The 142,034-nt window shown below is 44.2% G+C and overlaps 2 protein-coding genes and 1 long non-coding RNA gene across 3 annotated transcripts in view; all 3 read right to left on the bottom strand.

Moving 5' to 3' along the window:
* Positions 1-22,664: 22,664 nt before the first annotated feature.
* On the bottom strand, positions 22,665-100,473 carry SCN10A (sodium voltage-gated channel alpha subunit 10). The gene is given in 27 exon segments (XM_027097140.1): positions 22,665-24,367; positions 27,103-27,373; positions 31,937-32,029; positions 32,282-32,434; positions 33,244-33,297; positions 34,022-34,306; positions 35,573-35,695; positions 39,677-39,850; positions 42,894-43,048; positions 44,056-44,179; positions 45,799-45,939; positions 47,265-47,711; positions 49,714-50,073; positions 57,473-57,646; positions 60,268-60,506; positions 62,611-62,719; positions 65,420-65,713; positions 69,307-69,477; positions 70,166-70,363; positions 70,508-70,649; positions 77,072-77,135; positions 77,538-77,759; positions 79,931-80,022; positions 80,613-80,741; positions 94,441-94,521; positions 98,482-98,609; positions 100,204-100,473. Coding segments are annotated over 27 exon segments (5,901 nt in total). The 3' UTR covers positions 22,665-23,159.
* Positions 100,474-126,029: 25,556 nt separating this feature from the next.
* Positions 126,030-134,769, bottom strand: LOC113615090 (uncharacterized). Its single transcript, XR_003430906.1, has 4 exons — positions 134,256-134,769; positions 129,513-129,847; positions 128,187-128,333; positions 126,030-126,325 (listed from the first exon to the last, which is right to left on the bottom strand). It is a non-coding gene; the product is annotated as an uncharacterized LOC113615090 (long non-coding RNA).
* Positions 134,770-137,298: 2,529 nt separating this feature from the next.
* SCN11A (sodium voltage-gated channel alpha subunit 11) overlaps positions 137,299-142,034 on the bottom strand; it is a 131,988-nt gene continuing 127,252 nt past the window's right edge. The window contains exons 30-31 of the mRNA XM_027097108.1: positions 141,980-142,034; positions 137,299-139,049 (exon numbers count right to left, since the gene is read on the bottom strand). The exon at positions 141,980-142,034 is cut by the window's right edge and continues 216 nt beyond it. Of these exons, the coding sequence (XP_026952909.1) occupies positions 138,022-139,049; positions 141,980-142,034 (1,083 nt within the window). The 3' untranslated portion in view covers positions 137,299-138,021. The remainder of the gene's footprint in view (positions 139,050-141,979) is intronic.

The following is a 142,034-nucleotide window of genomic DNA, read 5'->3' as shown; positions in this document are numbered from 1 at the left end:
TATAAAAATTCCCTACGGGGCCTGTCTTTCTCCAGATATTGAGTTAGTTGTTTGCCCTATAACCTCAGTTCTCTCAGGGATTTAACAAAAGTGATTAATTTCCAACTTTTCTCTTGTAAGGAGGAAAGCAGTGCTTTCTTTAGTTTTCTGCATCTCCAAGCTGAAGTTAGAAGTCCCCATCACTTATTTAGATAGAGGGAATTTAATATAAAGAATTGTTAATGAGGTAGTAAGCTGTTAACTAGGTAACGGAAAAGGTAGAAAGAGAACCCTTTCCATTGTGGATGGTGTGCCATTTCCTGAGGGTGCAACCAAAGCTGGTCTCCTGTGCTGAATTGTTACAATGGAGGACCAGAACTAGAAGGGATTGTGTTCTTGTTAGAACTTAGTTATGTGGCAACACCTAGCCATGAGGAGGGCTATGAGAAAAGAAATGTGGGCAACTTCCAATCATGCCTTTAGAAAGAGAGAAAGTGCCCTCCCCTTTCCCACTTCCCATTGGCTGGAATGTGGGTATAACTGTAGGAGCCAGGGCAGCCCTCTTGGACCAGGAGACAAAAGCTTCATGATGAAGATGTCAGAGCAGCATGATAGAAGGCTGGTTCTGGAGCTGCTTTTCAGTCCTAGACTTCTCATCTGGACTTTTATGTGACAGAGCAATGAACCTCTCACTGTTCATTCATTAAGCCTCTGTTATTTTGGGTCTCTCTGTTATAGCAGCCAAGGCTATATTCTGACTAACACAGACCTATACCTCATATACCAAAGAATAAAATTCCAGGTGAACTAAAGACTGAAACAGAGAAACACAGTAAACACAGAGAATTTTAAATCTTTAGAAGAATTATGGAATAATATCTTTATATTCTCTAATACATAAGGAATGATTTCTTAGATAAATTAAAAAAGAGAAAAGATTGAAAATATGACTATATTTGTATTAAAATCCTCTTTTTATAAAAATCATCAAAAGTAAAGAAATAGTAACTAACATATATGGTGAGGGCTTACTCTTTGCAAGTGATGGCTCTAAATTTCTTTTCAGTAGTTATATATTTATAGTAAAAAAAAATGCTCTGAGGTCTGTGCTCTTACTATCTCCATGTTGCCAACAATTAAATGAAAGGCACAGAGAAGTTATATCATTTACGCAAGGTCCCAGGCTTAGTAAGTATCAAAAGTGGGGCTTAAACCTTGGCAGTCATGTGCCAGAGGCCACACACATGCCCACCACATTTTACTGCCATCAACTGATTTCTAAATGGACCAGAAAGAGAGGGGATAGGCTGGAAGAAGACATATTTAATCCATGTAGCAGATAAAGAATTTATATCTGAAATATGTAAAGAACTCTTAGAACTTATAAGAAAAAGACAAACAATGCAATAGACAAGTGGACAAAAAATACAGGCAGACCATAGAAGAGGTAATCCAAATGGGCAAAAAAAATTTCTAAATGAACCGTATTTACACACTCTTCCAGAAAGTAGAAAAAGGGAGAATGCTTCCCGACTCAATTTATGAATCTAGCATTACCTCAATACCAAAATCAGACAAAGACAGCACAAAAAAAGGCTAATATCACTCATGATCTTAGACACAAAAATCCTCAACAAAATATGAATAAATTTAATTCAACAATGTATAAAAATCATTATTCACCACAACCAAGTGGGATTTACTCCAGATATTCAAGGATGGTTTGAAAATAATTTGAGTCTTTGAAAATCAATTAATGTAATCACCCTATTAACAGACTAAAAAAGAAAAATGATATGACCATATTTTCTGAAACCAAAAAAAGCATTTGACAAAACCCAACACCTGTTCATGATAAAAACTCTCACTCAGTTAGGAATAAAAGGAAACTTCCTCAACTTGATAAAGAGCATCTCCAAAAAACCTACAGCTAACATCATATTTAATGGTGAAAAACTGAATGCTTTTCCTCTAAGAGTGGGAAACAAGGCAAGGATGGCCATTTTCATCAGTCTTATTCACCATAGTACTGGAAGTTCTGGCCAGCGCAATAAGGCAAGAAAAAGAAGTAAAAGCATACATATTAGAAAGAAAGAAAACCCCCTATTTGCAGGTAACATTATTACTAATTAGAAAATCCCAAGGAATCTACAAAAACAAACTCCTATAACTAACCAATGAGTTAAGCAAGATCACAGGATACAAGATCAACACACAAAATACAATCACATTTCTATATATTAACAATGAGCACATGGAAATCAAAATTAAAACAAAATTATCATTATAATTACTCCAAAGGAAATGAAATACTTATATGTAAATCTAGTAAAACATGTATAGGATCTATATGCTGAAAAATTACAAAATGTGAATTTAAAAATATTCAAGAAGACCTAAATAAATGGAGATACATACCATATTAATGAACTGTAAGACTCAATATAGTAAAGATGTCAATTCCCCCCAAATTAACCTATAGATTCACTGCAATTCCTCAAAATCTCAGCAATAGTTTTTGTAGACATTGACAAGTTTATTCTAAATTCTACATGGAAAGACCCAGGACTTACAATAGCTAAAATAATTTTGAAAAATAAATGGGAGGAACCACTCTCCTCAATGTTCAGGCTTACTACATAGCCATATTAATCAAGACAGTGTAGCATTGGTGAAGGAGTAAGCAAAAAAAATCCCTGGAATGGAATACAGAACTGTCCAACTGATTTTTGACAAAGGTGCCAAAGCAATTCAATGGCCTTTTGAATAAATGGTGTTGGAGCAATTGGACATCTGCAGGCAAAAATATGAACCTAAGCCGAATCTTCAAAATTAACTCAAAATAGATCACACACTTAAATGTAAATGTAAGACTAAAAAACTTTTAGAAAAATATGTAAGTGAAAAATTTCAGGACTTAGACTTGGCATCAAAAATATGATCCATAAAAGGAAAACTTGGTAAATTGCATCTCATCAAAATTAAAAACTTGTGCTCTGCAAAAGACACTGTTAAGAGGATGAAAAGACAAGCTACAGTCAAGGACAAAATACTTGCAGCCCACATACCTGACAAAGGACTCCTATCTAGAATATATACAAAATTCTCTAATCTCAACAGTAACACTAACACAGACAATCAAATTGAAAAATGGACAAAAGACATGAACAGATGTTTCACTGCAGAGGATTTACACATGGCAAATAAGGACATGAAAAGATGTTCAATACCATCAACCATTAGATAATGGGTAAATGAGAAGTGTTTGTGGAATTAGCATTTGTACTTTTCTCTATATATATTTTTTTACTTTTATTTCATTTATTTTTTATACAGCAGGTTCGTATTAGTTATCTATTTTATATATATTAGTGTATATATGTCAATACTAATTTCCCAATTATTACCACCACCACCACCACCCCCGCCACTTTCCCCCATTGGTGTTCATACATTTGTTCTCTACATCTGTGTCTCTATTTCTGCCCTGCAAACCGGTTCATCTGTACCATTTTTCTAGGTTCCACATACATGCGTTAATATACGATATTTGTTTTTCTCTTTCTTACTTCACTCTGTATGACAGTCTCTAGATCCAACCACGTCTCTACAAATGACCCAGTTTCGTTCCTTTTAATGGCTGAATGATATTCCATTGTATATATGTACCACACTTTCTTTAACCATTCGTCTGTTGATGGGCATTTAGGTGCTTCCATGACCTGGCTCTTATAAATAGTGCTGGAATGAACATTGGAGCGCATGTGTCTTTTTGAATTACAGTTTTCTCTGGGATTGCTTGGTCATATGGTAATTCTATTTTTAGTTTTTTAAGGAACCTCTATACTGTTCTCCATAGTGGCTGTAACAATTTACATTCCCACCAACAGTGCAAGAGTGTTCCCTTTTCTCCACATCCTCTCCAGCATTTGTTGTTTGTAGATTTTCTGATGATGCCCATTCTGGTGTGAGGTGATACCTCACTGTAGTTTTGATTTGCACTTCTCTAATAATTAGTGATGTTGAGCAGCTTTTCATGTGCTTCTTGGCCATCTGTATGTCTTCTTTGGAGAAATGTCTATTTACGTCTTCTGCCCATTTTGGGATTGGGTTGTTTGTTTTTTTAATATTGAGCTGCTTGGGCTGTTTATATATTTTGGAGATTAATCCTTTGTCTGTTGATTCATTTGCAAATATTTTCTCCCATTCTGAGGGTTGTCTTTTGGTCTTGTTTGTAGTTACCTTTGCTTTGCAAACACTTTTAGATTTCATTAGGTCCCATTTGTTTATTTTTGTTTTTATTTCCATTACTCTAGGAGGTGGATCAAAAAAGATCTTTCTGTGATTTATGTCAAAGAGTGTTCTTCCTATGCTTTCCTCTAAGAGTTTTATAGTGTCCGGTCTTACATTTCAGTCCCTAATCCATTTTGAGTTTATTTTTGTGTATGGCATTAGGGAGTGTTCTAATTTCATTCTTTCACATGTAGCTGTCCAGTTTTCCCAGCACCACTTACTGAAGAGACTGTCTTTTCTCCATCATATATCCTTCCTTCCTTTGTCATAGATTAGCTGACAATTGGTGCATGGGTTTATCTCTGGGCTTTCTATCCTGTTCCATTGATCTATATTTCTGTTTTTGTGCCAGTACCATATTGTCTTTTTTACTGTAGCTTTGTAGTATAGTCTGAAGTCAGGGAGTCTGATTCCTCCAGCTCCGTTTTTTTTCCCTCAAGACCGCCTTGGTTATTCAGGGTCTTTGGGTCTCCATACAAATTTTAAGATTTTTTCTTCTAGTTCTGTAAAAAATGCCACTGGTAATTTGATAGTGATTGCATTGAATCTATAGATTGCTTTGGGTAGTATAGTCATTTTCACAATATTGATTCTTCCAATCCAAGAACATGGTATATCTCTCCATCGGTTTGTGTCATCTTTGATTTCTTTCATCAGTGTCTTATAGTTTTCTGAGTACAGGTCTTTTATCTCCTTAGGTAGGTTTATTCCTAGGTATTTTATTCTTTTTGTTGCAATGGTGAATGGGACTGTTTCCTTAATTTCTCTTTCTGATCTTTGGTTGTTAGTGTATACAAATGCAAGAGATTTCTGTGCATTAATTTTGTAACCTGCAACTTTACCAAATTCATTGGTTAGCTCTAGTAGTTTTCTGGTGGCATTTTTAGGATTCTATATGTATAATATCATGTCATCTGCAAACAGTGACAGTTTTACTTCTTTTTCCAATTTGTATACCTTTTATTTCTTTTTCTTCTCTGACTTCCAAAACTCTGTTGAATAACAGTGGTGAGAGTGGACATCCTTGTCTTGTTCCTGATCTTAGATGAACTGCTTTCAGTTTTTCACCATTGAGAATGATGTTGGCTGTGGGTTTGTCATATATGGCCTTTATTATGTTGAGGTAGTTTCCCTCTATGCCCACTTTCTGGAGAGTTTTTATCATAAATGGGTGTTGAATTTTGTCTAAAGCTTCTTCTGCATCTATTGAGATGATCATATGGTTTTTCTACTTCAATTTGTTAATATGGTGTATCACATTGATTGATTTGCGTATATTGAAGAATCCTTGCATCCTTGGGATAAATCCCACTTGATCATGGTGTATGATCCTTTTTATGTGTTGTTGGTTTCTGTTTGCTAGTATTTTGTTGAGGATTCTTGCATCATATTCATCAGCGATATTGGTCTGTAATTTTCTTTTTTTGTAGTATCTTTGTCTGGTTTTGGTATCAGGGTGATGGTGGCCTCATAGAATGAGTTTGGGAGTGTTCCTCTGCAATTTTTTGGAAGAGTTTGAGAAGGATGGGTGTTAGCACTTCTCGAAATGTCTGATAGAATTCACCTGTGAAGCCATCTGGTCCTGGACTTTTGTTTGTTGGAAGCTTTTTAATCACAGTTTCAATGTCATTACCTGTGATTGGTCTGTTCATATTTTCTGTTTCTTCCTGGTTCAGTCTTGGAAGGTTATACCTTTCTAAGAATTTGTCCATTTCTTCCAGGTTGTCCATTTTATTGGCATAAGTTGCTTGTAGTAGTCTCTTAGGATGCTTTGTATTTCTGCAGTGTCCATTGTAACTTCTCCTTTTTCATTTCTAACTTTATTGATTGGAGTCCTCTCCCTGTTTTTCTTGATGAGTCTGGCTAAAGGCTTATCAATTTTGTTTATCTTCTCAAAGAACCAGCTTTTTTTCTTATTGACCTTTGCTATTGTTTTCTATGTTTCTATTTCATCTATTTCTGCTCTGACCTTTATGATTTCTTTCGTTCTACTAACTTTGGGTTTTGTTTGTTCTTCTTTCTCTAGTTCATTTAGGTGTAAGGTTAGATTGTGTATTTGAGATTTTTCTTGTTTCTTGGGGTAGGCTGTATTGCTATAAACTTCCCTCTTACAACTTTTTTGCTGCATCCCTTAGGTTTTGGATCATCATGTTTTCATTGTAATTTGTCTCTAGGTATTTTTTGATTTCCTCTTTGATTTCTTCAGTGATCTATTGGTTATTTAGTAACGTACTGTTTAGCCTCCATGTGTTTGTGTTTTTTACATTTTTTTCCCTGTAATTGATTTCTAACCTCATAGACTTGTGGTCGGAAAAGTTGCTTGATATGATTTCAATTTTCTTAAATTTACTGAGGCTTGACTTGTGACCCAAGATGTGATCTATCCTGGAGAATGTTCTGTGTACACTTGAAAAGAAAGTGTAATTTGCTGTTCTTGGATGGCATGTCCTATAAATATCAATTAAATCTATATGGTCTATTGTGTCATTTAAAGCTTGTGTTTCCTTATTAATTTTCAGTCTGGATGATCTGTCCATTGGTGTAAGTGAGGTGTTAAATTCCCCACTATTATTGTGTCACTGTCAATTTCCTCTTTTATAGCTGTTAGCAGTTTCCTTATGTATTGAGGTGCTCCTATGTTGGGTGCATATATATTTATAATTGTTATATCTTCTTCTTGGATTGATCCCTTGATCATTATGTGGTGTCCTTCCTTGTCTCTTGTAACATTCTTTATTTTAAAGTCTATTTTATCTGATATGAGTATTGCTACTCCAGCTTTCTTTTGATTGCCATTTTCATGGAATATCTTTTTCCATCCCCTCACTTTCAGTCTGTATATGTTGCTAGGTCTGAAGTGGGTCTCTTGTAGACAGCATATATATGGGTCTTGTTTTTGTATCCATTCAGCAAGCCTGTGCCTTTTGGTTGGAGCATTTAATCCATTCACATTTAAGGCAATTATCAATATGTATGTTCCTATTACCATTTTCTTAATTGTTATGGGTTTGTTTTTTTGTTTTTTTTAACATCTTTATTGGAGTATAATTGCTTTACAATGGTGTGTTAGTTTCTGCTTTATAACAAAGTGAATCAGTTATACATATACATATTTTCCCATATCTCTTCCCTCAGCCATAAAAAGAAATGAAATTGAGTTATTTGTAGTGAGGTGGATGAACCTAGAGTCTGTCACACAGAGTGAAGTAAGTCAGAAAGAGAAAAACAAATACCGTATGCTAACACATATATATGGAATCTAAGAAAAAAAAAAAGGTCATGAAGAACCTAGGGGTAAGGCGGGAATAAAGACACAGACCTACTAGAGCATGGACTTGAGGATATGGGGAGGGGGAAGGGTAAGCTATGGGTTTGTTTTTGTAGGTCCTTTTCTTCTCTTGTGTTTCCCACTTAGAGAAGTTCCTTTAGCATTTGTTGTAGAGCTGGTTTGGCAGTGCTGAATTCTCTTAGCTTTTGCTTGTCTGTAAAGCTTTTGATTGCTCCGTCAAATCTGAATGAGATCCTCGCCGGGTAGAGTAATCTTAGATGTAGGTACTTCCCTTTCATCACTTTAAATATATCGTGCCACTCCCTTCTGGCATGTAGAGTTTCTTCTGAGAAATCAGCTGTTAACCTTATGGGAGTTCCCTTGTATGTTATTTGTCATTTTTCCCTTGCTGCTTTCAATAATTTCTGTCTTTAATTTTGGTCAGTTTGATTACTATTTGTCTTGGCATTTTTCTCTTTGGGTTTATCCTGCCTGGGACTCTCTGTGCTTCCTGTACTTGGGTAGCTATTGCCTTTCCCATGTTAGGGAAGTTTTCAACTATAATCTCTGCAAATATTTTCTTGGGTCTTTTCTCTCCCTCTTCTCCTTCTGCGACCCCTATAATGTGAAGGTTGTTGCATTTAATGTTGTCCCAGAGGTCTCTTAGGCTGTCTTCATTTCTTTCCATTCTTTTTTCTTTGTTCTGTTCCACAGCAGCGAATTCCACCATTGTGTCTTCCAGGTCACTTATCCGTTCTTCTGCCTCAGTTATTCTGCTATTGATTCCTTGTAGTGTAGTTTTCATTTCAGTTATTGTATCGTTCATCTCTGTTTGTTTGTTCTTTAATTCTTCCAGGTGTCTGTTCTTTAATTCTTCTAGGTCTTTGTTAAACATTTCTTGCATCTTCTCGATCTTTGCCTCCATTGTTTTTCTAAGGTCCTGGATCATCCTCACTATCATTATTCTGGATTATTTTTCTTGAAGTTTGCCTATCTCCACTTCATATAGTTGTTTTTCTGGGGTTTTATCTTGTTCCTTCATCTGTACAAAGTCCTCTGCCTTTTCATTTTGTCTATCTTTCTGTGAGTGTGGTTTTCCTTCCACAGGCTGCAGAATTGTAGTTCTTCTTGCTTCTGCTGTCTGCCCTCTGGTGGTTGAGGCTATCTACTTTTCTCTATATTTTAAAGTTAGAATAAGAATCAGAAAGAAAGAAATTCTACCCCAACCAAACAAACCAACAAATAAGAGTTAAGTGAGTGGAGAGAGTGAATCTAAATCACTGTTCAGTCAAGTTTTGCTGTGAAGGAGAGCAGTGAGATGGGACGGGAGTGAGATGTGGGGAGAAGGGGGAAGGGAGTATGTGTGTTTTAAGATGAGGGACACAGAACCTATTTGAAGGATGGTGGGAATGATGACATTGATGATGAAGGAAGAGGGATAACTATAGGGTGGATGAGGATGTTATGTGATCCAGGGCACAGACTGACTTTCGATTTGAGCAGAAACTCTTTTTCCATTTTAGGAGGAGGAACACAGAGAAAATGCTTATAGAGGCAGGTGGATTCATCTATTTCCTTGTGGGAAGATGTCTGATCATTTTATTCCTTCAATGAAGTGTAACAGGATGTTAAATTGTAAGTGTTGATTGAGACACCAAAATATAATAAATCTGACATGCTAAAGTGAGGTGCTAGACCAAGATACAAATTTTTGAAGAAGTAGTTATATGACTCTTAAACTCCACCTGCATTGAGGGATAAATGAGTCAGGCTGTCTGGAGGAAGGTGGAAGAATTTTTCGAGGTCCAGGTGAGGAAGGGCCACCTGAGTCCTGCCTGAGAATATTCTGTGGTTCTTTGGAACTAGAGGAATCCTAAAACCATGGATCACCTATATACACTGTGAGACGTGCTTTAGATGTTATATTTTTTTTTCTGGAAGTCCTGCAACTACCCTAAAAATTGAATGTATCGTTGAACAGACCTATGCCAACACTTCAGAGATGGCAGAAGACAAGATGGCAGAGTAGAAGGATTTGAGCTTACCTTCTCTCACGAAAATACCAAAATCACAACTAACTGCTGAACAACCATCGACAAAAAAGACTCAAACCTACCAAAAAAGATATTCTACACCGAAAGACAAAGCAGAAGCCATAATGAGATGATAGGAGAGGTGCTTTCGATATATAATCAAATCCCATACCCACCATTTCCCACACACTGGTAAATAATTCTGTCGCAGAGGTTCTCCCACAGGAGTGAGAGTTCTGAGCCCCACTTCAGGCTCCCCAGCTTGGGGGTCTGGCCTCGGGAGGAGGAGCCCCTGGGGCATTTGGCTTTGAAGGCCAGCGGGGCTTGAGTGGAGCTGCACATGACTGGGGGAAAAAGAGTCTCCACTCTTGGAAGGTGCACATGAGGTATCATGTGCACTGGGACCCAGGGCAAAGCAGTGACTCCATAGGAGCCTAGGCCAGACCTACCTGTGGGTCTTGGAGGATCTCTTGGGGAGGTGGGGGGTGGCTGTGGCTCTCTGTGGGGGCAAGAACACGTGGTGGAAGCCAGTGAATATTCTTCGCTGTGGGCTGTCCCAGAGGCTGCCATTTTGGAGGCAAGACTTGGTCCCACCCAACAGCCTGCAGGATCCAGTGCTGGGACCCCTCAGGCCAAACAACCAACAAGGCGGGAACACAGGCCCACCCATCAGCAAACAGGCTGCCAAAAGTCATCCTGACCCCACAGCTGCCTCTAAACAAACACACACCTTGACACAGCCCTGCCCAGTAGAGGGACAAGACCCAGCTCCACCCTCCAGTGGACAGGCACCCACCGCTCCCACCAGGAAGGCTGCACCAGCCTCTGGACCAACCCCACCTACCAGGATGCAGACACCAGAAGCAAGAGGAGCTACAATCCTGCAGCTTGTAGAACAGAGACCACAAATATAGAAAGTTAGACAACATGAGATGGCAGAGAAATACATTCCAGATGAAGGAACAAGAGAAAACCCCAGAAGAACAACTAAATGAAATGGAGATAGGCAATCTGCCTGAAGGTGGAAGGATTTTTGAGGATTGTTCTTTGATGGGAGGGGTTAGAGTGGGCTGAGACAGTGTACAGAGACCCATCCCCACCTCCACTGGAGATGTATTGTGGGTCGAGTGCCTGCCTTTTATCTGAACCCTGTGAGGAGGATTTCAAGAGGCCAAATCTGGAACCCCTGCAACTGGGAGATGCACTGGCTGGTATTTGACTCCTGCCTGGGACATTAAACAGCTAAAAATGGGCTGCTCTAGCTGTTGGTAAGGATGCTGAAGGAGAGGTGACTCTATTGTGACAGAGAGGCCCTCCCAGAATTTGTCAGAGTATTTGTCAGACCCGCAACTGTTTGCATACATCAGATGTGGGTTATGAGAGAGAGAGAAAGAGAGCGAGTTTATGAATCTATCAGGACCTCTCAGCAGACAGAACCTGGAGGTGGACCACCTCAGGGTTTCTCAGGGCTGTGGAAGGAAGTGAGTAGGCAGATGAGCTGGAGGAGAGCATATTATTCCAGACAAAGGAACTGCAGGTGAGAGATCTCCAGGAACCAGAGCTTTTAGCTGAATTCATAAAAGCTCCCAGGGAGTCATAGTTAAATGTTGGCCAGGCTCAGAAAGCAGGAGAATTTTCCAGTTCCCTTCTCTCTCCAGCCCCCAAACCCTGTTGGAGTCAGAGACAGCATCCAGGAAGCAGGAGCAGGCAAGTGAGTGAGAAAGCAATCAACTCCCCTTCCTGGCAGCTGGCAGCCTGCTGCAGCCTGCCTCAGCTGAGGGAGGGAGAGGAGCAAAAATCTGAATGAAGTTGTAAACTGTGGCTATTACACAGGACTGACATGCTAAATATCACATCAACTGTGTTTTGGAACTTAAAGTGACCAACGGATTTCTTATTACACGAGTAGTCAGAAAAGTTCTGGGACAATCCAAGATTTCATTCAGAAGTGTTACAACTTCTGTCCCAAGGAGGAAATGCAGATGGCTAACAGGCACATGAAAAGATGTTCAACATTGCTAATCATCAAGGAACAGCTGTCATCAAAAAGAACACAAATAAAAAACATTGGAGAGGATGTGGAGAAAAGGGTACCCTCGTCCGTTGTTGGTGGGAATGTAAACTGGTGCAGCCACTGTGGAAAACAATATGGAGGTTTCTCAGAAAACTAAAAACAGAACTACCATATGACCCAGCAATTCTACTCCTAGGTATATATCTGAAATAAACAAAAACACAAGTTCAAAAACATACATGTACTCAATGTTCATAGCAACATTATTTACAAACGGAAGATATGGAAGCAACCTAAGTGTCCATCAACAGATGAATGGATAAAGAAGCTGTGGTATATACATATATGCATATGGTTGGCCAAAAAGTTTGTTCAGGTTTTTCTGTAAGATCTTACACAATGGAATACTACTCAGCCATAAAAAAGGAATGAAATTTTGTCATTTGCAAAAACATGGATGGTCTTGGAGGATATTATGCTATGTGAAATAAGTAAGACAGAGAAAGACAAATACTGTATAATATCACTTATATGTTGAGTCTAAGAATTACAACAAACTAGTGAATATAACAAAAAGGAAGCAGACTCACAGATATAGAGAACAAACTAGTGGTTACCAGTGGGGAGAGGGAAGGGGGGAGGGGCAATATGAGGGTGGGGGATTAAGAGGTACAAACTACTATATATAAAATAAACTATAAGGATATATTATACAACACAGGGGATATAGCCAAAATTTTATAATAACTATAAATGGAGTATAACCTTTAAATTTTTTGAATCACTATAGTGTACACCTGTTATATATAATTAACATATAATTATATATTATATGTTATATATAATATTGTGCATCAACTATACTTCAATAAAAAAATAAAATAATTTAAGGAATGGTGAATGACAAAAATGAAGTTGCATCATTGAATAGAGAAGTAAGAATTGGGAGCATAGACTGAGAATGAAGGAGGGGGAGAAGTCAGGGGTTAGGAGGGTTGGAGGTTTGAGAAGAGAGAAGGAGGCACAAAATATCATTTTGGTGGGTAGGAAAATGAACTTTCTAGGGAAATACAATAGGATCATTGGACAGTATTTAGAGTCCATCTAAGGTTTGTGGTTATGAAACTGAAGTGAGACTAGCAACTCTCTGGAGCAGGATCAGAGAGGGTAGAAATTTGGGTTTAACTGGAGTAGTTAAGGTTTCACTGGACAAGTAGGATGCAGGAGAAAGTGACAAAAGATTTGAAAGTGTTCGGAAGCATGTGATTATCAAGGTAGACCATGACATCAGAGTGGATAAGGAGAGAATGGGAGTGATGGAAAGGCAAAGGATGGAAGACCTACAGCATTTGAAGAATTATTTTGGTGGAGCTAATAAGGTAAGCGTACTGGAAAGGGGATAGTTGGCAAAATTATATGACTGGTGTTGCTGATAGTGATGACAAGGTTCGGGATATGACCACCGAGTAGGTAGCGAATGTAGGGTGGAGGATATGATCATTGGATCTGAGAAACCTGTGTATTGGACAAACCATTCTGGAACTGAGGACAGGAATAGGGTTGGGGACAGTGAGCCAGTAGCCGTCACATTGATGAATGGTGGAGAATATCCTCAGGCTGTTACTGCTGATGAGACTTCAGAGATCAGTAGGTAGGTTAGAAGCAGCAGTCATGGGGTGAACCAGGATGAGGCAAAAAGGTGTCAACGTGCAAAATTTAATTCTCAGGTTTATGCAAGTGCAAGATCAGCACTTGAGAATGAGCACTTTCCCTAAATTTTGTGCACAGGGCACCTTGCTTGCCTCACTCGAGTCCCCACCCTGGTGAACAGTACTAGAAGAGAAGGCACCGTCCCTGCAAGAGGGGAGGAGGTAAGCCTACTTCTCTGTACTGATCTGGAAAAATATCAGAATTATTGTGTGGGGGCTTCTTGAATGGCGCCTCTGCTTCAGGGCAATCCATGATGACTGTGGGCACTCAGGGAGGAGGTGTTGCTAGATCTAAACAGAAAACATCTTTTCTGGTCCAAGAGGCCTCAGGATTCTCAGACAATATATTTTGAGTATCTGCTCTGGTGACCTCCAACTGTGGCACCTTCAGGATCTACTGTAACATTTATGCAGAAGCTATGTTCTCCCTGTGCTGCTCCCATCCATGACTAAAGATGGTGGGAGAACAAGAGCTGGGCCATTCTTGCCTAACAAAGAATACTTCACTGGGCAGTCTTTTTTCTGGGACTGCCCACCAACTTGGCTGCGACTTTCTCAGAGGTGCACTGTAGTCTGAGGTTCTTCCTCTCATCTTCCTTCCTTCCCTCTCTCCTTTCACAGTGGCAGATCTGCATCGCAGTCTGAGGCTCTCTCTGCCGACTCTTGCTCCTTTCCTTTTATTCTTTATAAATGTTTCTCCCGGTAAATCTCTTGCACATCTAGTTCTGACCTGACATCAGCTCTTGGAGGACCAGGATGGACACAGCAGTCCTCTCCACACCATGGCAGGGTGTTGTGGGAGAAGTTTGTCTTAGTCTATAGATTCTCTTTGGGAGAGATCCAAGGAGGGATTTTGAGAACTGGTTGCTGCAGGAAATGTTTCAACTGGCAGGATAAGGACATCTAGAAGTGCTCGGTATTGTCCTCGAAGAGAGAGATTTAGAACAATGTAAAACATGGTGCAGGCTCTGTCCAAAGAAGGGACAGTGGGTGACTTAGGTGGCATCACAGTCCACACATAATGATGCCACTGGAATGAAGCCACCAGTTTGACCCCTTATTTTTCAGTGGTCAGGAGAGAGCTTTGGCTGCTCATTGATTTCTTTTATGGGGTGGACACCAAGGAGGGAGCCGGGGAGTTTCTCCCATAGTCCTCTGCTGCTCTGAGTGGCACAAGCCAAGCTCCTTGTTAACCAACAGTCACGTAGTATTGGGTTGGCCAAAAAGTTCGTTCGGTTTTAAGTAAAACTAAAAGACACATTTTGCATTTTCACCAAGAATTTGATTGAATTAATGTATTCACTAAACGAACAAACTTTTTGGCCAACCCAATATAATGCTGTGTGCCAGAAAAAGGCACCATGACAACTTCTGGGTAAAGGCCCAGTTTGGAGAGTCTTGTTGCAAGTTGTAGAACATCAAAGTAGCCCAATACAATAAACTGATGGAAAAGGGGGCCATAAGAGGTTGTGGACTTGTCAAGAATCTTGTCAGTTTACAAGACGTGGTGACAAACTGAAACTCAAGCTTGTAATTAAACTTTTATTCATCGTAGAACAGTTTTGACGGGGAGGCAAGGATCTACTTGCTCCCAAGGCAGTTATCACCAAAATCAAATCTTCAGTAGTGCTTGAGAAGGTGGGGAGAGGAGCCTTAACTGTCTCATCAGTCAGAAGCAGGTGGGTGATGGGTAGGGAGCTAGGAGGAGAGATGACAGTATCACTTCTGGGTGGGACCCTTTGCACACCCCGTGTAACCTAGGGGAAGTGATTCCTTTCCTGCAGACCTTTGTCCAGGAGCCATATACAGCAAGCCTGCAGATGGGATGATGGATGTGTGGATGGCATGAGAAAACAGTTTCCTAATACTGAGCAGGGGACTATCTTGGAGTTTGTCTTAATTTGTCTTCCCTCAAATCAGGAGCTGAGACAAGGATTTGGGGGCAGGTTTATTTCAGAGGTGATTCCAGGAGGCAAAAGTGAAGAAGCAGAGAGAGAATTAGCTAAGGAAGGGAGAAACTTCCCCCCAAAATGGTTAGTGCTGTGAGCAACTGGGCAGGGCAGGGGTAGGGTGAGCCTAGAGAGTTAAAAGTTAAGGGGGCACTTACTCTAAAGGATTGTGAAAGACTGGCCCTACAACGAGGGCTCAGACTTTGTATGGATTCTCTGAGAAACTTGACTCAGAATTGTTCCTCCCTGGTGTGGGAGGCTAGGATATTAATTTATCTTCCAACTCTTGTCTTGCATTGGTTAAGGACTGTCCTCAAGGTTGTCAACATCTCCCCTTCACCCTGCACTTCTGGGCTGCGATGCCTGTGTGGGGAAAAGCCCAGTGGCTTTGGAGAAAGCCCTGAGACAAAAAGTTGCATAGTTCTATTCAAAATCAGACGAGGCAAGGAATGTGGTGTGGGGCACCAATAGTACCTGCTACAGAGTCAAAACAGTAGGATCCAAACATGGCTTCCCATAGTGGATTTTGGAGGAGCTACTTTCTATCCTGACCACCAACATGCTGGTTTTGTCCAGGGAGGACCCTGCGTATGGTTAGATGTTCCTTTGCATGTGAAGCACAGTGTTTCCCACCCAACACCCCTATACATACTCAGTGGGGGAGGGGTGCAGCATTGCCCTATGTGAGGAGCACCCTGGGACACAATGTGGCAGGATGGGCTCTCTTATTTCTCCCCCTTTATCTTTCTACTTCTTTCAGTGGGCAGAGAAGGCATTTTTTATCTCCATTAAACCTCCTTGGTGAGTTCAGCGTGGCAGGAATCTTTATTCCCATTGTATAGATAAAGAAGGTTTTCAGAGAAGTTGTGACATGTGAGCAAGAGAAGGTCTGGAATCAAAGTGGGACTTTCTGCCCTCATCCAGAGCTTGGTCCAGAGCACCAAATTGCTTAGCCGATGAGTTGAGTATTTCTGTATGGGTCATTTGCAGACATCTTCAGCTTCCAAGTGGTTCTGGGCTCGCTGTTCTAACTACAAGAAGCATCAATATTCGACAGGCACACACACACACACATATCTTTATATTACTTTGTAATATGATTAAATCTGTAAGCAAGAGCAGCCACATTTCTAATAATCAATTAACTCAGTTCTGCTCAGGAAAAAAAAAAATGAGTCCTCTTCACGCATACCCCTTTAGAATTTGTTATCTTTGTACAATGAACCATGTTGACCAAGTTTTGTTGTGGTTGTTGGTTCTACGGTCAGAACTGGTGTTTTAAAGGGTCAACAGTAGACACAAACTTTCTTGCTATAGATTTGATGCCCACAGGCAAATCTGGGCTTTCTCTGCCTGAACTCACTTGGATGATGATTCATCTGGGGCTTCTCAGGAGAACACACCTCAAACATATTTCCACTTCAGGCAGTATATGAGTGATTTTCCAGAGCCAGAGTACATGACTGATATTTGGGTCCTAGGGAGCATTTATTTGGAGGAAAAGGGCTTGGACCTGTCACCAGAGGTGAAGATGGAAGCTGGGACCCCTGTCCATGCTGTGGGGCTTCTATCTGAGCAGACTTGGTGACTTTTAGTCAATGTGCATGAGAAAATCAAAAATCCATTTGGCATACCCCCTCCTTAATCTCTCTGCTTCCAACTTCAACTTCTCTGTAATTTGTCACTGTTGCCAGAGTGATCTTTACAAAACATGAATTTAACTCGAAGTTTGTAACACTCATCAGGCATTTTTGTCTGCCTAGCCTCCTTCTTCCATTTGGTAACAGTGCCTTAACGTTTTTGGGGGGAAGGTGGGCATAAGGGGTGGGAAGAGATAATTGACTGCAGTCTTGCTGGAGCTGTCAATCAAAATGCCCCTCCCTTTTCTTGCTGGAGCTGGGCCAATCAGATGTTCTCTCCTTGGAATCTGAATCCTATCTGGACACTGGCGGCAGGGGTGTGGGGTGGGGGGTGGGGAGTAGGAACTGATTGGTCCTGGCTCCATGAAGAGATTGTCTATTGTTGCCTAATACCCAGAATCCTGACCAGCCTTTGCTGCTGTACTTGCTGAGTGTTCAGTATTTAGTTTCTTTCTGAACTTCCCCATAGCCTTCCAGTACATTTCTTTTTTTTTTTTTAATAAATTTATTTATTTATTATTCATTTTTGGCTGTGTTGGGTCTTTGTTGCTGCACGAGGGCTTTCTCTAGTTGCAGCGAGAGGGGGCTTCTCTTGCTGTGGAGCACGGGCTCTAGGCGTGCAGGCTTCAGTAGTTGTGGCATGCAGGCTCAGTATTTGTGCCTCACGGGCTCTAGAGCGCAGGCTCAGTAGTTGTGGCACACAGGCTTAGTTGCTCCGCGGCATGTGGGATCTTCCCGGACCAGGGCTCAAACCCACGTCCCTGCACTGGCAGGCAGATTCTTAACCACTTTGCCACCAGGGAAGTCCCAGTACATTTCTTTTATGCTAGAATGGGTTGTTGCTTGTAACCAAATAACTCTTACCAACACAGAAATTGATACATGGAAACTGGTTAATTAATATTAATAGACCTTAAAGTGCGACATTGGCCAAGATGAAATGGGGTAGGACACTGGAAATTTCTATTATGCTTTTTAGCTGTAGCTTGTTATATCTGGAGATTCAGACCACCTACCTCTCACAGGAGGAGTTGAAGGACATTGATAGAAAAATCTACAGAATTTGGAAAGGTGTGGGCTACTTCTTGCAGGCTTAGTAAAGGCACACAAAAAAAGAGTTGTCAAAACTGGCTCATATGAAAGCGGAAAGAGAGGCCTTTTCTAACTATGGCCAGCAACCCAAGATCTTATAATCATGCCTTGGACAGTAGAAGAAACAGGTTTCTGTCCCAAGCTAATAATGGTGGAGGAAAAGCAGGGAGGTTGGAAACTGGTGTGCTGGAGCCAGCTTATACTGACCCAGGTCGACATCTCTTCCCAAATCTGCCTTCAGGGATGTCACATCGGTAGCTTGACATGGGCCATGGTGGGAGTATTTACATCAGATAAATCAGAATATGCTACAAATAAGGGATTTCTTTTTTCTTGTGAAGAGCTAAATGTTAAACAATTTACCAGCATACTGATGGTTGGAAATACAGCGATAGAGGTAAGCATGGGAGCTGGGAGAAGCCTGACACTCTCCCCTCCTCCCACACTCCCTCAAGGGATCCTGTCCCTGTACTCTTACAGGGCAAACGAGATATTACTCCAATTTAAAGAGCTGTCCAGTGGAATACAGACTGGGGTAGGGGCGGGTAAGCTGTGCCTCTACACCCAAGCCAATTCTTTTTTTTTTTTTAAACAATATTTCTGCATGGTGGCTGCCTGTGGCCAGGATGCAGGCAATTCAGCTGAGGGGTGAAGGAGGGCAAATCATCTATTGCTAAAAGGCAGTAATATCCAGTCCCGATTCTAGATTGAAGGACCATAACCTGACAAGCTCTAATGAGTTGGTAAAATGCAAGAGATAGAAATCATACTAGTGTTTCAAGGGAGTTGTATTGCCACAGAAACTTCAGTCCAGGGAAATAACAGCCCAAGATTGCTCAAACCTGAAAACAGTTTCCAGGGCTCACTGGTAACCAACAGAAAGTATAATAAGCTGTTGTAAGAAGAAATAAGAAGAAATTGCTTCCCAGTGCTCCTGTCTCGTGAGGGAGTCAGACAGTGGATGAGGAATGCTCCCAGAAGCAGGACCAAGAAATCCTTCCACTGTCAAGGCCAGCAGTACATACTCCCAGGTATACTGTGGACTGGCACTTCTGGATGTGGTTTCTCTTTTTCTAAATGTTTTTGTTGTTTTGGCTGTGCCACGCAGCTTGCGGGATTTTAATTCCCTGACCAGGGATTGAAGCCAGGCCCTTGGTAGTGAGAGCTCAGAGTCCTAACCACTAGACTGCCAGGAATTCCTCTTTTTCTAAATAGAGATTTTTATTGAAGTTAACATGTTTATCCTATGCTATTGTCTATGGTATGGCTGGCCTTTGGGTACTGGGCCATGAGGAGCTAACTTTGGACAGATTAAGAAGAAAAAATTAGCCAAATATCGTGAATTTACTTTGACATTGTTTTTGGTGCTGGGGGTACATCCGTGAGCAAGTAGAGTCCATGCTCTCGCAGGGCTTACATTCTAGTGGGAAAGACAGGCAATGAGAAAGTACATATATAACATATCAGAGCGCGGTAAGCGCTGGATGGGGCTGGTAATTAGATAGGTTGGTAAGGGAAGAACTGAAGAAAATGTGGGAGTGACCTATGTGGATATAATGGCTGAAGGAAAAGCAAGTTCCAAGGGCCTTTGCCCTGAGGCAAGAGCATGCCTGGTGTGTGTAAGGAACAGCAAGGAAGGCAGTGTGGCTGAAGCACAGAGAGTTGGGGTGAAGATGAGGTCAGAGAGGAGTAAGGGCTAAATTATGTAAAACCATGGTAATAACGTCTACTTGGAGTACATAGAAGCCACGGGTGGATTTTGAGCTCTGGCTGCTGTTTGAGAATAGACTGCTGGGGACAAGAGTAGAAATAGGGGCAAGCTGTAAGGCTACTGAAATAATACTTGTGAGAGATGATGGTCATTGAATAAGGTTGATAGTCGAAAGTTCCCTTTCTCTAGAATTTCCTTTTCTGTTATCTACGATAGAGCTCCTAATCCTTTTACAACTCAGCTCAGAAAATCCAAGTCCAAGACAGAAACACCACAATTCAAAGCAGCAGATAGTGACTACTTCTGTGAAGAGGGAGGAGAATCTAACCTAACCTATTCAAAAAATTTAACTTGTGAGCTATAACACACACACAGAAAACTGCAATTAGATATATATGCTTAGTTTAACACATGATTATAAAGACAGCACTTATAAAGAGAACCACCTAGGGGGGAAATTAGAACATTGCCAGAGACCTAGTCACAATGCCTCCTTCCACCTATTACTAACCTCTGCACTGCCTTTAATGGACAAATCCCTGCTTTTCTTTATGCATCCCTAAACAGTATATTTAATTTTGCCTGATTTTGAACCTCATAAAATCATATAGTATATACAGTTTGGTGACTGGCTTCTTTCACTCAATATTATGTTTTTAAGATTCATCCATAAACTTGTACAAGGCTATATCTCATTCTCATTACCACATAAAATTACATTTTAAAAATGTACCACAATTTATTAATTTATTCTACTGCTGATGGACATTAGGTTGTTTCTAATTTGGGTCTATTATGAACAATGATAATAAGAAATCTTGTTCATGTCTCCTAGAGCATGTGTGCATGGATTTCTCTAGGTTTCATACCTACCAGTGGAAAACCCAAGTCACGAGTATATGTAAAAAGTTTAAGTTAAACTGTTTTGCAAAATGGTTGTACCAATTTACATGCTCCAGCAGTGCATTAAACTTCCTGTTGCTCTACATCTTTGCCAGCACTTGATATTTGTTAGATTCTAAAACTTTTATAAATCTGATAAGTGTGTAGTGATATTTCACTATGGTTTTAATTTGAATTTCCCTGATTACTAATTAGGTTGTGTGCTCTTTCATATGCTTATTGATTATTCAGGTTTCCTCCTTTGTGATGTGCCTTTTCGAATCTCTTGCCATTTTTCCTACTGTGTTGTCTATTTTGTATTGATTTATAGATGTTAATAAAAATCTCTGAATATTAGACTTTTGTTGGATGTGTTTTATTTATTTTATCTACTTGACAGCTTGCCTTTTCATTCTTTTTAATGATCTATTTTCATGAATTTATGTTCTAAATTTTAATGTAGTCAAGTTTATCAGCCTTTTTAAAATTTTATGGTCACATAGATAGTTTCCTATATTATCTTCTAAAACGTTTATAGATTTGCCTTTCAAATATAGATACACCTGGAACTGATTTTAAGTACAAATAAGGTCAGATTCCTAGGTACCATACAGTTTTAGGTAGGGGTCCTTATCTTTTGCGGGGGACACAATTCAACTCACAACCTGGGACAAAATATGTAACAAGAATATATTTGAGAATAATATCATCTACTTAATAAAACTAGTCTGATGGTTGGGTACATTTAAGTCTTCCACAAAACATTGTAAAAGTAAGCCACTCCCTAAGCTCTCTGTCCACCCAGCTGTCTTATAAACACTTGGGCAAGCATCTTCTCCGAGGGCATTTTCATCGGCTGCATGAGATTTAGCCGTTGAAGTAGCTGCACAGTGAATATGTGTGCTCTCTGGTCCAGTGCCATTTGGTTGAACTCATCTTTTAGATACAAACCAAGCATCCAGAGAACAGCTGATCTGTACTGGGTCAGTCTATGCCCTCAGCTATTCCATCATCATCTTATTAACCTGCTTCTGTGGGTGCTTGCAAACCCCAATAAGCATTTCGAAAGCCTCTTTGGCCTCTGCTGGGCCAACTGTGATAGAGAAAGGATAGATTTTTCTGTGCGGCCCCAGAAAAATCTGTGTCCATGAAGCCTGTCAGGCGGACCAGTCTTCAGTCTTTGTAATTGAATAAACGGGAAATCTTATGAAGCGATAAAATACTTATCAATGAATTGACCTGAGCCTGTCATCATGGCAAGGAATGTCCCAAGAGTTAATAGACGATCATGGCTCTCATTAAGACCCTTTATGTCTTATGCTATCACACGAACTTCTTAATCTCTTTCATCTCAAGACCTGCCATGTGACTTTGGCCTGAATATCATCCCTTGGCAACCCTTCCACCATTCAATGCATAAATCCAGTGAATCTTTTGGGGCTTAACTCTCATTATGTCTTGTGCTTAGAGCAGTGCCTGTCATATAATAGGTACTTAAAAACATTTGTAGGATGAGTTAAAGAAAGTATTGGCCTTACCTTTTGTCTCCCAGATCATCTTTCTCAAAATGTTCCTTTATTTTTGATTATACTAATTATGGAGTCCTGGTCCGAGGGGAATGTGAAAACCTCCATCCTTAAGTCTATGAGATGTGAAACAGCCTCTAGAATATATTCAAAAGCTGTCTTTTGGCCATACAGCAGAAAGGTCTGGCCATTGCCGCTTCAGGGGAGAGTATTTTCGTCGTCTGAATTGGGACAGGGCATCATTGAGTTCTACAACATGAAATGCAAAGGCTGCAAAGACTGTCCATTCTGCCCCCCGCCACCATGGGGAAGTGGTTCAGAGGGTAATGAGTTTGGCCCAGGTCAGCCAGGCAAGCAGTGGGAGAGTTAGTTAGGATGAGAACAGGCTCCCAGGACAATGCTCCTTCCTGCCTACCCAGCCTGAACCCAAACTGCAAAATATCAGGAACCTGAAAGTGAAGGAGATGTGATTTATGACATGTCAGTGTCACATAATTTTTTAAAATGATGCTTTAGGATATAACATTGGTTTTGACATACCTTTAAAAATATTAATTTTAATGGGTATCTCAGAGGCCTTTCATGACATAGACCACAGGTATTACCCTGGGCTGGAGCAGCTGTCCGGCAGCTCTCAGCATGCAGTCATGCAAAATCCTAAATAACACTGCCAGTCTCTATGTGGTGTTTCACAGAGGATGACCTTGGACCTTTAGCAACATCCTTGCCATGTATCTTTGGAAATTCTGGTCCTGAGGTGTTTGTCTTGGTAAATATAAGCTCTGGTCACCATCAAAATAAAATGTTCCAGGGACATTTTCTGGAAAGTAAGGGAACCCATCATCTGATATTGAAAATTAAAAGGGAAGTCACAGCGGAAATGCCCTTGGCTTCTGACTCTTGTTAGTGTGTGAGGGTTTCTCCAAAGGTGGGTACCAACTGTATTCCCTGCCCCATTCTGACATTGTGACCAGTGGCATGCGTTGGTGAGGCGGTGGTGGTAAGTTGTCACAGAGCAGAAGGATACATCAGAGCTGGACATGCCCATGCTGGAGGGTCCTCACTAGGGCCCAGTGGCTTCCTTAGTGGCAGCCTCCCCTTCGTTTTGTATCGAGCTAGATGTGCTTAAGTTGACTTGATCACTAAGGCCTCTAGTGACACTGTCGTAGGATGGTGGGAAAGATGTGGCCGAGGCAGTTTCAGATTTGTCTGGGAGCACACAGTTTTCATTTGCCACGAATGCAACAAAGCCTTCATCTGGAAGTGGCACAGCCTCCTCCTCAGCCCTGGGCACAGGCGGGGGATTGGCGATCGTCATGGAGCGGTGCAGCACGTAGCTGCGATAGGCCTTTTGGATGACAGTGGCTGAAATGTCTTCTTGCTTCCACCGGAGGGTGGTTGCTATTGGTTCATAGGATGCTTTTGAAAGATTAGTTGCCATAAATTTCTCCTCCATATTTGCCTTCAGAGAATCCAACTCCCCAGATTCTCCCAGAACATTCTTGGTGAAGGTAAACAGGATGTCCAAACAGTGGATCTTATCTCCAGGGACCAAGGGCAAGTCCATCTGGATTAATATATTCCCATTGGGTTTTGGGATCCGCAGGGGGCCAGAGAGCGTGTCTGCAAAGTCTGAGAGGGCAGAGAAGGTAATGAACTGGGTGGCCTCCGGGTCGAACTTTTCCCAAGTCTCGTAGAACATGTCAAAGTCATCCTCGCTCAGGGGCTCCGTACTCTCCTTCGTGGCCACATTGAAGTTTTCCAGAATCACCGCAATGTACATGTTGACCACGATAAGGAAGGAGATGATGATGTAGGTGGTGAAGAAGAGGATGCCCACGATGGGGTTCCCACAGTCCCCTCTAGTGCCGTTGCTGTTGGGCAGGTTGGGGTCGCAGTAGGGAGGCCCCGTGTTGAGGATGGGGCTGAGGAGTCCGTCCCAGCCTGCTGACGTGGTGATCTGGAAGAGGCAGAGCATGCTGTTGGCGAAGGTCTGGAAGTTGAACATGTCATCAATGCCAGCCTCCCACTTGACGTAGGCGAAGTTGGCCATGCCGAAGATGGAGTAGATGAACATGACCAGGAAGAGCAGCAGCCCAATATTGAAGAGGGCGGGCAGGGACATCATGAGCGCGAAGAGCAGCGTGCGGATGCCCTTGGCCCCGCGGATCAGCCTGAGGATGCGGCCGATCCGGGCCAGGCGGATGACTCGGAAGAGCGTTGGGGAGAATAAATTTCCAAGTGATGTAAGAATTGCAGAAAACACCAGGCCTTTAAAAGTGAGGGGAAATGATCTAATTAGTACTTCCAACCACGAGCCCTGACAAAGTTGACTGGATCACACCCCCTCTTCTCTGCCTGGTATGGACCTCCAAGTGAGCACCCATATTCAGGGACTCTGGACCCTCTGAGCCTGGCACAGTGGATGGCATAAAGTAGGGGCTCAGTAAGTGTCCATTGCATAAATCCTGTCTCCCTCGAGTAAGTCTCACCTTTCCCACCATGTTCTTATCTTTCCCTCCATCCAGATACATTCTTAGTCAACCTACATGGTCAAAACCCAATTTCTGCAGCCTAGTTCAGCTGAAAGTGATTGCACCCTGTTCCACATGCTCACAGTCCTTTGTCTGTTTCCGTCTGTAACATAGACCCGGCTCTTTCCTGAGAATTCAGCCTTTGGGTCATGCCTTTACTTCCACCCTGGTCCTGTGCTCTGTGAAAGCTGGGACCCACTGTGATTCATCTCCCTATCTCCTACTGCGAAGATTGACTCAGTTCCTGGCACATGGTCCTGTGGATAATTGTACAGAGCCTAGTATTAATTATAAGGGGCCTGAGGACTTGGGCAACTTGCTGACAGCTAAAACAGAATGGTTTTGAATGGCCAGCTGTCTGCATAATAGATTTTATTTGTTTCTTTCATTTCCAGCTGTGTTTGAACTCTGTGTTAGGGCCTAGAGATGGGCTAGTTTAAGGTCATTTATAGCCCCCTAACCCGAACTATGAACAAGAGTGTGTATATCTCCCTATGTGATATCTAACTTGAAGCTTTGTGAAACTTGGTCTTGGGGACTGTGGAGGCCTGTTAAGACCACCAAAGATTAGGCAAGGCCTTTAGGTCAAACAGGATTCAAAACCTCTCAGGAGAAATGGTGAGGGGTATGATAGAAGCTCTCTCTCCTTGCCAGGGTGCCCTTGATCCCATTCTCCTACTCACCTTTTGTCCTATGAATATGGGTGGTCACAGTATTGTGTTGGAAGGAGGAAGGAAATGGAGGAGAATTGGGATAATTATAATTTTGTATTATGAAATCTTTATGAAAGCCCCTCTCTTAAAGTCCAGTTTAACTGGGGCATTTTCCCATAGTGTGAGATACATATGTGTTTTTATAATCTACTAAGATTCTGCCAGCCAACTAGCCTACCTTTACAAGGGAGAATGAGTCTTCATACTTGTAACAATTAGACAATCAATACATGTCTTACAGGTGGAAAGGAAGAAGGGGAGAGGGAGGGAGAGTGGAAGAATGGCTAGTGGGTTCTTGCACTTGTTTTCGAGCTGTCGTTATGAGTGATTTCTGTCCAGTGACGGGTGTTGCTGTGTAGGTCATAGGAACTGGTAGTTAAGGTGTCCCCATAATAGAATGGAGTACTCTGAGTATATTTTATTTCTATAGTACTGATATGGGAAGTCACATAAGCAAGCTCCCTTCTCTAATATAAAATAAAAAATGGCCTTTAGAGTCTCTCACTTTGGAAGGCAAACAAAACAAACCTCCCCCCCCCAGCCCCTGGAAAACCCAGCAGCAATAGGAAAATAAAACAAAACAAAAAACAAAAATAAATTTAAACTCCCCAAACAAACACAACCCAAGGCTGTGTTTCAGCACCAGGATAGAGAGATTAAGTGCCGCCTTTGTTGTATTCAGATGCTATTAGCTCTTGATAGTAAATCAATGGAAAATAAAATCTACAGCTATGCCCTGACATGAAAAGTAAGGAGGTCATGATATAATAGGTCAGGATATATTTACAAAGCAAAGTAAACCTGGTGTGCTGGGATTTGGCCTTTATAGGATCCAACTTTGGCTAAACCACACGAAGGCCAGGGACCGTATCTTGGTCTTTGGTAGGAGGCTGTTAGTTTATTAAAAAGAATATTAGCATGGTCTAAATTCAGCTCCACCCTTTACAAACTATATGACCTTGCATAACTTTCTTAATCTCTGAGGCTCCACATTAAATGTATAAAATGGGTATAGTAACACTCCTTCCCAGGGCTGCTGTGGAGATCCGTGGATCCCAGCCCAGTGCTCAGAACTCAGCAAGCACTCAATTATGGTGGCTCCAATCCCCATTTTAACCTCTGACTCCATTCATTTTCTCTGAACACCGTTGGCCCCCAAATACTGAGCCTGTCATTCAACAACACCCAGACTAGGTCATAATAGCATTGATCTCTTGGCATTGGTCCCTTGACTTTACTGTCACTCATATTCCCTAAGTGGACAGTTATACAGAGATTTAATTCCAGACCCTTGACTTAAGAATCTCCTTTGAACAATCTCCTCCTGGTCTTTCCTCACTCTTCTGGCAACCACCTCCTTTTCCAGAAAGTATTTTATGACTCACCTCACACCACAGCACCCACTCTCTGCTTTGAAGGCCATAAAGATAAGACCCATTGGAAACTCCATCATCTTAGGTTTTCTTGTGCGTGATTGTCCCCTATCGGCTCCCAAATTTCTGGCGATGGCTGCACACACAGTAGGTGCCTGAATACCCTTCACGGCAGCATGGAGAAGGCTAGTGGAACCTCTGCATTTCACTGAGAGGCCCGGGGCATTTTAAATCTGCTGCTCTTGCAAAGCAGCAAATACTGGGCTCCTCTAACATACAACGTAGGTTTTTAAAAGTTTGTTAGCTGTCCCCTTGGTTTTGAAAGAGCAGCCAAAACAAGACCAAGTAGAGGCTGGGTGTCCCCACCACATGCGATGCCCACTTACTTCCAATGGAGAGGACCACGACAATTAAGTCAAATACATTCCAGCCATTGGTGAAGTAGTAATGCCTCAAGGCGAACATCTTCATGACACACTCGCCCATGAAGACGGCCACAAAGAACTGGTTGATTTTGTTTAGGACTTTTGTCTTTTCTTCACTCTGCTCATCAGTCTCCACCATCATGGTGATCATGTTGAGGCAGATGAGGACCATGATGATGATGTCGAAACTCTGCCTGGTCACGATGTCAAAGACAAAGCCCTGGTACTTGTTCTGAGAAAACAAGAGATGGTGCATCAGGCCTTTTAGCAACATAAACCAGGCATCTGGAGAGGCTGTGTTCTTCACAGATGGGTTTTTAAAGTCTGTCTCTTTTGTCTCCCTCACACTCCACATCCCAACAGAAGCAGAATCCTAACCCTCCAAAATCTCACTCTTAGTTGTTTCTACCTCATTGCCTCTCCTGGCCCCACGAAGTCACTAGGCACTTTGTCCTTGTCCATGCTCTTCCCTCCACTTGCAGTGCCCCTCCAGTCCTTTCTCTGGGCCACCTAAATCCCCATAGCCTTGAAGCTGCTGCATATCACAGGAAGATAAGCTCAGTGCTTTGTGATGACCTAGAGGGGTGGTATAGGGAGGATGGGAGCGAGGCTCAAGATGGAGGGGATATGGGGATATATGCATACATATAGCTGATTCATTTTGTGCAGATGTCTAAGCAGGTCTTGGTTGTTTGCATTCTTGGAGAGAGGCAGAGTGGTCTGGACAACCAAGAGATCATTTTTAGGGGGCTATTTTTATGGTGTTTAAAAAATTTTTCCTGGTGTGGCCCTCTAGAATTTCCTGTGCTGTTAACATCTTACTGGTCTGTGAGCTCTTGATTCCAACCTCATCCTCCACCCTCACCTTCTCAGACACTTCTGAGCTCTGTGGAACTCACCTGCCTTGATCTGCAAACTTCTCCTCCTACTCAGTGGCTGCTCACTCTCCTCATGCCATGGACCCTAGGGCTGGGGGCAGAGCTGAGGTCCCTCTTGCTTCCCATTGTCACTCCCAGACCTTTGCTCCTCCTGTGTCTTGTAAAACCCTTCCTCCTCTGATGCCTGTGTCTTCAAGTTAGCCTTCCTTTGCCCCCTCTTCATCGCTACCACTTACTGACCTCCTGGTCCCTCTGCTTCATTACTGATGAGTGAGACTCTTGGCCACACTTGGCCACTCTTGGCTATTAGCTCTCGGTTCCTTACCTAAATCTCTAATGACCTAGTTTTTCCTAACTTAGAGAAAAATCTTCCTGAATCTCACATCTCTCTCCAGCTACCAGCCTACTTCTCTCTTCACTTCACAGTTAAATTTCTTGAAGGAGTTGTGTGCAATCACTGTTTCCCATTCACGCCTCAGCCTACTCCAACATAGCTTTTGTTCCCATCCTGCCATTGAAATGGTGCTTGTTAAGATCACTCGTAACGTCCAACATACTGGTTTGGCATCGCTTACCGCCCCCTCTGCCTTGAAACTCTCTTTTCTTGGTTCCCAGAGGGCTTACTTCCCTGGTTCTCTTCTTGCCTTTCTGTCTGCTCTTTTTAGAGTCTTCTTTACTCAACCTTTAGATATTAGAGTTCCTCAAGGCTTAGTCCTATGTACCCTTTGCTCTTCACGCCATTCTTTCTCCCTTGGCAATTTCTCCAGCCTGTGAATTAATATGTGTGTGATTTTTACTAATTGTTTTCCTGTGTCACTGGACTGTCATCTCTGTGAGGGCAGGAACATCTCTCACTGCCCTATCCCCAGGGTCTGCATAGTATCTGGAATGCAACAGATGATCAATAGGCAGATGAATGAATGGATGACAGAACGGACAGCTCTGAATTACACACACTTCAAACAGAATTATAAAGCCACTCCACTAGGTTGATTACATTTAATTCTGTACAAAAGGCACTTCCTGAATGTGTACTGTGTACAGGGCTCTGCGTGAGCGGCTGTGAGGGAGAAAGGAACCTGTCATGAGTCTCACCAGGGAGCTCCCAGGAGCCACAAAGGGGAGAAGGGCTGTGACAGGGCTGGTTCCTGCTTTCTGCTTCATGGTGGGGATGGGTTGCTACCCTGCAGGGTTTGAGCAAAGAATCAGAGTGGGTCTGGCTCCAGGTATAGCTGCTGGCTTATGTCTTTTCTGGGATGCTGAGCCACTAATAGCTTTCATTTCATCACTGAAAATGGCAAAAAAAAAAAAAAAAAGAGGCCCATTCATGACTTCTAACTAAACAGAGCAGGCCACATTGCTAAGTTCTGGGCATCAAGTTTGCCCTGGATATTCAGCTGCTGGGGAGTGGAGCGGCTCTCTAGCTGCTCTTGGCTTAGCTTGTGGGCAGGGATCACTTCTTTGCAACCCTCGGGGCTCTCAGAGGTGATGAAGTGGGTGACTGATGATGTGATATTCTGGAGCCTATTATTTTCCTATAAAGTGGAGTATGTGAAACCTGATTTTAGTGATTTCTATAGTAGGGAACGTTATAGAATAAAATTTCCCAGTCTTGTGGAAGCCTTAGGCTCTGCTATGGATGAAGCATAAGATTTAGAACTTGGGATTCACGTGTGGCAAGGAGTAGTATGTACATGCCTGTGTTGGAGGTCCCTATGTCATCCGAGGCTGGCCCTGCCATGAACTGGCACCCATGCACCTGTGGAGCAGAGTCCTGTGCCAATGCTCAGCTTACCTGACCAGCTCAACCTGTTGGGACCCCTCAGGGAAGAAGATGGCCTTTCCAGTGCCAATAATCTAGTGAGGAGGAAACTGGAGCTGGGAAGGTGAGTCTTAGGTGGGAGTGGGCATTTCTCTTATTGCTTGGGCTTCTTTCTTGGCTCTGGACTTTGTGGAGGGCAGATGATCAGGCTGGTCCCACTGTGGGGTGGGGGCCAAGACGTTGCCTGCCATATGGATGCTGGCCAAGAGCTAGGATGGGCCAAGGCTCGTGGGCCCTGGAGAGCAGCCAGATGCAATTGCCGCCTGGGCCCTGATCTGCTAGTTTCCCTTTTGGTATCCCTAAACCTCAAAGTCTTGTTTAAATGTTCCAGCCTTGCCTCAGCTATGCTAAAGGGAACAAAGGAAATAATGTTTGCCGTGCCTGGACCAGAATATTAAGGAGAGAGCCATGTTCCTCCACTAAAGCTATTATAGTGTGGATAGTTAGTTAGTTAGTAATATACACCCCCTCCCATTCAAAGGGATGGCTAATGTCAGGAACACAGCCGGGCTATGAGGTCTCACTTTGCTTATCCGCATGGAAGACCTCCTCCCGTGCCAACCTTGGAGGACCTTGGGGATGGCTTGATTAGGAGACATGATGATTTTGTTGTAGGTCTTCCTGCCCAACCACTGACTTCCACTCCTACTGCAGTGCCTGGAATTTCAGCATTAGGTTCCTACCTTTATATTAAGATAGTGTCCTTTCCAGGGTCCCTTTTGGAAATGCAGCTCACCCTGTCCCAAGGAAATTGTCTTCCTTGAGAGGAGGAAGCTATGGTGGCCTGTGGGATTGGCTGATGAGAGGGGAGAAGCTGAGATGTTATAGAGAGATGGAGCAAGTATGTAGGGAAGGGTACCCAAAACTGTCATGATTTTGCCAAGGGTTGACCCCAGCACAGAACACCTTGGTGTCTGTTCAAATGTGGATTCAACATCAGTCCAGCCACCAGAAAAGGTCAGCAGGGACCTAACTGCTTGCTTCTCATTAGGTCTTAGGATCCTTCTCCCGTAACCCCTGCTTGACTCTGATTGGCAGGGCTCAGCCTTTCACCTACATCTTCTAATTTTGAGCCTGTTCCTGCCCACTGGACATTGGAGGGATACTCCCTGAGCCTTAGGGACTCTCCCTCAGGCTAACTCAACCCCAGTTATCTTGATATTATGAGGTATTTGGAAGGACACCTCTGCCCCTACAGAGGTCTGAACATCTTATCACTCCCCATTGTAACACTTCTTATCAGAATGGAGAATAGTAATACATTTGTGACCACTGTTTCCAAGTAAAGCATGTGACAGGTCATAGCATTTTCTTTTCCTCCTGTAAATGTTTTTAAGACTTTGTGCTCATGAAGTTTTTAGTATCTTATGCAAACCCCATGCCTTGATTTAGAAATTATAATGTCTTGGCCAACAGAATGTATGTCTCCCTGATTCATTTAGGGAAAGGCCTGTACCTTTGCTTAAGGTCCTTATGTTTTGCCCTTGTGTGGGGAAGGGCTAATGGGACTGTGCCATGGATCTTTTTGAATAAAGGAATCACAGGGGAGTATGCCTCTAAGTTTTGGTCAGTCTTTAAACACTAGAGTAGGATAATTTTTGGTTCCTATTGTGTCACCTGACCATGACCATGACTGGGCCCAGGATCCCAGGGTGGTTGGGTTTGGCTATTTCCTCTCTGTCTTCCTGTAGGCATGGGGTAGAATGTGGGGTGAGGCTGGCAATCTGTTGCAACCTACATCAAAATGCATAACCACAAATGTTTCATCTCAGGGCTCTAACCACCCTTACTATCATTTAGCCTAATCTGTTCCTGATCTGGTGCTGGAAACTTAAGCCTGTTGGGCAACTCAAGTACTTCCCTAAACAGGCCTATCTGGAACACCTGCAGGAGTATGTTCACTCCAGAAGATCAGAGTTGCTTCTTGCAGACTTTTCTTCCTTGGGCCTGGGAAGTCTCATTACCTCATCCTCAAAATCAACCCAGATCTCCTCCTCCACAGAGAGCATTGGCCAGACGCCTACCAGCACAGGCATGGGCTGTCAGGTTGGATTTCCAGACACTTTCTGCTAGAGAGGCGAGCTCTGGGGCTCACCAGGGGCCGTGGGATGGGCTTCTGGGGCTTCTTGGAGCCCAATTTCTTCATGGCATTGTAGTACTTCTTCTGCTCCTCTGTCATAAAGATGTCCTGGCCCCCTAAGTGCAGAGAGATAGGATAACACACACCACTGTTATTGCCCCCAGATGGCAGCCTTCAGTCCTTTCTGGGCCCAGACCCCAGACAGGGGTGAAGCCTGCAATCAGGGGGCAAAGGTCGGTGTTGGTGCTAAAAGCCAAGTTGGGCTCCTGGTCAGGCATGGGGGCTGTGACTAGTGTTGCTTCAGTCACGAGGCCCGGGGATCGAAGGTAAGTCTAAGACTCATCACTACCACAGAAACACCTAAGCCCCACTTATCTTTTTTTTCTGTTGGTTGAAGTTGTCAATGATGACCCCAACGAAGAGATTGAGTGTGAAGAAGCTGCCAAAAATGATGAAGATGATGAAGTACAAGTACATGTACACGTTGTCCTCCCACTTGGGCTGCATGTTCACCTGTGAGCAGACAAGTGGGGGCATGGGGACGAGGGGGCATCTTAGCTTGTGTTTACCCCAAAGAACCCTGAGACAAGGACCTGGCTGCAGGTGGCTTATTTGCGAGGTGATCACAGGAAGCAGAAGTGAGAGAGGGGGAGGCAGGAACAGGATAAAGGCAGCACCACTACCATGGGCAACAGGCACTCCATGCTCTAAGGACTGTAGAACACACTTCAGAATTGTACCTCCAAGGGACAGGGAAGTGAGAGCTTTTATCTACAGACTCCCAGAGCTTATTTGTGAGGGTTGCCCCTGTAGACTCGAAGTCCTCTGCCCTTGGGGGAAGAGCTGCTGAGCCAGCTCTGAGGCACTGAAGAAAATCAAATCTCAGACAGAATAAGAAACAAAGGATGGGTTGAGGGGATATGGGGCAGGGCATCAGCGGTGTCTTGTGCCCCAGCAGGAAAGGGTTCTCCTTCCCCAACAGCACCCATCTCCTCCACCTGGCTGCCGTGACACTGTTCTAGCTAGCCACTGCCCTTGCCCCTGCCTCTGCCCAGGGAGCGCCCTCATGCACAGTCCTTTAGAGGTTATCTGATAATTTCCTCAATGGTGAACGGAGGAAGAACTTGAGAAGCTTAGGAGACTAGGTCAGCTTAAATATCCAACAGAAGGCCAGCTGGACACTGCTCCAGGGGGGGATAGTGCCAGACTGCTGGGTGATCGCCTTTTCCAGTACCAAGGCCACCTTCACCCCATTTCAAATGGACTAATGTGGGCGGGAGGCACAGAGCGGGAGGCGGTAGTCACCACGGGCTGAGACTCACTTCCCGGGAATCGACAGCTGCGTACATGATGTCCATCCAGCCTTTAAAGGTTGCCTGGAAACAAGGAACAGAGGCCACTCAGTGTCTGCCCATCCATCTACATCGGCCTCTGTTTTGATTCACTTATTTGTCTGTTTTTCTCATAGAGCATTGGCCCCCCTGGAGCCAGTTCTGACATGACTCTGATTTTAGTGCCTAGCACACCATAGCTACTCAGGGACTTGTTGTTGAACGAATGCATGAACAAAGGGTGGAGTGCAGGAAGCTGTGGGTAACTGCATGACAAATGTATAAGCAATTGCATTAACACTGAATGAACAAGTGGATGAAGGCAAAGGATGAATGAATGAATGGAAGCATGAATGTTATTGACTGTCATCATCACAAGCATTATCTATCATTACAATAGACTGGAACATAATTTATTACCCTCTAGGAGACGATCTGCAATAGAAGACTGTTCAGTCTGTGTGGCTATACCAGGTCTATTTTGTACAAGTAGTGAATTCTAAGTCATCACCTGATATAGCCCCATGGCAGGCCTATCCCTTTATTCTATTCTATTAGCCCAAATTGGTCTAATTGCACTACTGGGAGATCACACTCATTGGTAGGGCCCTCTAGCCTCATGGTGCAGTCTGTAGGAACAGGGAATAATCTCACTTCACACTGAGTGCTACCCCTTGCAAAGTCTCCACATAGCATCTTCTGGGAGACCCCAGGCCCTCCACTTTATCGAGCAGCCAAAGGAAGAGACACGGTTGATCTCAGGACTCACCACCTGCAGAAGTGCGAGGTAGCCCATTGCAACATTATCAAAGTTGACCTTCACATTGACCCAAAAGAAGCTTCCAGTGTGGTTTTGACGTTCACAGTCAGACATGTTATTCACAGTAGTCCAAGGCACAAGAAGAAAGCCTTCACTGGTCTTGTTGATGCATTTCTGAAACTTCCCTGCGAAGAGGTTCACACCCATGATGCTGAAGATGAGCCAGAAGATGAGGCAGACGAGGAGGACGTTCATGATGGAGGGGATGGCGCCCACCAGGGCATCTACCACCACCTGGGGGGAAAGGCAGAAAGATCTGGAACCCCACCGATGCCACACCCTTCTTGCCCGATCCCAGTTCTTTCTACCCTCACTCGGGCTGCTTCATGAGCCAGTGGAAGCAAGAGAAGTGGGTTAATTAGAGCCATAATTCAGACTCAGAAGACAGAGACACTGGGCAGTGAGGATGGGTTTATACATTCTCTCTAAAGTTCATTCAGGGCAGGTTTCAGTGTCTCTCCTTAGGATTGAGGAGATGGACACACTTACAAGCACATACATACTCATTTAGGGGTGCCAGTGTGTGTTTTGTACTTGCACATACAGACTTCTAGAACTTTGCTTTATTTTATAAACTATATGTTTATAAAATACAGTTTATAGTGTGCTTTGGTCAAGAATCAGTGAAAACTCAAATCCATATTCACAAACTTGTTTATTTGTAAATTAGCAACCTGGAGATAAAATAAAATAAACATCAAGGTACTTCAATCATAAGCTTCTAGCGTTTGTAAAGATACAAGTTAATTTTAAAAGTCCACTTTTGTTTTGAAGGTACGATGTCTTCTTTGAGGCAGTGGTGGAGGAAGAAAGCAAACCTTGCTTTCTGTACCAGAAGACTTTCATAATTATGTGGAAGGGGAGGGGAGAAAATGAGCAGTCCCTCATCCTCCATAAGACAAGGGCCAGACTTGTGAGCATTCCATCCTGAGGAAGACAGTGAGGGCGAGGTGGCGGCTGAAAGCCTTGGATGAGGAGAGGGATGGATGAAAGGAGAGAATCCATAGGACCCAATGACTGTGCTGGGTTGGAGAGAAGATGCATTCCAGTGGGTGGTGACTGAGCTGCTGAGCCGCTGATGTCACTGCATTTAAATGGAGTGTCAGAGGCAAGGCTCATTTGTCATGGAAAGATGAAGAGCTTGGGGTGTTCTGGAGATTTTGGCAATAAGGACAAAAGGCAGGGTGGGGAGATTGAGGTAAGAGATGCTTGTGACGCTGTGAAGCAGGATTGCCTCACTAAGAGCAGGAGAGAGTGAGGTCTGAGTCCCGGTAGATGTGATGTTTGAGGTGAGAAGGGAAGCGGGCTTACAGAGGGACTTGAAGGAGAACTAGGAGAGTTAGGATACTGCAGCACCACCAACGTAACAGCAGAAAGTGGGGACCCCTGAGCTGACCTGTGGGGGTAGGGCCTGGAGCTCAGGGTCAGCAGTATGGAGGGTGTAAAGGGGGAATGGGTACCAAGTGCTGCAGACCAGAGTAGTTAGGAGATAGGTCTTACCCGCATGCCTTCAAATCGAGACAGGGCCCGCAGTGGCCGCAGGGCACGGAGGGTCCGAAGGGCTTTGATGGATGCCATATCAGAATACTGCAGCACCTTCGCTATAAGGCTTGTCAGTGAGACCTGAGTGCAGGCAGAGAGCAAAAGCATCACCCTAGGGTTCCAGAAAGTTGACCCTGGTGGATGGAGACAGGAAATCCCTCCCACTCCCTACTCTGTCAGATCCATCATCCTGGCTCCCACCTTATTCTGAACTCCAACGAGAGGTATAGTGAGAGTCCAATCTCTTCTCTTTCATTAAAAATTTCATTCATCATTTATCTGAACTTTTGGCCAAGAAAATCTCAGTCTCCCACATCGCCACCTCCTTGTATGTAGGTGATCAAGCTCCCAGTGTAGTAAATCAGCCTTCCCTTTCCTCTCTAGAGGCACCAGCCAGTTCCCAACAGCCTTTAAAATTTGATTGACTTTCAGAGACTTGGAGAGATGCTGGCCCTTCATGGGGGTTATGCAGAAAGTCTATCTTGAGGAATATAAAGTGAGGCTCGATTGTACGTGCTGAGAAAAGTGGGGAAGAAAGAGTCCTGGGCTGGGTGGGGTCTAGTTCCCTCTCAACCCTGATATTTTTGTGACCTTGGGTCAGTGCCTTGTTAGTGCAGGTTGTACTTTCAACCTTTGTAAAATGAGGAATCAGACTAAGAGAACTCCGAGGCCCTCACAGCTCTGCAGTTTTCCAGGAAGAGTGACTGGCATGGGGCCAGGAGATTCAGCTTTGACAGATAGCTGAGATATAATGACTGAGTTGTGAGTCCCTGTTGGCTGGTCAGTTTTGCATTTTTTAAAGTGTTGGACCAAGGACTGCAAAGGCACAAACTTACATGGAAAAATGGTCACACCTTCCAGGAACTTTGAAGGTGCCAGGGAGATACCCTATGCATTGGCTTGAGCTTGCCAGAGACTGTGACCCAATCCTGGGAGACCCCCAACTGCACCACGACTGGTGGGCTGAATTCAGGCTCAGCTTATCTTGACAGCTAAGAAGGGATGTCAGAAAGGGAAGGGTTTACACTTGGGTGCTAGAGCCCCAAACGATGCCTGTTCTCTGAATGGTGGCTTATTCCACCAGGACAGAAAACTGGAATGGAAACAACCCCCTTTCTCCAACCAGGCAAGGCTCCAGACACCAGCAGGTGGCACCCAGCTGCCTGGCTAAGTGAGAGCAGGAGGTTTGGGGCCAGTTCCATGCTGGACCCTGTTCAGTCTTTTGCTCAGCCCCTGGGAAGGCTGCCTCATGTGCAAAATCTGCAGTTGGGGCAATTAGGAGCTGGGGCCTCTCCAGCAAAGCCCTCCCATCCAAGCCCAGCTCCATTCCCACTGCTCAAGCCACAAGCCTCCCAACTGGTCTCTAGGCTCCCGTATTGCATCCATCCCATCCATTCTCCTCTGCAAATTTGATTATGATCATGTTTCTCTCTTACTCCCAACCTTCACTGATGCTTTATCATCTCAGGATAAGCTCCAGACTCCTTAGCCTGTATTATATGGCCACAGCCTGCTTTTCCAGTCATATTTCACCCACGTATCCTACCCAAATCAAGTTGTTCCCTAAATGTACCTGTGTCTGTGCCTTTGCCCAGGGTCCTTCCTTAATTAAGATTGACCACCCCCAGTCCTTTTTGCACCTTGTTGCTCCTGCTCATTTTAAGCCTTATATCTAATGCCACCTCCTATATGAAGCCTGCCCAGCAACCCCACCCCCAGAGTGGAAGCAGGTTCATGTCTCTGTGTCCCTAAGACACTAACTATTTCCAGCAGTGCTCACCACATCCTCCCTCATCATATGTTTGTTTCTCTCTGTTGTCCCACCTGCTGGAAGAGTAAAGTATAAACTCCTGGAGATAGGGAATTTTTATTTCTTGGCTTCTATCCCCCCCAGAGCACTTCATAAAACAATCCTATATGCAGTAGTTATTGATATAAATAAGCATTTGATAAATTGAAAAAATAGAGAGAGGCATGTTGGGATGGATGGATGGAAGGAAGGAAAGAAAGAAGGAAGAAATCTTGATGGAAAGTTGAATGATGGTTGGATAGAAGAATGGACTAAATGATACAAAGATGGATATGAGAGTTGAAAGGAAGAATGGAAGAAAGAAAGCAAAGAAGAAAGATAAAATATAAAATCATGGATAGTGAATGAATGGGATGGATGAATTGGGGAAGGATGGATGGCTGGATAAATGATGGACGAATGAAAAGATAGAGAGATGGGTAGAGGAATGGAAGAGATTAGAGAATGATGGAAGGTTGACTGGATGGAAGAATGGGTGGGTGGATGGATGAATGGAAGAAAAAGAGGTGAGTGGACAGATGGGTGGAAGAAAGGAAGGATAGATTGATGAAGTAAAGGAAGAATAGAAAGATGGAAAATGTGTGAACAGAAGGAAAATTGGATGGAAGGTGCTTGAATGAGTGAATAGAAGGTTAGATGACTGGATAGTTCAATAGAAAGACAAGTCAAAAGATAGAAAGATAGAAGGGTTAAGGACAAATTGACAGAGGGATGGAAGGAAGGTTAGGATGAATAGATGGGCAGAAGGGAGGAGGGAAAGAAGAGTGAGAATAGTTGGATGGAAGGAGAGGACTGACAGGATAAACAGAAGAAGTAAACATGAATGGATGTTTGGAAGGAAGGAAAAAGGAAGGGTGAATGGTTGGATAGATGGAAGGAGGGATGGATGGTCAGAAGGAAGAATTAGTAGGCAGATGGATGGATGGATGAGTGGGTGACCACATCAGGGGATCAGGACTGAAACTAGTGAGACCTACTTAGGAGTGACTGCCCCTAACAAGAGTGGGTAGCTGGAATAAAATTTTCCTTTCATTTATGAATAATTATATGATATGCACAAAATTATCACCTGTGACTCAGATTGCAGGCCTCACAGCTAATTCCTGTGGTACAGTGGCCTGATGCTGCTAGCGCACTGGTATCAGGAAAGAAGAGAATTAGGTGCACAGACCTGCTGTGGAGGACCTGCCAACACAGGAGGCTGGACAGAATGTTCTGAACTGGACCCCATCCAGCTTCAGGAGGCAAGCACCAAATACAGACACATTTCCTAACACCTCTGATGTGCAGACCTTGGCACCAGTGGCTGTGGGAGTGTGGGAAGCAGAGGCAAACATAGCACGTGCCTCCCCCACCTGCAGGGACCCTCAGACGTGCAGCAGTGAACAAATAGCTCAGGCAGCCATCCTGAAATGCCAAGACTGCAAGGGCCTGGATAGATAGAGGACTGTATGGTTAAGAGGAAGAGGAGCTCTCTCCGGGCTTTGGGGGCTAGGAGAGCTCTTAGGAGATTTTCCTGAGGATGGTCTCCTCACACCTTTGAGGAATCTCAAGTTTAATGTGTGGGAGGCACTTGGTAAATCCCCTAATGCAGGGCTAGTGGCCACAGGTTCATCTGAACACATGAGCTCCAGCCCATCACCTCTCCAAAGGGACTCTTTGCCCCTTTTAGTGCCACTGGGGAGACACCAGTGGTTTAAGCTCAGTGGTTCTCAATCCTGTCTACACATTGGACATGTCCAGGGGCTTTTACAAAATACTGATGCATGGACTCCACCCAGGACCAGTAAGACCCCAATCTCTGGGAAGAGTAGTGTTTGTTCACTCTGTTCTTAAGAGCTTCCCAAGTGATTCTAAAGTGCAGCCAGGGCTGGGGATCATTGAGTCAGTGGGAGGGCAGGTTCTCTGTGCCAGGAAGTCCTCAGCATCCCTAGGTCTAGAAGCCCTGACAGTGGATGCAAGGTCATGTGCCATCTTGCTTTGGATGTAAAATACAGAGGTAGTAAGTGGTCTTTCTGGATGGAGACCTAGGAACTGAAGACTCACCTGAGTGTCGCTGTTGTGTTGGAATCATGTACTGCCTGGATCTTACCTGGATCACAGGTATGCAGGGTTATTCTCAGACCCCTTGCTAAGACTTCTCTTTGGAGTCACCCTTGAAGGCCAGGCCTCCAAGCTTCCTTTGCGTTAGTTGCAGCCATCAGCCAGGGGAAAGGACCCCAAAGCCCACAAGTGCCCACTGAGACACTCACGTTCACGATGAGGAAGTCCAGCCAGCACCAGGCATTGGTGAAGTAACTTTTAAAGCCATAGGCCACCCATTTGAGCAGCATCTCAAACACAAAGATAAACGTGAACACCCTGTCGGTGTACTCCAGCAAGGCCTTCACCGTGGGCTTCTGGTCAAGGTAAAAATCTTCAAAGGCCTGGAAGGAAAGGAGCAAAATGGTAGGCGGCCTAGACCCACAGCACTGGGGCCCAGGGACAGGGAAGGACCCAGTCAGCCCCTGAGAGAGCTTTGGTAACCAGTTTGCCTGCATCTTTTTTTTTTTCTCTGCTCTGGGAGGTAGGGTGGGGTAGTGGAGGAGGCCCTGTGAGATACAAATGAGGACTTCCTCGGAGCCAACAAGGACACACAGCCCTGCTTATACTTTGCAGGGGAACTGAACACAAGTGAGAAAGGAAACCTTCTCTAATTGGATTTTGGAAGTGAACCAAAGGGACTGCTAACAGTGACTTAGTTTAAAAATAAAAGCAACAAAGGATGTTCGTGAAAGTGAAAGTAAGACTCACCAGTGAACTCTGAAAAAGAATGCTGCATTTCATTGGTAATCAAGGAAATTCAAATGAAGAGAAGATGCCATTTTTCTTTTATCAGATTGACGAAGAGGAAAGGGCATGGGTGGGAGTGGATGGTGGGGGGGAACCCCGCAGTCAGTTTGGCTGTGGGGAATCAGCTACTCTCATATACAGCTGGCCGGAGTGAAAACTGGTTCAGTTTTTGGGACCCCAACTTGGTAATATGACTCAAAGCTTTTAGAAATCCAGCAATTCTGCCTTCAAGAATGTATCCTAAGGACACTAGATGTTGTTGGTGTCCCACCTAGATCCTGTTTAAGGAGCCAGTATGACCATCCCCAGCTGCTGTGAACGTTGGTTGCTAAAGGCTGGTGAATGCCCCTGTTGCCTGAGGACACGTCCCTGGGCTGAAGGGAAGTGCCTCCGCCTTAGGAGACTATATCACCCCTCTGGGGGCAGCCGCAGCCAGTGTCTGACCATCCCCTTGCCTCAAGGTGGGACTGTCCCGTGAGGCCCTTTATGCTTCAGAGTTCCTGTGGGATCAGGCTGAGGCTGGGCTTCATGGGAACCCATGTCTTTTCCCAGCTCCATTCCCTGTTCTGTCCTACTTCCTTCACATGCTCCAGCTCAAAGCACACCCTCCACAAACTGCACAAGAATTCCTACTTCTGGTTCTACTTCTAAAGCTAGACCTAAGACGGGAAACAAGCCAACGTTTCCAAAGGAGTGCGCATAGGATATTCAATGCTTATTAGGAGTGAGTTTGGGGGTTAGTTACATTGCAGCCATTTAATGAGGTAGGAGGACCATATTACTGAGAAAATTTACTGAGAAATTACAGAATGCAAAAATGTGGTTTCCGTTTTGTAATATTTATGTGTTACATGCATAAGAAAGATGGGAAGGAAATGCACCAAAATGTTTTCAAAGTGAGATTCTCTTTGAGTGATAGGAAAATGGGTGATATTTTTTCTTTGCATTTCCCCATAATTTCCAAGTATTTTTTTTCCCTTTACTTTGTCAGATAAAAACTCATGTTATTTCTTTTTTAAACGTACTCAAAGTAAAAGCATAAGGAAGACTAAATTTGGTGCCAGCCAGTTCAGTCCCTTGGGGAAGGAGATGGAGAGGGGAGGGAGAACACTGGGGTGGGGCCAGCAGCTGGTTAAGGATGTGAGCTCCCTGCCGGGAGGGGAGGGCAGGGGAGCAGCAGGGGTGTGTGGAGAAGGGGAGTAGAGGGCCAAGGGAAGGAGGTGCTGAAGAAAGCACTTAGTCCTCATCAAATGATTGAGGTTATCATTTGCAGGATAGAGGAAGGGCAGGTGTGGAGAATGCACTGCCCAACCTCCCTTTGCCCCGCAGTGTGGCCTCTGCACTCAGGACTGTGCTGAGACTGCTATTCTAGGGGGGCCGTCACCACCCTGTGCCAGGGCAGTGGGCACCATCAGACGCTGCCACCCCCCCTCCAAGATGGCAGCCCAGCCTGCTCTGTGAGACTCCTCTCCCTCAGCTTTGTGCCCTTGCTGGCCTAGCTTTCCTTCCACCTCTCAGATCAAACTTTCTCACCTACCTTTGCTCCTCCCTAAGGCTGAGACAACACCCTGAGCAGTTTGGGCTCCCTTCCTGGGAAATATGGCATTTAAGTGGGTGCCCAGATGGTCAGCAGATTGTTTTCAGGGAGTAAATGGCACACAGGGAGCAAAAGGCAAGTGGAAACACTGGAAACCGTGAATCAAGAGAGTGGGATGCTAGTCCTCCCTTTAACTAATGAGCTGGGAGCCTGGGCAGGTACCTCCGTGTCTTTAGGCTGTGACGTCCTCATCCATAAAATGTGGACAGCCAAGGATGAGTCCCTTCCTGTGTCTACGTCTACCTTGGTTCATTGGGAAAATTAGTTGAGACTGTGTAGTGAGCCTACGCCATGGTGCAGAGAGAACATCCTTCCTTGTCCTACAAAGCTCGACACCCAGCAAGGGGCTTAGGAAGTGTCTCTTAACTCAGAATCTAGAGGACTGTAAGGCCTTGTTATTCAAAGTGTGGCCTGTGGACCAGGGTCAGCATCACGTGGGAGCTTGTTGGAAATGCAAATTCTCAGGCCCCACCCCAGATCTACTGAATCAGAATGTGCATTTTAACAAGTTCCCCGGGTGATTAAATTTTGAGAAGTGCCGTTGTAATGATTTGCCATGCACTTTGAGTGAGTGACAGCAGTACTTGCAAGCGGCTTGTTAGGGCAGGGAAGGATGGTCCTTTTCGTACTGGGCCCTCAGAAAAGGGCAGTGTGTTGGGAGATCAGAAGGTGGAAAATCAGGGGCTTTGGGATCAAATGAAGGCAAAGTTAGGTTTTCCTACTGACAAGCTGGGTAATCTTGGACAAGTCCCATAAACCCTTTGAGTGTCAGTTTTCCCAACAATAAAGTGGGATGTATACACTCACTGCTTGAAATCCAAGCAGCCAGGTGTAACAGGCCATGACACGGGCCCCTCAAGCACCTACCATGCCCTCTGCTAAGAGGAGTCCTCGTGCTGGGCTGCAGCTCGCCTTCCAGCCACACGTTGGGGACTTTCAGCCCAGGAATCAGGGGAACCCACTGCTGCAGCTCCAGGGCCTTTGGTGGTGGAGACCCCACCTGGAGGGCTTTGTGGCATGGAACCCCTACCTCCGCTTACCAGCGCTCCACTGCTGAGCAGGATCATGAAGATGATAAAGCTCTCGAACCAGCTGTGCTCCACAATGACGTAGCAGGTCTTGCGCACCTGCCAGCCCATGGCCCATGGAAACTTGGAGCTGTTCACTTTGCAGCAGGGACAGTGGCGAATGCAGCCTGTGGGGAGAGGGGACTGATGGTGAGCGATGTCCCACTAGTAAAGGAGGCATTGTTTTGACTCCAGCCCTGAAGGGAAACCACTCTGCAGGGAAACCCACTTGCCGCTATTTTGGAAAAGAATTTTTTCCTGGAATATGAGAGAAGTGGGGTCACTTTCAGGTGGTCTCTCCATCGTGCCCTTCAGGTGTCCCTCTCCACCACTGGTCTTGCACACTCTCACCTCCTCCCAAGCATCTTCCTCCCTACAGATGATAGCATAGCCCTTATCCTTATCCCACCCTTTCTGGAGCTTTGACAAGACACGGGGCCTGAGCCTGGGGGTGTCTGAGGGGCTATGCCTTGAGCCTGTGCTGAACTGGGGGGTCTCCACATGGCTGGAATGGGGCCTGGGGGCAGCCCAGCTCAGGGTCACGTGAAAGTGGAAACTCAATTAAGTGGTTTCTTTGTTTAATTATTTAGGCCACACTTACTTTCATAGCATGAACTATATGTTTATTCACTATTGCACAGATATCTATTGAGAATATAACAGGCTTCACTGTTCTAAACATTGAGGAAAAAGAAGAGTAAGATGCAGGTTCTGCCTTTAAGGGTCACAGAGGAGATGCAGGGACACAGGTGCATCATGGCCCTCCTCTGGGTCCTTTTATGTCCCAAGTCAAGAGTTTATGGTGGTGGCTACCTTTTCCCTTTCAACCTCAAGAGGGCTGGTTTATAACTCAGTGAGGTGTTTTCGAGGGTGATGAGGAAGGCAGAGCATCTGTTTGCCATGTCTGATGTGGCATGAGATGCAGATCCCACCAGTCAGCTGCTGCGAGTCTGGCATCTGTGTTTGATGCTGGGCTCTCAAGCTTGGGAGTGAGGAGCAAGGGGCACTGCTTGCCTGTCTCCCCTAGACCCCAGGCCAGAACCCTGGACACAGAGGTGACCAGATGAGTACTTGTTGCGCTGGATTCTGGCCCTAATGAATGTCAAGTGGAGGAGGTCTGTGGCTGCCACTCTACCTTCTGTGAAGCAGTCATCTGGCTCATCGAGGTCATCCGCCAGCTCAGGGATCTTCCTCAGGATCTCCCCAAGATCCAGGCAGTCCACAGTGCTGCCTTCTGAGGAGCTCGTGTCGTCCACTCCCTGCAGGGCAGAAGCCCCGGCAGTGAACCCAGCTCTCTGAGGGGCCCAGTGAATCTGCACACTGTCACCACAGGTCCGACTGGCTCAGAGCTCCAAGATGCAGAGAGAGCCCCTCAGGGCTGGACCCACCACGGCGTCCCTTCTGTTTTGGTGCCTTGCCAGCTGAGCCCCAGAACAGTCATGCTCTCTGAAGAGCCCCAGAGGTTCAGCTGTGTGAGGCTTTAAACCTCCAGGCCCCTGATGGAGGGCTGGCGATGGCCCGAGACACAGTAATTACACCCATAAAGACTCTCAGCCTTCACTGGGCTTGAATATTTAATCATGGAGCAATGCTGCAGGGGCCCTGTTGCCCTCCTGGCAGCTTCAGCCCTATAATGTCTCCAGATGAATTCAATTAGGAGCTGAAGCTGCTCTCATATTAGTAAACCTGATCGCTTGACTAATGGACCCAAATGGTGGGGTGGGTCCCCATCTGTCACCCTCCCCACCCTCCCTGCCTGGCTAGGGTCATGGACAAAATCAAAACAAAAACAAAAACAATCCCCAGCGGTAGTGTACTGAAAACACCGAGTAGAGAAAACTAGCCAGGGGAGTCCTTAGAATGCTCAGCAGAAACATGTTCTCCACGTGTAGAAGATGGCAACCCTCACCCAACTGGAACCAAGAGGCTGATGTTCACCCAGAGCCCTCAAATCCCTTCTCATCCCACCCTCTTCTCTCACCCCGCTGGGTCAGCCTTGCCCAGAGGCACACAGCCAGTGGCTGGCACTCCTCAAGCTGATGGGCTTGATAACTTTGGGATGAATTATGTCTTCCTTATCTTTGCTTACCCGGTGCCTGTCACCATCGGCACTCAGTGGCTAGGTGTCAAGTTAACTTCTTGCATTTAATACTGTGCTATTACAGATGCTAAATCTTTAGAGATACCTCTTTCAATGTAGCTTGTTTTCTTTAAAGATTTGTAATGAAACCACCAAGTTTATTTTTACCTCTTATAAGATCTTCTTCCTGCTCAGTCTATGTAAGTCTGTCAGTACAGCACTCAGTACAGATAGCCTCTCCCCAGCACCAGTCTGCTTTTGGCCCGAGAAGACAGTGTGGACAACAGAAAGCGGGGGTGGGAGGTGGGAGATGGTCACAGGGAAGACTTCCTCACCCACAGCAACTCCGACTTTTATCTGCTGGCTCTGAAAGATACTTAACTTTCTCTGTGCACTGTCTTTTGTTTCCTTTTTTCTTGGCTGTCATTTTCTGGGCACTTATTCCATTTCAGGCAGGAGCTAAACATTTGACAAGCAGCATCTCACTGAAGCTTCAAAAGAATGCTACCAAGTAGCCATTACCACTTAGCTTCCCAGATGGAGACACGGAGGCTCAGAGAGGTTGAGGAACAGGTCCTCGGTCCCCCAGTCTATGGAACCTCATTCTTCCCGGTGAAATCATGCTGATTAGCCCACAGGTTTGGAAGGACTTTAAAAATTCCCAAGATGAGACATGAGCCTCCACAGTTGAGCGTAGTCTGGAATACCCCATGCCCAGCCCTATCCTCCAGTCCCCTCCATCCCACTGGTCATTGTCCGGCAGGCTGTTTAACCTCTCCAGGAAGCTCACATACCTACCTCTGTAGGGCCCTGAGCAGGAGCCTCGTCTTTCAACTTCTCACCTAGGTGTGGAGCCAGGTCCTCAGAGGACATTCCAGAACCTGAGCTCCTGGGTGGCAGGTGGTCCTCATATCTCCCGACTTGTTGCCGCTGCTCCTGCTAGTGAGAGAAAGCCCCAACTTGGGTACCTGTGCCCACCCTCAGCTAAGCAATTCTAACTTTGAAGAGTCATCTGCCAGAGCCAAGGACCTAACATATGCAACGAACATACATACATACAGCCAGATAGATCTGTGTGTAATATCTCGTGTCATTACTTACAAGTTGTGTGACACTAGGCAAGTTATTTAACCTCTCTTATTTTCATTTTTCCCATCTGAAAACTTGAGAAGGCAAGATCTACTTCATTTGGTTATTTTGATGACTAAATATGTTCATACTTGTGAAGCACTTCGCAAGCAGTGCTTGGCTCCATAGATGTTAGCCATGATCATTATCACTTGTCCAGGGGTCAGAGTGGTAGTGAACTTTGCCCTCTGGAGACCCCAAGAACCCCCAAAGTAATTGAAAATGACTCTGAGTGGAGACAGCATCACAGAGTTTATGTCCTTTACTCTGGGGATGGTGACGCCCTGCCCTCGGCTGTCACCCAGACAAAGGCATGTAAAATATGGCAGCTGATAACAGCAGCTGCTGGAACACAAGAGCAGTGACAGCTGCGAGGGACGGAGGCTAGGGAAGAGCTACAGACTCAAAGCACAGCTGTCTGAGGCCACTTAGTGGCCTGGCCAGCAGTGCTCTGTCCCCGGGTCCCACAGGGACCCCTGCCTTCCAACATTGTGGAGACGTGCATGCCCTGAGTCGTTGAGAAGAGGTTAACGAGGGTTGATTTATCAGCTTAAGGTAGAAAGGAACTATGCAAAGCATTTAAAAAAATATATATTACCCAAAAATATGCTTCAAATTCTTTGGTGCCAAAGGAACAAGTGTCATTTCCCTGTGACATCCCCTGTCGGGAAAAGCTGGATGAATGAGTCACATAATGATCAGGAGTTTTTAGGCTGCTGGCGAAGATGAGATGAGACTTGCTCTTGGACAACATCCTGTTCTTAGAGCAATCTTATTAGCACCTCCTGCACAGAGACTGGGTTGGGTGGAGCAAATGGGGCAGCTATATGAAAGACAATTTCAAGCAACTCCAAGTGGCCTGGGGCTCAAGCAATGCCCCTGCTCCCTGCTTGCCTGGTGAATTCTGACCCTTTCTTCCAGGCTCTGATTAAATGTCACCTCCTCCAGAAAGCTTGGCATGGCCTGTGCTTCCTTATGTGAAGGGGTCTCATGCCGGGCTTGCCTGGGGCTCTTCAAGGCTGTGCCAGCCCTGAGGTTGGAAAACCTCTTCATCAAAATTTCCCTACTGCCACTTGTCACTCCAGCCCTAAGTCCCCACCCTGCTTCCTGTGGCTGTCCCGTGGGAGAATTCTCACCTGCCCTTGGGGGATCACTTCCTGCTGGGTACTCTGAGCATCCTCCTCACCATCATCCTCCAAGTCATCGAGGTCAGACTCGCCCTCGGCAATGGGCACAGAGACCCATATGTTAGGATTGGTGATGAAGTCACTGTGGTCATCCCTGGGGCCTCCGGGAGCCAGGAGCCCTCCAGGGCTCCCCGCAGCCGTGTCAGCAGTAATGTGGTTCTCAGCTTTGGAGGTGGAGAGTGGGAGTTTCACCACCAGCTGGGGCTCTGCCTTGGGCCGGGGGAGCAAGAAGGGCCAGCTGAGGAAGCTGCAAAGGGCCTTCTTGATGCGCCGGCCTAACACCTGGATCCTCGCTAGGGCCACCTGCAGGTTGTTCACCTCCCCATCGTCCTCTGGGGCTGTGAGGTTGTCGGTGCTGAAGGAGTTCAGCAGCAGGGCAATGAACAGGTTAAGCACCTGGAGAGAAGGAAAGGAAGATCACTCAATCGATGATCTGACCCCCTCCGTGGCCCACCAGGTCAGCAGCTGGGTGGCAGGACAGGCACACTGGGGCCTCTCCCTGCCCACCCAAGATGCTTTCCTTCTTGGGGGAATAGACATTCTGACAGCAACTGAGAGGAGCCTCGGGGATGCCCCAAGCAACTTGCTTCACGTGGACAAGGCTTGGAAGTACATTCCCCACCATAGTACTTGGAAGTACTTGGAAGTACATCACCCCTGCTGAGCAAAGGGACATTCAGGGACAACAGAGAGGAGCAGGCATGGGCCTGCCCAGGACCACCCTCATCAGCCATACCGTGGTTTCTATTGCTCACTCTGGAATCCTGGGCACATCTCCTCTCTGCTTCCAACTATGTGTCCTTCGGGACCCCCTACCCGTCAGAGTGGTTGTGAAGAGGAAATGGCACAAGGATATAAAAGTGCTCGGAAAGGCAAACTTCCTGCCTCAGGGTCAGGGACCTCTGTGACACTGCAGGGATGGGGAACTCAGCCTGGAAGAAAGGAGTTTTGTCCAGCCCCCTACTCGGGAGAGCAGGCAGAAGGCACCTCTGGCTCAGGGACCCTGTTGTGAAAGACTTTGAAGAGTCTGGATTTGTTTTTTCATCCTCTTTCTTGGTTTAGCTTTCTCTTATCTGTAAAACTCTTATGGGAAAAGAATTCAAGTTGGTTGACTTCCAAGGCAATAAGAAAGGGGCTCCTGCAAGACATGGAAGCAACCCAAGTGCCCATCAATAGACGACCGGCTTAAGAAGATGTGGTCTATATATACAATGGAATATTACTCAGCCATAAAAAAGAATAAAATACTGCCATTTGCAACAACATGGATGGACCTAGAGAATATAATGCTTAGTGAAATAAGTCAGACAGAGAAAGAAAATTACTATATGATATCACCTATGTGTGGAATCTAAAAAATAATACAAATGAATTTATATATAAAACAGAAACAGACTCACAGACATAGAAAACAAACTTATGGTTACCAAAGGGGAAAGGTAGGGGAGAGGGATAAATTAGGAGTATGAGATTAACAGATACAAACTACTATACATAAAATAGATAAGCAACAAAGATTTACAGTATAGCACATGGAATTATACTCAACATCTTGTAATCATCTATAATGGAAAAAAACCAAATCGCTATTCTGTACATCTGAAACTAACAATATGGTAAATCAACTATACTTCAATTAAAAAAAAAAAAGGGGGTTCCTAAAAATAACACCCTCCCCTCACCCTGGTCAAGGCTGGGAGAGCAAAGGCACCCAGAACTTGAGGGAGTGGAGACAACTGAGGACAAGGAGCCAGACTGGGCCAGAGAAGGGGTGCTGGGGCCAATTGGGAGAAAGGCCTCCAGAGGGGCTCCCCGCAAACCTGAGAGTGGATTTTGTTATTGTCATGGCATTGGATGTTGTCCAGGATCCAGCTCCTCTCCTTCCTCTTCTCCCATTGTGCCTCCCCTCCTGCTCCTAGCTAGAACCTACGTAACTCTACTCCCCCTCACCCCCAACAGAAATACCTTCTGAGAACCCCAGAATGGGGAAGGGAAATTTTCCTTCAACAACTAACAGCTACCATTTATTGACTTCCTGCCTTGGTCCAGAAACTGCACTAGGCAATTTGTGTATGTTGTTCCTGTAATTTAATTCTCCCAGTAAGCCCATAAGTAAGCACTATTTTCTTGATTTTAAGGAAATTAAAGCTTGGGAGATTGTCTCTTGTGCTGGGTCACCCAACTTTACTAGAGGTGGAGCTGGGATTCTACATCAGGTCTTTCCTGCTCTGTCATATGGGCTTATTCCAGCTGCTTCCCAACAGATATTTATGTGTCCTGTACAACTTGGAAAAGTGTGAAGACTTTTCAGTCAGGGAGGTACAATGTGGGCAAGACATGTGCAATGTCAAACTTTCTAGGATAATATGGAAGTCTCCTGCATTGCCCATGCACTCACCACCAGGTTGCCCAGCACCATAACCGTCAAGAAAAGGATGAGGCAGATGGACTTCTGGCCGACTTCCATGCAGGCCCACATGTTCTCAATCCACTCTCCACAGAGGATCCGGAAGACGATGAGGAAGGAGTGGAAGAAGTCGTGCATGTGCCAGCGTGGCCATTCTTCGTTAGGTGCTGAGATTTTGCGCCGGTTGTCACGGTAGTTGTCCCCGAGGAGCTGCTTGCCAACCAGAGCAAAGACGAAGACAATGATGGCCAGGATGATGGTGAGGTTCCCCAGAGCCCCCACCGAGTTGCCGATGATCTTGATGAGCGTGTTTAAGGTCGGCCATGACTTGGCCAGCTTGAAGACCCGCAGCTGCAGAGAAACAGAGACCGTGTCAGGTCCTGGTGGCTGCTTCCATCACCTTTCATCTCAAGTCTTGGCCAGAAACAAAAAAAGCACAAGGTAGCTCATTCCATCAATGTGGGTTGATCCCGGGAAGCTGCTTTCAAAGACCTTTCTTCATATGTCACCAGTTACTCAAAAATATGACCAACTCTATATGGTCCCTATGTACTACTAATGTGCTCCACTGACTGTGGCAAAGTCAGGGGTCTCATATTGGGGTGTTGGTCGTGTGACGTGTACTCTGTTCTATAGCCACAAGCCTCCTGAATGTAGATCTATTCTATGGGGTGGAGTGGGGTATGATGGAGCTCATAAATGTGTGAGAAGAGCCCACCTTTGACCTGAAGAGAGGCTAGCTTCCTGCAGGTAGGGCACAACCCACTGCATTTGAGAGGTATTGGCTACCCATCATCTTGGGGCATTTCTCATCCTGAGGCCTTGGACAACATCTTTTACCCCCACCATCTCTGAAATGGCAAGTATCTGTGATTTCATGAACCTGGGATTCATATGTTTATTTAATTGACCAACCAATCTACCTACTTTGTTGGACACCAGCCATGCACATACATAGCACTGTACTAGCCTGTGAGGTATATGGAGAGAAGTCTGTGGACTCCTGTCCTCATGGAACTAATGGTTTAGTTGCAGAGATAAGGCAAAGACCCAGAAAGTCTTCACTGTAAACCCAAATGTGCTAAGTCCCACAGGAGAACAAAAGCACCATGCATAAAGATGCCTAAACATTTAAAAAATACATTTGTGTGGTTCTCTAATTTGTTAGAAAGAAATATGTGAGCTCAGCTGTCATGGGGTATTTATGGAGCCCTTACTAAGAGCCAGGCACTGGCCAAGGAGCTGGGATGCTGTGCTGGACACAGTAGCAGCAGTTTTATCACCCAACACAGCAATAAGTCCCAAGGTTTAATCCTCTTATGCAGGAAGCTCCATACATATTTTTCTTTGTGATGGAGGCGGTCTGTGTTCACCTTAGATCTAATCTGGAACTTACTTTAATGAGGATGCTTTACTTTTGGAATAGAATGCAAGGTAAGTCTAACATCTGCCTTCTACTGAGGAGGTCACCACTTGGTGATGAAATGGGCCTCGAACTTGTGAAGAATATCAGAAGATGGAGTAATATGATAGACTATCTTGGGTCCCCCTTGGGTTCCCCTTTCCATCAAAAGTTACTAAAAATGCTAGATAATAAAATCTTAAGTGCATTAATGATCTGTCAATAAAGTAAGTAATTCTTTAGCCAAAAATTAAATAACTACGGGAATTCAGAGATATAAACAGATTGCTGAAGTCAGCTTTTCTCTGAAGACATTTGCAAAACTGATGAATCTGAGCATAAGTTTTAATGGTCTCATGAGGCACAGCAATCAGGAAACACATCCCAGGGCTGCCTAAGGTAGACAGTATAACAGGAATTTCTCCCACCATTAAGGCGAGATCCCATAAGAAATATCTCTCAAGACAAGGGCATGGGACTTCCCTGGTGGCGCAGTGGTTAAGACTCTGTGCTCCCAATGCAGGGGCCCGGGTTCGATCCCTGGTCAGGGAACCAAATCCCACATGCATGCCACAACTAAGAGTTCTCATGCTACAACCAAGGAGACAGCGAGCTACAACTAAGGAGCCCTCCTGCCGCAACTAAGACCCGGCACAACCAAATTAAAAAGAAAAAAAAAGATAAGGGCAAATTGAACGGCAAATTTTAGATAAAACTGAGAGAGGTTACTGCCAGAAGGCACTCACTGAAAGAAATTCTAAATGATGCACTTCAGGCGGAAAGAAAGTGATCCCAGAAGGAACGTATTATGTGCAAGAATGGATAAACAGCAAGGAAGCGCTAAGTATGAGAGTGAATCTAAACAAACATTGAATGGACACAACAGTAAAGTTTCACGGGGTAGGGCAGAGACTGGCTATATGGTCACCATTCACTTTTACTCCTCTCAGACACAAAGGAAGACTGTTTTCCCACTTTACTTGCAAATAGTTGAGGTCATATTATTGGGTTCTGGCTGATGGAATGGAGATGGAGACAGAAGTAATGTACACTACTTTCAGGCAGAGCCATAAAACATCATGCACTTTCTCTTCCCCTCCTATGGCCACCATGGAGGCCACCCATTGAAGATGGTGGTGACATCACACCATCCTGAGTCATTGAGTCACTACTTGGCGCAGACAAACCAGGAGAGTTTCCCAACCAGCACTGAATATGCTGTAAACATAAACCTCTATTATGTTAACTCACAGATTTAGAGATTGTCATTACAACTAGTTGTACTTCTCTTGAGTAATGTAGAAATTGGTACTTTGCAGAGAGCCATTTCAACACATTGGATATGTGGCACTGGCTTAGTGATCACATGGTGTACAACAAGGAAACTGATAGAAGAATCCTTGGAAAGTGTTGATCTGTGTTGCAGGGGCAAAACGATGGTCTGCAATAATTCTGGGGCAGATCATGAACCAGTAGCACTAGGCAAAGGGTCTGTAAAACAGAACCTTAGTATCATGTGTCAGTTGTAGTTGGTTACGTTTGTCAAGACATTACAAGAAAGAGATGAGTTCAGGGAATATTTGGTTGATTGATAAGAAATAAAAGGAAATAGAATCCAGAAGTTTAATGTATAACTGAGTCACTTTGCTGTACAGCAGAAATTAACACAACATTGCAAATCAACTATACTTAAATAAAATAAAATAATCCAGAAGTTTAGAGTCTTGAAGGTTTAGGGAAGTACATTGCTTTAGATCTCAAAGAGTGAGCAATGGGATTAAGTCTTTATGAGTTCAAGACCAGTTAAATTTTTCAATGAAATGAAGCACATCTTAGCAAAGATGCTATTAATGGCGTAGCCACCATTTGAGGCAGAGAGAGGCAGGAGGACAAGAGAGCAAAGAAACAAAGCAGAACTGAGAACATTGTCATAGAAAGCACTCTGGATGTATAACACACACAGAGGTCTGAAACCATCTAAGTTTTGAAGGAATTGTATTGCAAAAGAAACCATGAGCCCTGACTAAAAAAGCCTTTGACTGTGTAAACTTTGCCATCTTTCCACAAGCAGGAGGCAAGCTTTGAAGGTTGTACAGGCCTTCAGATATGGCACAGTCACTTCTAGAAGGAGTCCCACCTAGAGCTGACTGGCTTGCATCAGACTATGACATGAGTGAGGAATAAACCTTTATTGGGCTAAGCTACTGAATTTTCAGAAGTGTTTGTACAAATCTGGAATTATTTATCATCAATTAAGTCATATAGCTTTTAAAAACAAGATAAAATTAAAATAATTAACACGATAGTAAGTTGGGAAGGGGTAACTGGAATAAAAAGTTGTCCTGAAAAGTAAAGATTTTAGCTAACTTTTGACTTTAAGTTAACAATACATGCTGTCATTTCTAAGGTAACCACTCAAAGAATAGAAACAGAGTATTTAGTTTCCAAACCAATAAAGGAGGAAAATGGAACAAGGAAAAACAAACAGTCCAAAATAAATCAAGAAGAGAGAGAACAAAAATGCTACAACAGAGGAAACAAATAGAAAACCGAGAATATAATGATAGACACACATCCAAATATATCAGTATTCACAATAAAATAAGTAGACTAAATGCTTTGGTTAGAAGACAAAGAGTGGATTGAATAAGAATCCAAAATCTGACTGCATACTATTTACAGTAGACACATAACAACCTTAAAGATATGCAAAGGCTGGAAGTAAAAGGATAGATAGAGATATATCAGGCAAATTCCAAACTAAAAGAAAACAAAGTTGTTTAATTACTACAGGCAAAAGAGACTTTTAAGGCAAAAAGCATTTCTAGGGATAAACAAGGTCAATTCTCACTGATAAAAGTTTCACTCCACTGGGAAGATATAATAACTTAAAATATGTATGCATTTAATAACATAGCCTCCAGATAGAACCGTAAGGAGAAACATCATGCCATAATCATAGTGAAAGATATTTTTATACACTACCATCTCAGTAATTGCTAAAACAAGCAGGCAAAAATAAGCAGGGATATAGAATATCTGGACTACACAATGAACTTTCTCTACCCAATGGATATATATGCAGAGTATTGCACCATACAACTGCAGAAGACGCATTCTTTTCAAGTGCATAAGGAACATTTTCACTATACTGAGCCAAAATGAGATTATCAATAAATTTCAAAGCATTAAAATCATACAGTGTATGTTTTCTGAGTATAATACAATTAAGCTAGAACTCAATGGCATAAAGATAACTAGAAATACCACATACATTTCAAAATTAAGAACCATGCTTCTAATTAACCTTTGAGTCAAAGAATAAATCAAATTTGAAATTAGGAAATATTTAGAACCAAACAATAAGGAAAATTCTGGGGCTTCCCTGATGGCACAGTGGTTTAGAATCCGCCTGCCAATGCAGGGGACACGGGCTCGAGCCCTGGTCCGGAAGGATCCCACATGCTGTGAAGCAACTAAGCCTGTGCGCTGCAGCTACTGAGCCTGCGCTCTAGAGCCCACGAGCCACAACTACTGAAGCCTGCACGCCTAGAGCCTGTGCTCCGCAACAAGAGAAGCCACCGCAATAAGAAGCCCGCACACCACGACGAAGAGTAGCCCCCACTCGCCGCAGCTAATGGAAACCTGCGCGTAGCAACAAAGACCCAATTCAGCCAAAAATAAATAAATAAATTTTAAAAATAAATAAATAAAATAAGGAAAAATCTACATATTAAAGCAGTTCTTAGAAGGAAATTGAAGTCTTCAATGAATATATTGGAAAAGGAAATAGGCTGAAAATTCCAACCTAAGAAGTTAGTAAAGAATAAAATATGTGGAATGTAAGCTGCAGTTAAGATAAGATGCAGGATTAACTGAAATAGAAAACACCAATGAAGTAGAGAGGATCGACAAGCTAATAGATGGTTCTTTGAAAAGACATTAAATTGACGATCTTTGGCGAGACTAATAAAAATAGATAAAAGAAAGCACAAATGACTATTTTTAAAGAAAGAAAAGGATAACATAAGTACATGTGATATGGAGCATTAAAATGTAACAGCATAGCATATACAACTTAGTGTCAATAAAATTAAAAATTTAGATAAGAAGGAAATTTTTTTAGAAAAATAATAACTTACCAAAACCAATTCGAGAAATTGAAAATCTGAGTAGTTTCACAGCCATTAAGAAAATTAAATCAGTAATGAAAAATCTTGACTTGCAGATGGCTTAATTAGTGAATTCTACCAAACTTACAAGAAACAATAATTCCAGTCTTACCCAAAGATTGGGTGTAGAAGAAGAGGAATGTTCCTCACTTCTTTTTACGGAGATTAGCATAACCTTGATGCCTAGATACTAAAACCTAGCAAGGACAATGCAAGTAAGGAAAATTACAGGCCAAATATTACTGATCAATACGGAGGCAAAATTTTTTTTTAATTATTAGCAAACTGAATCTTCCAATGTATAAAAAGTGTATCACGATCAAGTTGGGTTTATCCCAGGAATGCAAAGTTTATTTAACATTAGAAAATCAATTAGTATAATTCACTGCTTTAACAGATTAGAGAAAATCATGTGATTACCTTAATCATGCAGAACAATTGTCTGATAAAATTAAACATCCGTTCATGATTAATATTCTTAACAGAAGAGAACTTCCGGGCTTCCCTGGTGGTGCAGTGGTTGAGAGTCCGCCTGCCGATGCAGAGGACGTGGGTTCGTGCCCCAGTCCGGGAGGATCCCACATGCCGTGGAACGGCTGGGCCCGTGAGCCATGGCCGCTGAGCCTGCGCGTCCGGAGCCTGTGCTCCGCAACGGGAGAGGCCACAACAGTGAGAGGCCCGCGTACCGCAAAAAAACAAAAACAAAAACAAACAAACAAAAAAGAGAACTTCCTAAACTGATAAAGGAGTTTTTAAAAAAATCTTCTTAAAAAACCTGCCACAAATATCAGACTTGCTGAAATACTGAAAGCATTTTCTCTGAGATCAGGAAAACAGCAAAAATGTGTGCTATTAACACATCTTTTCTACAGTGTACTGGATGTCCTAACCAGCACAGAAATGTAATAAAAAGAACCAAATTGTATAAGGATTAGAAAAGAAGAAACAAAACTCATCATTTGCATATGATATGATTCTGTTAACAAATTTAAAAGATTGCATAGATAAGTCATGAGAATTAATAACAGAGCTATCTGGATCCAAAAATATTAAATAGCAAAGTGCTAGCAAAAAAACAAAACAAACAAACAAAAACAACCCAAACCCCAGAAAAGAACATTTAAAAAGAGGTTTCATTTGAAATAGCGTAATGAACTAGGGAATATCTAGGAATAAATCTAGCAAAAGATATGCAGGAAGTCCCTTATGGAGAAATTATAAAACTATTGAAAGACTGAAATAAATAGATTGTGTGCCATTTTTGTGGATCAGAAGACTACATAACGTAAAGGTTATATTTCTTCCCAAACTGATCTATAAATTACTGCAGTCCTAATAGAAAAAAAACCCCAAACCCAACAATTTTGTGTGTAGGTGGGTATGTAACTTGGCAAATTGATTCTAAAATGAAGTGCAGGGGCCACGATATTCTTGAAGAAATAAAACAAGGTGGGTGACTTGCCTTACAGACACAGACATCAGGGGGACATCTCTTTTGTTAAGAATAAGGGAACGCATCCTGCAGAAGGCATCCTGGAGCTGAGTTGGGAGAAGAGCCAGGACGGGAGGCTAGTAGGAGGCAGTTTTTGAGGTGGGTGAGACATTGGGGCTGTGATTTGGGGACCAAGGGAATCAGAGGATGATCAGAGCTGGGACTCTGGAGTCAGGCAGCCTGGCTTTGAAATGCAGGTCTGAGGCTCACTCAGCAGCAGGGAGACTTTGGGCCATCATTTAACCACTCTGTCTCAGTTTCCCTCATCTATCTGTGGTGATAGTAAAAGCAACTCTCTCAGGGTGATGTAAGCATAAAATGAGATGTGTTATGTCAAGGGTTTAGCTCTGTGCTTCATGCATTGTCAGAACTCAAGAAAGAGTAGTTGCTATGATTATCATTTACTGTTATTTGGTAAGAGAACAAGAGGGTGCTAGGAAGTCTCCTTTTAGCACAGATGAGGGGAGCCAGGCCCAGAGAGGAAAGGGCACACCCCCACTTTGAGTAAGTGCAAAGCACCACGTCTCTGGCTCCCAGGAGCCATGCCCTGCCTCCTCCCACAGGGAACGAAGAGGAAGAGGGAGCTGGCTGGTGGGGTCCCCAAAGGACAGAGGCCGTTTCCAGCGGGGAGCCTCCTTGGATGTCCACATGGAGGTTCCCCAAGTTGCCAAAAGAGTACATTACCAGGCGGAAGGTCCGCAGCACTGTCAGGCTCCCCTTCCTGACCGCACCCAGCTCTATCAGGCTCACTGTGACGATGATGCAATCAAAGATGTTCCACTTCCTCTGGAAGTAATAGTAGGGATCGAACGCTATGATTTTGAAGACCATTTCAGCAGTAAAAAACACGGTAAAGACCTGCGGACAGAGACAGGGATCCATCTCAGCAGGGTCTGTGAGGTCGGGTGACAATGACAAATAGAGCAGGGGGAAAATGTTGTGTTTGTAAAGTAGCAAATCCCTTTACCTCGTTTTTATTCTGTTTCTATATTATCTGCAGGCTCCTGACGGATTGGGGATGGGAACACTCAGTGTGGCAGCAGAGAGAAATCTCTGGATCAGTGCTCAGGGAATACACATTAGTGTTTCCATGCTTCAGTGTTTCCGTTTGAATGGTGTTGGACATGGAGTAAGTGGATAATCATTAGGATAATAATTATTATATAATAATGTAAATGAGAAGTCAATCTGGTTCAGTAGTTTAAAAGCAGGGATCGTGGGGCAACACAGACCCAGAGAAAAATGTCAACTCAGCCATTCCTAGCTTGTATAAGCTTGGACAAGGAGTGCATCCTCTCTACCTCAATTTCCTCATCTGTATAATGGGCTTTAAGTGAGATAATGCATACGCAATTCTTAGCAAAGGTCCTGGCAGAAAGTACTTCATTAATCAATAATAGCTATTAGTAAGAACAATAATAATACATTGCCTCTAAGATTCTTTCAGCTCTGAGTATCTTTAATGGTCTTAAATAGGATAGAATTTTGACATTGAGAGAGGTCAGGGCCAGGCTTGGGTCACACAACAACCAGCAGGGAAGGGTGACAGGTAAGGAAGAAACCAAAGATCAGAGTCAGGTGTTTTTCTCTCATTTGTTCTCAACAGAGCTTCTCGCCAGCCTGGGAAACAGAGGTAGTTACATCCCTTTTACAGAGAAGGAAGTGGCTGAAGGTTTAAGGAACTTGACTGATGCCACAAGATGGCAACTGTGAGATGCAAAGAGCATCTACTGAGTGCCCTTTGTAGGCAAGTCAGCCTGGTGTGGGGGTGGGGCGATGAGGTCCTGTGCTCTAGAGAGACCTGGGTCACCTCTGGCTCCACCTTCCCCACCTGTGCTACCTTGGGCAGGATACTGAACCTCTCTGAGTCTTAAGGCTCTCTTTTGTGCTGCGAGGGTGGTGATAACCTCATAGCGCGTTGTGACGCTGAGAAAACACTTATAAAGCACCTGACTCATCATAAGCACCACACAGTGCCTGCCTTTCTTTCTTTTTTAAAAAATGGCACTGGGCTCTGTCACAGTGGTAAAGGCCTTTGGTCTTTCTTGCCTCAGCTTCTCCATCTGTAAAACAAGGTGCGGGCTCAGAGGTCTCTTCCATCTGACCCTTTGGGATCTATGATGACTTCTTGGCAATAAGCTCTCCCTTCTCTTTCCATTTCCCCTTTTCATATCAACTTTACATAGCATGTGTCTTCTTAGCCTAGGTGCTGCTGAAACGTAAGGCATGCTGGCTCCACAGTATCCCAGAACCTACTGGCATCATTTTCACATCCCTGGATTCTGGGAAAAGGGGAGATTTCTAGAGAAGAGCAGTCACATTTCCTCTGGGACCCCTCCTTCCACCTAAGTCTGCAGCCTACAAGGAGTTAGAAGAGCTGTATGGTCCTGGTGGAACTAGTAAGCCACCTGCAGTGGAGTGGACAGTGGTGTGGACATGGAGGCAGGACCCTGACCTTCACAGCTTCTGCTTTTCTTGTGTGCATGTGCGCACACACACACACACACACACACACAGACACTAGCACGTCCTGTGATGGGGTTTAGCACCCAGGAGTTGAGAGGTGTGAGCTTCAGAGCCAGTTGGCCTGGGTTCAAATCTTGATGATGTCACTTACTCACCTCTAGCACCCTGGGCAAATTAGTTAACTTCCTGTGCCTCCGTTTTTCCATCTGTGAAGGGGCATAATAATAGTACTTACCATATTGGGGTTTTGTGACAATAACATGAGAAGCATCTGAGGCCATGTCTGGTCTTGAGTAGGTGATCAAATAAAGCTGGCTATCATTACTGTTCCTGTGGGGCACAGGCTGAGGACAGTTCTCCTCTGAGTCTGACACTTTACTCAGCATGTAGGGAAATCCAGTATGGACTTTGTGTTGTTCAAAGAAAATTATACTACAAAGTTATGGAGGAAAATTTAAAGGAAAGTCCTGTCTGAACCAGATTTTAAAAAAAGTTCTGACTCCCTGACACTTTTGTGACAACAGCAAGCATGATCCCAGGTTCCCTCTCTCTCATTATCTTCCCCTCCCTCCCCCACTCTTCTGCACTTAAATAACAGCGTTGAAAAACCACAGACACTGTGTTTTGCAGTCACAAAAGCAATAAAATTGGAAGGAAATTTGCAAGTCCATAGGTTGTCTTTAGATGGGAAAGTGGCATTTATCATCATTTCGAGGTAGTGGCAGCTGCAATGCTGAGAATTCGGGTGGCTGTCCTAAGTTCTGCAAAGGGGAGGCTAGCTGCCCCTAGGTCAGGGCTCTCTCTGTCCACTTCCCTGTGCTCGTTCATCCCAAAGCAATTCCCAGCAGTTCAGCCTGGTCCTCCAGACTTGACTTCCTGCACTAAGTGTCTACACATCTCCCACACTGCTCTCAGCCAGCAAGATCAACACTCCAGTGAATGAGGGCATGCTGCTAGCCCACCCAGAGCCCCACAGATCTGACAGCACAGGCAGTGGCTGCCAGGGCACTCACAATGTTGCCAATCTGAAGCATGGCTTCGAAAGCGGGACTCATGCCGTAGTGCTCCATGGCCATGAAGATGGTGTTCACCACAATGCACAGGGTGATTGTGAGCTCTGCAAAGGGGTCCGTCACAATCACGAAGAGAAGGGTCTTAAGCTTCACCCACGTGGGGCAGCAATCCCAGATCAGATACTTCCGAGCCAAGCTGGTCAAGCAGGGTGGGCACCTCTGTTTAGACTCCTCGAGTTCTGCATCACAGGTGTGGTCAATGACAGCTCTCAGCCGGGCATGGACTCAGACCCCCACCCCATGGCCAGCTTCTAGACCTTGTCATTACTTATAACTCCCATTATAACACCTTATAACACCTCCCATCTCCACTTCAGCACTCACCCTTTTCCTCCTTTTTGAGCCCCTGTAGTCTAGCAAGTACAACCCAACCTCTGTCCCCATTCAGTCCTCCAAACCATGGACCGTACACTTTTTAACCATCCATCGCAAAGGTCATGCATGTCTTTGCTTCTCAACTTACCCAGCTTACATTTCATGTCCACCCCCTTTATACTCCCTCGCAGACACCTCAGTTCCCTTGCCCTCTCCCCCCTCCATTGTACTTGCCTGGCAAAACCCCAACTCCGAATAAACCCAACATGGAGATGACTCTGTACCTGCGCCCAACCAACTGTGGGGAAAATCCACAACCACGCTGACTGGTCCCAGCTTGTCACTGCCCTGTGTTTCTCCATTTCATTCCTTCAATCTTCCAGACCAGCATTTCTCTCTACCTTCCCTCTCCTCCAACCTCTCCCTCCTCCTCCACCTCTCTAATCCTCACTCTCTGCTGATGAGTAATTATTAAATAGTTATCCATGAGCAAAAATAACAACAACACTGTTGTTACTAGCATAGGTACACATTTCTCAAAACACAAACTCAGTTATGCAAGAAATGTAGCTTACGGGGTTTTCTCTCCCGTAACTGAATTCAATTTATACTTCAAGTCTCCAACCAGGGGACTTTGTTTTGGTTAACTCAACGTCTGCTACTACTTCGTTATCTGAAGTTGTGTCTGAGTTCTGGGGAGCTGAAGGTTGGTGGAGGGTTGAGCTGGTCCTAAGTCATTGCCAAGTGTATTTCACTTGAGTCATCAATGTTCCCATTTGGTCGTCGCTGGTGGGAGAGCCATGGAGATGGCTGTTCCCTCTTTGCCTCTCACTCATCTCCTTCTGCAGCCTTCAATGCGAACAAGGTGATCATCCAGATATTCTCCTGTCATGCTGGGGCCACAGAGCCCCCTTTGAGGCTGCCTCAGTTCTTCACTACCCAGGCATGTTACTGGCCCATGCTACCCTACGGTTTCTGTGTCATACTAGGCATGAGGGTCTCTGTCTAAGATTTGCCGCCTCCAGCTTCACCTAGAAAGTAAGGTACAGGTTGGCTCTGTTTTCAAATCACTCAAACATTTTGTTGTTGTTGTCTGTTGTCCACCATGCCCTCCCCTGCAGTTAGAATTCAGCCCAGGGCTGGGAGGAGAGTACACAGGGCCCCTTCTCAGGGACACACCAACATCCAAACTCCTTTCTCCATCCTCCAGCTCAGGACATTTTAAATTTGTCCAGAGGAGATGAATAACTAGATATGACTAAGGCCATGTTTTCCATGCCCTTAGGCAAAAGAAAGGCTGGATAAGAAGACAGGTCTTATACTCAGGGTGAGAAGGATATAGCCGTGCTCTTTGGTACTTGAGTGCCAGGTGGCCATTCTCTTCCTCCACCCTGTGGCTTGGTGTAAGCAGTTAGAATTTAGATCCATCCCTGGGGAGGCTGAGTGGATTCCCACCTGATTGATGGAACCCTGAATTGACAAGGATTTAGTTAAACTGGAGGATTAATTTACTTAAACTGCCTTCTAATGTTCAGCATGAGCTTGAGACAGAAATTAAGTTATAACCATAAAAGTCACTGCCATGAAACACATGGGAACAATTTTTCCATGTTTGAAAATTAAAGACTGTTAAATTTCTTGCATACCTGAGTGGTAGCTTGAAATTCTCTGTGCCTGCTGGATCACTTTTTAAAATCCAGTTTTGTGAATACATATGAAGCAGATGTTAATTTGAACAAGAAATGAACTAGAGCATTTCATTCAGTGGATTCTATTGTTTTTGAAAATTTATCCACATTTTAAAAACCACACTGATAAAGGGTAATGGGGACAAGGGCATAAAAATGAGGAGTATCCCAGGACACAGAGATGGGTGCTCTTCGACACAGGTTTGGGGCATCCCATCTTCTGCTCATATGGGGACTCCTCATGGCACAGTGAGTGGAAGTTCCAATGAGCAATACTTACCCTCGAGGACAGAGGTCATGATACTGACAACACTCATTGCCCTTTGGGTTCGGAAATGTTCATTCAAGTATTCTGCTGTCAAGTAAGTCTTCTGTCCTGCATCAGATGCCTGCTGGGACAAAAACAGAGTCAAGACATTCCCCTAAAGTCTTCAGTGGCAAAAACAGATCACTCAGCCTCTTATTGGCCTCTCTTGGGTGGTTGCGAGCTGCCCAGTGAAGCTACGGTCCTCTGCAGTCATGCTTGGAGTAAAGGGGCTACTCCATGAACTTGGGGTAAGAGCTCAGATGTGAGGAACAGCGTGACACGGAGCTGGGGTGCAACCAGAGCCTGAGTTCGTAGCTAACAGATGACCTGGCCTCACCTGAGGCTTTGCAGAGTCCTTCCCTAAGACAGGTTCCTGGGCACCAGGGTGGGGAGGGGGCTGCCTCAAGGGTCTCTGAGGTTTCTACCAAAGGGTAGTGGGAGTTGCAAGGGCATCAGGCCAGGCAGTCATTATTGGACTTCTGCCGGGCTGCGCATATGACATTTACAGAGAATTCCTACTCCATGATAGGCTTCCTTGACCTCCCTCCTAAGAGGCCCATTTCTCTTCCCAGCATATGACCCAGTTCCTATTCCACATGGTCTCTCTCTTTCTGAGGGAATATTTGTTGTGTCTTGATTGTTCAATTCTTAGTTTCTGACACAATCCTTTTGACTCTTCTCTCTCTGGGCCTTTATTGGAAGCTCTGTCTGGATTCTGTGCCAGGGCCCTAACTCTAGTCACACACTTACCCTGGATGTGGGGAGTCCCAGGCCCATTGTAGCTGACTCAGCACTGCAGTAACCATTCAGAGTCCAAATTCAACAAGTATTTATTGAGCATTTGCTGTAGGTGAAGCTCATAGGTATATAGTACATATAAAGAAAGTTTAGAAATTTCTCAACCATGAGGACTCAACAAAAGGTTCTAGCATCTACTGCTGTTATTGGTCAGATGTGTACATAAATGAAGGCACTTTGTGATTCCATTTAACCCTTCAGCCATTTAGAAACCTTTTTATAAGGTCTTTATAAGGGGAGACATGGAGGCTTGAGGAATTTAAGGGACTTGCTAAAGGTGACTCACTTGGTAAATGGCACAGCTGTGACTGATGTTCAGGTCCATGTGACATGGAAGGGATTAAAGAGTTAATCTTGCACTAGCCAGATAATTTCACTAAAATGAATCAAGGCTGGAATATCCAGGAAAGTGGTAATCCACAGAGTAATAACACGGTTTCCTGAATGAGGCATTTTCTAGAGAGTTAAAGCACCTCCAAGAGGACCCTGAAGCCTGGCTTTGACTTGAGGACTTTGGGTTGGTGATTCTCTTGGTAGGTCTTGGAGACCTACTCTCTACCATCTCTGTCCTGCTCTGTACCCATGGAGGGTGACCTGAGCAAACTGCATCACCCTCACCCTCTGGTTCTGGTCAGGTTTGGCCAGTGGGAGGCACAGACAGGAGATCTGAGGCTGGGAGGAGAGAGGAGCTGGCTATTTGCCAGCTGGCTTCTTCCCTGCTGGGCTGTGGCTGGGCCACCTTCCATCAGGCTGCCTCTCACATAAAGGGGCAGGTCTTGCTGGGCTCTGGTCCTTCCCCTCACCCCTTAAGCCTAGGCTTATTACAGCTTCCCACTGTGGCTAGTTCCTCGGCGCCTCACTGCCCCTTCTTAGTTCCTGAGCCCAGCGCACATCTCTGTAAATACTTCCATAAACCCTCTCCACTTGCCCACTGCAGTGGTTCATCTGTTTCTTGCTGGGACCCTGAATCCCATGCATCCAGTCAGAGATGGAGCTAAGGTAACACTGTAAGACTTATCCAAGTCACTAGAGCCATATAATGGTCAGCTCACAAGTCGGTTTGTAAACCACTGTGTGTCCTGGGCTGGCCAGAGGGCAAAAAACAACAACAACAAAAAAAAACCAAAATGGGGCTTCCCTGGTGGCACAGTGGTTGAGAGTCCGCCTGCCAATGCAGGGGACACGGGTTCGTGCCCCGGTCCGGGAAGATCCCACATGCCGCGGAGCAGCTGGGCCCGTGAGCCATGGTCGCTGAGCCTGCGCGCCCAGAGCCTGTGCCCCGCAGAGGGAGAGGCCACAACAGTGAGAGGCCCGCATACCGAAAAAAAAAAAAAAGAAAAGAAAAAACACTAGAAGCGTCATTACTGAAGATGGAGGGAGAGCTTAAATTAAATCACAGCTCCAATCCAATGAGGAGTCCCTGATTTGCCATTACACTCTGTGATTATTCTATTAAGAGTGCTGGCCAGTTAGTCACTGTTGCCTAATTTGTGCATTTTGGCAAGTTATTGCTTCTCCAACTAAAGTCAGGGATACTTTGCTTCTGCTAAGATCTGTCCGGGGCCCCTCCCAGGATTTCTCTGAGTCTTAATTGTCAAGCCCAAGGTAGTTTTCACAGAGTCACAGGCAAGAAGAGAAGAACCTTTAATTTTTTTTCACACTCGTCCAGGAAGCAAACAGGCCTATTTCTAAAGCCGTGATAGTGAGTAGGGACAGAGAAACTCTGGGGGAAAAAATGATATCAATTGGAAAATAGTCTGTATCACCGTCCTGCAGAGTAAACCAGAATACCTGTTTGATCTCAGTTAAACCCAATCTCTCCCTCTGGGTCTCACCTGCCTTGTCTGTAAAATGGGGGTAGATGGGAGGTGCTGGGCAGAGTGATGTCTAAAGGATCCTTCCACGGGTGACACTCAGGGCTTCTTGGCCTGAGGCCTCTAGCCAGAGAGCAGCCCCAAAGAGTCTGGAGCGTTCACAAACTCACCGAGACTTCGATGGCTCCAGCGGCAAGCTCACCAGTGGGCAATGTTGGGGGTCCATCTTCTCCACGCCCTAAGCCAGGGCTGGGAGTTTGAGGCAGTGGACTCCTAGGGAGGGGGCCTTGCTGGCTTGCATCCCTACCCAGCAGCAGAGAGCCCCGATGGCTTTGACAGTCTCCAGGAAAGACTCCATCATCTGTGACCCCATCAGGGAATGAGATGTCTCGGCCAGGGGCCTGGAAATGGAACACACTGCCATGGCTAGCCTGGTGTCTCTCCGAGGTGAGGCCTAGGAAAGACTGGGCATTGCCCCAAAAGAGCAAGAAAGAAGGCAGGCTGGAAGAGCATCCTGCAGGCAAATCTGGAACCTAACACTTCCCCACCCCCACCCCCACCCCCACTCCCACCTCCCTGCCCTCAGCCTCGTGACCTTCCCATAGAAAATTAAAGACACAGACCTACGGGGTATTCTAGGTATACATGGGGAGAAAAGAGAGGAAAAGAGTATTCTTGACACAGCCTGGGAAAGGGCCAAGATCAAAAAGAGATTGCAAGATGTTCAAGATCAGCAAATAGGTCATCATGGCCAAGGATGTGTCAGAGGACAACCTTGTCACCCAGATGGGTCAGTTGTTTGCCAGCCTTTGGCCATGGTGCTGGACAAAGGTATCTTAAGTTCCCTGCTTCAATGCAAAGTTGTGACTTCAGTAGACAGTTATGTACACCAGTACAGGAACAAGCTTAGTAAAGGGTTGTTGAACAAACGAGTGCTCTTATTTTCTGAAAATTAGGCTCGACAATTCATTAGATCCAGCCTATATGGGTGTGAGAGTTTGTTTTGCAAAGGAGGAGATAAGAGCTTTGTAATATAATGAGCTTCTAGGATCCCGCGAGGCAAACGTTGAACAGTCAACAATGGGGAGATTGAAGGGAGAGTTGCAGCCTAATTTCCTGGAAGAATAGTGCCATTCCTCCAAATCAATAAACATTTCCCATCAAAATCTTCCTCCAGGGGAACTGTGTGGCGTACAGTTGCCAGAGGAAAGGAGCTAATTCAGAGGCCCAGAGCCCCTGGAGAGTTAGTGTGCTGGGTTAGCTAGTTCCCACGACCACGATCTTGACCAGACAAGTTATCAATTCTGTCCTCACCTCATAGAAAGTGCTTCTAAAATCTAAATACTGACTTCCTATCAAACTCTGATCATAATGCTGAATTTTTCCCCCTTCCTTAATTCCTTTTATTTACTAAATTACTAAAGTTGGGACACTTTGTCAATTAAAGCTCTCCTGACCTATCCCCCTCTCCCACAGAAGTGAAATTTGCTTTCTTGATCATTTGGAGCCCAGTCCTGTTCAACAACCATCACTGTAATTCAGTATTAAAGTCCGCCACAGCACTAGGGACTTCCCTGGTGGCACAGTGGTTAAGAATCCGCCTGCCAATGTAGGGGACACGGGTTCCATCCCTTGTCCAGAAAGATCCCAGATGCCACGGGACAGCTAAGCCCATGCGCCACAACTACTGAGCCTGCACTCTGGAGCCTGCGAGCCACAACTACTGAAGCCCGCGTGCCTAGAGCCCGTGCTCCGCAACAAGAGAAGCCCACGTACCGCAACGAAGAGTAGCCCCCGCTCACCGCAACTAGAGGAAGCCCATGCGCAGCAACGAAGACCCAACACAGCCAAAAATTAATTAATTAATTTTAAAAACACAGTGCTTTTTCCCTAGAATATATGTCCAAGGACATTGAACTCATAAAAATCCACGAATCCTTCCTAGTTTTGAAGCAAAGGAACAGAATTGGCATATCCTTATTAAAGATGGGACAACTGAGTTATATGCACTTGGGCACTAAGCAAACCAAGAAACTAAGAAGAAAATTTTGGTCCCGTATTTGACAAGCAGTGCCTCCTTGGCCACCAGCTAATATTTCACAATTAACCTATTTGACAAATGGTGGACAATGAACTCTGAATCTAAGTATCAGACGTGCCTTTAAAATGCATCCTCCAAGCAAACCAACTGTGTTCCCTGAAACCCCTGCTGTGTCTCTCTGCTAAGTGCTACCCCCAACCTCTCTCTCATTACTGCTGGTCAGAAAATGGCTTTTTATTAAAACCTCCTATGGTCTATTTACTACAATAACACACCTGGGAAAGAAGGAAGAGGATGCCTTATTGAATGGACTCCAGTTAATCAGTTAGTATTAAGGAAGTACCCAAACAATGCCTCCCTGTCTTTGCATAAACATGACCTCCTTTCTGCCTGGAAAATATTCCTCCCCAAACCCTCCCAGTTCTCAATTACTAGAGGACACCCCTACTCACTATTTACTATTCACTTAAATTATCCCCTCCTCCATGAAGCCTTTCCTGATACACCCTCGCCCTCATAAGAGTAGACGTTTCCTCTTCTATTCCCCAAACACCATCTATGTGTCCCTAATAAAGCACTCAACACACAGCTATTTTTATATCTTCCTCCTCCACCCAAATGGAAGTCCTTGGGAAATGGACGGTGTTTTAGTCAACTCTTTATAACAAGCACCTAGTGTTGTTGAATTAACAAAACATGGTTCCTCTTTTTCCTTTTGAAGGTAAACCTAGCTGGAGACACAAGCACACAGACACACACCAGACAACTATTGGACATCCAAGTGCTAATCTGTGTGAGGCTGACTGAATAGGAGAAATTAAAGCCCAATTCAGAGTGTCACTGACATGTCCACGGAAGCTGTGATTCATCCTGTTCCATGGTTGTCAGAGCCCTAGTCAAATCCCCTTTGAAACAGCTTCTGAACTGTGCCCTGTCCATATCAGGTGCTGCTCAAAAGAGGCAGAGCAAGGAAGGGAAGGGCACAGACTCTGATAAATGCTGAAGTGTCGGTGTCTGAGGTCAGTGTGCATGGGAGTGTGCCTGTGTATGTCCATGCACACAGAAGTCTGGGGGTTGTAGAGATCCTATTCCAAAAAGTAGAACATCCTTCAGAGGAGCACAAGGAAAAGAGATCGGGAGGGAAGTGAGTGTCAGCAGCCTTGAAAAATAGCCATGTTGATCCCCTTTCCCATACTGTTATTGTGGGATCTACTCTACCACAAAGGGGTTATTATCTCTCAGGCCTGTGGAAAGGGTATATTTGGGGTACATAGGACTTTCAAGGGAGAAGGAGCTGGTGGGAGGAAACTTGGTGAGTACAGGGAATCTTGGAGTAGGAGGTAGCGGGTCACGATGGTGGCGAGAATTGCTACAGGGTCTGAAGTGAGGAACTGAAGTTATTCCCAGGCTGGATTGTTATCACAGAGACAGGTGCTGGGATCTCCTGTGCCAACAGTAGGGGAGAATTTGAGCTGCAGGGGCTGAGGCATGAGGTCAGAAAGAAGCTTGTAAATGATTTCAGCATCACGAACAAGGATCCCACTCCTGCTCCAGAAATGCAGATCAGAGTATCAGAAGGAAGCTGACCCTTGATGTCCACAGGTCCACAGACACCTCAAGGTCAGCATGTTCAAGGTCACAAACAATCCAGGGTTCTTCTCCAGTGTTACTGCCTTAGAATCACCACCTACCTAACTGCCCAATCTGGAAACCTGGGAGGCATTTTGGACTTCTCCCTTCTTTTCCAACATTCCACAGTCCCAATCTTGTTTATTCCCTCGAGTCCCCATAAAAGTCTTTATAATCCACCCTTTTCCTCATCCATAATGCCCCTGTCCTAGTTTAGGCTACCATTGGTTGGGGGGCGTGGCAGGCAGGGTCTGTATTATCAAAACGTCCTCCTAGTCTCTGTGCCTCCAGATATCTCTCTGCTACAAACCTCTTCCCACTTCAGCATATTGTCCATGGCAGCTGGAAAGGTGGGTCACCTTTAAGGCGCAAATCTGAGCCCCTTACCATTCTGTGCTCGTTGTAAGGCTCAGTCTGGGGTGACTTGTTGTCATCTGTGGAGCCCTCTGACACCCTTGGCTTCATTCTGTGCCTTCTCACACTGGCATTTTTGGAGGCCAAAGGGGATCCATTGTGGGAGTGGAGAGAGGCTGTGTCAACCCCCAGGGCTGCCAGCACCTGAAAGGAGAGAACAGCAGTATCTGGATGAGCTTAGCATAAATGTGTGTCCCCCAGACATGGGGTGTCACAGAGGTGATGGCATCTAAACCAGAGGAAATCAGGATTAGGACCTGGGTGGTGGTTGGATTAAGACATGGCAGGAAGAGTCACCTCCCTCATTCACACCCTGTAGTAAACTCTGTTGATGCCCTGTCCAGATCTCTTTTACCAGGTCAGTACCCTCATCTCAAGCTGCTTGAATGTTAGTTACTAATGGGTTACAGCTACAGGATTTGCAGAAAACTTTCTTTGACTATACATTTGACTGGAGCAAGTATGGAGGTACAAAGGGCCAGCGTTCTTGCCTCCAGGTAGGGGTAACCCTGTGGAACAAGTCATGCCCTGGAGCTCCCCATGGGATCAGGCCAAAGGTAGTATCTAGCTGAGGCCACTTCCTTGTTTAATTCTTCCCCTGTCCCATCCTGTTTCCTTCAGTCTCCTCCTAAGAGCACCCCTCAGTGAATCACTTGCACAGGCTCTTCATTCATTTTTTATGAGAAAATCTAACCTAAGATGGTCCCTGAGATAAGATGAATCTTCCTATGGTTCCCTAAAATGACAGTCTTACTCTAAGAGGCTAGTCCAGATATCTGCCCAACAATGTACAACCTGCAACAGATTTCACAAAGATCCACCCCTCACTGACCTCCTGCTCTGTCCGGAGCATCTGAAGGGCCTCCTGGAACTTCTTCTCCTTGGCTTCAATTTCATCAGTGGTTGCCTGGTTCTGCTCCTCATATGCCATGGTGACCACAGCCAAAATCAAATTGACCAGGTAGAAAGACCCCAGGAAGATAACAAGCACGAAAAAAAACATGTAGATTTTCCCAGAAGCCCTCAGGGTCTGCAGATTCAAAAGAAAGAAGAGAGACTTGTACCTAGAGAACTTGGGCCCCTGACATGGTCAGGGTCCTCCAGGAAGAACGTACCCATGCAGCCAATGCCCCAGCCTCCAACCGAGTCTGTATGGGGACATGCAGATCAATACCTGCTGGTAGAGGCGTTCCCAGGAATCCTGTGTCATGAGGCGGAACAGTGAGAGGAAAGCCCAAGCAAAGGAGTCAAAGCTGGTATAGTTAAAATCTGGGTTGTCAGATGTTTTAAGGCAGAAATAACCTTCAGGGCAGTGGCTGCAGCAAGAACAGAGAAGGTTGTCAATTGCACAGCCTCCCACTTACTGGGGCAAGACAGTCCAGAGTTGTGGGAAGACCTGAGGGTTTGAAGTTAAAGACTGGAGTTCAAGGCCTAGCCTACCTCTTATTAGCTGAGTGACCTTGGACATTCAGTCTCTTTAGGTCTCAGTTTCTCTTGCCCATTAAATGGGGACGATAATGTTAGGGAATTACTGACTGAAACCACCCATCCTGGCCAGGTTAGAACCGCTTACGTGAGTTGTCTCACAACAAGAGGTCTCAATAAGGAACATGGAACCAACAAGCTGCCACCAAAACCAACCAGAAGAACTTGGGAGGGGAAAAAAGGATGGAGGAGGTGCCAACCCATAATAGTCCTGCAAACCTCCCAGACTCCCTCATGAGAGAAACTGTCTTGACTGAGAGATGTGTGTGCAGCCAGGAAGGGCCCTGAGTCAGACCAAATATGGGCACAAGCAAAATGATTGGCCAGAGACAACCCAGAAAGTTAACCCAACCTCCATAAATCCTGAGACCGCAAGCCATGAGGCAGAGCAGTTCTCCTAGGTTCCCTACCCTGCTGCTGTCTGCTCAAACACTCATTTACAAAAAAGTGTTTTATTTTGTCAATATGCACGTTTCCTCAGACGATTCTTTTTTTTCTTTTTTGGCTGCGTTGGGTCTTCGTCGCTGCACACGGGCTTTTCTCTAGTGGCGAACAGGGGCTACTCTTCGTTGAGGTGCGCAGGCTTCTCATTGCGGTGGTTTCTCTTGTTGTGGAGCATGGGCTCTAGGCGTGCGGGCTTCAGTAGTTGTGGTACGTGGGCTCATCAGTTGTGGCTCGCGGGCTCTAGAGCGCAGGCTCAGTAGTTGTGGCACACGGAATTAGTTGCCCCGTAGCATCTGGGATCTTCCCAGACCAGGGGTCGAACTCGTGTCCCCTGCATTGGCAGGCGGATTCTTAACCACTGTGCCACCAGGGAAGTCCCTATGATTCATTTCTGAGTGTTAGACAAGATCTCATCTCGGGCCCTAGAAGAGGTACCCCCCCACCGCCCCACCCCACCCTGGTAACATAATACCTTCACGTCAGAGTTTCATGCAAAGGGAAATGGCCTGGAGAAGGCTAGCTGGCTGCCCAGACATGACCCCATAAGATGGTGAGCTCTTTGCAGATTGACACCAGGGGAGGCAGAGTCAGTAAAACCTGAGCCAGTTGGCATCACCTGCAGAGTTGTCTTTCAAAGGAGGACTCACAGTTAGCCAAGTTCAGTGACCAATTACATGCAACAATCAAAACACCACTTTCTGGGCTTCCCTGGTGGCGCAGTGGTTGAGAGTCCGCTTGCTGATGCAGGGGACGCGGGTTCGTGTCCCGGTCCGGGAAGGTCCCATGTGCCCCTGAGCGGCTGGGCCCGTGAGCCATGGCCAATGAGCCTGCGTGTCTGGAGCCTGTGCTCCGCAACAGGAGAGGCCACAACAGTGAGAGACCCACGTACCGCAACAAAAACAAACAAACAAACAAAAAAAAAAACACCACTGTCCAATAACTGAGCACGTAGTGTGTGCCTCTCTCACTCCTAAGTGCTTTACAAATGTTATAATTTAATCATCTCAATAATCCTTTTTTTAAAAACAGATGTGTGGTACTGGCACAAAAACAGAAATATAGATCAATGGAGCAGGATAGAAAGCCCGGAGATAAACCCACGCACATATGTCACCTTATCTTTGATAAAGGAGGCAGGAATGTACAGTGGAGAAAGGACAGCTCTTCAATAAGTGGTGCTGGGAAAACTGGACAGGTACATGTAAAAGTATGAGATTAGAACACTCCCTAACACCATACACAAAAATAAGCTCAAAATGGATTAAAGACCTAAATGTAAGGCCAGAAACTATCAAACTCTTAGAGGAAAACATAGGCAGAACACTCTATGACATAAATCACAGCAAGATCCTTTCTGACCCACCTCCCAGAGAAATGGAAATAAAAACAAAAATAAACAAATGGGACCTAATGAAACTTAAAAGCTTTTGCACAGCAAAGGAAACCATAAACAAGACCAAAAGACAACCCTCAGAATGGGAGAACATATTTGCAAATGAAGCAACTGACAAAGGATTAATCTCCAAAATTTATAAGCAGCTCATGCAGCTCAATAACAAAAAAACAAACAACCCAATCCAAAAATGGGCAGAAGACCTAAATAGACATTTCTCCAAAGAAGATATACAGACTGCCAACAAACACATGAAAGAATACTCAACTTCATTAATCATTAGAGAAATGCAAGTCAAAACTACAATGAGATATCATCTCACACCAGTCAGAATGGCCATCATCAAAAAATCTAGAAACAATAAATGCTGGAGAGGGTGTGGAGAAAAGGGAACCCTCTTGCACTGCTGGTGGGAATGTAAATAGATACAGCCACTGTGGAGAACAGTATGGAGGTTCCTTAAAAAACTACAAATAGAACCACCATATGAGCCAGCAATCCCACTACTGGGCATATACCCTGAGAAAACCATAATTCAAAAAGAGTCATGTACCAAAATGTTCATTGCAGCTCTACTTACAATAGCCAGGACATGGAAGCCACCTAAGTGTCCATCATCAGATGAATGGATAAAGATGTGGCACATTTATAGAATGGAATATTACTCAGCCATAAAAAGAAACGAAATTGAGTTATTTGTAGTGAGTTGGATGGACCTAGAGTCTGTCATACAGAGTGAAGTAAGTCAGAAAGAGAAAGACAAATACTGTATGCTAACACATAAATATGGAATCTAAGGGAAAAAAATGTCATGAAGAACCTAGGGGTAAGATGGGAATAAAGACACAGACCTACTAGAGCATGGACTTGAGGATATGGGGAGGGGGAAGGGTAAGCTGGGACAAAGTGAGAGAGTGGCATGGACATATATACACTACCAAACGTAAAATAGATAGCTAGTGGGAAGCAGCCGCATAGCACAGGGAGATCAGCTCGGTGCTTTGTGACCACCTAGGGGGGTGGAATAGGGAGGGTGGGAGGGAGGGAGATGCAAGAGGGAAGAGATATGGGAACATACGTATATGTATAAGTGTTTCACTTTGTTATAAAGCAGAAACTAACACACCATTGTAAAGCAATTATACTCCAATAAAGATGTAAAAAAAAAAAACCAGATGTGGAAGCTGGGGTTCAGAGAGAAGAAGTCAGCTGTCTAAAAGGACACAGATGCCGATGGATTTATTTAAAAGGAGAAATATAACTGTCAAGTAGTTTAGAAGGAAGGCCAAACTGAAGATGACTGCCTGGTGAGCACTGGGGTGGCGAGGGCTGCACTGCCCTCTCTCTCACAGTAAGAGGGTGAGTTGGTATCACGAAGCATCTCTAAGCATGAGGCATGTGAGTGCTCCCCTGCACACCAGTGAGATGGCCTGGTTGAGGAGACAGTAACGCTTTTTTTGTAGTTCTGGATTCTACTTCAGGATTCCTCCACCAACACCAACCCTGGGGGGGTCTTCTTGTTCCAGACATCCATACAAACACACATCCAGGAACCCACACAATTGATTAGGGCCTGACAACTTGATTATAACTAAATCCCAATTCTGTCTCCAACCTTGGTTGAAGATTTGCGAATTTCCAGACTCTGTAGACCCACATATAAAGACAGTCTCTTGGTTCTGCTCTCCCAAGGACCTAGTTAACCCATTACCTGTAGGTTTGCTAGTTAACACTAAGGGCAGCCTATTTCTATGTCTGCCGTAGAACACTCTATAGCTGCTACACATCAACAGCTAACTGCTCAGAGAATTAAATGAGACCACGGTGTAAAGGCTCTTGCAAGATGCCTTCAGCATAGCAAATATTGTATGTCAAATGCAGAAATAAATTTCTTGGTGTTTTTAATCTGAAGCTACCAAAAAGATGGACTAGAATAATGTATGTGAAAGAATGCTGAAAATCATCAAGTATTTCCTGGCACTTGTTCTCCACTTTGAGACCCTGGACTTTCTCCCTGCAGTGTCACTGGTCAGTGTGAGCATTTGCTCAGGGCTCTGGCTTCTCTGCAGCTCAGCACAGAACCCAGGTTCGGTGTTCACAGCATGCTTGTCAGGGCTCACTCTGCCCATCATCTAAGCTGGCCTCTACTTAACATCCCAGCCCTATCCACTCCTTCCCCGCCTGGCCAGGACCTATGCAGCAGGATAGCTGGTCTCTCTCAGCGTTGGAGAGGGGCCCCATGGATGGACCCCACAGCTTTACCACAGTCAGTGCATGGGCTACTGTGGAACCATCCTCATGAGAAATGCCATAATCCAGACAGGAGGAGGACACTGACGGGTCCTCGGTTTCAATTTAAGTCAAATGCAAATAAAAACTGACATCAGAACAGCCCTCTTCCTGAACTCAAGAACCAAATGCCAAGTGCATTCGTGAAGAAAGAGGCCAAGGGGCCTGTGTTGCTCAAATTCTCCTGTTAGTCCCACCCCTCAGCTCTAGCTGAGATTGTTTTCCTGGGGAGCTGATGAAGGCAGAACTCCATAAAGTTCCCACCCACCTCCACTCGTGCAATATAGGGTTGTTAGCCACTCAGGGAGGGGGTGTGTGGGCTCGGGGTTCCAGACCCCCTCGCCATGGAGATGGGAGGGATGAGTCTTTCTGATCTGTTGCCTGATCTCCTTCTGCTCACACCTGTTCCCGTGGTCAAAGCAGCAGGCAGACATGAGGGGCCCTCTACCCCTTTGCTTTGTCTCACATTCTGTTCTGCTATCTAAAGGCTCCATCCGGGTTTCCCTGGTGGCACAGTGGTTAAGAATCTGCCTGCCAATGCAGGGGACACGGGTTTGAGCCCTGGTCTGGGAAGATCCCACATGCCGTGGAGCAACTAAGCCCATGAGCCACAATTACTGAGCCTGCGCATCTAGAGCCTGTGCTCCATAACAAAAGAAGCCACGACAATGAGAAGCCCGTGCACCACGATGAAGAGTAGCCCCCGCTCACTGCAGCTAGAGAAAGCCTGCACACAGAAACGAAGACCCAACACAGCCAAAAATAAATAAATAAATTTAAAAAAATAAAAAAAGTAAAGGCTCCATCCAAACCATCTCTTGTTCATCAAGCCTGGAGACATCCTGTTTACCCTTCAATCTCACCTCAGTCACCACCTCTAGGAAACCTTCCCTGACATCCTCCCTGCCTCACACCATCACCTCGCTGTGTTTCCCCAGCCCAGGGAGCCTCTAGGACAGCACTTGTAATTCACAGCATAGCATCTTTATGTATATGCATCAGAGCTCACAAACTGGCAGATTGCTAGCTGAATTTGCATTGCTAAAATATTTTGTTTGGCCCACAATATGTAGACATTTTCTGAAATTGGTAGCCAATGTTTATAGTTAAGAGAGTTTACATAAAAATTGAAATTTCCTGTCTCTCTTTTAAAAACTTGGACGTTCTGGAAACAGTGGACCCACATTTCCACATGACAACCAAAAGCTGAACTGAGAAGTGGCTACCCCTTTAGATGGAGCATGAACTCTCATGATCATGGTTCCCACCCAGCCTACTCCTCACATTTGTTGTTATGTGTCTGGCCTCTGCAAGAATTTGAAACTGCAAAGTCTGATGCATGTGTTTCTTCCTCTGCTATGTGAGGATAATGAAACCCATGTGATAGAGTTGTAATTAAATGTAGAGCATTTGACATAAAACATATTTAATAAATATTTGTTCCTTCCTGGGGCAGATTGTTTGTAAAAATGACCACAATTATTCACATCCCTGTCTCCACACCCCTTTTAATATGATGTTGCAGGTTCTCCCAGCAACAGGTGGAGTCTATTCCCCCATTCCTTGGATTTGGACTGGCCTGTGCCTTGCTTTAGTCAATAGGATGCAACAGAAGTGACATTATGCCAGTTCTAAGCCTAGGCCTCAAGAGACCTGGAACACTTCCACTCTTTCTCTTGGAATCCTGCCTCCACCAGAAGAATAAGCCTGGGCTAGTCTGATGGGGGGTGAGAGACCACATGGAGCAGAGACAAAACACCCCAGCTGAGGCCATCCTAGATCAGCCAGACCCCTGCTAACCCATCTACTGTCTGCAGATGCATGAATGAGCCCAGTCAATATCAGAAGAAGAGTAGACTGATCTCAGCTCAATGTGCAGATCTACAGAATCCTGAGCTAAGTAAATGGCTGGTGTTTTAGGCCACAAAATCTTGGGGTTGTTTGTTACACAGCAAGAGCTAACTCATACACTCCCTCCTCATGAGCCTGGGATGGCAGAGGCCATGACTTATTAATTTCTACATCTTCCTCAGGACTTGCAACCCAGGCTTCACCCAGAAAAAGCTGATGACAAGAAGGAGAAAGGGCTGCTGGGCATTGGTGCTATGTCATGGCTTGGGTACTCACCCTGAATCAGATCCATTGCCACACAGTAAGGGATCAGAAGTGCCTGGTTTGTTGGTGTAGAAATCTGCAAAATAAAGGAAGAATTGAAAGCCTCACATGGTTCTCAACCCTCAACTCAAGCCTTGAGTGGTGAAATCAACATCCGCTGAGTCTTCTGCCAGAGTGAGGAGAGAGCCCTTCGCCATGTGCCCTCACTGGATATGCTGAGACGCCTGGAAGGGGAAATGTCTCATCTGGGAAGAGAAAAGCTGAGCAGTGGCTTCAGCTTTGAGCTTCCTTCAGCAGAGGCAGAATGACCTGCCTCTGGATTTATAGCTCATTTCCTTGTAAAAGGAAATTTGGCAACAGAGAATAGGGGGGCCCAAAAGTAAAACACAACTCATGAGAAGCATTTCAGCAGAAAAGAGGAATCAAAATATATGTCTATACAGGTATGCAGGGGCTTCACACCCCCTGCCAACCAGACCTGGGTCCCTATGACAGAAATTCCACTCCCGTTTTTCATGAGAAGAGTAATTGGCCGTCTCGTTGACAACTGTGCAATTCTTGACACATTTGTTCTTGAGGTTGCCCTTGAAGAGCTGCAGGCCCACCAGGGCAAAGACACTCAGGCAGAAGATGGTGAGGATGGTCACGTCAGCCAGCTTCCTCACCGAGTGGATCAGGGCTCCCACGATGACCTTCAGCCCTGTGGGAAGATGACACTGATACTCTCACGTGGAAGAGGTGCCACACGCAGAACACACATGTGTGCCTGGCACGCTTGCATCTTAGCCATCCTACCCTCTCACTACACACAGGTGTGAGGTATTTTACAAACTCTAGGGCAGTTCCAACCCCCGTTTCTCATCTGAACCTTGTAATAAGCCTAAGAGGCAGACAGAGATTATTGTCCCATTGTAAAGATGAAGCAACTGATATCCAGGCAATGCATTTCATTTTAAAGCTAATAAATTCTGGAGAGTAGCAATTCAATTTAAAAAGTAATTGATGAGTACCTGCTATGTTCCAGGCACTACACTAGGCGTGAGGCTACTAACTTCATTCCAGTCATTTGGTATCTGTTTTTCTGTCCTTATCTCAGTCCTGAGAGGCAGCTCAAGGCTGGGGACACACGTACCTCAGTGTGTGTGAGTGTGTGTGTGTGTGAGTGAGTGAAAGAGAAAGAGAAAGAGAGGAGGAGGAGGAGGAAGAAAGGAGGGAGAGAGGGGGAGAGAGAGACATGCAAGGGAGATAGAATGAGACAGAGATGCAAAGACACAGATGTACATAACAGTGTGAAGCCATGAGGGACACTGAGAGTCACTGAGGAAGAAACAGAGAATCTGAGAAGGAGCACAGCTGGCAGCAAAGATGGGGCCCCTGCTTGTTTAAGGAAAGATGATTTGTTGCTCTGGCAAAGGAAAACACCTTCTTCGGGAAAGCAGCTCCCCAGGTAGCAGAAAGAGCTCTAACCAGGGAAGCAGACTGTGATCTAGCCTTGCATTCTCATTTTGGTCAACAAATAACCCATTGAGCACACCCCCTGCCCCATGTGGTCCCCTCTGGGAGCCGAGCAATGGTTAAGGCACTGGCCTGTGGTGGGGCTGTCTGATGAGTGAGGGGAAACTCCATAGCATTATTGAGCAGGTGGGCACACAGAGGAACAGCCCCTCACAGAAGCCTGGGAGTCGGGGTAAGATGGGGTGGAGGGTGGGGAAGATGGGAAGGACCAGGGAGTCTCCTTGAGGAGGTCAGAGCGTGGCAGAGCCCTGAGGATGCATATGAGTTGAGTGAAGAGAGGAGGAGGGATTTCCTGACAGAGGAGCAGCATGGCCCAGGGCTGGGCAATGAGCAAAAGCTTTGAATGTCTGTGGAACCACAGGCAGATTCTGGAATGTGGTGTGAGGTGGGTACAGGAGACAGATGAGGCAGGGAGAGGAGGAGGGTCAGGACAGGCCAGGTCTTGTAGACAAGGCTCAGGGTCTTCCTGGCTGGGAGTAGGTGAGAGAGGTACCAAGCAGCAGAACTGGCTACTTACTGCTCTGATTTTCTTCATGAAGAAGCTTGTCCAGTGGAAGTTGGCAAAGACTTTTCAGTCGTTCCCTGCAGAACCAGTCACAGAACCGTGGAAAGGGACTTCTACTCTAGCGTGAGTATTTCTATTTCCCAGATGAGGGCATGGGTTCTCAGGGGTGAGGGAGGGTAGATAACCCATCAGGCCACAAGGGAGAAGCATTGAGTCCCATCTCAGGGCTGTTACCTGGTCTCTGGCCTCACTATCCCCTCCATCAACCCAGTGGAAGATGAGGAGTATCACTGGGCTACTTATTGGAGGCCTGGTAAGATGAGCCCTGGTATACTATTTTTGTTTCTGAATTGCCTGTAATCAAGAATTGTCTAATATTTTCTCTTCTGTGGGTCCAAAGACAGGGCTGAGGCCCAAATTTTCAGATCCATGGAAATGGGGAAGATACTCACCAGAGCCTAGGACTGCCTTTTTCCTTCTTCACTGTTTCCAAGTTTACATTTTGGTTTAAAGTATAAATGAGAATCTGACTGGAGGCTTGCCTGAACCCCACAATGAGAACATAAAACGAAGACTTGACCTTCTTGTTCTTTACGGACACCATGGGGTACTGTGGACAGAGTGTTGGCTGAGAATCAGGACATGAGGTTTCCAGGTCACAAATGCCTCTAGTGATGAGGATTTGGGATTGTGTTTTCTACTCTCTGGGCCTCAGTTTCTTTGTCTCTTAAATGGGGACAGTAGTCCATGTCCCAGAAATTTATAGGGCTCTTGTGAAATCAAAGTGGGACATTAGGCTGTGGAAACCAACATAAGCTCTATGAGTAAATGTACTGGTTAAAGCGGCTCACCTGGGATCACCGACACTGTTTTTAAAGCTCTAAGGACTCTGAACGTCCGCAGGCCTGAGATCCCTCGGAGATCTATGGCTTCACCAACATACCTGTAGGACCAGAAGTCAGTCAGCATCTCTGCAAGAAGAGGTACTTGGGAATTCAGGCAGCATAAATAAGGACAATTTTGGGTAACACCAGCCTAGGAAGGACCCAGAACAGACACTGAGAACCTACTAGCACTTCCACTTATAGACTGACATGAACACTGATTTAATTAAGGCAATATTTTCCAGAATGGCCCCTTTGAGAAGATGTATTGTGATCTAGAAGGCTCCGTGTGCTACATGTGTGGATGGATATTCAAGCATGTGGGTGTGGCCAACCCATCTTCTCAGGTACTGGTTCTCAGATAAAGACCTTCATATCTGGTAGGTACAAGGCTGAGCCTTGCCTGATCCACTTTGACAGGCCAGTTATCAGCTCAGATCTGAGGTCTCCAACTTCTCCCTGAGTGTATGGAACTAACCCTAGAAAATGACTCCCAAAGCAACAGTCTTTGGCAAAGAAACCCTAGGCCACACAGTCCCGAAAGAGGAAGCTGGACAGAGATAAGGAAACATCCCCAGAGTGGCAGCCTTGGATACACCTACAAGCCCTACACAGATGCACATACAAGTCAGTGTGGAGAAATACTCACGCCAGGGTGATGACACTAAAATCCAGCCAGTTCCAAGGATCTCGCAGGTAAGTGAACTCATTTAGACAAAATCCTCTTGCCAGTATCTTTATCAAGGCTTCAAAGGTATAAATGACAGTGAAGACATATCTGTGAGGGAAGGTGGAAAGGGAGTATTAACTGTGCCTTGGAGAGAGCTCAGAGGGACAGCAGCTGTGATTGTTCCAAAGGAGAACGTGCAAAGATCATCGCCAAGGTGGGGAAGGGGAAGAAGGGAAGGTAGGGAGATGAGACGCAGACGGAGGAACTCAGAGGAGTCACACATATGGGTGGGGTGGGATGATCGGCAGCCTCTGCTGCTCTGAAGGTAGGCAGAGGGCGATGGCAGCTGAGAACCTCTGGCACCATGAGGTTCAGAACAAAGTTCCTCCTGTTCCATGAGGCTCCCCGAGGATTTCTGCCCTGAGGGAAGCTGGCAACTCCTCTCTCAACTTGTTGATGGCTGAAAATATGGAAGAGGGAGGAGGCCCAACTACATCCCTCCTCTCCAAACTTCTCTACTTCTGACTCTTTTCTTCTCATACCGTGCCTGGTCTGCCAGCATTTCTGGCCTCAGGGATCCCGGTCTGTTTACTGTCTAAGGCAGTAAACAACTAGGTGTCATGGAAGAAAAAAGCATCTGAGTTCACACACATTTTCTCAGGAGGATGGATCCTGTTAGAGGAAGTCATCTCAAAACAGCCACTCTGCTGGGCACTTTGTGGGTTTGGATTTGAAGAGATGGATCTGAAGCTTAGGTTGAGAGTAGGGTAGTGTTTCTCAAGTGTTCAAAATCCCTCCATCACCAACAGCAGTGGTTCTCAGACTCTAGCACGCATCTGACCCCCTGGAGAGCTTGTTCAAGAATCTGATTTCTGGGCCGCACGTCCAGAGTTTCTGACTCGGTAAGTCTGGGGTAGGGCCCAAGAATTTGCATTTCTCACAAGTTCCCAGCAGAGCCTAATGTTGATGGCCCGAGGAACTACACTTTTAGAACCACCGACCAAAGGGATTCAGATGCATGCATAAATCACACCTAATTTTGGATACATTACATTTTTAAAATTATAAAATTCTAAATGTAAGCCCTGGTATGAAAAATGAAAAGACTTTTGATTGAATATGGCAGATTGAAGACATGTATTTACCTCCAACCTTTTGGAAATCCTTCTTAAATGATAGTAAAAAGAATTTTTTAAAAAGCATAAATTCACTAGGGCAATGATAATGGAGAACATAACAGCACTCTGGAAATTAGAGTGAAGATGGATGAGTGGTAACTGACAGAGCAGACCCTAGAAAGCTGAAACCTTAGCTGGAAGTAGGGAGTTCCCAGAAGCAAGCCCACCCACATGGCAGAGCTCCTTAGGACTTAGGGATGCTAAATACCTCTGAAAGTGGGGCCTGGGGAGACAGTGGCAAGAGGGGCTGAAAGGGCAGTTTGAAAATCTTTACAAGAAGCAGTTGGGCTTTCTAAATCCCCCTCCACACCAACCATTCAGGGAGGAACTGCCTCCTCTGATCTGGAAATAGACTGGATTGAACAAGAGGGAGAGAGTTGCATCCTGAAACAGGGGTATAAAGGAAAAATTTACATATGTACTAAAAGGCAGACAACCTTCCCACCCACCCACTTCTTCCCCTCAGTAAGTTCCTAGAAGCCTGTCAGTCAGGTTAACAGCTCAAGAAGTTGCTGCACTTTTAATATGGACAGCCAGCCAATGATCATCAGGAATCTGAAGGCTACTTCTACCACCAAAGACTAAAAGAACTAAACAGGAAAGAAAGAAAAAGAAAAAAAGACAATGCAGATAGAAGAAGAGTCAGGAAAAAACCCTTATCATTAATATTTTTAGAGAGTTAAGAGATGAGAAGATACTGGATACATATAGAAGGCTATAACAAGAATATTCAAAGAACAAAAGAGAACTTTTGAAAACAAAAATATGATAGCAAAAGTAAAACATTAATAGAAGGGCTAGAAATAAAGTTGAGGAAATCTCACAGAAAGTGGAACAAAAAGAAATAAATAAAAGGTGATTAAAAATATGAAAATTCGAGAATTAGACTAACAGGTACAATGTCTGATTAATAGGAGATCTAGGGATTTCCCTGGTGGCCCAGTGGTTAAGACTCCACTCTCTCAATGCATGGGGTGCAGGTTCGATCCCTGGTCAGGGGACTAAGATACCACATGCCATGCAGTGGCAAAAAAAAAATAGGAGATCTAGAAAGAAACAGAGAAGGAAATAGACAGGAGAAAATTACCAAAGAAATAATATAAGAAAATTTCCCTAAACTGAAGGATCAAAATATTCAGCTAAAATACCCATGAGTGTTCAGGAAAATGAATGAAAAAGGTTCATATCAAGGCACAACATCACAAAATTTGAGAACACTGTGCACAAAGAGAAGAGCCTAACTTTTTCTGAAGGAGTCAAAATCACAGGTCACATACAAAAGATTGAGAATCAAAATACCATCAGATTTCTTAATAGCAAAATTGGAGGTTATAAGACAGTGGAACAATGTCTTCAAAATTGTGAGGAAAATAATTTCTAATTTATAGCTGCTTCCCCAGCTAAACTGTTTAGATGAGGCTAGTATAAAGATATGCCAAGTCTCAGAAAATTTATTTCCCACCTACCCATCTAAGAAAGTTACCAGAGGATATGCTCCACCAAAACAAGGAAGTAAACAATAACGAGGAAGATATGGGATGCAGGGGAGTGACAAATGGAATCCAAAAGAGGATGGAGAAGGAAAAATCTCTGGAAAAGAGCTGTACATCAGGCCTAGGGAACATCTAGACCAGATTGAGGCAGGAGTTGAGGGACTCTGAGAAGGATTTCCCCAAGAAAAATGGAAACTGATGGATAATCTGATACGTTCAAGTAAATTTAAGCAATAATTAAACCTCTGGAGAAGAGTTTAGTGATAAAATACAGAAATTAGTGATAAATATACAGAAAACTGAGCAAATGAAGAAATTAAATCCTTATTAACTCTAGAGAAAGCAAAAACATTGTGCAAAAAGGAAATGTAACCAAAGTATACTGCATGATACAGCTGTGAACAGTATTTGCTTAGCAATACTATTATATAATCATATATGTAGTCAGAAAATGTACATATTGTCTGATTATCTAACCAAAAATTGTGATATAACTATATTGGGAAGAGGAGTGTGAGAGAAAATGAGTGTTTGTATGTGGACCTAATCCCCTTTTTTTTCCATAACAGAAAGCTAATAGATAATATCTAATGTGGAAAAATTTTTAAAAATAGTAGTCTGAGTATATCTTTAGAGCTAGAGAGGTATCAGAAGAAAGCAGTAAACAAATGGTGAGAATGGTTGCTTCTGGAAATATGGGATTAGGGGTGAGGGGATGAGAAACATGAAATTGCTGTTTTTGTTATAATCTTTATGGAGCTATGTGACCTTTTAAACCATGGATCTGTATATCTTAAATAAAAGTAAAAATTAAATTTAAAAGTGCATAGCAGTAATGTTTCTTTCCTATCTGTGAGAGGAGAAATAGTGTTTGAAATCATTCACAAAGAAATCTATATCTGCCTGGGTAGCAACCTGAGCTGTCAGCTGCCATAGCTTGTCGGGTTTCCCCCCACTCTTTATGTTTTCTAAATTAGAAAATCTTAACTCAGAATTATAGGTTGTTGGGAAGCTTTGGCAGATATTTTGGCCTTTCAGGTCAAATGCAGATCCAGAAATTATGGAGAGAGTTCTCTCCAAAGGCTATTTTCAGTGTTTCACCAGAGGACAAGTGTCCCAGCTTAGTGCCACTGAAAGCTAGAAGGTTAAAGTTCTCGGCTTGGGAGACAGCAGCTGATGGAGTCACATCCTCTCTCTGGTGACATTTGGCTCACAAGGTATTTCTGCATGTTCAGTTGTAGCATTTGGATGTGATTTTTAATATGCAAAGACATATCTTAAGTGTTTTTCCTGATGAATGAAGAAAAGCATTGGTACTGGGGAAAAGTCAAACTCTCAGCCACTGAGCCATTTGCACCACTGTTAAGTTTTAAGAAGTCATGATGTCTAATCATTTAAAAATTCTGATATTTAGACCCTGAAGTCAAAGATCCAGACTATTCAAAATCCTAAATGTACTCCTGAGACATGCCATGTGTATTCACAGAAATAGTCATTTTAAAAGATTTAATATCTTGCTGGAAAACACTGCAAACCTTTTCTTGCTTGCCAGTCAGAGCAGTTCAGTGTAGAAAAGCATCCTGTACTCACTTGTTTCAGCCCTGTAGGCTGAAGAAACATATACTAAGTGGTCACAATCAGTTTGTAGTCACAACTTCCATGATGTCCCTCAACAGCGAATCAGGGTCTGGAAGTATGCTATGGACCCTTGCTATTTTCACAAATAATGTACATACCACATTGGAAGCAACATCTTCCATTGGTATAGCGATGCCCTTCCTTGCTGACCATCTAGCTGGAGCTTCTTCAATATCAATTCAGCTATCTTTTCTTTTCTTTTTTTGCGGTACGCGGGCCTCTCACTGTTGTGGCCTCTCCCGCTGCGGAGCACAGGCTCTGGACACGCAGGCTCAGCGGCCATGGCTCACGGGCCTAGCCGCTCCGCGGCATGTGGTATCTTCCCAGACCGGGGCACGAACCCGTGTCCCCTGCATCGGCAGGCAGACTCTCAACCACTGCGCCACCAGGGAAGCCCTATCTTTTCTTTTTAATTGTAGTAAAATACATATAAAATTTACTACTTTACCCACTTTTAAGTATACAATTCAGTGGCAATAAGTGCATTCACAAAATTGTGCAACCATAACCACTATCCATCTCCAGAACTTTTTCATCATCCCAAACAGAAACTCTGTACTCATTAAACAACTACTCCCCATTCCTCCCTCCCCTGCTCCCTGGCAACCTCTGTTCTACTTTCTGTCTCCATAAATTTGCCTATTCTAGGTACCTCACATAAGTGGAATCATACAATATTAGTCCTTTTTGTGTCTGACTAACTTTACTTAGCATAATATTTTAAAGGTTCATACATGTTGTGGCATATATCAGAATCTCATTCATTTTTCAAGCTGAATATTCTGTTGTATGCACCTACCACATTTTGTTTATCCATTTATCTGTTGATGGACATTTATCCATTTATCTGTTGATGGGACATTTGGAAACAACCTTTTGACTACAGTGAATAATACTGCTATGAACATTGGTGTAGAAGCTAACATCCCTTTTTAACTCTGTTTCATAGTTTACAAACTAATCTTTAATTAAACCAGAAATCTCATCTTTTAAAATCAGCTTCATGATAAATAGGACAAAAAGTCATTGATCACTTCTCTCTCACATATATGGTGAAACTGTACTGACAACTGATTTATTCACAATTTTATTCAACTATAAAGTACAATGTCTGCTTGTTTACATACATAAGAGTCATTGATTTTTAAATGTCAGTCACATTATAAGAAATCCAATATTTCTGATGAAGGAATTCTATCAATTATTTCTCGCTTTTTTTCCAACTACAATATTTGCCATTGATTTTGAAGCTGGTTTCATATCTTACTGGCAAGGGTATAATTTTGCTTGTTTTTGCTATGAGGGCAAATGATGACTCTATAGTTTTCATGTCTTTCAACTTTTAACATCAAATTTTGACAATTTTGTACTGGAAATCCTTATTTTATATTTGTACTAGAGACAGTTGGTTTAAAAGTGAGGTTGATAAACTTTATTAGAAAATAATATGGAAGTTTTGGTAGCTTTCTATTATTACTTGATAAAATGTTGAGATAATAACTTAGGTACTAGAACAAAAGGCTCATTGATCCAATAAAATTTAATTATCATTATTCATTGTCATGCTCCCTGTTTATTTATTTTTTATCAGCTTTTGTGAGATTATCCACATCCATTGTCCACTTGTCTCATGACATACAGATTCAAGCTTTATGTCTGTGACAGAGTCCATTCATTACTTATAGGATTTATTTTTCTTTTTTCATCACTATTGTTATATTTCTGCAAACCACTTTTGAAATGATGGTTCATTTTCTGAATTGTAATATTATGTAGTGGTAAAGATGAGAAATGCAAGTTTAACAAATGTAAATGTAATGTCATAGGACAATAAAATACATTAGTTAAGATAAAGTACCCATGATTAATTCCATGTTAACCAGTATGAACTATCAGTCCTTGAAGTTCATACACTGCTCTAAAGAACACGAAAAGTCAGAAATTCTATGTAAATTACAAATAATCTTACATTTCAGATTTTTAACTTATCTGTGCATAAAATGATTGCATTGCTTTTTCTTCTGAATCTGTCACATTTTTTAGAGGCTACTGAGAGCCTTCTAGTGACCAGTAGAGATCCTTCTATTACTTATTGAGAAAGGCTGTAGGGGATAGAGAGCTGAATTGCTCTGCAGAACAGAGTGAGAATTTGGAGTTCTCAGGGACAAGAGAGAAAGAAGACAGTGAGGCAGGGAGATGGAAAAGCAACCCAAAGGGACAGCTTATGAGAGAAGATTATAAGTCAGCCTCATTCACCAAGATAGGTCAAATGAAGTGCTGGCAAACTGAATCTAGCATTGATTAAGCTAGAACCATTAAAAGAGATTAGCAAATTTATTAATGTAAACTACTATATTAACAGATAAAAGACTATTTGATAATCTTAATAGATATAGAAATATTGATAGAAACCAACACTCATTCAAAATGAAACTCTTAAACCAGAAGTGAAAAGAAAATCCCATGACTTGATAAAGAGTAATTATGAGAATCCCATAGTTATCATGATAATAGTGAAATACTACATGCATATTATTTAGAATCAAGAACAAAAGAAATATGCTCACTATTATAGCTTCAATTCAGCATTGTGATGAAAGTCCTGGCCAGTTCAATAAAAAAGGAAAAATAAACAAGTGGTATAAGAATCATAAAGGAAGAAACAAGTTCATCATTATTTGCAGATGATATACTTGTTCAAATAGGAATTATTAGAAGAGTTCTGCAAGGTTGCTGAATGCAAAACCAATGTACAGAAATTTAATAACATTAATTTATTTTATCAATAAAAATAAATATTCAAAAGGGCAAGCAAAATGATATATAATGTACCTAGAGATAGGATATGTAAGAACTTTATAGAAGATGTCAAATATTATGGACGAATATAAAAGAAGGCATATATATATTAGGAGATACAATTATATATGTCATTGTGGCAGTTCTTCCTGTGGTAATAGATAAATTCAGTGCATTTGCAATCAAAGTTTCAACAGAGTTGTAAGAAAAGAACTTGAAAATCTGACCCTTAAATTGATATGGAAAAGTAAAGAAACAGGAAGAACCAAGATAATTTTAAAGAAGACAAATAAGGAGGGGTGCTATGATCAACCAGGTCAAATCTTATTATAAAGCTTTTAGATTGTATGGTGTTGACTCAGGAGTGACAAATAGCTTACTAGGAAAACAGACTTGAGTATGCATGGGAATCTGGTGCATGACAGAGGTAGTAGAAGGAATCACTAGAGAAATGATAATCTATTAAAATTGGTGTTGGAATAATCTTTATGGAAAAATATGAGAAGCCTATCACATATCATACACATACACTCAAAAGTCTGGGAGGATGAATTATCTAAATGTAGAAGGAAATATGACTTTTAGAAGGAAATACAGGACAATATATTATGGAATGTTAGATAGCAGTAAAATATATATGAAATGGATACATACATACATAGTGTTTTTAAAAATTTTTTTCTTCCCTAGAAATTTTATAATTTTAGTTTGGTTTTTTTTTTCCCATCTAAGAGTTCTCTAAAAGAGGTTTTAAAAATTATCAAGTAGGAAGGTCTCTTTTTTTTTTCTAATTTTGTTATTATTTTCTCATTTTATTGTAGTGTGATCAGAGAATATTTTCTTTATTATTTTACTTTTTGGATCTTGTTAAGGTTTTGTTGTTTAATATCGGTCAATTTGTATAGTTATTTTTCAGAGAATATAGTTTGAAAGATATTAATTAGATCTATCTCACTATGTTACTCCAGTTATCTGTATCTTTACATACTGTTTTATACATTTGATCTGTCATAGGGCTGAAAGAAATTAATTACACTTCCCTATCCCTACAATATTCTTGTCTATTTTTGTCTATTTTATTCTTGTCTTGTATATAATTTTTGGTTTATAAACATTGTTGCCACATTATTTGTTGCAAATATATACATTACTCTTTATGGATTATTTAGCATTACAAAGTGTCATTTTTGTCCTGTTTAATAATTCTTGGCCTAAATTCTACCTTCTCTGATGTTAAGATCATGCCTCCTGCTCTGTTTGCCTTTGCCTATATCTTTGCCCATTCTTTAATTTTGACCTTTCTGTATCACTTTGAGTGCTATATTTTTTAGTCAACGTAGAGTTCAATACTGCTTTGTTATATAACATGACTTTTTTTTTAAACAGATGAGTAAAATCCATTTATATTTATTGACATGATAGATTTATTTGATCTTTGTTTATATTACTTTGTGTTATGTTTTTTATTTATTTATTTTTGGCTTCATTGGGTCTTCATTGCTGCGCGCAGGCTTTCTCTAGTTGTGGCGAGTGGGAGCTACTCTTCGTTGCGGTGCGAGGGCTTCTCATTGTGGTGGCTTCTCTTGTTGCGGAGCACGGGCTCTAGGCGAGTGGGCTTCAGTAATTGTGGCTCACGGGTTCTAGAGCGCAGGCTCAGTAGTTGTGGCGCACAAGCTTATAGTTGCTCCGTGTCATGTCGGATCTTCCCAGATGAGGGTTCGAACCTGTGTCTCCTGCATTGGCAGGCATATTCTTAACCACTGTGCCACCAGGGAAGTCCTTGTGTTATGTTTTTAATAGTTTTTAAAATATTTCATTGCCTGATATTTTTTATTTGCTTTAGTTTTTTCTGTATGATTCTGAATTTAGAAGAGTTTTTATTTTAGTTCTGGTAGTTGCCTTAAAATATACATTTATAATCAAAACTATGTAATACATTGCCTTTACTATGCTATCTCTTTAAATAATATCTCCGATTTCCATTAATTCTCTTTCCTTTTCCCTCTGTTTTATCCATCATCTGACTGTATTAATAATATCTTTTTCCTGCTTACCTTTGTACTGTTAAATGTAATTATTTTTCATTCCTTGATGTATCAACTTTAAAGAGTGCTCTTTAATTTCTTGCTACTATAGAAGTGACAATAAGTGAACATCCTCTGCTCCCATGTTCTTCCCTCTTTCTAGTCCCAGTTTTTGCTATTTGTACCATGTCAACATTTTCAGGGCCTCTGGAGTTTTAGGGGGTAAAATGACTTGATCCCCATTTTTATCCCCCTCTGCAGGCACTGTCATTTAACAAGCCCTCATCTGCTGAGTCATTTACCGTCCTCCACCCACTTTCGGTCTTCTGAGATTATTTTGACATCTTTTGTCCTCTGTGCTTTCCTTTCTACTTCTCTTTGTTCTTGTATATTTATACTGTTCTTATTCCCATGCTGTCATTTCATTGGCATTTTGAGAGGGTTGGGGTAAAACATATTCATACTATTTTCCATATTTAACCAGAATCCCCAAATAACTCTTACTTTTGATAGAAAATGCTTTGCATTAGAAGTTTAAAAGGATAGAAATTTTACATGCTATATCATCTTAATATATATATGTGTGTGTGTGTGTGTATATATATATATAGAGAGAGAGAGAGAGATAATAAACTACAATTCTAACAGCAATTTATCTACATAGTTACTATCTTCTGACATATTTTTCAGTATTCTGTATTTAATGCAATGGCCATTTATTTTAAATTTATTTTGTTTTGAAGCTTTTCATTATGATATGTAACATACATAATGAAAATGCACATGAAACAAAAATTAGTTGTAAAATGAATGCTTGTGTATTAGTCAGCTTAGGCTGCCATAACAAAATACCACAGATTGAGTAGTTAAACAACAAATATTTATTTTCTCACAGTTGTAGGGGCTGGTGCCAGTGTGGTCAGGTTCTGGTGAGAGCCCTCTTCCTGGCTTGCTAATGGCTATTTCTGGCTGTGTCCTCACATGGTAGAGAGAGAGTTCTGGTGTCCACTCCTCTCTTATAAAGGTATCAGGTCTACTGGGTCACAGCTCTGCCCTTATGACCTTATTTAACCTTTATCACTTCCTTAAAGGCCCCTTCTCCTGTACAGTCACATGGGGGGCAATTAGGGCTTCAACACATGAACTTGGGGGGACACTATTCAGTCCAGAGCAGCTGTGTGACAACTAGTCATGTCACAAAATGGAACATTTTGAACACCCATAACCTCCTGCCCTAGAGGTTACTACTATCCTAAGTTTTGATATTTTTTTCTTGCTTTTTTAATTTATATTTTTACCTCCTGAGTATGCATTCCTAAACAAAAATAGTTAAGTTTTCTTGTTTTTGAATTTTCATATAAATGGAATTGTATTTTTGTAATCTTTTGTGTCTGGCTTTTTTTGTTCAATATTATGTTCCTAAGACTCATTCTTGGTGTTGTGTGGAGGTATAGTTTATTCATGTTCATTGCTATACATTATCCCCCTTTAAGAATATAACAGATATTTAATATACTCAAAAATGTATGGACATTTTGGTTGTTTCCAATTTTTGACTTTTATGTGGAACGTTCATGAACTTTTTGCAGCTGTATCCTGGTGCCCATAAGTACATATTTCTGTTGAGTGTATGTACCTAACAGTATAATTAAAAGATCACAGTGTATGTGTGTTTTCACCTTTATTTGATAATATTCACTGCTTTCCAAAGAGGTTGTACAAATTTACATCCCCACCAGCAAGATATGAGTTTCTGTTGCTCCATATCTTTCTCAATATTTGGTACTGTCACAATTTAGAATTTTCCTCATCTGATGAGGGTATAGTAATGTCTCAGTATGATTTTATTCACATCTCCTTGATTAAGAAAAAAGTTAAGAATATTTTCATATGTTTATTGACTATTTGGATTTCTACTTTTATGAAATATCTATTTAATTTTTTGCTCATTTTCCAGTTGGTTGCTCTGACACATTTCTAATCGATTTGTAGGGGCTCATTATTCTGGATGTAAACACTTTTGAGGTATATGTGTTGCAAATGTCTTCTACTCAGTAGGCTTACTTTTTCACTCTCATAAAGTTGTCTTCTGATGAACAGAAATTCTTAATTTTAACATCCTAAAATGTATCAGTGTTTTCCTCTGTGGTTAGTGCTTCTTATACCATATGTAATAAATCTTTCCCTAACCTGAGGTCATGAGACTTCTCTGTGGTTTTTGTTGTTTGTTTTTTTAGTTATTTTAGTTTTTTTTTCGGTATGTGGGCCTCTCACTGTTGTGGCCTCTCCCGTTGTGCTCCAGACGCGCAGGCTCAGCGGCCATGGCTCACGGGTCCAGCCGCTCTGCGATATGTGGGATCTTCCCAGACCGGGGCACGAACCCGTGTCCCCTGCATCGGCAGGCGGACTCTCAACCACTGCACCACCAGGGAAGGCCAGTTTTCTTTTGTTTTTAAACCTTCAAAAAGCTTGATGTCTTTGTCTTTCACGAAGAAATTTAGATCTTAATCCACCTAGAACTGATTTTTGTGTTTGGTGTAAAATTGGATGTTCAATGTAATTTTTCTGTTGGGATTCCTAATTCTTCAGCATCATTTACTGAAGACTGCCCTTTCCCTGCTGTTTTGCAGTGCCACTTTTGTCAGCAATTCAAGGTTTGTATGTGCATTGGCCTGTTTATGGGCCAACTATTCTGTTCCACTGGTCTGACTAATCTTATACTAATGGCATACTGTTTCAATCATTAGAGCTTATAGTAAATCTTGATATCCAGTAGAGCACATTATTTTCTCCTACCTTGTTTTTCTGTCTCAAAAGTGTCTTGGCTATAATTGGCTCTTTGAATTTTCATATAAATCTTAGAGTCAGTTTGTCAAGTTATATTAAAAAAAGCCTGTTGGGAGCTTCGCTAGTGGCGCAGTGGTTGAGAGTCCGCCTGCCGATGCAGGGGACACGGGTTCGTGCCCCGGTCCGGGAAGATCCCACATGCCGCAGAGCGGCTGGGCCCGTGAGCCATGGCCGCTGAGCCTGCGCGTCCGGAGCCTGTGCTCCGAAAGGGGAGAGACAAAAAAAGAAGAGGCCCCGCGAACCGGAAAAAATAAAAAAAAAAAAAAAAAAAGCCTGTTGGGATTTTGATTGGAATCACGTTAAATTTATTAGTCATTTTGGGGAGCCGTACAATATTGTGACTTTGAATCTAAGAATACAATATATCTCTCCATTTTGGGGGTTTCTGTAATATTACTAAATATTTTTATAATTTTCTTTTTAGGGATTTTACTCATACTTTGATAGTCTTATCTCTAGAAACTTGATATTTTTAACTGCCAGTGTAAATGGTATTCTTAAAAACTATTTTATTTTCTGTTTGTTGCTAGTATATATATACAATTGATTTATGTATATTAATTTGTACCTAGCTACTTTTCTATACTCTCTTATTAATTTTAATGGTTTACCTCTAGATTACATTGGCTATTTTATGTACATAATTATATTATCCATAAATCATGGCATCTTTGGTAGTTCTTATTTTTTCTTTGAATTTTATTTTTTTATACAGCAGGTTCTTATTAGTTATCTATTTTATACATATTTCTTTTCTTATTCTTATACCTTTTATTTCTCTTCCTTGCTTTACTACACTGGCTAGGATCTCCTTTACAAAGCTGAATACAACTGATGTAACAGAGATCTTTGCTTTTTTTCCTTCTGATGTCAAAGAGAAAGCTTGCTGTGTTTCACAATTAAGTATGATGTTTACTCCTTTCTTTAAAGTGGTTACCGTTTATCAGAGTACAGCAGTTCCCTTCTACTTCTACTTTTCTAAGAGTTTTTAATCATAAACAGATATCAAACTTTATCAAATGACTTTTCAGCATCAATTAATATGACCACTTTATTTTTCTTCTTTATTAATAGAAATAGAACATATTTTCTATTGTGGCATGTATTAATTTACAGTCAGCAAAAGACAAAAATTACAAAGTTGGAAAAAGAGAAAGCTCTACAAAGCTCCTGTTATTATACCAAAAATATGCCCTGCTTGAGCTGGGCAGGGGGCAACCTTCCCAGATGGTTTGGTGAAGAATGTTTTTGGAAAGGCCTCACAGTCTGAAACTACAGAGATTCTATCATTAACCCAGGGAGATAGAATAATCTCAGGAATTTTACGGTCACTTTGAGGTATACAGCCAACAGCTTCATTCATGGGTTATTTTCTGAATATGTTCAAGAACCATTTGTTCTTGGTTCTGCATCTCTTTCTCTTTCTGAGTAGGACTTCCCTCAACTGCATTCAGGTGTGCACCTAACAGGTGAGGGCGGGGAGGCAGGGGGTTCATCTGCCCTGGCCACCCCAGACCAATGAAATCAGACACTCTGGGGCTGGGACCCAGGCATTAATATTTTTTAAATCTCCCCAGGGGATTCCAATGGGCAGCCAAGGTTGAGAACCACTCATCTATAGCTCTTTGAAGCTGAATATCATATGTGTGTTTATGAAACAAAGTCCACAGAGAAGATATCTAAGCATTGCAAAGTCAGACAGGCAATAGGATTCCACATTACCCAAATGAGACCAAGCAGGATGAATAAGAGAAAAAAGTCGCCCAGTGAAGGAACAGAAGGAGAGGACAGAAAGGAAAGGCACAAGAATTACAGCAAATCTACTCACTCCATTCTCTCTGGAAGTTCGGTTTGGGTCATGCCCACACAATTGACCAAAATAGTGATGGTTATAAATAAACTGAACCACCTGAGAGGCCTGTGTTAAGGAAAAGCTGAGAGTCACCACGTTTTCCTGAGGTCACTTCTGATCACCTTGACGCTGAATTGATTAAATCCATAACTCTTTAGCTAGGATCAACTTTATGTTCTTGTCACATAATAACAGCTGACACTGAGTGCCTACCCTCGGCTGAATACTTCGTCCACATTATTTCTAATACAACTAACCTACAGGTGGATATTATTACCTACACTTTGGAGCTAAGCAAACAGGCTGACAAAGCTTAAATATTTTTCCAAGGTCATATAGCTAGTCAACCATGGCGCTGAGATGTGGACTCAGATTGTCTGAAAATAGAACCCTGAGCAAGATGAAAAGAAACAGAATCCCTTTTCCAAAATGTCCTTCTGCCCTGACACCTGTATTTCACTATACAATATGGCCTGAAATTTCATCCTGCAAATGTCTCTTTTTTCCTAAAAGACAAGGAGAATGCAATAGCGCCTCCCTTATCCATGGTTTCATTTTCTGCAGTTTCAGTTACCTGTGGTCAATCGTGGTCTGAAAATAAGCTTTAAATTATCCACCATTCTGAGTTAATGTGATGACATTTCAGCCTTCCCACTCCCTCCCACCAGGGATCCCCAACCATCAACATTGTTTGCTTCTGACACCCAACCATCGACATCATCATGGCTCCATGATCTGGGGTCACCCAAAGCACATGCTCCTCCCTCTGACTTATCATCAGGAGGTCAATAGTAGCCTAATGTCCTGTCACAATGGCTACATCATTTGCCTCACTTCATCTCATCACGTGGGCATTTTACCATGTCACATCATCACAAGAAGAAGAAGAGTGAATACAGTACAATAAAGAGAGAGACCAGGGCTTCCCTGGTGGCGCAGTGGTTGAGAGTCTGCCTGTCGATGCAGGGGACACGGGTTCGTGCCCCGGTCCGGGAAGATTCCACATGCCGCGGAGCCGCTAGGCCCGTGAGCCATGGCCACTGAGCCTGCGCATCCGGAGCCTGCGCATGCGGAGCCTGTGCTCCGCAAGGGGGGAGGCCACAACAGTGAGAGGCCCGTGTACCACAAAAAAAAAAAGAAAAGAAAAAGAGAGAGACCACATTCACCTAACTTTCATTACAGTATTTTGTTATAATTGTTCTATTTTATTATTGTTGCTGTTAATCTCATACCTAATTTAATCTCTTGCTTAATTTATAAATCAAATTTTTTCATAGGTAGGTAAGTATAGGGAAAAACATATAAGGTTCAGTACTGTCTGTGGTTTCAGGCATCCACTGGGGGTTTTGGAACGTATCTCCCATGGATAAGGGGGAACTACTGTACTCCTAGGAAGTTAGAGATAAGGGGAGGGCTACACGCTTTCATGGCAATCAGGTTCGTCAGATTGTTTTTCCAATTTAGCTGAGATCAGGCACACTGAGGAAATGGACATCTGGTTAGGAATGGAGGCAGGCACAGGGGAGTAAAATGCCAGCTCAAGGAGAAGATCCCAAACAGGATTAGGCTGTTGAGGAGAACTCTGAATAGCAAGAGGGGAGAATCTTAAAGGAGAGGTTGAGGGCAAATGCATTACAAGAAGGGGATAGAGACACTGAAAAGTAAGGTGAGTGGAAGAGGGTAAATAGATGGGGCAGAAATGTTGGTGGCGAAGTCCAAAGATAGATTTCCCCGATTGGACATTTTTCTGAATTCCTAACAATTACTTCCTAAAGAAAACGCCTGAAGATATAAGCTTGACCTACAGAGTGAACCACTCATCTTTCATAATTTCAATTTGAGCAGAAGTATCTAAATCTATTTTAGTTTTCTGTAAATGCCTTTAATGTGCCCTGTTTTACAGTTACTTAGGAACCCATCTATTTTGAAAAGGGAAATTCTACTAATTAAACCACATTTTCCTGTTGACTTGCAATTAAATTAAGAAATGTGTTCAGGTTGGGGGGAAATGTTAACCCAAGGATTAAATTAAAATCATATCTCCAACTCCACAAACCTTTAAAGAATTATGATATATTCTGATAATATTACTTGTGAAAACATTCAGAGCAAATTTGATTAGAATTATAATTTTGGTGAAATATTAATAATAGGAGATTGAGAGTTCCATACCTTGAATAATATGTGGGGGGCTGGAGCTACAAAGTTCATGAGATTTAAATATATAAATTCAGACTTTTGTGGGAAGGAGACCCTTAACAGCTTTTCTGTCCAGCTGTGACTCCACCCAGCAATTATTTATTCATCAAATCTCAAGATAAAAGGAATATTTACTGGTTACTTGGTTCTTTAAAGGGGTTTTATTTCTAATTAGTTGTTTCTTACTTAACTAGATGTAATTCAACCAGGATGGATGAAAAGGAGTTTGTATATTTTCTGTTTTTCTTTATTTGTAATTTTTATGTAATTGTATATTAAAAAAAAAAACTATGTAGAGATGACATACTTAGAGAAAAAATTACCCTAATTCATTTCCATTAACTGCCTACTTCCTTATTGCTGATACTGCCCTAAGCAGGACGCAGGCTGGACCTTTTAACTAGCTGTGTGACCTTGGGCAATTAATTTCATGCCTCTGAGTAACAGTAACATGTAGGATGGAGGTGCTAATCCCTTCTTCAAGGGTTTCTGTACCTATGACAGTGTTGATGCTTAGGAGGTATTTAGCAAATAGGAGACTTTTTTTTTTTTTTTTTCAGTACGCGGGCCTCTCACTGTTGTGGCCTCTCCCATTGTGGAGCACAGGCTCCGGACGCGCAGGCTCAGTGGCCATGGCCAATGGGGCCAGCCACTCCGCGGCATGTGGGATCTTCCTGGACCGGGGCATGAACCCATGTTCCCTGCATCGGCAGGTGGACTCTCAACCACTGCGCCACCAAGGAAGCCCCTATTATTATTATTAAATACTCTTCTACAGCATTAGGAAAGCCGAGATTGAATTAAGAAAATATGATTCCCACTGGTTGGCCATAAAGGTAAAACATGTAAAGGGAAAATGTAATGTAGTGAGCTACCAGGTCACTGAGTGCTGTCCAGCAATCCAACAATCTACCCCAGAGTGCGAGGCAAGAGCCCTTTTACTAGACAACCGCTAAGAGGCTGGCTACCATCTGACAGGCAGCCGAGGCAAGGCTGGTCTTGCAAATCAACCTCCGAGAAACCAAGGCTGAATTTGTTATTAGGAACTTCCAATTTGGACAGTCGCTAGGGAAGATCCTTGGAAACCAAGCCAAAGTCTCTTGTTTGTCCTAGTTTGGCTTGTCTTGAAAAAAAAGAAGAGAAAAGGTTGAGGCAGCTTCTGAAGCTACATACATAAAGCAATTAATTTAATACAGACATTTGACCAACGTATTTCTAACCATTACTACGTTCCTCAATGGCATGAACCTCAGACTACTGACATTTTTAACCTGCCAGTAGTTTGGGGGTAGTGTGCTGTAGGCAGTACCCCATGACCAGTGGGGTCCCATTTAGACAATCTTCGCTCTGCCCGTTGCAGTCTGTTCTCTTTGCCTTCTCAAGAGTTGATTTTTTGCCAAATAAGCAATCACTCTCCAGCATGGCTAGGACACAGAATATCAACCCACACCTATCATATCTGCCCAAAGAAGCCTAGGGACCCTCTTACTGGTTATTATGTTGTGGGAAGAACAGGCCACATATGATGAGAATGTACCTGGGTGTATCAGTAATCTCCCCTTTTCAACTTGTGCATCCACACATGTGTCCAGACTGGTCTAGTTGAATCCCAGACCAGGTGTGGGTTGCATGAACACCTCCTCTGTCTTGAGACTGCTTTTGGGTGTTGAACACACTAAAAACACAAACTTTTTTTCAATCTGATGATCTCATTGTTTTAGGATTCAGTTGGAGGAAGGCTCTATTGTTAACCCCCAAAGAAGGTACGTGACACAGTGGGCACCGCTTGATTCTAACATGTGGAAGGAGCAACTGTGCAAAGGATATGAGTGGACAGACACTTTGATGGCTGTTCTTCTGATCAGGTTGAAAGGACTGAATAACCACAGGGCCCGAGTGGCACTAAACCGGGAAATGGTCCTCCCTTTGTTCAGCACCATAAATGTCTAAAACAAAACACAACATAAAGCTGATTCACTTTGTGTACAGCAGAAACTAACACAACATTGTAAAGCAATTATAATCCAATAAAGATGTTAAAAAAAAAAAAAAACCACAACAGAGGGTGGATCTCCAGTGAGAAACATGCATCCTCCTCCAGCCATGGGTTTGAGCATAAGTGAGATCATCTCAGGCTCAGGAGCAAGTAGGGCTCTGGGAACCACGGGTCAATGAGAGGCAAATGGAGGGGCAGAGAGTAAGGGAGGATCAGGGGCTAAAAGCCATATCGTCACCCTTCTAGCAAGACCCCAGGCCCTGCGGCTGACTGCATCAAGATGGGCCTCTGAGATTGCCCAGTGAACAGGCAGCTGACCCAGGGTTGGTGAGATGCATCATGCCCAGGGAGAGGATTCTGGCAGCAGGGGGGTGAAGTTCTGGTTGCATTTAATTCCTCTTCTGATTAGTGGATCATCCCTGGTCTGTGATGGTCCTTCTGTTCTCCACCTCCTAGGTCTCCCCTTTTAAACCCTCTACTGGTTCCCTCCTCTGAGCATTTTGGGGGATAACAGCTCTTGGCAGGTGAGAGGAGAAAGTCATTTCAGTGCCTTTTTTATTTTCTCTACAAACCATATTTGAGATGGCTGATTCCTGCCCCTCCCAACCCCCAAACATGCACACACCACTTTTTCAGCTGTATAGAACATCCAAGATAAAATACAAACAGGGTAATTGTCATGAAACTGTTTAAACTGGTGGTTCTCAAACTTTGATTTTAGGACCCTTTTGTACTCTTGAAAATTACTGAGGACCTTAATGATCTCTTGTTAATGTTTATACCTTTTTGCTTATACCATGTGTGTGTGTATGTATATATATGTGTGTATATATGCGTGTATATATATGTTTGTACATATGTGTGTGTGTGTGTGTGTATATATATATATATATATATAATATTAGAAATTTAAAAAGATAGGACCTTTTAAAACACAGGCGTATACAAGCATACATTCCAGTAGCTGTTAGACAGATGTGATCCTCCATCAATAGCCTCTATGTTAACTACTGTATGTTCACAAAAGAATGTGAGTAAAAAAGACAAATGACATCTAAGTATTACTAAGAAATAGTTTTGAACTCCTGAACCCACTAAAAGGGTTTTGGGAACCCCAGGGGTTTTGAGATCATACTTTGAGGACCACTGGTTTAAATCATCCTGATTTCGGTTCCCCTTCCCTATGCTACGTGGCAGGACAGGTACTCTCAATCCCAGCCTCAAGATTTCTGCTCCCCACTTGCATAGAAAGCCAACACCTCTGGAGATCTGAGGCCAGAACTCATCCAAGGGAATAGCCAACTTCCTCTGAAAACTCCACAGCAGTTGTCACTGCTTTTGAGGATTTGGATTTAATTAACCTCCACCGTAAACACCATAGAGATTCAAAGAGAGTATTGAGGAGGTGAATTAAATATATTTTTCACTAACTGAGTCCAGCTGACAGCCACATCACCCATGGTGCAGGAGGAATCCTGGGCTGGGTGGGACAGAGGTTTCCTCTCCCAGAGCTGAGAATGGCCATTCCGGCCAGTAGCCCTTACCCGGTGTGTGCTGTAGAAGGGGTCCAGATCCTCCAGTGGCTCCCCGACCAGCTCTGCTGGGAGCTCGCCATAGAACTTGGGCAGCTGGTTACACGCTTTCAAGTCAAGCTGGGGCCGAGTCTTCTCTTCCTGGTCCTTCTGTTTCTTGGACTTCTCTTTGGTTTTCTTTGCCTCCTGCTTAGCAGCAATTCGTTTTTCAATCTCCACCAGAGACTCTGGGGTGAATCGATGGAAGTTGGTAGTTTCCAGAGACCCAGAGGGGAATTCCATCTTCTCATTCTTCTTCAGGAAGAATTTATACTCTTATGAGAGTGGACATAACCACAGAGAGGTAACAGCCTGCCCACTGGCTCTCTCCCTCCCACCTTGCTTGCTAGAACTCTTCCCCCCCGACCCCCCACCTCTTCAGTTCCTTTCTTAACTCACACTGAGCTCCCCCAGGACCCCACTGCCCTGCAGCATTCTCGAGGGAGGCTGGTCAGTTCATCTTACTCCACGTACCTCAGGGTGGTATCTATGCTGTCTATGAGCTTCTAGTCTTTGTTCCTTCATCATTTTTGTACCCCCTGCCCCCCACCAGATCCAGCCATACTGCCCTCTCTCTTCATTTCCATGACCACGGAGTAGCAGGCACTCTCCTGCATTCATCAAAGACGTTGGTACATGATCTACTTTATCTTGGGTCTCCTCCTACTTTCTGATCACAACCTTTTTTTAATTGACATTTTCAATGCTTCTCCCCCTCTCTGAACTCCATTTGGACTCCCCAGGCTGCTTTCTCTTTGTCCGTGGCTGAACACTTCTTTCCATATCCAGATCAGATCCTGTGGTCCACCATTTTGACCACTCCCTTGTCCTTATCCTAAATACCCAGCCTAGGTCAGTCTAAATGAGTCTAACTCAGGTTTCTCTGAATCTGTACTGTTGAGGGGTGATGAGGAACAACAATGCCACTTAGGAATCATATGGTTTCGCTAGGCAGCAGTTTCTTCTAGTCTGATATTTCAAATACTGTTTGTCTTTCCTGACTGCTATTCCCCATTTCCCCTTCCAGTAAGACAATGACCACATTGCCTACCTCACGAAGAAAACACAGTTCCTTCAACTTCATGCCCCCAAACCTCCAACTTACCTGCAATCTACACCCTTCTATCTTCCCTCCTCCTGTCACAACAGGGAGAACATCACTCCTCATTCTGGCTAAGGCCAATCTTTTCCTTCTGTTTTGGATCTTATCCCCTCACTACCTCATTTCTCTTTCCTGATTTGTCTGCTGGTTCCCTCCTATCAGCCTTTAGAGATGCTCAAGTCTCCTTCAACTTTAAAATTTTTTACTTAGTACATAGCCCATTCAGTTCTTCCCTCTTCTCTCCTCCCATTCCCTGCTGAGTTTCATAAAGGACTCATTTCCACTCACTGTCTCTGGTCATTCTTCAGTTTTAGCAGCTTAACATCTGTGTCCACTACCTCACTAAAATGCCTCCTTGCAAGGGCAGCAGAGACCTTCTTCTGCCTAAATTCAGGGAGAACTCAGTTCTTATCTTGATGGGGTTATTGGTTATTTTGACTACTTCCTCCTTCTTGAAACGCAGTCTCTCCTCAACTGCTCTGACACACTCAATCTTCTTTTCCTCACTTTCTCCCATATGTGACTATGACTCTAGGGGCTCTAAATTATGCTTTTTAAAATTCTGCATAATGATAATAATAATAACATCGATAGCACTGATAATAACATTTACAGAGATTCACTATATTCCAGATTCTGGATTAAGCAATTTGCACGCATTAACATATTAACCATCACTGTACCCTATGAGGTTTATCTCTAATATATAAATGAGAAACTAGAGTGGCAAAATTAACTTCCCCAAGATCACATAGCTAATAAGTGGCAGGACAGGTACTCTCAATCCCAGGTCTGTCTGACACCACCTCCTGAGAGCATCTCATCCATACTCATGGCTTCAGTTCTCATGTATATGCAGATGACTCCTGAGTCTTTATCTCCAGCTCTTATTATGCCCATGGGGATCAGACCCAAATTTGGCATCTCCACTTGAATGTCTACTGGGTACCTCAAACTCAACATGTCCCGAACTGTACTTATTACCATCTCTCCACCCCTTTCTAGTACCTGTCTCTCCTCTAAGACTCTCTCCCTCTGTGAATGGCCCCCAATAGCCTATTTCTGTGCTTGTCCATAACCTAGCTATCATCATGATGTCCTTTCTATTTCATTCCCACATCCAATAAGACAACCAGTGCTGTTGATTCCATCTCCTTAGTATCTTCTCTCCATGTCTCTTTAGTTTCTCCATCATACTGGTCGTTAAATCACTGTCATCCAATGACCCCCTATGTATATTTGCTTCCCCTTTAGTCCTTTTTCATCTATTCTCCAACTGTAACCAAATGATCTTCCTAAAATGCAAATCTGGTTATATTATATTCTTATTTAAAATCCTTCTAAAGCTCCCCACAGCCCTCAGGATAACCCAAACTGTGTGCTTACCTCTCCAGCACTGTTTACCAGGCATACCATTTTTATTAGTTTCTCCTTGAGACTGACCCATTCTTTTTCATTTTAAGACCTTTCCATGTTCTATTTCCTTTGCCTGAAATTACTCCCCCACCTTGCTTTGCCTGATTAATCCCCTCTCATTCTTTTACTGTTGGTTTTCAGATAACTCCTCCATTTCCGACCCCATATGAAGTCTCTGTTAGGCTTCCCATTTTGTGCTGCTGTAACTCACTGTGTTTTCTCTATAAACCTCTGATTTGTAATTGCTATTTGCTTTACTACTTCTCTCACTAAATTGTAAGCTCAGTGAGGGAACACATTTATCCTGTTCAGCACTGATTCTCCAGGCCATAGCATAGTGTCTGGCATTTAGTAAATACTCGGCAGATATTTATTAAATGAATAGCGGTTTTGAGTTTTAGAAAAAAGGGAAGAGAAAGCACTGGTACTTGGATTGTGAGACCAGGGTGGGCAGAAACTGACCATATTCCAAGTTACTGGGGGAAAAATGTGGTTTCTGTTCACTAACAACTTAAGGCCGGTGTTCCTAAAATCCACCCTGATTTGGATAAAATTTGTTCTTCAAGGTGGAAGAACAGAGAGAGCTGAAACCTGGAGGTCTATGGGGGTGAAGAGGTGTTGAACATTACAGAGATGCTATAGCCAGAAAGAAGAAGAACAAAATCTGTCAGTGTCATAGAAGAGCAGGAAGAGAAGTTTTAAGAAGTGCTAAGCCTTATTCTAGGGGTCGGAATGGTTTTAGTCATGGGGATTCAGGGGGAGCATGAGTCAGTACCATGGGGTGGAAAGGATGTGACTAGATTGCTTGATTTGCTGAAAGAGAGTGGTTGGGTATGGGTGTAACTACAAACATGATTAAACTAGTTATGTGGGCTACCCAAAAAGTAGAACCACGATAATAAGCTGCTTCAGGTTCTGCTTCCATGACTTGGATGCCTGGTGGAACAGCAAGCATATTATCAGGATGTCACTAGGACTGAGAATGTGGTTGGACATTTCATGGGTGGGCTGTGAATGTGACTAAGCTGGTGCTGAGAAATAGTAACCAAGCGATTGGCACATCTGAGTGAAACTGTATTGTGCATGGTGCTGAGAGTGTGGTTAGGCTCTTTAGTTAGTGTAATGAGCAACCTAGCTAGCTTTAGCACTAACTAGGGATATTGCTGGGGTCTCTATGCTAATGGGAATATGGAATTAATTGTCCCTGTTTTGAGGGATGTGGCCATATTAGTGAAGACTTAGAGCAGTCCCTAAAGTGTCAGCATTTTAGATAGTTGGTGATACTGATATGTGTCTATCTGAGCTGTCCATTGCCCTGAAATTTTTAATTGTTAGGCATCTGATTGGAGCAACAGGGAAACTGGACATGTGAGTAAGCTATCCAGAGAAGAGATAGAATTTGAAGTAGCGATGCCACTGGGAAAGTGCAATAAGCTGTTTCTGGTGATGAAGGTGAGACCACATTATCCATGCTCCTGCCCAGTAGTCAGAGATTGAGCCTCAGCTATCTGGGACAACAGAAAAATATCACTGAGTTGTCTTTGAAGTTGAATAGTCCTGAGTCCCTGGTGCTAAAGGAATGGGGCTATGGGAATCTTTGCTGAGCATAATTTACCTCCGAATGATTCAGAGATAATAGCTAGCTGATCTGTTGTCCAGGGATGGAGTACAACAAAAAGTATTTACAGTGTGGTGAAAACGACATACACCATCAGTCGTTGGTGAAAGAGCAAGGCAATGCCTAGTATGCCCTTGAGCTGTCCATGGTGCTGCACAAGAACTGTGGGGATGGGTGAGAGAATTGAGTGGGAATGGCTTTCTACCAGGCTTGGTGAGTAACTGCTGTAGGGTTCAATGAGTGTGTCAGGCTATAGTGCTGAGAATAATCAAATTTCTGTGAGGGATAAAGTGGAAGAAAGGAGTAATTCAAGGAAGAAAGAAATGTGAAAGTTTGGGAGAAAGTGCCTAACAAGCATTTAATCAAAACATCTCTGCCCAACAGAACAGAGATCCAAATGAAGCTGAAGAGGAGAAAAATATTCTTTTCTTCAGGGTCTTTGTCTCACAACCCCAACCCACTGAAAACAGAATCAGAATGAAGGAAAATATTTTTGTCAGTAAGGAAGAAATCAAGTTCCTCATCACCTGATCTGGAGTGTTATGGACCCAGAAACTCAGGATGGTGGATTGAGTCAGTTCTAGAGACTTCAAGTTATAATTAGTCAAACAAAAACAAAACAGAGAAGTAGTGTGGTTTTGTTAAAATAGCACTGGAATTGGAGGGAGGAAGCTTGGGTTCTGACACTAACTAGGTTTTTTTGAATTGTCTTACCCTCATTTCTATGATTTGTGAACTGGAGATGCTAACATCTGCCCTGCTAATCTGACACTGTTATTGGGAGAATCGAGTAATGTATGTGAAAGCATTTTGTAAGCTAAATGCTGTGCAAAGGTACAATGTAACTTTAAAATTTCCCATTATACGTGTGATAAAATAGCCAATAGCCATTTAACCTATTTCAATTCCATACCACTAGTTCTCAGCATACAAACTAAATAAACATTTGAGATCATTTACAATTAAACACAATATTAAAAACTCATAATGTTTCCACTTTATTTCTCCATCCCCCACCTTTAGTGTATGAATACTTTTTAATATGGCTCAGCTCCCCAAAATAAAAGTGTTTATTTAATGAGATAATACAAATTACAGTATACTCAAAATTTGAAGGGAATTCATGCTGTGGATAAGAGTTTTTATTAAAAACATATAGAATCTTTCTTCTTTCTCCTACTTCTATTACCCTCCCCAACAGAATCCTATCCTCTTCAACAGGTTCCTATCAGAGTATATCATTAACAGACCTTCAGAATTCTTCGGTGAGGGAGGCTGAGAAGCGCTGTGAGTTCTTATAGTTTTTAAAACATGACCAGGTATATTTAAGTAAGCTAGAGATTTCATGAGTGCTGGTGTCTTATGAATCTGGAAGTAATGCGATGGCTTTGACTCATTTTGAGGGTGATCTTGTGAGGAAGCTAAGGTTTTGTCTAGTTAAGGACAGGTTGACTTTGCAGTAGGAAACATCAGGATTGGGCTTGATCGTGCACCTGGTAGAAGTATTTCTCCCTGACATGATTGATGTGTTCAGTTTCCTTCTGGATGCAACTCCTGGAGGAATAAGAGGATTGCCTTTCACATTTATTTTGCTTCTTGACTCTCTAGGGAAAGAGGCGACAGATCTGTGTTCTCTTGGCTACAGTCAAATGTGAACATGGCCTTGTGCCTTTTAAGGTTCAGAGGTTCTCTTCAAACTGCCATAGCCTGGAAGTGTTCAGCTGAGCTGCTGGAAGTTGCAGGGTGAGTCAGGAAGACTTAGCTCTTTCTCATTTTGTCAAATATTCAGAAATTCTTCCATTCTTAGTAATTGCTAAAGGCTTAATATGCATTTAGCTCTTTGAGGTGTTGTGGAAGATGAGATGGTGCAGAGGAAAGAGCACTGGGCCAAAAGTTAGAAGACTGGAACCGCAGCCACAGGTCTATAATAAACCTTGCTCAGTCGTTGCGTATTATCTTTCTCTGGATTTCAGTTTTCTCATCTGTACAATAAGGGAATTGGTCTAGGTATAGACCCTATACCTAGGTATAGGTATATACCTAGGTATAGGCCCTTCCATCTTGACAAAAAGCCATGTTTCTTGCTCTGGGGGCCTTTCAGACTTCTCAGGGAGAAAAGAATCCTAACAATTAGGAAATAATTGGAAAAAAATAAGGGCTAAATTATGTGGTTCTGACCATGGAGTTTTTAAGCCATAAAGACAAGTGCCTGAAGGTTTTGAAGAAGAGCAGGACCAACCTAGATGAGAGAAACTGGTGAAGGCTTACTGTTTTTAGAGTGTTTTTATGACTGTATGTATCGTAATATGAATGTCACATACTCTAGCTGGGAGAGGCACAAGTGCACTGTGGGCTAAGAGACCCTAAAGAATATGCAAATTCACACCCAGGCTGATGGCTCCCACTGGAGTATTTTCTCCCTCTGTCTGGCCTTGGTTGAACACCTCCTGAAAGCAGTGGCACCTATATGAGGCCTCTTTCCATGAGGTAATTCTATGGCTATTAATCTTCTTCTTAAACATTAATTATTTTAGAGTCAAACATGCTTCTCATGAATAATAATCCCCCTTTTTCTTTGCTAGTTTTCTAAAGAAAATATATACAAATTCTGACAGGTAGAAATGGGTTTTGGAAAAGTTTCTAAGGCAAGAGCACTGTGAATATTATGTAAATGCCAACCAATATAATGTAGCCCATCAGTTTATTCCAGGGAAGCAAAAGGTACTCAGAAAGTCTGGTGCTGCTGCGTGGCTCTTGGCATTGAAGGAATCTTTTTTCCACAAATCACATTCTGACTTGGTCCTCAAATCCTGCTTTCAATTGGCAAATTCTGACAAAAATAGTGTGTCTCCTTTTAGGCCACTGAGTAAATGTCACTTCCTCAGGGAGGCCTTCCTTGATCTTGCCTTTCTAAATTAGGTACCTTCAAGATGATGTCCCAAAGAATCCTTTCCTTTCCTGACACTTATCACAGTTTATAATTAAATTTATTTGTGTGTTTGTTTAATACCTGTCTGCCTCAGTCAATTGTAAGTCCTGTGAGGGCAGAAACAAATTTATTCTGTCCACAGCTCTGTGGCCCCCAGTGCCTGGCACAGTGTAAAGCATGAAGGACTGTCACTGGGTAAAAATGGGGTCTCAGTGAAATTGTCACATTTTAAAACCTATATGGTGCATGCTTAGTGTTTCAGATCTTTAAAATGCACTATGTGATTTCATCTAATATTTAATTTCTCTAAAATTTTTTAACACATTTTTACCTCTCCCTCAGTATAATGAAATATTTTCCATTGGTTAAGAAACCGGTATGTAGAGAGGCAACGTGTAATGGCTAAGTTCTTGGATTCTGGAGCCAGACTATCTGGGTTTAAATCCCTATTCTACAAAATTGCTAACTGTGGGACCTTGGGAAGTTTACTTAACTCCTCTGTCCTCAGTTTTCTCATCTATAAAGCAGGCATAATAAGAGCACTAAGAGATTATCATGAGGATTAAATAAGTGCTGAGAACAACGCTTATCTATAGTGCTTAGAGCAATGACTAGAACATATATTAAGGAAACATATATTAAATTTGCTGTTAACAGTAGTATTCCCCAAGGGAACATAATTATTAAGTAGTTGACCCAGAAGTGCTACATAATCCATCTGATTTCACATCAAAACATATACTCTCCCTGAAGGACAACTGTCTCTAGATGACAGGTAAAGACTCTGAGACCCAGGTGGATAATGGATCTTGCCCAAGTCCTCCAACTAGAAAGAGGCAGAGCTGGGACAACAACCCAGATATCCATCAGTCATGCTGTCAGTTTCCCCAGGATTCCCTTTATCTTGCCCTCATACTGATGTTCCACAGAGCCAGGACTGGAATAGATGGGAGCAGGAGATATAGTGCAGTGTCTGGATGAGCACTGAACCAGTGGGCCAACCAGGACATTCCAAGCTGACCCCATTATTAACCCATTTCTACAGATAAGGCACTAAAGCCTTCAGGCTGACATAGCCAAGGTCAGAGCCTATTGGTGACTTAAGTCATTATTCTTATCTGTTCTGTCCAGAAGGTGAAGAATAAAAATATTAACACTGATTCTTTGGGGGGATTATTTTTGGTGATTTCTTTAAAATGGAGGGGTAATATATACATACACAAAGTAAATAAGAGGCACTCATTTTAACTTTACAGTTTGATGCTTTTTTTTTTAACATATGCAAACACCTGTGTAACTAGTACCAAGACCAAGATATAGCACATTTCCTGCACCCCAGAAGACTCCCCCGTGTAACCACTACTCTGACTTTTGTCAACAGAGTTGGCACTTTCTAGGTTTCTCTGATTCTTTGCCTATGTCTCCTCGCTGTACCCCTCCCTCCTCTGTGCACAGTAAACCCCCCTTCTCCATCTATCTAAAGCCCACCCACCATACAAGGCCTTCCTCTGCCTGAAGCATCCCTAATTTGTCCTGCCTGTCAGCTCTGTGAGCCCCTCAAACAATAATAATAGTAATAATAATAATAATAATGCCGCGACTCACTCCATCTCCTTTTCCCTAGGACTGTGTGTAATGCAAGGTCAAGCTCACATCTGCTGTTGCATACATGCTGGGCTTTGAGTGCCTTGGCCCTTCCCTACAGAATGTGAACAAAGCATCTCCAAGAGGGCTCCCCTCTTGTCACCTCGAAGCCAGTCAGTGCCACGTGGCAGGGGGAATACCTCACAACATGGGTCCCTGCTTCTCGTGCCAGTAACCACCTATGTGACCTTAAATAATGGGTGGGCTTTAAGAATAAGTCACTAAAACTGAAATTCCAGGTCTCAGTTTCATTATAAAATGAGGGCATAGGACTAAATAATACTAGGAATAGTAGCTAATAGGCTGGGCTAAGTCCTTTATACATACCACTGTTTAAAATTCACAATCATCTTGTGAAATAGGTATTATTATGGCCATTTCACAGTTGAGGAAACAAAAGGAAGGGGGAGAGTTTCCTGATGTGCTAATAAACAGCAAAGCTGGGACACTACCCAAGGTCCAGCTCCGTCGGTAGGCCTGTGCTCTTAGTCACTGTTCTCTCTACCTGCCTGTGGTCACTGTGACCTCTTCCTGCTCTTCTGATCCAGTTCATGAAACATGACTCTAGTCCTCTCTGGAGCACCAGGGGAAAGCTCGATAATGAATAGCAAGGAAAGAAGAGTGACCGTGGGGGTCTAATGAGCAAGATGGACCACAGTGACATCTTCCCCAAGGACAAAGAGTTCTAAGCTCCCAGAATTAATACCAGCAGGCAAGGGAGAGAACACATTTGCTTGAAGCAGGAAGGTGAGAAAAGGTGCTATTGTACTTGAATCTTCTTTCCATATGATCCAGAACCCCAAGCCATGATTTTTATTCAGGAAGCACTTTCTGAGCTGTTAGTGTGTACAAAGTTGTGATGGGGGTATACAAATAAAGGATGCTGAGATCCTGCCATTCAGAAACTCACACTCTGGTGGGAGCTGTAATAGGGGACATACACCATACAAAGAAACATAAATGAAACAGTGAGGCAGAAGCAGAGAAGGGGAAAGAGGGCCTTAGGGGAGAAAGAGGTCTATCCAGGACTTTGAAGGACAGGTAAGATCTGGGCAGGAAGTGATTATGCAGAAAGGGCAAGCCCTCTAATGAGCAATGTACCAGAAAGGGCACAGCAATTGCAGAGGAGGAAGGGATATTGTTTCTTCCATGGGCCCAGGAGGCATGGACTCCAAGCTCATGGTGTTGGTTTGTATGTGGGACCCAGGACAGGTCTGTTCTGGGGTGGAGCGGGTGCTAATGGGAACCATGGGGCTGCTGCTCATAAGAAAGCTGATGTTTCAGGAGTCTTTTTGCGTGATTGGGCTCTGACACAAGGGAATGCACACCCAGAGTCAGTGATCAGTGTTTTTTCTCCTCCTAGAACAGCATTTCTTTGGCAATATTTGTTTGTGAAAGACTCTTTATCCACCATTTACCATTACAGACCCTTCTCTTTTTCCATTTCCTTCTGATGATGATTTTCTTAAAACCATCCTTGCAAAGATCTACTTTTATGCCTGGGGCAAAAAAAATTGCTGATGTTTCACATTAAATGCTTGTTCGTTACTATTATTATTATCATTATTATTATTATCACCATTATTTGATTGCTAAGTGAGTGGACAGGGAACCCGTAAATTACTTTTTAAGACCACTCTAAAATCCTCCTAACATTTGAAACCAACTTTCTGCTATTTCAAAACAAATTCTTCTATCAAACTGAAAGCAATTCATTTCGCACCATCATTTTCTCCTTCCTCCCATGTAATGCGGCTGGAAAGCTCAACCTTTAGTCTGCTGTTACTCAGAATACACACGTGGGATTGCTTCTGCCTGCTGCATTTTGCAAGTCCAGGAAAGCCAACTCAAACTACATTTTAAACTCATAGCAGACTTTTCTCTCTTTTTCTGGTACTGATCCAATCAGGTAATCTCAAAGAGCAAATCATGATCAAGAATCAAATGTACACTAAGTGCCCTTGAACTATGGGAGGAAAAAAAGCCAGAACCATAGAAACTTCTGAATGGGTCATTCTTCTGGATTGCAGATTCAGGGCTAAAAACGAAGTAGAGGTGGCTTTGGTTCGACCTGTTGTCAGCTTTCTGAACATGTATGAATTCTCCCTGAAGCTTGGAAAACACCCTTGGTCACCTGGGTTTGTCTTTTTTCACCACAATCTTAAAACAAGCATTCCTCAACCTTGTTGCCCATCAGAATGTTCTGGAGAGCATTGAAAAAATTATAGATTCTTAGCAGTCACTCCTAGACCTTCAGATTCAGTAGGCCTCGAGTGGGTCCCAGGAGTCTGCTTCTAAAAAGTTCTCCCAGTTATTCTGATTTGTGACCAAGAGCAGAAACCATTGCTTTTAACCTTACTCGTATTTCTCTAACAAGAGGACTTGTTGCCTAAAGTTTGAGGCAAAGCTTATCTCTGAAGGAGTGTATCACCTCCTACCCAAAGACCATTCTCTGCTTTCTATGTCCATTCTTATTTAAAGTTTCATCAATACTACTAGGATATTTGTCCTCTGTTACCACAGCTTTGGTAAAATTTCTGAAATTACACTGGCTAATAAAACATCTCTTTATATCAATGTGACTCTTTGAAGAGCATAAGCTTGACATTAATGTGGCATATATATTTGATAGTTTTTGGATTTAGCCATATTTCTTCCCTGATTCTTCAGAGGAAGGGAAGCAGCAGAGTCTTCTACACAAACAGATTAATTGTAACTATTTTCTAAGAACTATGGGTGTTTGGGGAAGGTCATGTATTCAAACAGCCTACAAAACATGCTTCATTTTTGGATCATGGACAAAGCCTATAATTCTTCCCATATTACCCCAAACAAATCTTTACACCATTAGCCATAGACAGGCCCCCGAGTCCCACAGTCATACCTTTGCTGCTCAATCTTGATTGTCTTCTAGATGAGAGGTCACCTCTTCTACCCCAGATCGCCTCCACTGGAAACCATGAGCTCCTGGAATATACGTTCAGCTTAACATCAAGCATGGTACGACACTGACCGACGTCTGCTCTGCCAGGAGGCTATGAGCGACTCTGGGAGGGGAGGCAAGTCCAGGACCCCCAGTTTTGCGAAGACTTACACTTGTTTGTCCTCAGGGAGGTGGTTCAGCCTGTCTGCTGGGAACCTTACTGTCGTTCAACTGGAAGTGCAAGGAATCCTGCTTTCTTGGGTGTCATTCCCTTTTCCCGTCACGAGATCCACCCTGGCTGCTGGTGCTCCAGAAAGTGTTCTCCTTGGATGGAAGCAGGGCGTGGGGAGGGGGTGGGGAAGCTTATGTGTGATTAGATGGTAAAGTAACAAATGTGATTTTAAATGATCTCATGGGAAATGCTGAAACCTGAGGAAGCAAAGAAGCTGCACTTTAGATCACAGTGCCTCTGGCGTCCACAGTAGCCGCCCAGGCTGGAGCAAGGCTGCCTCGAATAGCCGGACAGGCAACTCCCCACCGTTGACCCCAGAGAGCAGGGCTGCACGGATTCACAGGGTGTCTTCCTTGTCTCTACATTCTGCCTCCAGAACAAACACTCACATTTATTAAAATATTTTTGTTCCCCTTCCCCAACTAAAACTTTAAAATTTTATTTTTTGTATTTTGAAAATATTTAATTGAAAAATGTATTTGAGTAATTTTCCTATTCTTTATGTATACTTAGAAATAGATCAGGTCTTATGAAAGAACAGTTTGAAATGAAATTACCAAAAAGGACTAAGACCTCAGATTTGGTAAAAGAAAAGGGCAGGAGAAAGTAACCTGTCCACATGGCCATGGACCAAGAGGGAGAGGGGAGTGAAGCCGAGGGGTCCCAGCCCATCTTGACTACTCTGAGGCTGCCTGGTTCACCCTGGGCTGGCGTGGGAGTCATTCCTCAAGTCCAGTTTATACTGCAAGAAACTGGCTGGATGTTTTATTGCATTATAACTTCATTTACACAAAATTTCCCAAATCAAACAAAAAACAGCTTTTTCAGGTCAGGATTCAGTTCTTATGAAATGCTGGTCTCCCCCTGCAGGAACCAAAACTTTCAAAGGGACAGGCCAAGAAGGGCCAACACCCCTGCTCTAAGGCATAGCTCATAGGAAGGCTGGAGGCTAGAGGGTTTGGACATCACAACAGCTCTGTGGGTGTAGGGAAGGAGGATGGCACTTCTTCTGCCCCTGGCAACCTCTTAAAGATGCTTCGCCTGTGGTCCACCCAGGCAATGGCATCTGAACTGCCTGAACTGCCTCAAAAGATGAAACTTCCAAAGTATTTATGGGTCGAATGACATGATGTCATTCTACCCATAAATGTCTGGGATTTACTGCAAAATAACTCAAGAGGGGAAGGGTGAAGATGAAACAAGATTGACCATGCGTAGATAATTGTGGAACTGGGGTAGGTAAGGATTTATTATACTATTCTCTCCAGTTTGGTGTATGCTTGAATCTCTGTGACAAAAAGTTTTTAAGAAGCAGGCTCAAAGATATAGAGTAGCTACCAGTGGGAAGAGGGAAGGAGAGAGGGGCAATATAGGGGTAAGGGATTAGAAGTACAAACTATTTGTATAAAATAAGTTACAAGGATATAATGTACAACACAGGGAATATAGCCAACATTTTATAATAACTATAACTGGAGTATAACTTTAAAAATTGTGAATCACTATATTGTACATCAACTATACCTCAATAAAATTTTTTTTACATTTTAAAACATGTTCATACAAAGGCATTAACAACAGGCTGTTATATTTTATGAAAATATAAAACTATTCTAGCTGTCTGCAGAGAATATTGTCTGGGAGGTAAGACACCAAAAGTTTATGTGTTTGTATGTATATTGTAGAATTATGAGTAATTTTTCTTTTTTCCTTTTTTTTTTTTTAAACTCTCTTCGTATTAAAATTTTTTTTCTACAACAAACATGGTACTTTAAGACAATATTTGAGGACCATGGTTAGGGCTCCATCTCCCAGGATCTCTGTTTTGCAAGTCCTGGTCTGGTGAGTAAGAGGGAGTAGCTGGGAGTGCTGGCTGGGAGCAGGGAGTGCTGGCTGGGAGCAGGGAGTCCTTTCATTCAGGACTGAGTGCCATTATCACCACGTGACAGAATCTGCACAGCAAGAAAAGGGCTGCTCTCTGCTTTTAGAAATCACCCTTTTCCCACTTTCTCTCCTCCTCCCAGCTGATAGCCCAGGCTTCAGAATTCTCAGAAGCGGCATCGTCTGGGGAAACAGCTCTGGGTTGATATCAGGGAATGTGGGCTCTGCTGCTGGTACATTTGTGTCCTTGGACAAGTCATCCAATTTCTCTGAACCTCGTTTTTCCCACTGCCACTCCACACTCTCCACACAACACCTGGGATGTTCTTTATAATAGAATCTGATCAGAAAACACCTCTGCCGAAAACCCCTTGTCTGCCCATCGCTGTTACAAGCAAGTCCCAGATCCTAGAAGTAGCTCGTGAGCTCTCATGACCTCTTAGCCTCAGGGTGACAATCCCCCACCTCACCCCCATTTCCATGCCCTAGTGATACTGGGTCACTTAACAGATGCTTGAAAACACCACACTGTCTTCCAACTCGGAGACTCTACAGATGTTCTTTCTTATTTTCTTATACATTTCTTCCTCTTCCCTTCACTTACTCATTTCTAGTGACCCTTCTTCCTCAGACTGAATATTACTCCCTTGAGAATAGATTTCCTGACTCTCCAAACCAAACTCATGTTATACCCTCATATGAAGTTTTTCATTCACTCAACACATATTTATTGAGTACCAACTAAGTGCCAAGGGCGCACAGTCTAATCGGGAGACAGACATCGAACAAATAATTCTGAAAATGATGACGATAATGTGCCTTGTGAGGAGGTATCCCATGAAAATACAAATTCAGACAGACAGCGATCAGTGATTGGCTCCCCTCCTTGGCGGCTGGCTTATCCTGGTCACTTGGTGAGACGTGATAATGCAACACACATTCTACATGACTGAACATTTTGGGACTCACTTAAGGCCTGATGACAGGATTTTACTCTGTGACCAACTCACATCACTGAGAATATAAAGCATTTCTTCAAGTCATTTGTTCAATACCTATCTTCCCTCATCCTGTATTTACTTATTTTACTAGTGCTTCAAAAGAACCTATGATGTGTCTTTGTTGAGTGCTAAGCTTATAGAAATGAAAAGATGAAGTTCTGTTCCCATGGAGCTTACATTCTAAATTGGGGGGAGGGGGGCACAGAAAATAAGAAGCTAAGAAATTAGTGAATGCATTATGTGATGTGATTTAAAGATTTTTTAAATTGAGGTATAGTTAATTTACAATGTTGTGTTAGTTTCAAGTGTACAGCAAAGTGATTCCATTATACATACATATTCTTTTTCAGATTCTTTTCCATTTTAGGTTATTACAAGATATTGAGTACAGTCCCCTGTGCTACACAGTAGGTCCTTGTTGTTTACCTATTTCATATATGGTAGTGTGTATATGTTAATCCCAAATTCCTAGTTTCTCCCCCCCCACACCTTTCCCCTTTGGTAACCATAAGTTTGTTTTCTATGCTTGTGAGTCTGTTTCTGTTTTGCAAATAAGTTCATTTGTGTCATTTTTTAAGATTCCACATATAAGTGATATCATACGGTATTTGTTTTTCTCTGTCTGACTTACTTCACTTAATAGTTGCATCCATGTTGCTGCAAATAGAATTATTTCCTTCTTTTTTATGGCTAATATTCCATAGTATATATACACCATGTCTTTATCCATTCATCTGCCGATGGACATTTAGGTGGTTTCCATGTCTTGGCTATTGTAAACAGTGCTGCTTTGAACATTGTGGTGCACGTATGTGATGTGATTTATAATAGAAATATATATTTGATCTTCATCTCCCTGTTTCTGGCACAGAGCTCCTGAAACCCTTGAAATTTCCTAAGTGATGAGAGCCATAAAGGTGTCTCTTGCTATGTTAATGAGGTGACTTTTGGAGTGTACCTAAGGATGCGGCTGGTTGCAGGGAGAACCATCTATGTATGAGAGGATTGGAACTTTTGATCTCACCCCTTAACCTCTGGGGAGGGAAGCAGGCTGGAGATTGAATCAGTCCCCAGTGGCCAATGACTTAATCAATAGTGCCTCTGTAATGAAGCCTCCATAAAAATCCAAAAGGATGGGGTGAGTTTGGGGAGCTTCTTTGTTGGTGAACACATGGAGATTTGGGAGAGTGGGTCTGGGAGAGGGCATGGAATCTCCGTGCCCCTTCCCCATATCCTGCCTTGGGTATCTCTTCCATCTGGCTGTTCCTGAGTTATATTCTTTCATAATAAACCTGTGATCTCATGAGCAAATGGCTTCCCTGAGTTCTGTGAACCATTCTAGCAAATTAATCCAACCCAAGGAGAGGGTGGTGGGAACCCCTGCTCTATAGCCAGTTGGTCAGAAGGGCAAGTGACAGCCTGGGCTTGCAATCAGCATCTAAAGGGGAGGGCAGTCTTGCAGGTCTGAGCCCTTAGCATGTGGAATCTGATGCTATCTCTGCATAGATGGTGTCAGAATTGAGTTGAACTGCAAGACACCCAGCTTGTTGGGTGTCAAACCAGATTTGCTTGTTGATGTGAGGGAAACCTACACACACACACACGCTGGACCTGGGTGCTCACTTTTAGGGTATTAAGGGAGATTTATTTTCCAGAAAGTAACATATTTTGCAAAGATTTCTTTTGCTCTAGACAACCAGAGAATTATTTTTCACCCCCTCTAACAATCTCCATTTCATCCCAGGAACCTTCCTTTCCTCAGTAGACACCCAAGGAGGTCTTCTTCCCCAGTAAGTTACTACTTTCCTTCTGTGTTTCATATATCTTCTGTTCATCGCCCTAAGAAGTTTTATTTGTGCTCCTTGAGAAAAGTGTGGCTGTCTCTTCTGGCATGCTTCACAGTGCTGGCCACAAAGTAGGTCAACACAAACCCTTTCTGTGAGTCTAGGAGGCCCTCCAGGGCAGGGTCCAGGACTTATCCTGGGTCTCCAGCCCCTGGCACCATGCCTGTCTGGATAGAGAGGTACTAAGCTCAGGCTAATCGAAGGAATAAAGGAATTGTTCCTTTTAATCCATTAGCGAGTTGTCATGCTTTCATTTGTCTAATTGTTTTGAATACAGGTGACATTTTTAGCCTGCTATTGCACCAATTCCTTACATGGTCGAGGGCTTTGTAGCTTATACTTTACTTTCAATAATGATACTTGATGGACATCTGGTGGATCAAATGGCCCTTGTTTTACATGTGGGGAGACTGGGCATGGAGAGGTTGACCCCCAGCTCTGAAGTATGAGGACAAGGATGAGAACACAAGGTCTCCCACTCTAAGGCTCTTGACACCACAGGTTCGCCAGATGTGATTCTTGCCTCCTTTTGTTACTGCTCCTTGGACAAGCCAACTCTTTCAGGCAGTAACCATCCCCAGGAATCATGGCAGTGGGAGAGAGTCATTGCCACTTTCTTGGTCCCTCTGCTCTCCGTGCTCCTCCGAGCCCCAGCCTGTGATGTGCCCTGGACACAGACTGAGAGGGTGAGGAGGAGCCCAGGGGTGAGGACGCTCTGTGGAGTCTGGCCTTCCTGTCAGAACTCCAAGTACCAGGGAAAGAAGAGCAGCTTGGTTTCCATGGCGACCTGCCCACCCGGTCCCTACAGCTGCAGCCCCTCTCTGGCCCCCTGAGGTGAGGGCTGCAGGTGACCCGAGCCAGTCCTGTGCCCACGTCGGCTCCTGCCAGGTTCAGGCCTGAGGCACGCTGTTCATTCTGAGCTGGAGCTTTGCCTGACACGGTTCCCATGGGGACGGCAGTGGGCACACGCTGCCTGCAGTCAGATCCCCAGATCAGAACTGCCCTGCAATTCAGGCAGCTCCTCTAGAGCTCAGAGACTTTGGAAGAAAGATTGAGTTTCAGATGCCTTAGTCCTTTAACCCACCCCTCAGCCGCAGGTGGATTTAAGAACTTGGCCTGGTGGGGCTGTGTCATGTACAGGGCATTCCCTCTGTGCCAGGGCCTGGGGACACCAAGATGACTTGAGGCACAGTCCCCACCCTTAAGGGGAGCGAGCAAGACAGTCCATCAAGCTAGCAATGACAGTGCATCGGGGCCAGCAATGTGGGACTAAGAACAAGAAGCCAGAGGGATGCTCAATTCTGGGAAACATTTCAGAAGGGGAGCAGGAGGCATTCCAAACAGAGGGAGGGGCTCCTGCAATAATGTAAGAGGAAAGAATATGCTGTATGAAATACCAAAGTTCCAGGTGTTGGGGAAAGAGCTGAGAGGAGGCTGCATGGCTGGGGTATGGGCAGGAGCCCGGCACTGAGCCCAGCTCGGGCTGTATCTTATAGGGAAAGAGAGTCATTTTACACAGGAAAGCAACATGGCTGGACTTAGAAAGGTCACCAAGGATGCTGTGAAGGGACCGATTTAAGGAGGAGGAGATTAGCAGTGGGGAGGACAGTGAGGTGGCTGCAGAAATTCTGGTGAGGTCGCAGAGGCTGTGACTAATCTTTCAGAGTCAGGGGCCTCCTACCCACCAGCTGTGGCCAAAGGCGTCAATTCTGTACCTTTGCGTGGAGATGGCAGGAACCAGGAGCCGGGAGACATGGCCGTCCGCTGACAGATGCCTTGCCCACCTCCTGCCACAGGTCAGGAAGACTCTCAGGGAGGGAGATCAGCCTACAGAGGAGAGCCCTGGGTCAGCACCTGTGAGGAAGGGGCGGTGGCAGGATTAGGCAGGAGGAAAGGTCAGCTGTGATCGACCCATGGGCAGCTCTGGAACTCAGATGCACGTCAGAGGCGTCCTACATCAGGCAAGTGGCCAGGTTTTTACACCCCCCCTTAGTGGGTCGCTAGAGGTGGGCCATCCCCAGAAGAGCAGGACCTGGAGGCAGCTGCCTGCCGCTGAGGTTGTCCCAAGAGGTGGGAGCTGCCTCTGCCTCCAGCACTGCCAGAGCTGGGCGGTGGGTCCTCAGTGCAGGGGACTTGTGCACAGTTCATACCTCGCCCACATCTACAACTTCGTCCTGGGCAGCTCTCGCAGTTGGAAAATTGATGGGTCTGGAGTAAGAGGTCTGGAAAGTCCTCTCAGGCTTGGTGCCTCCCGAGTCAGGGAGATGATAATAACAGCAAAAATAACTATCATTACTGAGTGCCTATGACATGTGTGCAGACTCCAGGCCTTCACACTCTACTTATATCATCTCGTTTCATCCTATGAGATAGGCACAACCTATTATCCCACTTTGAAGAGGAGGTTGCAAATGTCAGAGAGGTGAAGTAAATGACCAGGTCCCCAGCACCTAAGTGGCAGAGTCTGGTCCCTGTGCAGAATGTCTCACCTCCAGGTGGAATGGTCTCCTTCTTCACTGCAGCTCCCACAACTGCGCTGGAAGATTGAGGGACGACGATGTGACAGTCATGCAAGGGCAGGCCAGTCCACGAGGTGTCGCTACCTGCCAGGAGCCCCAGGTACCAGGGTGAGGCTTACAGCACGCCTTCCCCAGCCACCTACTGCCTACTCAAGCATCCATGGCTAGGGCCTGGGACTGTCCTTGGGGTCTAGGGAGTGGAGCAGTGACACATAAAAGAAAAGATACCCTCACTGAGAAATGCACTTGTCGGGTTTATAAGCAGAATTCCATTCAGTCAAAGTGGAGGAGGAGTGGGGAGCCAAGCACTGAGGACCTGAAATGTAACTCACTTGGTAATCTTCCTCCAGTGCCTGCATCCCCTTCTCTTCCCTTGTAAGCACCGTCCGTGAGGTGGATTCCTGACAGCTAATTCTTTAGCAAGATGCTCACCCCCATTTACTGAGCAGCCAGTACAGGCGAGGGCTTATGCCCGGACATCATCTCATTCTCACAACAGCCCTGGGAGACAGAGGCTGTCGCCTCCATTTCATAGAGCGGTAAATAGAGCCCCAAATGCATTAAGTCACTCGCCTGAGTCACACAGCCATTTGTGGGACAGGACTTGAATCTAACTAGTCTGTCTGCTCAACCGTGGTGTTGAGGGGATTGAGAGAGGGTTCAGGTAAAGGGACCAGGATTAGAGAAGGATGTAGTCTTGTGGGCTTCAGCAGGAAGGGGAGGAAAGTCATGCAGAGCTACTGGGATGTGGGGCCTGGTTGTTCCGGAAGCCACGGCAAGACGAGCTTCGGAAGCAGAATCTTGAGAGGGGGAGTTTGAGTTGTGGGCAAAGGGCAGTTTAGATGAGCTGGCCTGGTGACCATTACAGGGGGTCTAAGAGCAGGTTTAGAAGGCAGTGCTGAGTGGCACCCCACTGGGGACTACTCAGGACACCTGGTCTCCTGCGGCTGAGTCTCGGGGTTCCTTGGTGTAAAATGGCCAGGGAGGTGGCAGTAGGGGAAAGATGAGATGGGATGGTTTAGAGCGTGTTTCTCAAATCTCAGTGTACATTAGAATCACTTGGAGGGCATGTTCAACTAGATTCCTGGGCTCCACCCCAGCGGTTCTGACTCTGGTGGGGAGGTCGGGGGTGGGTCATGTTCTCCGTTCCTAACAAGCAGCAGGTCCTGGCCCTGCTGTGAGGAACACTGGTTTGGTGGTTTCCACGGGCCCCTCCTCCCCAGCAACCGGCTTTCTGAGACTCTGAGATCGGCTTCCCAAGCAGGGCCCCTCTCCCAAGGCTGGCCGCTGTCGACTCAGGCAGGAGAGAAATGACCCTCTTGCTCCAGGAGCTATGACTGGGAGTGGCTGCCATTTTCAATATGCTTTCTGTGCAGACTTTACAGATAATAAGCCTGGTATCAGAGAGGTAGTCCCAGAGTTTACACAGCTAAAAAGTGCTAAAGCCAAGATTAAATCCTGGAGCTTAGCTGAGACCCAAGGGGATAAGGCATAGGCACTAAGGACGCCCTTCAGGACCTGGAGTGCCCATTGCTCTATGGGAAGGTATAACAGGATATTTGTTTGGGAGGTTTGGGGTTCTGCAGGCCTGAGATTCATCGAACCACGTCCCACCAAAACTCCTGATATAGGAAGGTGCCTGGGATGAAAGAAGGACAATTTGCATAGGGTCTAGGAGTCATCTGGGAGGAAATGGATTGATACCATGACTTTTCCCCTGGGGTTCCAAGTTGGCTGGATGAACTAAGTACAGTGAACTCACCATTGAGATTCTTGAAGTTTGCATGAACCAGTGGCACTGGGGAAGAAAGACCCCCTCAAAGGGAACAGAACAGAGCTTGGAGTTACATGAATTTGAATACTAAAGGAGGTGTGATTTTATTTTGTACCCTGAGTTCCTTGCTACAATAGGATTGGATGGGGGCGGTGCTGGCAGGAGAAGTGCACTGTTGCTCACATTATCTCTGAAATAGATGCACATTCATTAAAATGACAATTGTTTTAGAGTCATAATTGATAACTACTTTCATAATTTCAAAGTAAGAGAAAAAAAATAGGTAGAAGAAAAGATGCCTAAATCAGTGATGGCAGTGAAATCAGAAAGCACCAGCCTGAGACAATGGCATTTCACTTTACAAAACACTGTTCAGAGGAGAATGCATTGCCTGATATGGATTCAGTAGAAGTTGGCCGAAGAAATTCTTATAAGAAGAGAAAACATTTGGGATCTCAAACCTCTTAGTCCTCGGCTGGAGGAAAAACTCAGAGCTGGGCTCGAAGAAGCAGGGTGTGCTCTAAGAGCTATGCCAGGCCCTGGAGAATCGGGAGCTCTGAATATAACTTAATCTAAATGGACAAAGGAAATACAGAATGGATGTTAATGGATATTTCAATCCAAGATGAAATACGAGTCCAAGGAGCATTTCAGTATAATATATATTTAATTGAAATAAACTACATATCTTAAATCAAAAATGATGTTAGTGATTCCGTGCAGAAAGAGAATTGCTCTGTGACCTTCATTTTCTCCCTCTCTAATGCTTATTTGGGGAAAGAACTGTTAGCTCAAGTATTTGCTGAATGAATGATTGAACAAATGAAGTTGCATTGGTAGAGGAGGTTTCTGAAAATGTACTTTTAACAATGCAGTTAATTTCCTGTGCTTTCCAGGTTTTCTACAGTGAGAAGAAATTACTTCAATAGTCAGAATAAGATTAGAATTGGGTCGAGGACAGTTTCCTGTGAGGGGCAGTGAGATACCTACTCTCCCAGGCCACAGATGGTGCCCTTCTGACCTGTGACCCAACCACTGGGAGAAAGATGAAGACAGGTGCTGGTCAGCAAGGCTGGGGTGGTGAACCAGCTGGGACCGAGTCTCTCTGTATCAGGAGTTGTGCATGGAGCTGGCGTTCCAGGGGAGGCACTCAGACGACCTCTCCCTCAACAAACTCACAGTTTCGGCTGTGAAGGTTCATGCACTTGTCACATGTAATTCTAGAACAACCTGTCTGCATCTGTGGCCAATAAAACAGCAGAGCTGGAGCTGAGCTGAAGAAGGACAGCTGGCAGATGGGTGGGAACTGTGTCTGTTGAGAAACAGCTGTTAATGCAAAGGAGAAAGGTGTACCCTGGCCCACAACCCCTCTCACTGGTCAGAAATGACTGGAACATGACAAACCATCTCAGATCTCCCTAGGGTATGCTTCCTGGCACTCAGAGCAGAAAACTCATTGAAGGATTTCACTGGAGTGGGGGTCACGGCAGGCTGGACAGGCTGGAGCTTTCCTGGAAGGGGCAGGGCTGTATCTGGGCTCCTCTGGATGGGGAGGGTAGAGAGCGAGGATGGATGGAGACCCAGCAATGGACCAGCAGAGGGGCAGCCAAATGTCATTCACAGGAGTATCCTGTCCAGCAGCCCCTGTCAAAATTGCCAGGGGTGATCCTAAAATGTATAGTCCAGAGCCCTATTTCTAGGGATTTCTTCTTCTTCTTTTTTTTTTAGGTGCAGTTGATTCCAAGAAACTGCATTTTTCACAAGTGCATTTCACTCTGGATGATTCTGATGCAGCGTGTCAAGCATTAGACTTTGGATACTGTATTAGCGTGGGCTGTCATGACAAAATACCACAGGCTGGGTGGCTTAAACAACAGAAGTTTATTTTCTCACAGTTCTGGAGGTTGGGAAGCTGCAGATCAAGCCTGGCAGGGTTGCGTTACTGGTGAGAGCTCGCCTGCTGGCTGTCGACAGCCACCTTCCCACAGTGTTCTCACCCGGCCTTTCTTCTGTGCACTTGTGATCTCTGGTGTTTCTTCTTCTTCTTATAAAAAGTCCAGCACTCTCAGGTTAGGGCCTCATCCTTATGACCTCCTGTAACTTTGGTTATCTTCTTATCTTCTATCTCCAAATACAGCCACATTGGGAGTTAGGGTTTCAAACTATAAATTTCGGGGGACACAAACCAGTCCACAGTGGGTGCCACTCCTGTGGAAGGGAACTGGGGCCTGGATACCTGGCCGAGGATGGTGGAGGATGTTCAGTGAGATGGACCAAGACTGGCAAAGGATCTTCTGCAGGGAGATGACTGATGTCAGTTCTGCCTCCTGTTTCAGACCATTTGAGGATCAGCATGTAGCAAGCAGGGGTTTTACTGCACTATAACTCAAGTAATGCTATATGACTTTATTTTTCTGACATTAAATGACATATGTCCGTCCCTCCGAGGAATGAGAACTTCATCTCAGTCATCCCTGGGGTGCTTCCTCTCTCTACCTCCTCCCAGGAGCGAGTGATCTCTCCAGGCCTTCCTTACAAGGTCTGGAGCATCTGGGAAGGTGCCCTGGCCTTGCACCTGCACCAGTCACCATGGTCATGCTCATTGTTTAAACCTGCATGGTCTCTTGAAGGTGGCAACTGACTGCTTGGTGCCCTGCTTGGTAAGACATCTTTTGCCAGGGCTGGGACACCTAGGGCCTGGAACGCAACTTCCCTTGAACATCACAAGGGTATTTTGCTCTGGTTCTGCCCTGACCCCTGAAAACCCTCATTACCCCTAGCTCAAAATTTCTCCCCAGCCAAACTGAAGAGAGTGCACAAAGTACTGAGGTCTCTATCATTCAAGAAAATCCCCTTCCTAGTTCCAGGGAATGTTCACTTCATTCTTAGACCCAGGCCATTGATCCTGCACCACTCCATGCCTTCTGCTCTGGGAGGGGAGGTCTTCCATGATCTGTGCCCAGCAGGCCTGTGATGGGACGCTGCTGTACCTCCTCCTTGGGTAGGGGCTTGGGAGGAACAGGTGAAAGCTGGTGATTTGGTGGAAGCTGAGAGTTTGTACTGCAGAGTTTAATGGTCTATCCCTACCAGCTCCCTTGGAGTATTTAGGTCTCTGGAACCTGAGGCACAATATGCAGGGTCACCCAGCCCTGGAAGGCAAGAAAGAGCCAGGGAGCATATTTCCTAACTGTCTGAAAAGTAACGGGACCAAAAGAGATCCAGAGTGTCTCCACCAGAATGAGAGGATCATAGAATGTCAACGCTAGAGAGAACCAAGAGCTCATCTAATCCGTTTCCTTGTTTCACAGATGAGGAAACAGAGGCCCAGAGAGGGGAAGGTACTTGCCCAAGGTCACACAGCAGGCAGGTTCCAGGGCAGGAACAGATCCCCCACACCCATGACTCCCACACTGGCCCTGCTCTTTTCATTCTCATCTGATGTGGGCCTGGTTCCTCTGCTCCAACTATATCTTATAATTTACTTGGTTCTACTAACCATAAAATTACCACGTACTTCATCAGAAAATGTGTGGTAGACCTGGAAGCCCTAGGGAAACATACGTACACACACATACATATGTGCACACATTCTCAGACACCGAGGTAACCCCTGTCAGCATTGGGACGCCTGTTCTCCCTGGACATCGGGTAAAAAGCCCAGCCCAGAGCTCTGGTGCCCGGCCAGTGGGCAGCTTCACACGTCCTCCCCCCTCTAATGATAAGCGTGGACCACAGCATCCAGCTCTCACCATCAAGCTCAGAATGGGAATGGGTGGCCACCAGATGCAGTGTCGGGGGAGAAGATCCAGAGACCACTCCCTCCGCAGCATTAAAACCACAGTGCTTGACTGAGATTTATCCATGAGCCATTAGGAAAGTGGGGAGTGCTTTCATGCATTTCTTTGAGACCCGGCAGCTGTGCACCCTGCCCTGGGCAGGGACATGGTCAGCACTGACTTCTCCAGTGAGCTGTTCTGACCCAAGGAGGAAGGCTGAGGCCATGACAGACGGTGAAAGCAGGGAGAATAGCACCAACACTAACAGTGATCCAGCCGACACTGCTTATTACATGCCAAGAGGCTTACATGGTTATTGCACTTAATTCCCAGAACGAAATGAGGACAAAGGTGGTGGAGCTGCGAGTGAGAAGGGAGCTGCCGAGTGACATCCGAGGGGCTGGGATGGCCAGGAGGACCAAGAGTGGCTCCCGGGTTCCTCTGATGAAATGTTCTAAGCAAGTTCTGGGTCGTCCCCTGAACTCACTCCCAAAACCCTTCAGCCATCACCTGGGAGCCTCCCTGGTTGGGAAAAGCCAGTGTGTGTATGTGTCCTCCTGGCCATGGCTAAACAACCAGGGTGGAGAGAGAGCATGGGAAGGAAGCTGGTCCTGGCCCCCAAACCATGCTCTCCCTCCTTCCCGTACCTGGGGGGCTCTTCCTGACCTGGCTGGTGCCGGGACAGCCCCAACCAGGCATTGGAGCAGAACGAGGCAGCTCTTGGAAAAGAGGGAAGGAAAGGTTCCCTTATGCAGGTATTTCTCTGGGGAGCAGTGCTGGGGTGGGCACAGATGGGCCTCAGACAGTCAGACACCAGAGGCAGCGCTGCCCTGACTGCCTTGCCAGGGAGTGACCCATTTACTTGGGTAAGTGTCAGTTTGCTGCAATTATTCATGTGACTCCCCCTTCTTCCTGTTCCTCTAGGCCCAGCACCGTGGGGGCTACAGCATTTCTCCACGACTAACCTTCTGGGCAGCTGCAGGGGGGCCTGGCAGGTGGACCCTCAGCCAGAGAGATGCAGAGGAGGGCTGCATGGGGCCAGGACCCACAGGCAGACTCACCAGAAGGAGGACGGACACTGACTGTCCCCAGGTGATGGGCAGCACACCCAATCTCTCACCTACAAGCCTCCTTGAGCTCTCACAGCAGCCCTGAGTCACTAGTGGTTTTATCTTTCTCATTCTAATGCCAAGGAAACTGACTTAGGGACAAACTTTTCTAAGACAAAATGGAAAGGCCAGGCAAGACACTGAGGTGACCAGTTTCTTAAAGACCTCTGCACTGTCCAGAACACTAGAGAAACCCGTTCAGAACTCACCTTGCAGAGTCCCTAGGGACCCTGGGAAATGGACTCTCAGGAGAATGTCCATCCAGATGCTTGTGGGGCTGGGTCCCAGGATGCAGAGCTGTTTCTCTGGCAGCATCCAAATGATTTCCTAACAATCAAAGACACGCAACAAGAGTCAAGGAATGAAGACTAAAGGAATGAGATTGGAGATTCCTTGGGGGAAGCGGACTACTCTTTTGTCATCTTTGTATCCCCATCAAATCCCTTCGAAATCTAACAATATACATCAATAAATACTTAACACATAGCAATGTTAATACTAATTGAGCCATATCTCACTTAAGGATCATAATTGCCTCATGAAATAGGTATGGTCATTATTGTCTTCATTTTTAAAATGATTAAAGCTCAGAGAGACTGAGGACTGGGTCCAAGGTCACCCCGCTACTATTGGGTAGCGTGGATGTGAGACCCATGCAGCTGCCATTGTCTGCCATGTTTTTGGCCCAGAGACAGCAGCAGAGTCCTTGCAATAAGGATGGCACAGGGCTGGGAGAAGACTGCACTCACAGACCCAGCGGCACCCTCTCTGGTTCAAATTTATCTATTTCTGGTCATTTTAAATTCAATTTAAATTCTATTATTTCATTCTGGGAATGGAATACATAGGAAATGTTGTGTCACCCTTCAAAGTTGATGACAGAACCATTGTATCAGTTAGAAATTCCCCACAGTCACTTGAAACAGAGACTCGCTAAAGATTGGCTTAAAGAATCTGCATCTCTTTTTCTCTAACGTAATGTGATGTGCAGAAGTAGGTGGTTCAGAGCTAGTGCAGCAGAGCCATGATCCCCTCAGGTCTCACACTCTTTCTATCTTTCTCCTCTGCCATCCTGAGGATGTGGCTTCTATTCTTTAGTTCGCCTCATGGTCACAATATGACTATTGAAGCCCCACCATTACATCTATATTCCAGGCAGGTAGGAGGAGGAGGTGGTAAAGGATAAAAAGGCATATATCAACTGATTTAGCCCCCTCTTTTAAGGAGCTTATCTAGAAGCCTCATTCAGCAATGTCCCAATAACTCATTGGCCAGAACTTAGAGCAAGTCTACTCCTAGGTTCAAGGTAGAATTAAAACTGTATTTTTTTAAGGTGGGCACTTAAAACCGTCTTTTTTTTTTTTTTTTTTTTTTGTGGTACGCGGGCCTCTCACCACTGTGGCCTCTCCCGCTGTGGAGCACAGGCTCCAGACGCACAGGCTCAGCGGCCACGGCCCACGGGCCCAGCCGCTTCATGGCATGTGGGATCCTCCCGGACCGGGGCACGAACACGCGTCCCCTGCATCGGCAGGCGGACTCTCAACCACTGCGCCACCAGGGAAGCCCTAAAACCGTACTTTTTTTAAGGTAGGCACTTTGACACCTCTAATAAAATCAGATTTCTTTTACTAACGAAAGAGGAGAGTGGATATTGGGTAAGCCCCTCACCACCTCTGCCACAACTTTACTTTGCCTTGGCTACTTCAGTCCCAGTAGTTAAGGATAGCCCTGGGGAACACTTTCATAGAGACTAAGCTGTAAGTGGCTTGACCATCAGAAACCTGAGGTGAGCCTGGCCCTGCTCTTAAACTCTTTCTAGCAGCAGCCTCAATAGCACAGCCCGTCTCTGTGCTGGCCTCAGGTAGGAAAGCACCTATATTGGGGGAGAATAAATACCTTTGGCTTGACCATGTCCCATGGCTGCTGTGAGCCTCAGAGGAGCTAATGCATGTAACAGCACCTCATAAAGTATGATGTCCATGGCCTTACCACTAAGAACCAGCAGCACTGGCATACCTGGGAGCTTGCTAGAAATGAAAATTCTCAGTCCCCCTGCTGCCTTACTGAATCTTTATTTTAACCAGGCCGCAGGTGATTCAGGTGCATTAAAGTTTCAGATGCACTTCCTTCTAGAGCCGTGGGATTGAATCACAAGGGAGGCCAGGTGACAGGAGACAGGTGTGCTCACCTGAGACCCTTCCTCCAGCCTGATGAAGTATCTTGGGAAAGTCACTCTCCCCCTGTGGCCTCAGTCTTCCCAACCGTTTACAGGAAGGGTTTGCACCAGATCCTTGCTCCACAAAGTATGGTCTTGATCAACAGCATCAGCATCACCCTGGAAGAAATGCAGAAACTCAGCAGTCCCCCCAAACCCAGAGTGACTGAAGAAGAGTCTGCATTTTGGCAACCTCCCCAGGTGAGGCATCTGTACGCTAAAGTTTGAGAAACCCTGCACTAGACGCTCTGTGTGCTCTGAAATGAGAAATCAAAGTCATTTAGGCAACTGGTCCCAGGTTCCCAGCCTGTGATGTGGATGATGGGAGACCACTGATTCCTGGAGTTTCTTGGGTTGGGCTGAGGGGAGATAAACTCCCTTTGAAAGCTCAGTGACTGGCAGAACACAGGGTGGTGAGCCACGCGGCTGGAACTGTGGGTGCCTGGGCTAGGTCTGGAGCCGGGATCAGACTTGGGGCTTCCTCATCAGGCACTTCTCTGGAGCTGGATGGGTCCCTGGAGCCAGAAGCGCAGCTGCAGGCAGCGCTCCAGTGATGGCTCTGGCCCATCCCTCCTTCCTGCCCTTCTCCCTCTCCAGGGCAGAGGTGGGCACACCTGAGATGCACAGGTGAACAGCAGATGCATCACGGAGTCAATGCTGCCGGCTTTCAGCTGGAGAAGGCGGCGGAGCCTACCTCACTAGTCTTCTTGCCCCTGAGCACTTCGTTATTTAAAAGAATCCTTTAAGACTGTTTGATGTTTTGGACTAAATAAAGCTGTGCTCCCACTCTGATTGAGCTTATAATGGAGTCTAATTTTATAAAGAAGCCAATTAATGGCTTTGTAAATATAAAAGAAAGTATCCCTGCTTCTTTTCTTGACAAAAAGGCCCCAGAAGTTAGTCCTGTAAAAATGTCAAATCTTGCTTTAAAGAATGGCAGGACTTCTCTGAGGAGAATAACAGGAAATGACTCACAGAGGGCACCCCGACGCTGCTCAGCTGTACAAAGCGGGGGGGCCCGGGGGGCGGGGGCGGCGGCACCCGGGGCCCCACCCCCACCCCCACCCCCGCGCAGTAATATGAGGCTGCCGGCTGACTGCAGGGAGGAAAGTGCCCCGCCCACGGAGGGGACGCTGTCTTCTCTAGGCCGGAGCTCTCTGAGGGGCCCATGCTGGCTTGCAGAGACAGACATCACGGTGAGGCTGAGAGTCCAACACTGTCAGGATTTAGCGCCTTGAAGAAAACTCACCTAGAAATGCTAAATTAACCACACAGAATTGCCAGTCCAGGGACTCTTACCTGTACTGGACTCTCTCTGGCTCTCATCTTGATCCCATTTGATGAGCCGGTGGAGACCGGGAAGATGTCTTCCTGGGTTCTTGTGGACTAACTCAGACCTGAATCTTCTATTCTGCCTCTGAGCTCCCTATCTGTCTGCCTTTCACTTCCTTTCTCTCCCTTCCCGCCCGCCGCCCTCCTCCGCTCCCCTGGCCCTATTCCCTCCTCAATCCATAGGCTCTCCCTGTCCAAGGCCCTCACTAAGGACAGCAGCTCTGCCCCAGAAGCCCAGATCTGATGAATGGGTCAGAAGATATTCATATGGAGCACATCAGTACAGCCACAGCAGCCAAGTCCTAGAGCAAATAGAAGTCCCATGTTATTTTTTTGTTCTTGGGGAGAAAAGCCATCAGATATTGAATATTTTCCATGCCAGTTGTGGAGTAGCTGCTGCCTTGAGCCCTTGTACTAGTCAGAAAGCAGAATCCTCCTCAAGTGGTTCAGGAAACTTGAATGAAGGACTATTTACAGACTGTGGATGCAGTTGCTTTAGTTACCCATTGCTGTGTTACAAATTACCCCAACAGTTTGCAACTTAATATACATTTATGATTTCACATAGTTTCTCCAGGATGAGAATCTGGGGGTGCCTTAGCTGGGTGCTTCTGACTCTCATGAGGTTGTCACCAAGCTGTTCATAGGGGCCACAGTCACCTCAAGACTTGGCTGGGGCTGCAGACTGTACTTCAGAGCCCATTCAGGGTATTTTGGGCATTTCTGCTCCTGACCATTCCCCTTCAGCCCTCCAATCTTGATGTGTCCTCTTGTTCTTGCTCTTCTCACCCAGAGATGAGGGGCTGCAAGGGTGAGCAAGTTGAGCATGCCCTCTCAGCTTCCTTTTTGTTAGTGTCAAAGTGAGGCCCAGAGAGGGCATGGGCATTGCTCAAGGTCACACAGCAAGTTGGTGGCAAAGCAGAGCTCAGGCCCCCGCTGCACTGTGAGGAAGGGCAGGGAAGTTTTCTCAGCATCTCATCAAGGGAGCAGGAAGGCAGCTACAGGCCCCAGTGGCTCTGAGAAAAGAGCCACTGAGCTGTGGGGCTCAGCAGAGCATTCTTAAGTGTAATTGACTTTAGGCATTAAACTTTTACCAGAATGAGCTCACAAGGTCTGTAGGGAGAAGGAAAGTGCCTGGCATTTCCTGCCTCTTGGGGCAGCGTCTGGGGTGCAGAAAAGCCCATCTTCCAGGCTGCAGGATGGAGCCCTCCCGTGGGAGGCAGAAGAAGGGTGAGGCCCTGGGAGAGACTGCAGGTCAGTGTTCAGCGGCCACCTGGTTCTCACTAATTCTCGGGGGTGGGGAACGGGAGCTAAGACCACCCACTCAAAGGCGTGACGGCCCTTAAGCAGTCACGACTATGCAATGAGTAACTACTGCGGGGGTGGGGAGAAGGGACAGAGGACTTAGTCCCTGCTCATAGGGAGCAGCCCCCCAACCCCCGGCCATGTCCACTCATCTTTTTGTCCTTAAACCTGCCCTACTATCAATCATGGACCTGGTATAAATCACAACCAATCTCTGGGCATCAGTTTTCTTATCTGTATAATGAGGAGCTATACAAGATGATGTCTTGAAATGTTTTGAGCTTTGTCTTTCCGTAATGAAGGAGTTATCCCAATTCTTATCCCAAGGTTTCTTTCCAAATATTGAGGCAGCCACTCTACACATCCAGGCAAGATATCACCTTTGTTTGATGTGTCTCCCCAGCAGCCTCTCCCTTCAGATTTAGTGCTAAAATAAGAGCTCCAGAGGCATATTGAGACTTCCATTTAGATTCAAAAAACTCAAGGGCTTTTTTTTTAAACAGGCTTATTGAAGTATAATTGACATACCACAAACTGCACATATTTGAAGAGTACAATTTGATAAATTTTGGCATATATATATATATATATATATATATATATATATATATATATATGTATGTATGTATTTGGCCATACCACACGGCATGCAGGATCTTAGTTCCCCAACCAGGGATTGAACCCGTGCCCCCTGCATTGGAAGCGTGGAGTCTTAACCACTGGACCACCAGGGAAGTCCCTAGGCATATATTTTTCACTTGTAAAACTTGATGGTTTTACAAATGAAAACCACCACGATCAAGATAGTAAACAAATGCACCATCCCCCAAAGTTTCTTCATGCCCCTTTATCTGCCCTTTTTACCAACCCTTCCCCTATCCCCAGATTACCATTGATTTACTTTCTGTCACTATAGTTTAGTTTACATTTTCTTCTTTCTAAAGGAAAAGGCAACCTACAGAATGGAAGAAAATATTTGCAAACCATGTATCAGATAAGGTGATAATATCCAAAATACGTAAAGAACTCATACAACTTAATATCAAAAACACAAACAACCCAATTAAAAAATGGACAAAGGACCTGAGTAGACATTTTTCCAAAGAAGACATATGTATGACCAACAGGTACCTGAAAAGGTGCTCAACATCACTAATCATCAGGGAAATGCAAATCAAAACCAAAATGAGATATCACCTCACACCTATTTGAATGACTATTGTAAAAAAGACAAGACATAACAAGTGTTGCTGAGGGTATGGAGCAAAGAGAACATTTGTACACTGTTGGTGGGAAGGTAAAATGGTACAGCTAATATGGAAAACTATATGGAGGTTCCTCAAAAAATTCGAAACAGACAACCATGTGATCCAGCAAACCCTCTACTCAATATATATCCAAAGGAAATGAAATCACAGTCTCGAGGAGATGTCTTCACTCCAGTGTTCACTGCAGCATTATTCACAATTGCCAAAGCAAGGAAACAACCTAAATGTCCATAAATGGATGAATAAAGAAAATGTCCTGTATATACGTACAATAGAATATCATTTAGCCATGAAAAAGAAGGAAATCCTGCCTTTGCAATAACTTGAATGAACCTGGAGGACATTATGCTAAGTGAAATAAGCCAGACACAGAAAGATAAATGCTGCATGATCTCACTTATATGTGGAATCTAAAAAAGTCAAACTCATAGAACCAGAGAGTATAACAGTGGTTACCAGGAGCTGGGGGTAGGGGGTGGGGAGGGAAAATTAGGGAAATGTTGGTCAAGGGGTACAACCTTTCAGTTTTAAGATGAATAAGTTCTGTGGAGTCTAACACACACTAGAGTGACTGTAGTTAATGATATTGTATTGCATACTAGAAATTTGCTAAGAGAGTAGATCTTAAGTTTTCTCAGTATACCAAAAGGAAAAAAAGGGTAACTATGTGAGGTGATTGATGTGAGAATTAACTTGACCGTGGGAATCATTTCACAGTGTATATGTATTTCAAACCATCATGCTGTACACCTTAAATATATACAATTTTCATTTGTCAATTACACCTCAATAGAGCTGGGGGGAAAAGAAAAAGAGTATAAGCCATCATTGTGTTTTGGCCCCAAAAGTGATATTAAAATATAGAAAGAGCTTAGAGTATGGGATGGAGGTAAGGAGACTTGAAGCTGTAATGGCACAGAGGATACAATGCTTTTAGTTAGACTGTATGCTCGTTCAGGGTGGCTTGGGTTGGGGGACTGATGGAGATTAAGGAAGACTAAATCAGCACCCTCACTGTCACCTCTTGATACCACCACTGTCTGACTAGCACACTTGAAGTCTACATTAATAGGGATATATTGTCCAAAGGGAGGGGATAGTCCCTCTCTTGCCCCCTGGGTGCCAGATGCTAGAGGATATAGATTAACCAGAGTTTGCCTAGAGAAGAAGGGAGAAAATGATAAAAGGACTGAAACTACATCAAAGTATTAGAGAACAGAGTACATAGAATTGAGGCTGTTAAATTTAGAGAGGAAGCATAGCACCTCCCACGTAGAGGATGTTTCCACAATGTAAGAACTTTGAAGACATGCATTGTCTCCAGAGGAGAAGAAATGGATAGTAAAAGATCGCCGGTCATAACGAGAAAAACTCTGTACCTTCCCTTCAACTTCAATCACACCGTTTCTGTGTGCTACAGTGGTGATATAGCTTAAGCACTGGAGCCAGACTGCTTGGGTTTGAATTCTGTCAGGGCCACTTATTGGTTACGTTGCCTTGAACAAGCTTCTTATTCACTCTACATGCCTCAGTTTTCTCATCAGAATAATGAAGATTCAAAATAGTTTATCCCTACTAGAGCTGTTGTGAAGATTAAACAAGGTAATACTGGAAAGTGGCTACTAAGTCCAGAATAAATGCTGAATAAATGTTTTTTTATTGCACTTGTCTTCTCACCGCCTCTTTGATGACTCCTGGGCAGTGAGGGACAGGATTGCCCACTGAATGACCCTGGAGGTTCCATCTGGGTTGTCAGGCAACAACCATCTGGGACCAGTGGCTCCCTCTCCTTGAGCAGGAGGAGCTGTACAGGATTGCAGCCTCTCTAAGGACACTGGGTGCTAGTAGCTGACATTCCAAGAGAGCTCTCCTGAACAGCTGGCTCCTGAGTCTGGATTATTTACAAGGCAAGCTCTCACACTTGCTCCATGAAAGGGTAGGGATCCCTTCCTGGAACACCACCATGCTGTGCCCTGGCTTCTTGAATGCTTCTTGGTGGAAGGGATGAAAAGGTGGGATCATGTATCTCATCTTGTTGGCTATGACTTTCTTGTGAAGCCTGCTCTGTGCCCACAATGTGTGTCGTGGTGTTACCTTCACCTACCTCCCCACACCCTTCTCTGAATCATCTCCTCACCTTTATTCTCTGAGAGCATGGCCCCCACGGTGAGTCCTCTGGTATGCTCACCCCTCCACGATTTAGTCTGCTCCCGGGGTTTCAAATGTCACCCTTGTGCTGAGGATTCTTGTCCAGGCCATGTCCTCAAGTTCCAGGCCTGTCTGAACATTGTCACTTGGACCTGGCATCTTAAACCTTCAAAGTGTTCAAAACCGAGTTGATTTTTAGATTTTCTTCTTCCTTCATGAAAACAAAAATAAATGAAAAAAACCTTATCCCTCCTAGGCTCATTAATTTGGTAACTTGTGCTGCCATTTATCTTGTCACCCTGGCCCAAAATCTTAAGGTTCCTCCCTAGACACCTCCCCCATGGACAGGCATTTGGCACAGGTATCTGAGTCACACCGCATTGCCCCCTGCCTTCGTCCTCACTCAGTGCCTCTTCCACACCAGGATCCACATTCTGATCTCTTTCTCCTCCATTCCACCTGAATACTCTGTCCAGTTAATTTCCTCCCCTGCTCAAACACCGTCAATGCCTCCTTATTACCTAAATATGTTAGCACCCTTCGCTCTGGCATTCGAGGCTCTCCACAAAACTGTCCATTTCTAGATTCAGCTGCTGCTGCTCCACTGTCTATACTCTGAGCCCAGTCAATTGAGGAGCTCGTGCTTCCTTCCACTGTTTACACTCCTTACACTCCAGGGTGCTGCCTATACTGTCTCCTCCCCTTCAAACACCCTCCCGAACCACCTCCATCCGTCACAATCCCACACATTACCCAGCTCATCTCAGATGCCCCCCTCTCTCTTGTGAAGCCTTCCTGTGAGCCTTGTCTCCACTCACACTTTGAGAGCAGAGCTGTGTCCTGGTTCATGCACTTGTTATTTTGCATTGTATTGTCATCACACAAACACCTGTCTAATTCTCCTCCCAATTAGCATATATACTCTTGAGGTCAAGAGCCATTGGTTAGAAGCAGTTTGCACAAGGTGGTATTGCATTGGCCCTCCAGAACTTGTCTATTGACTGAATTGAGCAGGGGCTGATTTGCCTGGAGAAAAGAAGGCTCAGAAGACAGGGGACTGGCTTCATGTGTCTGTAGGGCTGTCTACGGTTGACATTCAGCACGGCCCCAGGAGGACAGAGCTCAGACCAACATCTCTGCCTCTCGGGAGTATCCTGGCTCCTTGCACAGTGAGAGCTGTCTCTGGGGAGTGTGAGTTCTCTAGCACCCATCCAAGGTAATTAAACACTTCCTTGCCTTGGCTCTCTTCTCCACCTTTAGCCCTCTGGCTCTTTGAGCTCTAGGCTCATACAGAGAGATGCTGTGCAGCTTTCAGAAAAGAACATGTTGGGCATTTGCTGCCATCTAGTGAAGGAAGCATGGCTCAGCCTCTTGCAGAAGCCAGAGGGAGGGATCCTGTGCTCTCCCCAGAAGCTGGCTCCAGGAATCCAGCACTGGCGAAAGGGGACCATGTGGGGGTGGACAGGTGTGTGTGAGAAGGGCAGAAGCTATTGCACAGAACAGATTATATTCAAGCCCCTAAATTGTAATCTGGAATAGACAAGACCATGTCCTTCCAGACCCTCCCTTACCTCCAGCCAGGGGATATTCCTAGTAGAATCAGGGCCAGCCATCTTTTCCAGAAGACTTGGTAGGGATCCATAAAACACCCAGAGTTCATAATCGGAGGCATCTTTTAGGGAAGACACAGGTAATCCCCAGGGCCTCAAGCAGAACTGGCCATGACTTTAGAACTGGTGATTTCCACAAGGCTCTTGCAGCCCTATATGGGAGCCCTGTGGCCCTGTCTCAAAAGTGCCCTTGTTCTGGCCATTCCCCTGCCTCAGCATGGCACAGAGGCTCAGGCTCCACCTGCTGAGTGACAGCACACTCACTGGGCTATTGTGAGGTACAGATGAGATTATGCGTGGCAAACACTTAGCCAGTGCCTGACACACAGCAAATGCTAAGTAAAAATTAGATATTGATAATAATTAGATAATGATATTACTACTTTTTGCCAACGCTCCAGAGCACAAGGCTGCCTACAAAACTCAGGCCCTGGACACGAATACATTGAGTCATGGTTAGATCTTGTGCACATTGTAAATAAGCACCCCCTCCGTGCACCACAGTATCTGGCATTGGCCTTACCTCCACTGGACAGTGAAGGGCAGGGCAGAGGCTCAGGCCTCAGACTCCAGGCTGCTTACAGACACATCAACTCCTCCAGTCTGTCTGAGATACAGGATTCCAGGACTATTTCTGCAGGGTTCTCCTCCAAGCCTAGATTATCACAGTGTAGTTCTTTGTCCCCAGTCCAGCTAATGTCTTGTTTGGCCTCTGGGCATCTCCAGTTTTTAGGGAGGTCCTGGGCTACTCCTGGGGCCAGGCCCTTCTGATCGACCTGGTTGTTCTCTGGGCTGTGTTTGATGCAGACCTTCAGCCAGAACTGAATGTAGGACTCATCAAATGACTGAGGTCACCGGCTAACCAGTATGTCTTATGGCTCCCCTGCCCTGGGGTCCAGGTGTTGTTAAGGGGTTGCTCTCTCCATCCAAGTTGCGCATTGCAGATATTTTAACCAGAGGTAAGTGAGACTGTCTTACTGGTTCCAGCCAGTGGTGTGCTGAGCCAGCTCCGGGCAGCTCGCGAGAACTGATTGTGGACGTCTCTTCCCAACTCTACGTTCAGAAACATGTTGGTAGCTTGAAATCAGTCATGATGGGAGTATTCACCACAGAAATCAGTAAATGCTACAAATCATGGCTTTTTTTTCCTGAAGAGCAACTGTTATACACTTATCAGCACACCACTGGCTCCCGCCTTTAATTCCAAGCAAAGTACCACATTTAAACCACTACTCACACAGCCACCAAACAAGAGGATTTTTAGTGTAGTGTCTGAATGAAATGCAAACTGAAAGTCTCATTTATTTATTTTTTCCCTGGAAATATATAACAGAGATTGCAGCTGGTGAAAGATACGGTGGTAACTGACAAGTCATGACCATGCTTTTAGGTTTGAAATAAACCCCAAAAGTTTAATGCTGGTTAAAAAAAAATCTGCAATAAGTATTTATTGGCAGGTTTTGAATTTTCACTTAGCATGCAGAAGAGTTATGTGTGATAAGCCATATATTTTATTGGGGAAAACATCAAACAAAGGTGTTGGATACTGTACTTAAGAACATTTGGAAAAACACAATTTAAAATGTTAATGTTTTCTGTTTCTTATTAGTTTCTTTTGATATAATTTGAACTGTGCTTCAATCCTCACATTAGTGTCCCCTACAGCAGCGGTCCCCAACCTTTCTGGCACCAGGGACCAATTTTGCAGAAGACAGTATTTCCACAGACTGGGTTGCGGAGGGGTGGTTCGGGTGGAACGCGAGTGATGTGGAGCGGCAGATGAAATCTTGCTGGCTCACCCTCTGCTCACCTCTTGCTGTGCGGCCCAGTTTCTGACAGGCCACGGACTGGTAGTGTGGTGTGCAGCCCAGGGGTTGGAGACCCCTGCTCTACAGCCCATTCTAGTGTCTTTTTCCTGGTTAAAACAGTACCGGTGGTTATAGTCGGGCAGCCTTATCTTATATCTCTATAAGAACCATTTGAAGTGAACTCAGAAACACCATTTCTTTTAGCCAGAAAAAGAAAAATGGAATGGCTAGTTCAGTGAGTCCACTGCTTGTTCGCACACTGAGCTGTGGACCCCTTGGAGCTCAGAGGCTGGAGGCAAGGCTCTGAGGCTGTGAGGTAGGGGTGGAGGTGAGGGGCTCAGTCGTAGTGGACCTTGCCCTCGGCCACCCCAGAGCTGGACAAGTCTCCATTGCAGAGTGTCTGGAGGGGTGAATGAGGCCTGTCTTCCAAGGTACACTTGGTCTTCATCATGTACTTTCGAAAGGCCTTTTGAATTACAGCAGCACATCTTTCCTCTTCCTTCCTCTTGGTGGTGGTGACTATGGGTTCATATAACTTCTTGAAAGGGTTGGCTTCCATGAACTTCTCCTCCATCACTGCTTTCATGCTATCCAGGCCACTGGACTCACCAAGTACCCTAGCAGTGAAAGCGAACAGGATATCCAGGCAATGAAGGCGATCTCCGCTCACCATGGGCAAGTCCATGACTAAAAATTGGTATTTATTTGGCTTTGCCACACGGAGAGGCTCAGGAAGGGCATCAGCAAAGTCAGAAAGAGCAGAATATTTGATAAATTGTGTTGCTTCCGGGTCAAACTTTTCCCAGACTTCGTAGAATATTTCAAAGTCGTCTTCACCCAAAGGGTCCTCACTTTCTTCAGTGGCTATATTGAAGTTTTCTAAAATCACAGCAATATACATGTTGACCACGATGAGAAAGGAGATGATGATATAACTGACGAAGTAGGTTATGGCTATGGCAGAGAGGTGACAGTTCTCTGACTTGGGGTTACATGAGTCTTTTGATTGCAACATGGGGCTGAGGAGGGCATCCCAGCCTGCTGACGTGGTTATCTGGAAGAGGCAGAGCATGCTGCCTTTGAAAGTTTTGAAGTTGAATATGTCATCAATTCCAGACTCTTCCTTCACTTTGCAAAAACAGTTCATACCAAAAATGGCATAAATAAACATAACCAGAAAGAGTAGAAGACCAATATTGAATAGAGAGGGAAGAGACATCATTAGCGCGAAAAGGAGAGTTCTGATTCCTCGTGCTGCCTGAACAAGTCTCAGGATTCGGCCAATCCGAGCCAAGCGGACAATTCTGAAGAATGTTGGAGGGAAAGGAATGTGTGCCTGGGTTTTCAAGGCAGAAACAATTGTACCTTAAGAGAAGGAGAAGGGTCAATCAATTTCCAGCAGGCAGACTGACTGACATAGCTTCTCTCTGCTGCCTTGAATCTGAGTGGAAGCAACTTTCTATCATTACTTCTTAATTTATGTACAAAATTAAGATTTTTTTACCTATATCAGGGAAAATATATATCTGTGCCTTAAGTTGGAGAATAATTTCCAAGGTTCGTACAGTTTTAGATGGGACTTTAGATGGGATAGGACATCTAAAATACTGAAGACCCCCAAGGAAAAGAAATAAAATGCAGTTTATGACAGGTTATTTTATTAGTTATCGTATGCACTTGAAGTGCATTATCCATGTTGGGCATTTAAAGTTATTCATGGGGTAACAAATATAAGTTTTCCATATTTATTGTATATATAGAATGGAAAACTACGGATGGAGTTGATTAGAATGCAAGGAGAAATTTCTGCTACTGAAGGTCAGCTTGAGCCTAAGTTAACAGTGGAAGTTGTACGATCCCAGCCCAAAACTTCTTAAACAAACAGGTTCTTATCATAGAGGAATTTGAACACAGCCTGCTACAGGCGAGGACAGGGCTGGAGAAAGAGGGTGGTGTTGGGATGTTCATTTTTGGGCTAAAGCTGCCATGGATCTTTCATCTCTGTCAGTATGCTCATTCCAAGTTCTTCTGGAAGACCTAATTCAAAAAGCTTAAGGGACTAAATTGGAGATAGTTTCTCTGATGTTGTAGATACACCAGGAATAGCATCTCAAGCAAAGGTTTCTGCAGACTGCTAAATATTTGGCCTAAAATGTCACCCTGTTTTCTCATTGCCTGCTCTGCAATCAAGTGATACAAGAATTTAAAACAACTCACATTTTGGCCCAAATATTATAGAATGGCTGGAACATGCTTGCCTTGTATAAGACATGGCCTGGTTCTTGCTCTGGGGATCCTCTAAGGTCATTAGGGGTGATGGGTGGCCAACACTACCTGCCATCACCTAATGACTAAAGAGAACTAGTTGGTGATATACTTCACTGACTGCCTGATTGTATCAAGGAAGTTTAATTCATATGCTAATTGGGCAGGCAACTCCGGTGAGATGTGGAATTGACTACAAACCAATTCAGCAGCAACTGGAGGAGGTCCCTCCTTTAAGGCCCACCTCCTCCATGAATATTTCTTTGAGTAATCAAGCCCAGAGTAATCTGTCTTTCCTCTGAGCTCAGTTCTTTTGTGTACCATGTGATTTGGGGTTCAATCAATTTCTCTTTTTCTGATCCCTTAAGGTGGTAGGTCTTAATACCTCAATTGGATTGTAAACCCCATAGAGAGAATAACTTTGACTCACACTCATTTTGTATTTCTCTAAAAGCTCAGGCGAGAGCGTGAGAAAATGTAGAGGCTAAGGATTGGATGGCAGATCAACTGGCAAAAACATAGAAAATACTGCCCACATTGGTGAGTAGGACTTGGCTCAATGTGTGGACCTTCTCATCCATTGAAACAAGATGCTATACAGTGCTATGCAGTGTAGCTGCAATCGCTTAGCAGTTGTTCATAGGACAGAAGTCAGAGATATTTCCATGAACTCTACAGTGCCTGGCACTGCCTGCAAGAAGGTCAGTAAAGAGTGAAATGAATGAGCTGCTCTCTGCATATTGGAGGAAGAGCCCTTTAAGTGCTCACAGGGCTGCCCCAGACTCATCCTGTCATCATTTTCTAACTTTACTGCTGCTGTCGATTTCACCAGGAAATGACTAATAATGCTTGGAATTGACTAATAATGATTAACAGTCTATGTAACCGTAACCATGTGGAAAGATCTATTACTAAACCTTATCTACATAAACTTTATGGCTTAGAAACCAGAACAGACTATGAACTGTACCATTCATTTTCTTGGTCTCTGAAACATCTGCATTGCTGCTGTGGTAATAGGAACCAAAATATTTTGATCCAGCATATCTGTTTAATGCGTCCTTTCTGAGATAGCACAAAAACTTCCACTTGTGAAATCACTTTTCATTGTCTTCATTGCTCTTTGAACTATGAGAAGAGCCCCTGGGCAGTTTTACACAATTATAAAAAGTCAAATTATCAGTTTAGTTAAAAGCAGACTTCAAAAACCCAGAGTGAAATCTTATAGCTTAGTCATGAAGAATTTAATTTCAAAGTTGATGTGTGTGTGTGTGTGTGTATGTTTTATAAAAAGGTATATGACAATAACCCTCTTTTTTCCCTATTCTTCTTCCATAAATCTTATAGTTAATTTCTGCCTGTGGTTAAGAAAAATATGCTGATTATAGAGTGAGACTGGTTGGTGAATGGGATCCGAGCAGTTGAGACAAGTGTAGTTCCCACTGTGGTTTAAGTTAACATGAGATACAGAATAAAGATAAAGCATTACTTGTCCTTATGACACACTCTTGCAAGCCCCATCTAGGCTGGGCCATGGAGGCCCTGTATAAGGAGGAGGTACGGGAAGGCCTGGCAATGTCACGGGTGCACAGTAATTGTGATCTGACATCAACATGGATTTTGAACTAGGGAAAAACATGGAAACTAAATGCCAAATCCTTAAAACAAGAAATGCTCTTTAGTTGCACAAGAAAGGTAGAACTTTGACTCAACTTCCTGGATAAAGCAGGTAGCCCCACAAAAACTTTTAAGTCATCTTAATTTTGTCTACCTCCGTTGAATAAATTATCCACATAATTATTTAACTCTATTTCAATTGTGTAGATAGTGAAGGGAATGGAAATTACTCTGTATCTCCTAGCAACTCCCCAAAGAGAATGGCATTAGTTCATCTGTCTATTTTTTCAGAAATCACATTAAGCTTAATTTTCTGCTTTGTGGATGCTCTGGACATAATTCCAAATGATAAGATTTATAAGTTTACTTCTGGCTCTTAGATTAAAGCCCCTCTGGCTGCCAATTTTACTTACTAACAATAGAAATGACCACGATCACACAATCAAATAAATTCCAGCCACTGGTGAA

This window comes from Aethalodelphis obliquidens, unplaced genomic scaffold (assembly GCF_003676395.1).
Source record: "Aethalodelphis obliquidens isolate GAN/ISIS:26980383/991018 unplaced genomic scaffold, ASM367639v1 scaffold112, whole genome shotgun sequence".
NCBI lineage: Eukaryota > Metazoa > Chordata > Mammalia > Artiodactyla > Delphinidae > Aethalodelphis > Aethalodelphis obliquidens.
Note: the sequence above shows the minus strand (reverse complement) of the source record. Positions and strands in the feature narration are given on the sequence as shown.